The sequence below is a fragment of the Arachis ipaensis genome, chromosome B8 (genome assembly GCF_059453495.1).
Source record: "Arachis ipaensis isolate K30076 ecotype BB chromosome B8, ASM5945349v1, whole genome shotgun sequence".
In the NCBI taxonomy this organism is placed as follows: domain Eukaryota; kingdom Viridiplantae; phylum Streptophyta; class Magnoliopsida; order Fabales; family Fabaceae; genus Arachis; species Arachis ipaensis.
The window spans coordinates 140,030,300-140,134,599 of record NC_142443.1 but is presented as its reverse complement, the minus strand read 5'-3'; the positions used below and the strand labels follow the sequence as shown (position 1 = coordinate 140,134,599).

Sequence of the window (104,300 nt, the reverse complement as noted above, 5' to 3'; positions counted from 1 at the left end):
GATTGGAAAAAGAGAAACATTTAGTGGATAGCCTTGTGGATATCTGGCCGCTATAACACACTGCAGTTAGGGGAGGAGATTGTCGACTTTCATCCTTTCCAAATGTACTACGATTGGTACACACAGCGGTATGGGGATCACCTGCAACTGTCAAATAGAGTTGCAGGTGAAGAGGCTGACGCGAATGAGCCACACCTTAACAGCAAAATCCTCCTCATGAGCAACAGTTCCAGGTGCCAGGCTATGACTAAGGGTTTCATTTATAATCAAGGTTTACTATCATTAATGTTACCATTGTTAATTATTATTATTATTAATAAAGTTGATTAATTAGTACTAATTATTATCTAGGCCTCGGCATATGGGCACCACTTTCAGGCCCCGGTATATGAACACCATTTTCAGATGTCAGGGTATGAGCATCATTTTCAAGACCCGGCACATGCCCAGCAGTTCCAGATGCTGGCCTATGGCAAATAGCAGTTTCTGATATATGAGCAACCACAGCAGTGGCTGGCGTGGGTTCAAGAATAACCGTACATACTGGAACCACCACCACCTCAGGCAACTGAGCCCTACAAACCACATATGGTAATTTCAGTAGATGGTCAGTTTAATCTGTTGGGTGGATCGGACACCCTCATCTTGTCTCAGGTCCTAAGAGATACAGATTATTTGTTTCCAGAGCTGCATGGGCCTACTACTTCTCATCAGTCTGCTGGTCGGCGAGCCACATCAGGTCATGCCAGTGACTTCGACATGGATCGATCGTTAGGTCATGTAGATCATCCTTGTCCTTCCGCACCACCGCGTACCGCGTTGTTCGATTTGAATGAATACCCGCAACAGGAGGAGGGACAGTTGGAATATGACCTTCAGCACTGGTATGATTATGGTGGAGCGAGTGCTCCGGGGATGAGTGGTTCCAGTTTGTACGACACTGGCGGTGCGAGTATGCCAAATGTCGGTGCTTCTGATGTTGGCGGTGGATGGGTGTCGGAGTGTCTCAGGGTCATCCGTATAATCTAAGGACACAGACTGCGCCACTGACAAACCCCAATTTGACGGTTTGTTTTGTATTGATTTTTGGGGATTTTATCACCTTTTACCCACATTTATTCAATGAAATAGCATGGTTTTGTATATTCTCCTTTAATTGTGCTTAAGAGTGAAAACATGCTTTTTAGGTCTTAAAATAGCTAAATTTAATTCTCCTTGATTCCATTAGATGCCTTGACATGTTTGCTAAGTGATTTCAGATTTAGAAGGCAAAGATTGGATCAAGGGAATGAAGAAAGAAGCATGAAAAGGTGGAGAACTCATGAAGAAATGAAAGAACCGGAAAGCTGTCAAGCCGACCTCTTCGCACTTAAACGACCATAACTTGAGCTACAGAGGTCCAAATGATGCGGTTTCAGTTGGGTTAGAAAGCTAACATCTGGGGCTTCGAAACGATATAAGATTTGCTATAGTTTCTACACGTATGATGGCGCGCACGCGCAAAGTACGTGCACGTGCCCTTGCTGCCACCTAGTTCACTTAAAGCAAAACGTGGCCAACGAATTCTAAAGCCTTGTGGGCCCAATCCAACTCATTTCTGATGCTATTTAACCCAAGGAGTGAAGAGGGAAACATATGTTAGTTACCAATTAGTTTAGTTTAGTAGTGAGAGTTAGTTTCTAGAGAGAGAAGCTCTCACTTCTCTCTAGAATTAGGATTAGGTTTAGTTCAAAAATCTTAGATCTAGATTTTAATTCATGCTTTCATCTCCTTCTACCTCTCAATTCTTTGTTGTTACATTCATTCTTCTTCCATTCTTTAGTTGTAATTTCCTTTATGTTGTTCTTATATTTTGTTGTAGATCTACTATTGTTCCTTCCATTTTCTTTCAATTCAATAAGAGGTAATTCATAATAATTGTTCTTCTTTGCTTTTCTATTGTTGATCTCTTGCCTTTGTAGTTGTAGATTACTTTAATTCTTGCAATTAATAATGTTTACTTCTATTGCACTCTATGTGTTTGTTGAAATGCCTCTTCTAGATATAGTGTAGATTTTTGTTCCTCTTGGCCTAGGTAGAGTGATTAGTGACACTTGAGTTATCTAATTCCTTTGTTGATTGATAATTGGAGAGATTGCTAATTGGTTTGGAGTGCACTAAAGCTAGTCTTTCCTTGGGAGTTGGCTAGGACTTGTGGCTCAAGTCAATTCATCCACTTGACTTTCCTTTAATTAGTAAGGGTTAACTAAGTGGTAGCAATGAACAATTCTCATCACAATTGAGAAGGATAACTAGGATAGGACTTCTAGTTCTCACACCTTGCCGAGAGCCTTTTATAGTTGTTAGTTTATTTTCATTGTCATTTACATTTCATGTCTCTTATCCCAAAACCCCCAAAATACAATCCATAACCAATAACAAGACACTTCATTACAATTCCTAGGGAGAACGACCCGAGGTTTGAATACTTCGGTTATTAATTTTAGGGGTTTGTTACTTGTGACAAACAATCTTTTTGAATGAAAGGATTAGTGATTGGTTTAGAAACTATACTTGCAACGAGAATTCATTTGTGAAATTCTAAACCGTCAAAAATCCATTCATCAAAATGGCGCCGTTTTGACGATTGGATTTTCGATGGTTCAGAATTTCACAAATGAATTCTCGTTGCAAGTATAGCTTCTAAACCAACAATAATCCTTTCATACAAAAGATTGTTTGTCACAAGTAACAAACCCCTAAAATTAATAACCGAAGTATTCAAACCTCGGGTCGTTCTCCCTAGGAATTGTAATGAAGTGTCTTGTTATTGGTTATGGATTGTATTTTGGGGGTTTTGGGATAAGAGACATGAAATGTAAATGACAATGAAAATAAACTAACAACTATAAAAGGCTCTCGGCAAGGTGTGAGAACTAGAAGTCCTATCCTAGTTATCCTTCTCAATTGTGATGAGAATTGTTCATTGCTACCACTTAGTTAACCCTTACTAATTAAAGGAAAGTCAAGTGGATGAATTGACTTGAGCCACAAGTCCTAGCCAACTCCCAAGGAAAGACTAGCTTTAGTGCACTCCAAACCAATTAGCAATCTCTCCAATTATCAATCAACAAAGGAATTAGATAACTCAAGTGTCACTAATCACTCTACCTAGGCCAAGAGGAACAAAAATCTACACTATATCTAGAAGAGGCATTTCAACAAACACATAGAGTGCAATAGAAGTAAACATTATTAATTGCAAGAATTAAAGGAATCTACAACTACAAAGGCAAGAGATCAACAATAGAAAAGCAAAGAAGAACAATTATTATGAATTACCTCTTATTGAATTGAAAGAAAATGGAATGAACAATAGTAGATCTACAACAAAACATAAGAACAACATAAAGGGAATTGCAACAAAAGAATGGAAGAGTGGTGAATGTAACAACAAAGAATTGAAAAGTAGAAGTAGAAGAAAGCAAAGATTAAAACCTAGATCTAAGAACTAAACCTAATCCTAATCCTAATTCTAGAGAGAAGAGAGAGCTTCTCTCTCTAGAAACTAACTCTCACTACTAAACTAAGCTAATTGGTAACTAACATATGTTTCCCTCTTCACTCCTTGGGTTAAATAGCATCAGAAATGAGTTGGATTGGGCCCATAAGGCTTTAGAATTCGTTGGCCACGTTTTGCTTTAAGTGAACTAGGTGGCAGCAACGGCGCGTGCGCGTACTTTGCGCGTGCACGCCACCATACGTGTAGCAACTATGGCAAATCTTATATCGTTTCGAAGCCCCGGATGTTAGCTTTCTAACCCAACTGGAACCGTATCATTTAGACCTCTGTAGCTCAAGTTATGGTCATTTAAGTGAAAAGAGGTCGGCTTGACAGCTTTCCGGTTCTTTCATTTCTTCATGAGTTCTCCAACTTTACATGCTTCTTTCTTCATTCCCTTGATCCAATCTTTGCCTCCTAAACCTTAAATCACTTAACAAACATATCAAGGCATCTAATAGAATCAAGGTGAATTAAATTTAGCTATTTTGAGTCCTAAAAAGCATGTTTTCACATTCAAGCACAATTAAAGGAGAATATACAAAACTATGCTATTTCTTGAATAAATATGGGTAAAAGGTGATAAAATCCCCAAAAATCAATACAAGATAAACCCTACAAATGGGGTTTGTCAGCCACCCGATAAATATATCCCATATTTGCATTCGAAGAAGGCGCCGAAGAAGTAGTCTATTGCAATTTGTCATGTACTCCTTGAGTTTAGTTTTGTTGTCATTGTTGTATCTCGTATTCATTGTTGTTTCTCATTTTCGCCATTGTATCTCGTATTGTATATGTAGATGTTTTTTTTGTACTCGTCATCTTATTCTATATTCAACTTTGTTCTTGTATAACTCTGTTTCAGATTAGCTTGTTGCACTTTTAATCTAAATATTTATTTATTATTCAATATTTAATGCATACATAAATAAATTGCACAATGACATAAAAAGCTTACACACTAGTACAAAATAGATAACGAAGTTACATAAAAAGTTTAACCACTATTGACCTCCGGCAGAGCTTGGACCAGCGCGCTGAGGACATCGGCTACGGCTATGTCCCTCTCTTCCACATATAGTACACCAGCGAGGACCACGCATATCCCGTGAATCCATCTCATTCAAGTAGCGGGTTGACTTCGGTCTTCTTTTTGTCACGCGCCTCAATGTTCAATTTGGGATCACCTTCGCTCCTTCATATCTAACCCACGTAGATGGGTCACCCATCGAAACAAACTCGTCTCTGTACACCTTGCAAATTTCAAACATCTTGTACACGTCATGCACATATACTTGCCAATCAAGACGTTGGTTCGCGCAACATGCAAGAACGTGGCGACATGGGAGTCGCTCGACCTGGAAATGGCCACAGTCGCAGTGTCGTTGCGCAAGGTTGACAGTGTAAATAGAACCATCTTGAATTTCTCGAACCTCAAACATCTCGTTGCGCCTGTCGAACCGATTAACGACAATATTTCCTGCACGTCGAAAGCTTTCATCAACTCTTTTGGTAGCAAATTCTGAATATGCAAATCCGTTGCGGATATGCTCATGAGCCTCGGCCTCTTCCGAGTAAACAATTTATTTAGCCGATAGAAATTAGACCTAACAATGGCAGTCATAGGAAGGTTGTGTGCACCCTTGAGGACAGAATTTATGTAATCTACCAAGTTTATGGTCATATGTCCCCAATGATGACCCCCGTCGAATGCCAACACCCATCTCTGAACACCGATCTCATCGCACGATTGAGTATATGCCTCACCCTGCTCTTTAAGTCGTTGGTAGTTTTTGTTGTACTCCTGTTCCGTCCTAGAATAGCCTGTTCACCAAAGCATGAAATCATAAACAGAAGCCACAAAATTACTATGAATAGGACCATAACAGTGCATTCAAATACCTGTGGTAACCATGAGTTTATACAAATACGGAGCCTTGAACCTCCTTAAGAAGTTGGACCCGATGCGCCTGATACAGAACATGTGCTACACTCTTGGTGGTGACCATGCACTGTTACTGTGAGTTATTGCTGCGTCGATGGAGTTATGGCGGTCAGAAATAATGCCCACGCCATCAATGATAACAACATATCTCCGCAAATTGGTTAGGAAAAACTCCCACGCGTCTGCTATTTCACCCTCGACAATCGCAAATGCAATAGGTACAATGTTTTTGTTCACATCTTGTGCAATCGCAACCAGAAGTGCACCTCTATACTTTCCGTACAGGTGTGTGCCATCAACTTGCACTAGTGGCTTGCAGTGCCCGAATGCTACAATACATGGATAGAAGCTCCAAAAATCACGATGGAGAACTCTTACACCTTGAACCTCCTCATTCTCACAGTAAACGTGGAGCCTTTTTATTTGAACACGAGACCTTGACATCTTCGCAGTCATTGTTTTCAACATTATTGGCAGAGTCTGATAAGAAACTTTCCAATCACCGATAATTTTTGCAACAGATTTCTGCTTTGCCAACCAAGCCTTGCGGTAACTTACAGTGTAGTTGAACCTGGACTGAACTTCTGCAATAATAGACTTTATCTTTATCGACGGGTCCGCTTCGACTAACGGACTAATGACATCTGCAATTGTGTCTGATTCCAACTTGGCATCATCTTGTAAAATCGTGCCCATGGTGCACGTGTGTTTGTCATTGTATCTCCTGATCTCCCAACACCCCTTCTTTCGAATGAAGCTAGCTCGAATATGTCAATCGCACCCTGCACCATAACCCTTGCATTTCGTATAGAATGTCTGTAGCTCAGACTCATACACAGTGTAATCAACTCCTCTTGAGATAGTGTAGCTTTTAATTGCAGATATCATCGACTCTCTAGAGCCAAATTCTATTCCGACACTAAACTCACCATCTTTCGCCGCAACGTTGCCTTCACCTACGACATGCACACCACCATCAGTCAAACAAGGTAAATAAAATACACACTAGTGGTAACTTGAATTAATAATTATAACATACTCATATTCGCATACTCAGAAAATTCTGGGGCATGCATGGCTTCGAGATCCAGAGTCCACATAAAAGACGGAACACCAAAGGGGTGCTGGCTTACAATCGTCTTTGCTTCATTTTGTATCGCCGGATTGCCTGCCAAGTCTCTGTCATTTTTTTCGTCATCGACTTCAAAGTTGGCTTCGAACTCCTCTTCGCTGTCGTTGTTATCTTCTTCCCAATCTATATCCCCGAACTCATCAACATTGACCTCCTCGCCAACCGCGTCCAACCCCGAATGCTGTTCGAACTCAACGTACAACTCTATCATCGGCACGTGAAATTGGATTTGTTGATAAATACAGAACATCTGCTGCATACTTGCATCGTCAGTGATGGGCATTATTTGAAACTGTATCAGCCCACCAAATACTTGTACATGATTCCTATATAAAATTTTGCTCACCCTTTTCGAAATGTGACTTTGTATGTTATCACAAAGACCATTTTGCAATTCTACAAAACTCATGATGCATGGAATAGCAAATGACAACGGACATTCACAAACAAAAGTAACTCCTTCGTGTGTGTTTGATATAATATCACCGTTATAATACACTCGCAAGTTGATAATACCTTTCATAACTTCAACCTCACCTAACTCGACTTTTTTGACACAACTAATTGCCAAAAAAATTTACAACTATGACATATATGCAACAAGAAAGAGGTATAGGAGGAGTAGAAGTGGAGTGAACAACTTCAAATGCTACCCGCTTCGTATTTATAGGCAACAATCTTGATTAAAATATTTTTTTCCAATTAAAACGCAACCTACGTTTTATGCTTTCAAAAAAAAATTTTGACACTTCAAAAACACAACCTGCATTTTGTGGGCTGAAAAAGAAAAAACTGTCACAAAAATAAAAATGTAAGCTGCGATTTGATGATTCAAAAAAATTTAAATATTGTGCCCTCAATAAACGCAGACTGCGTTTGGGCCAAAACAAAATAAAAAAAAATTTTAAAAACGGCAAAAGAGTAAAATGCAGGCTGCGTTTGTTTAATTTCATGAATAAAAAAAAATAAAAAAAAGGGAATGGATAAAATGTAGGTTGCATTTTGGTGTGAAAATTTGTTACATATGTATATGTCCATTTCATTGCACTACACCAAAAATTTTTCCATAAAAAAAAAATGAACCTAACAAATAACCATTAAGCATCAACTATGTCTAAAGAAAAAGTATAGAAAAATAATATTTTTTTTAAATTATTTAAATAATAAGTTAAAAAATTAATTTTAATTTTAAAAATTAAATTTTAAATTAATTAAATATAATTTTTATTTTAAATGATTAATAAATCTAAAATACAGTTCGTTATTTTTGTTGTTTGTATTTTTTATTGTTCATTTAGCGAGATTGATGTCTAAAATATGTTTATTATTTTAAATGTACAAAACTAAGAACACTTTTTATTTGAACCAATAATATTATATATAAAAGGGGAAAAAAACTTTAATGTAAAATTATATACACCGACTTCTGATTATTTTTATATTGAGGAAAAAGGACAAGATCAACCTAATTTTTTGGTAGAATTCGGTATTCCGAATTATATAATGTTGTGGTCAAACTCAAAAGGTGGAGCAATATATAACATGTGTTACGCATACAACTAATTAATTAATTTTAGAGTCAAATATAATGTTGTGTGCAACATGTGATTAAGCACATAAATTCCAGGTTCTGGAAAGTGGAAACTCCTACATCATCACTACATGTCCAACCATAATAGAAAACTATAATATTCTTTTAATATCTTGTATGTATTATTAATTTATTATAAATGTTATTATAATAAAAATAGTTTTATATGAAGATGCATAGTATAGATTTCAAAAAAGGATGCATAGAACATATTTATTCACACATAACAATGTCATCCGATCCTTCTAACAAAATTTAACGATATATATTATAATGATTGATAAGTTCTCTTTATTTAAATTGAGTATTTGATATAATTATTTATTAGTTTAAATTTAAATAAAAATAGTATCATAATATATATTATTAGAATTTTTATAATTTAGAAATTTAAAATTTGATTATTGATCTACAAAAAAAAATTATTAGCATAATACCAATAAAAGAAAAAAAATCTATATAAAAAATTTACTTCAATTTAAAATGAATTCTTACTCCATCGATCAATATAAACTTTTGAATAAAATGGATAACAATCAAAATCCTGTGTAGTTTCTAATCAAACCATTCCACACGCAACGAATTACAAAATGTTTACAACGTTATCCTTAATTTAGTTCTTCCATATATACTCATTAAATAATTATTAGTGTTTATACATTATTGACTCATGATCATCACTAGCTAAGTAAATAAAAGGGTTAAGTATGATTTTGGTCTTCAATGTAGAGGCGCTTGTAATAATCCTCTATACAGGTTTACAATGCTCTTATCTATTCATGCTATTCTTGTATTTTTTTAGAATTACTTTGCAAACAATAGACAAATTTTTGATGGGGTCCTAGTTATTTATGTTAAAGTGATAGATCAAAATCGAAATGTGGTTCTACAAAGGTGGTAAGACCTGCAGTTGACCCGCTTTCTATAAATTTAGAGGCCGAAAATCGATTTTGTCTCCAACCTTTTTTTTGCTACAAAATAGTCTCCAAAATTTTAATTTGTTTTAAAATCGTCATTTTTACCAATTTTATTTTTTTATTTTTAAATTATCCTTCATTAAAAAATTATAAAATAAAATTAAAAAAAAAAGAAAGACATCAGAGGGAGAAAGAGAATCGGGGGAGGGGGAGAGCGAGAAAGAGAAGGGGGGAGAAGAAAGAGAATCCGGGAGAGAAGGGAGGGAAGGCTGCACCGCTGCACCGCCGCACTGCCACCTGTGATCGGAAGGGAAAACAAAAAGCAAGAGAGGAGAAAGCTAAGGAAGAAGAGAGAGATCGGAAGGGAGAAAGCTAAGGGCCACCGTCGCTGCTCCTCGCCGTCGCCACCGTCGCTTCTGCTCCTCGCGGCTCGCACTGCTACCTGCGTCCTTGCCGCTGCTCCACGACCCTCACCGCCCGCCGCTTCTTCTTCTTCTTCTTCTTCTTCTTCCGTGAACTGAATTTTTTGTGGAATTTCTGAATTTTTGTGAAATTTGTTGTGGAATATCTAAATTTGTTATGAAATTTGTTATCTCTTCTTCTGTGAACTGAATTTCTTGTGGAACTTTTGAATTTTTTGTCAAATTTGTTGTGGAATATCTGAATTTTTTGTTCGGTGATTTTGAATTTGTTGTGGAATATTTGAATTTGTTATGAATTTGCCGTGGAATATCTTAATGTCATGCTCTGTTAATGAATCTCTGCTTTTGATTTGGCTTGAATTTGGAATATTGTTGCTGCTGAATTTGTTGATTATTGTTCAAAGTGCATGTTGATTGAATTTCTTTAAATATTTTGGTCTATTTTTCACAATTTGAAGAAGATGAAGAAGCAAAGCAAGAGAGGAGATATCGAAATTGTGATAGAGGGTAAGGATATAAATGTTCAAAGGACGATTTTAAAATTATGTTAAACTTTAGGGACCATTTTGTAGCGGAAAAAAGACCAAGAACGAAATTGATTTTTGGCCTCTACGTTGGAACCAAAATCATACTTAACCCTAAATAAAATAAATTACTCCCTCTCTCTTTGAATATATATATAGTTTTGAGAATAGAATTTATCATAAAATAATTTTTTTTTTAAAAGTTTAACTTAATAAAAAAATATATAAACAATTATATCGATTTCTAACAATCTAATCTTTTTCATTATATAAGAACTTCTTTTAGATTTATATAAATTTTTTTATTAATATTATACTAAAATTCTTTTATTAATCGAATTTTAAATCTTTAGCTTTAATTATAAAAATTTCAAACCTATATTATAAAATTATTTTTTATTTAAAAACTTAAATTAAAAAAATATAAAAATAAATATATCTCTAATAAGAATAGTAGTAAATAAGATGAATAAATAGTTGTAGTAGTAGTAGTAACATATATATGTGATGGTTATGATGATGATTTCACCATGCATTATTATTTCGGCTGGGAAAGGACAAGAATTGATTAAAAAGAGTGATGGATTCAATGATGATGAAGCAAAAACACATGTAATAACAATAAAATAATAGAGTGGGAGAGATAAGACCAAACTACAATAATCGTAGAGAGAGATAGGATGAGTGTATATGATGTAGCGTGGAACTGTTGAAACAAGAATTGTCACATTGTTGAAAGCGAAAGAATTAGGAATTAGGAATTAGGTGCCATTAACGTTAACTCCCACTACTTTTTTTTTTCTTAATTATTATCTACCCTTTTTTCCCAAACCTTCACATCCTTATCTTCATCATCACTAATTACATAGCATGGCAAATGTTTATCTATTGAGGTGTTTATAAATTAATTTGCCAAATATATTACTTTCTATTAAAAATAATATTTTTTAATAGAAAGTAATATATTTAATAACCAGTGAAAGTTTTCTATTTTTGATATCATTAATAAATAGTGTTAAAACAGTTGTATTAATAAGAAGTCCCAAAAAATAAATAGAATAATGAATGGAGTAAGTGGAGAATGAAAACAAAGAGGAAAGAGAAGAGGGAAGAGGGGAACTTATGAGAAAAGACAAAAAGGTGGTTGTGGCAGCATACGTACCCAACATCTCTACCTACCAAATCGCTATAAATTGAAAATGAGTTCTTTCAATTTTTTTTAATTAAAAAAATAAAATATGATATTTAATTTTTTAATATTTTTTATATTTTTTATTTTATTTATGAAATTAATAATAAAAAATTATATTTTATTTTTAAAAAAATTGAAAAAAAATCTATTTTCTTATAAACTATCGCATTATTTGGCTAATTTTTTTTATATTGAGTTATTATTGGTGTTTTTTATTAATATTATGATGTGTAATGCAGTGATGTAGGATAAAAAGAAATCGTGAGTAACGATTTTAAATAAGACAAAAAATTAAAAAAAGTTAACAGAAATCGTGAATTACGATTAGGGGTGAGCATGGGTAGCGGGTACCCGATTATCCATCCGAATCCGAACCGAACCAATTAAATTTGTTCTGAAACCAACGGGTAATCGGATTCAACCCGAACCAAACCGATGACTTTTGTTAGTGATTGGTTCAAGTATCGGTTTTGGGGTGCGAAACCCGAACCAACCCGCGAACACGATCATATATTAATTAAATAAAAAAAATAAAAAAATATATATGACTTTTCCATTAAACAATGATTATTCATTATTAATATGTTTGGATTTTAATGCAGTGATGTGGGATAAAAAGAAATCGTGAGTAACGATTTTAAATAAGACAAAAAATTAAAAAAATTAATAGAAATCGTGAATTACGATTAGGGGTGAGTACGGGTAGCGGGTATCCGATTACCCGTCCGAATCCGAACCGAACCAATTAAATTTGTTCTGAAACCAATGGGTAATCGGGTTCAACCCGAACCAAACCGATAACTTTTGTTAGTGATTGGTTCGAGTATCGGTTTTGGGTGCGAAATCCGAACCAACCCGCGAACACGATCATATATTAATTAAATAAAAAAATAAAAATATATATGACTTTTCCATTAAACAATGATTATTCACTATTAATATGTTTGGATTTTAATGAGTTTAATTTCTAATGTATTTGATATTTAACATGTTTAGATTATTTCTATTGATGTTACATGTTTATTGTACTTGTTAAATTTTTAAAATAAAAATTTGGTTTTTTTATGAATTTTAAAGTTATCGGGTACCCAATTACCCGAACCAAACCAATTCGTTCTTAATCGGTTTGGTTTGGTTTGGGTACATATACAAAAAAATACAAATCCAAACCAAACTGAACCAATTATATTTTGATCGGTTCGGTTCTAATTTTACCATAAACCCGAACCAAACAGACCCGTGTTCACCCCTAATTACGATTTCAAATAAGACAAAAAAAAAAAGAAATCGTGAGTCACGATTTTAATTTTTTAATTTAAAAAATGTGATTTATGATCTTTTGTTATGCGAATCGTAAGTAATCATTTGTATTGTACATCACACTTATGAAATACACCCATTTTAACTCATATTAACGTAGTACACCCTTTCATCCATCATATAAAAAATAATTAATTCAGCATTATTTACTATTCTCTTCTTTTTTTGTGGTCCCACTTTCCACCAAATAATTTTCTATCCGCTCAAGGCGTATTTGGTAAACATGTTAGAAGCACAAAAAGGACGTTCAATCTTCTTGAACGCTGTAATTTTTGTTTGGCTGATTTTTTTCCCTCTAAACGCGAACATGAATCTGGGTTTGAGCTCCCATTCACCAGAAGCAACAAAATTATAACTTTTGCGTTTAGCTTTTACATTCAGTTGATAAATTAAAAAACTAATTAACATTCTACTAATTTTGTCATTCAATCTCATTTACAATAAAAGATACCAAAAATAATCATCAAAGTTCTTAAATTTTTTTTATGGCTGTACTTTACAAACAAATATTTTTTTAATATTATTATTAGTACTCGTTGTTAAGTTTTAATTTTTATCAATTATTTATTTATTTATTTTATTAATAGTATGAATAATTTTTTTAGAATTTTTTTATGTGCACTTATATATATTATTATATTTTTAATAGAATTTTCAGTATAATTGTTCATATAAAATTTTTTTAATCATTTTTACTAATAAGTATTTTTTTATGGAGCTTTATTTTTTATTTGATTTTATATTTTTTTTACTGTATGTTCTTAAATTAGTATATATTTTATTTATTATTGTTAATTTTTATAATATAAATTTCATTAGAAAGATATAATTAAATACAAAAAGAGTACTAAAAAAGAGTACTAAATTTTAACATATAAATTTAAATTCTTTTTAAAAGAAATTTTAAAATTATAGTCAAAGAGTGTTAAAATAATATAGTTTTAAATGATATAAATTTATGTCTTTTAATAATTTTTGTCTAAACATAATTTTGAATCATGTAATTTAAATAACATTCATTTTATTATAATCCATTTTGATATAAAATTACCAAACATAAATCACCTTAACACCAACTCACTTGTTATCAAAATCAAGTTTGTAAAATAAATTTTATACAAATTCTCATTTACAAACTCTAATCCAAACACACACTTAGTAGTCTTATTTTGTTAGTAGTTACTGTTTAGTGTGTATTTGAATTTGTAAACGAAATTTTGTATTAAATTAATTGTATAAATTTGATTTTGATAAAAAAAATAAGTTGGTCTTAATTTGATTTATGTTTGTTAATTTTGTATCAAAGTAGATTATAATAAAATAAATATTATTTAAATTTTATTATTCAAACTTATGTTTAGATGAAAATTACTAGAAAAGACATAAAATTATATCATTTAAAATTATATTGTTTTAGAATAATGCTTCGCATCCATGTAATTTCTCTAACCAAGTCAACCAAGTTGTTTTACTTCACGCGCCCGCCACCTTTTAACGTAAAACTTCTTCCTCAATGTAAAGCTTCTCTTTTTCAATGTAAAGCTTCTCTTCGCTCAACGTAGAGCTTCTCTTCTTCAACGTAAAACTTTTCGTAGTTCTTCTCTGTTCTCATTTCTCTGATTTTTTTTCGTTTTCTTCTTTATTTTTAGATTTCGATCTGCATTGCATTTATATTTTTTGTTTTCTTCTTCGTTTTTAGTTTTCAAATTTTAGATTTCTTCTTCGTTTTCAGATTTCAATAGTGTATCAAAACAATGAATGATTCAAGTTTAAATAAGTTGAATAAGAGCGATTTAGATTTTTCTTCTAAATCGAATCAAGTGGATGAGGTTTGGATTATTCAATTTTGAATTGAATTGAATGGAATGCAATTGCTAAATCCAGTTGTTTATGAACACCGTTTTTGGTTCATTTGGTATTATACAACGATTTTGTTTTGATAATATTTTCTGTTTATTCGAGACGCATGTGTTTTTGAATTCGAATTTATATAATGGACAATTTTCGGTTCATTTGGTATTATACAATGATTTTTTTTATAATATTTTCAGTTCATTCGAGACACATGTGTTTCTGAATTCGAATTTATATAATGGATAATTTTCGGTTCATTTAATATTATACAATGGTTTCGTTTTGATAATATTTTGGGTTACGAAATTATTTAATGATGTCACCACAGAGAATCCGAATCAATAAAGATGTTTTGGTGCTGTTGGTGATGACCATAATAAAAAAGAAAGATAACCAAAAAGGAAAAGAAGAAGAAAAAGACACAGCATCGTCGGAGGAGGAGGAGTCAGAGGAGGAGGAGGAGGAGGAGGAGGAGGAGGAGGAGGAGGAGGAAGAATTTGCGGTGCGCCAATCTAAAAGAAGAAGAAAAAGAAGAAGCGACAATAGGAGTGCGAAGAGTAACGTTTTGTTTGTTTGGCGGATTTTGAGCGCATGTACAATGAGAGTGGTTTTATTGGTGTTGAACCTGCTTTGTTGAATTTGAATGACAATAAAACTTAGATGTGTAATAGATTTGATTATTTTAATACTATTTAATTATATATATTTTTTTAAAACAACTTACATTTATATGTGTTGAAATTTAATATTCTCTTAGTCATAATTTTTTAATATTCTTCTTTAACACTCTTTTTGTATTTAATTAATTTTTCTACTGAAATCAATAATTTATATTATAAAAAATAAAAATAGTAAAAAAATATATAATAATTTAAGAATACATAGTAAAAATTATATAAAATTAAATAAAAAATAATAAAATTCTATAAAAAAACATATATCAATAAAAATAATTAAAAAAGTTATATAAACAATAAATACCAAAAATTCTATTAAAAAATACAATAATATATATCAAGAAATATAAAAAAAATCTAAACAAAAATATCTATATTATGAACAAAAAAATTAATAAAAAATCAAAACTTAACAAAAAAAATTAACAATGATATTAAAAAATTATTTATTTGTAAAGCATAATCATAAAAAAAATTTAAGAATTCTGATGATTGTTTATTAATATGTTTTATTACAAATGAGATTAAATGATAAAATTAGTAAAAAAGTAATTTTTTTAATTAATTTTTCAATCTAATAATTGAACGCAAAAGCTACGATTTATTATTTATGGTGAACGGGAGTTAAAACCCAAAATTTTTTTTTGCATTTAGAGAAAAAAAGTTTCCTGAACAAAAAATTCTTGCGTTCAAGAAGATTGAATATGCTTCTTGTGTTTTTAACGCTAAACCAAATACACCCTTATTCGTTACTGCTATCAATCTCTTAACTCAAACGGTTAATATCCTCCGAAATAAAAAAGTTGGCAAAATGATAAAATGAGAAGTTAATTACTCTTAAATTAAGATTGTGTGATATTTTTTTTTTTATCCAAAGATATGAGACTCGAACCCGCAACCTTTTAATTGAGTATGAAAAGACTATGTCATTTGAGCTATTACTCATTGGCAAGATTGTGTGATATATATTTCATAGAAGTTATAAAATTAATAATAATTAATCATTCATTTTACTATTTTATCAACTTTCTCATTTTAAAAAATCTAAATTCTAACCGAAACTGTTGTCTCTCACAAAAAATTAACAACAAATTTAATGAAAAATTTTCATCATCAATTGCATGAAATTTTTTAAAATAATTAACAATAAATCAACAATTAGCAATAATTAGAAAATAGAATCTCTTATTCAAAATCTTCAAATTTTTTATTATTTTTAAATAATCTAAATAAATTTAAAAATAGAATCCAGAGAGAGATAGAGAGAGGGAATGGACTTGATACCATATTACAAAAGTAATAGACCCAACATGAATACCACTCAAACAGAGAAAAAAAATTTAAATTCATTTTTTTTGTCAGAAGGATTGAACAATTTTTAATTTTAAGTACCACAATACACTTATCTACACAACATTAAAAGATTTATATTCAACACTTAGAATATTTGCTAAAGTTTAAACCTAAATACAGCATATTATATTAAGAGACATATAATTTTATAATATTTTATATATAGCTAAACCAAAAGGTATTTAGAACGAGGGAGATTGAGTGGGAAACCTCCAAGCCCAACACTCAATGCTATGCCTCAATACAGCCTTTCAAGCAAAGAGAAGAAATTATAGGATTACTAAATATGTGTTGTAATGTTATTTAATGTGTCATATTAATAAATTTTAATGTCGTTAGCAAATAGAAGTGATGGAATAATTAAAATGATTAACTTAAAATTTTTAAAGAACAAATTTAATTAAAAAAAAATTTAAAGACTAAAATAACAAATAAGATAAAATACAATTATGCCAAATAAGATAACATAACACCTTTTTTTTATTTCTACTAGTATATATCATCCTATTATATATTTGTTTTGATCAACAATATATATTTACACTAACATCAGTAATCAAATTAATTATTAATATAAAATACATATTAAAATATAAAATATACATTAAAAATATATAAAATAAGACATTTATATATTCACAAAAGATTATATATACACACTAAAAAACATGTGTATATTTATTTATATTAATTTACATATTTTTCTAATAATTAACCATTAAAATAAACTTGTCATAATGAAATAATCTAACCTACAATAAACAAATAATCAAATTATTTTATAGTAATAAAAAAATTATGAATCACCAAATATGAATTTCTATACGGTGGTTGATTGATTGCCGATTTTAATATATATGTATAATATATAATATATATAAATAAATATATGATGACTAATTTAGTTGTTAATTTTTGTATATATATATATATATATTCGGGAATGAGATAATAAATAATGATAAATGATGCCTTATATATATAACAATTAAATTATAAATGATATTGATATTATGATTAGTGTTTCATTAAGTTAGTAATCATGACTAATAATGTCGATGGTTACAAACTAAAAATAACAAATTATAACTCATCATATACAATAAATACCAATCGAGTTATAACTTATTATAAATAATAGATCAAGCCGAGTTTAACGGATAAATGATATATCTTTCTCCTAATGATATATATTATTGTACTTCTCTTTTTTTGTTTTAGATGTAGTTATTAATATAGTTATTTTTAAATTAAATTGTAAAAGAGTTTTAAATTATAAAATTAGCATATCGTATACATATCAATAATTAATAATAACTTTAAGGGTAAACCTAATTAAAAAAAGCTTTTAAATTATCAAATTTCTGATAAAAATACAAAAATTTTAAATATATATTATTATAACTGCCAAAAAATGCAGTTGAATTTAAGGTTGGCTAAATAGCGATAGTTCTAAACCGTCGCTAAATCAACCGACACTATTCAAAAGATTTCGATGCGATTTTGCCTGCGGTTCAGTAAAGCCGCCACAAAATCAAATCTTCACGCCCCATATTGCAACATTTCTCGAAGCGCTTGTAACTCATTTTGTGGCGGTTTAAAACCACTACTAATCCCTATAAAAACCGCCGCTAAATCACATTTCTCTTGTAGTGAAAAATTTATTTTGTATCCTTAAATTTGGTGTTATACCAAGTAAATTTTCTTTTTGTCAATGGCAAAAAATGTTTCTAAAAGATGAAGAAAACATAATAATTGGATTTTGATATAATTTTTACATGTACTTTAATTTAAATAATTATCTCAGTATTCTTACAAAAATTCAGATGAAATACACAAATAATTTGCTAAATAAAAAAGTCATTAGTCACTTACTAAAAAATGTGCATTTTTCTATCATGTTTTAAAATATTTTAAGAATATTTTTATTCTTATCAAATTTAAAAAACATTTTTATCAACAATTTTAATAATTCAAAAATATTTTGAATGATTTATTCTAACCTTATAAAGAAAGTTTATTTGTCATGTAGTCCAGTGTTCCCATATTGTCTTGTTCTTCTTGTGACACTGTAAGTGGTTGGTTTGTGCATTCAAAATCTGTATCTGTGTCTCCTACCTAAACTCTCTAACATCAATATATGTTAATATATATTAGATAATTTATTATATTATTTATTATCATAAGGGTTCGCTATATTCAGGACCAGTAACTGCTCTGTGTTAATAATTGAGCATATATATATACATATCTTCTTAAACTTACTGTAATTTACCAAACATAGTTAATGCCTAACAACTCACATTCCTACCCACTAAAGTTTAATTAGTGGGTTATTTTAGATATATAAATAATTAAGTAGTCTTAAGTATCACATAATTCAAATCAAATATATAATTCTAACTTAATTTAAAGATATATGGAAGCAAGAAGTTCAAAATATTCTACTCGAATTGTACACTCCATGTTTTTATTAATAAGAATTCAATTTTACTTTCTAAATAAGAAAGCTATATTTTATTTTAGTTAACAACAAATGATAAACAAAAAGCCTCCGATCAAGTAGTGATATTTGATGAAATGATAATATAAATATTTTCTCAATAAATTAATATCGTGATAAAAATAGATAAATCATAAATTAAAACAATAAAACAACATTAAAAATGATGAAAGATTTTAAACAAAATTAAGTTAAATTCATCAACTACGCTAGGTATATACTAAAATTAATTAATCACGAAAAATAATTATTAATATAAATAATATATTAAAAATAAATTAAATTTAGTGTAAAAAAATAACATTTAATACATTCATATATATAGAAATTAAATTATCAAAAGTTTGCCCATTTTCTTTCAACCACTATATTTCCATGTTGATCAACTAATTAAGAAGTTCAGAACAGTCACAAACATATTACACTTAAAAGTTAAAAGCTCCGAATCAAATAATATTAGCTCTAATAAATAAATAAATAAATAAATAAAACTATATATTCATAGGTCTGTAAAATCTATACAAGCTATTATCTGCGGCGGTTGTAGTAACCGCCGTACCACCAACAATGGCACCTTTGCAGCTACACACTTTGTTATTGTTACTTTGAAACCCTAGACCATAACACAAGCATACACTCTTACTATTATTATTATCACTATTGCCATACCATTGATGATGATAGAAAACACCATGTGCTTCTTCTTGTTCTTGCTTCAACTTCTTGTTGTTGTTGTTGTTTTCTTGGTTCATGGAATTTGAAGAAGCTTGGTTATTTTGTTGAGAGGGAAGACCAATGGAAAGATCCAAGTTGAGTTGGCAATGATGATGATGATTATGAAGAGGGTATGTTTGTTCTTCAATGGTAACACCACTGCTACTATTTGATGAATCTTCACAAACCAAGTCACTCACCAATTGAAACTTGTTATTATTGTTGTCATTAATAATGTTGGTGCTTAAAATAATGCTATTGTTTTTTTCCTTGCTTTTCTTATTGTTTTCGGTTGCGACTGCGACTGTGGCTGTGGCTGTGGCTGTGATTCCGGTCGCATTAACCGGCCGGTGAGTTTGAGGATCAATTCCCCGGCTGTAGAGTTTTCTTTTGATGTGAGTGTTCCAATAATTTTTTATTTCATTATCTGTTCTTCCGGGTAACCTTGCAGCTATTAAAGACCACCTGAATTTCACAAAAAAAAAATTTAATATAAAAAACAATTATATATATTATGAAAAAAATTTTAATATATTAAAAATACTGATATTTTAATAATTTTATCGATTAATTTTAATATTATCTAATTAAAATTATTGAAATTAACGACTAAAATTATTAGAATACTGATCGTGCTGATATACTTAAAACTCTTTCTATTTAATAAATGAATCAAATATTTTTTTGGCTCTATGATGTGACTCTTATATTGAAAATATTTGAGATTATTGTAAAGAAATGAAATGCAATGAAATAGTAGTAGTGTGTGTTTGTTCATACTTGTTTCCAAGTAAGCTATGAAGGTTGATGATGAGTTCATCTTCTTCTTCAGTGAAGTTTCCTCTCTTTAGATCAGGCCTCAGGTAATTTATCCATCTCAGTCTGCAACTCTTTCCACATCTCAATAAACCTGAATACCAATACGAAAGAACGTGTTAGAGATATAATTATTTATATTTAAATAAAAAAATTATGAATTATTAATAATTACCAGCAGCTTTGGGAAGAGATCTCCAACAACCTTCACCATGAATCTTGATGTAGTTGATGAGGCGTTGATCTTCCTCTTTGGTCCAAGCACCTTTGTTTGTGTGTTCTTTCTCACAACAAGGAGATCTACCCATGATGATTGAATGGAAAATGGAAGAAGGTTATGATGATTATAGCATGATGGAAAGTGAAAGAGAGAAATGAAGAAGGGTAATAGAGAGAAAGGGGAATGAATATATAAAATGATGGGAGGAAATTAAAGAAGAGTGTATTATTATTTGACCGAGTTGGTAGAGAAAGACGAGTGGTTACAATTTAAGTTAGTGCTGGATTTGGTAGGTAGCTCTACTTTTCATGTGCTTTCTTCCTTTTTGCATTTTCATCCTATATTCTTTTATTTATCAACTCTACCCCTGCCCCCCTTATTAATTCAGTAATTCTCCTATTCCTTATCTCTGTTAGAGAGCAGGGCGGGGATACCTTTTTTGCTCTCTGTTTCTGCCCTTAGATTTACTTTTCATTCTCATTCCAATTTTTATATAGTAGAATATAGTCTCCTATTTCTATTTTTTGTGGATTCTTTTTTTTTTTTGTGGCGTTTCATTTTGCATCTTCTTATATTAATTATTTATATAAAAATTCTAATAAAAAATTTAAAAAATTAAAAATAAATAAAAAATTATTATTACAACATATAAGAATATAATCACATAGGGGTGAAAAGATAAAAAAAATGCTATAATCAGAGACAATAAGACAATGATGGGTGACAACATGATAAATACTAAGCAGAAGTGATAAAAGATATGGTTGTGACTCTATAGGAGATTGAAATTTGTAAGTTTTAGCATTTTGAGATACAGTGCTAGTGTTATATAGAGAGAAAGAAAGACATTTTTAAAATTATGATTAAGGTTTTCAATATATATGTATAATATCTGAAATGATTAAAAAATTTATATTAAAAATAAATTATTAAATATATTTGCCATCCCTAATTTCTATTCATACCTCCTCCTTTCTAATAAGAGAAATGCTGCAAATAATATTATTTTTTGTTTGTACTTAATCAGTAATAATTTATATTCATATTTATAAAAATTTTGTATATACAAAATATATAATTTATACTTATATTTATTAAAATTTATATATAAATCAATATAATTTATATTAGTATTTTTTAAAATTTATACACATAAATTAATAAAATTTATTTGTTAAAATAATTTAATATTTATATATACTATTAAATAATAAAATATTAAACACTGTTGGTTCTGAAAATTTCTCTTCTAATAATTTAATCTATATGGGCTAATAATCAGATCTGGGAGCAGCGCGGAAGTCCGTTGCTGGTGACGAAGGTGATAATGTTCGTTGGCGTGGAGGGCAGGAAGGAGTGTGAAGCCCCTGATGTACCCGGCAAGCAGAATCAAGCTGGAAAGGAGATTGGCAGAGGTGCGGAGAATTCTTCGAACAGTACAACGAAGGAAAACATTCCACCAAGTGTAGTTAATGAGATCCATGCTAGTTTGGATGGGAGTGGTAAGCAGCATGTTGGCATATGTCTAATGAGGGGTGATGCAGTGCAGGATTCAAATTTAGAAGATGAGAATACAGTGGTGCAGAAAACTGGGTTGGATGATGAAGGGGCTGTAAGGAACTTGGAAGATTCGGGGGACTCAGAGCAGGATGCAGACGGTGAAACTAATCAAGATGAGCACGGAGGAAGTTGGGATAAAGATATGGCCGAAAATAGGGCTGCTTGGGATCTGGCTATTGAATAATGAGCTGTTTTATATGACGAGGATGAGGACATTATGGCTATTCTCCAAGCTCAAAATGAAGTATTGACACAAAAAAAAAAAGGCAAGCAAAACAAAAAGAGAAAGCAAGAAGGAGCCGCCCCAAAAATTGAAATAAGGTGTGTAATGAAATTTTTAAATGATTTTAGTTTGTGGAATATGAGGGGTTTAGGGAGTGTTGAAAGTGAAAAACGGTAAAAAAAATTTAAGCATAAAAATAATGTGAATATATTAGGATTGATAGAGACAAAAAAGGAGGTGATTACTAAGTTTGATGTAGTGCAATTTTGGGATAATGATGCGATGGTTTAGAATTTGTGGGATCGGAAGGTGTGCTTCTGGAGATTTATTAATAATGTGGGATGATAAGATGTTTAGGTTGAGTAATTGTTACAAATGAGAGAAATTATTGTGTATAGAAGGAAAATTGACAAACAATACTTTTTATTTATGCAGTTTGTTTGGTATATGGTATGCATACAAGGGAAGAGAAGCTTGTTGTGTGGGAATAGTTGAGTTTGCTATCGGGAATATGTCAAATTCCTCTTTGCTACATGGGTGTCTTCAATGAGATTGTGCAATTGGAAGAAAGGAAAGGCGCTAGTGTGTCAACATTATGAAACTGGTGGATATAGAAATGAATGACCATAAGTTTATGTGGTTCAGGGTCAATCGTATAGTCGAATTGATAGAATGTTGGTGAGTTTGATTTTATTGTTATCATTTGGAACACTTAGTTGAAAATGAATGGCAAAATCTTCAGGAATCAAGAATCAAGTATTGCAGGGGTAGTTAACAGGTCGATTAAGAGTTACAAAAAGTGAAGTGATATTTAATCTTTTGGGTGTTAATATCTTTTGTTGAAGATGATTAGAAATTAGTTTATTTTATCTGTTTAGTACTTTTTCGTTAATGCTCCACCTTGTTGTGTTGAGCTTTTTATTAAAAAAAAAAAAAAACTATATACTATTACTAGCTATACATGTTTAAAAGGGTTTTGGTATTGGAGGTATTCATTATTATAATAATTGTTGTTGAAACAAAAAGACCAGAGTATTAGCTTCCTTTTTTTTTATATATCAATTTTATACTTTTGGGTTTATAAATAATTATTTTTTTAATATTAATTAATTCTTGTACCGGTTTAGTAACTTCTTAATATGTGTATTTGCTAATAAAACTTCATTAAAAGGGAAGTTGTTTCATGAATGATGAATATAAAGAATAATTAATATCTTTTGAGGATTAAATAATGGTCCAAGTGTTGATCTTTTGAAAACTAACTAAATTAAATTAGTGATTATATCTTAAATATCGAATAATAATTATAAAATTTATTAATTGTATTTTCATATAAATAAAAACGATTAATTCATAGATTTATTATTTCAAAATTTAATTATGTTACTATGTGGTTGTATAAGATATAATGTTTGGGTAAATGCTTTTAATTATTAATAGCACAAAAAAACTTGAACTCTTAATAAATAAATACTTTTAATTTTAATTTATCTAAAATAGTATAGTAATTTTTTAATTATGAAACATTATTGTTCTTCATATTATATTATATGATATAATTTAATTTATTTTTACATGTGCGTCTGTCTTGCTCTACAGATATGATGGAATCAAAAGTGTGTGTCCCACTGACCCATATACAAATTTGTATTATATTGGGTGTTCTTCTCAGTTCTCACTGTAGAAAATGCAGATTTTGTTTTTGATATTGGAGTAGTAACGTGTTTTTTTAAAATGTGGGTTGATGTGGTGTTATTTTTAAATATGGAACCGTTTAATTAGATAAATAAAAATTGAACCGTTCAATTTGTGAAAAGTATAGAAATTGGACCATCCAATTTGTGAAGATACAGAAATCGGACGGAGGAATTTATGAAATCGGACCGAGGAATTTGTGAGAGAACAGAAATCGGACAGAGGGATTTCTGTTAAAAAAATTTTTAAAATTTGAAGTATAGAAATCGGACCCTCCAATTTGTGTATCTTCTACACTTTTGAAAAACATCAAAAATTACAATGTTAAGATATATCACCACTTTTACTTTCATATTAAAAAAAACCTAGAAAATGCTGCTTTTCAATAAATATAAACGTGCAATAATTAAATTGATTTAATTTTTTAAAACCAGTTGTTGTATTTTAAAATTAATTCAAATTTCCAAAAAAAATTAACAATTTTCCATCTGAACATGCTTGAAATATGTTGTATTATTTCTACTCATTAATTACTTGCATTTTATCTCCCTTTAGAAAATTTAAACTCTTCTATTTCCTTAAGATAAAACTGGTTCAAACTTTTAGCTAATTTGGTTTAATTTCCTTGCATTTAGTAAAAGGAAAGTCACACACAGCTGAAAGAAATCATTTTTTGAAACTTATTATGAAAAGCATAAAACAACTCACCAAGAAATAAATTGATTGTTGTAGGTTAAAGTAGATTGTGGCTGATATTTTTTGATAAAATAATTTTGAAAGAAATAAAGGAATGAGATTTTGACTTTTTAAAAATGATAAAATTGGCTTCCTAATTAATTTTTTATTTATTTTGGAAATGGGGTGTTATATAATTCTCCTGTTGAACAAAGTGTGTTATTCACGGTAGTTATTAAATGAAAAAAAAAAAGTTAGAAACAATAATATGTAGAAAATCACTTAGATAAAGACGTTTTTTAATAATTAAATTTTAACATATATAATTGATTAAATTATGTTATTTTAATCAAAATTAGACCAGACAAATTGATTTGATCGAAAAATTGTTAAACCAAATTTTGAACTAATCTAAATTAATATTTTTTTTTATAAAAAATAACTTCAATACTCTTATTATAAAAAATAACTAAAATTTTTCTATTATATATATATATATATAAGTATTTTATTTCTTTTCTAGAATAGGAATATTGTAATATTTTTTATAAAAAAATATTAATTTATATCGTTTAAAGTTTAGTTTATCAATTTTTTAATCAAACTAATTTATGCAGTCTAATTTTAATAAAATAATACAGTTTAATCAATTATATGTGATAAATTTTAATTATTAAAAAATAACTTAAAAAAATATTTTAAGTATTTTTAAGTGAGTAGCACCTTAATATGCATTGTGCTTGAATATTATTGTTAATTAATCCGTTAAAGCATCAATTATCACACAATTATAAGTCGAATATGACCTTAAGGCTTAAAGCCGCACGCAGCTTATTACTTTTGCATAAAAAACCATAGTGTAAGGACCAAATTGTAAATAATAAATTTTAAAAAAAATAAAGCCTGTCTAGACCTACCAGAGCAAAAAGCTTCTTATGCCCACATTCATATGATTCATTGATTAAGAAGTATTAATTAAAATTAGGCAATGCATACCAAACTACTTCACCACTTTCAAAAAAAAAAAAAAAAAACTCACCTTGGACTTTGCTGAATTTTTGTTGTATAGGTTTTAAATATTTATGGCGATTTGATTTGTATTTAATTTTCCTTTTACATTTTTGTTTTCTTTGTAGCAAAAATAAATTTAAAAATAAAAATAGAAACGGAAAATTGTTTCCAAAACAAAACATGTCTGTAACTTTGAAATCTTCTTCTACCTTTTGTGCTGTTCTTCAATTCTAAGTTCTAACTACCTGTTTTATTTATTATATTATATTATATGATACATAATTTTGGTCCCCAAATAAAGGATTCTAGAAGCATTCTCAACTCACTCCATCCACTTGCTCTTGTCAATTCAAGTTGGATATGAGTAACTAACTTCCCCAACCATCCATGGTTGGGATTATATTAGCACTAGTGCTCATAACCAATAGTAGTATCCTTTTCTTCTAATTTTCCCCCACCCACTAGCCAAATTATAAATAAATAAAAATATTACTTAAAGTTAAAAATTTGACTATTTAAGTGGATACCTCATAATATGGATTTTGTGAAAGTTAACTCTGATATAAGGTAGTGTTTGGTGGAGAGATAGAGACAGAGATTAAAAGACATAAATTGAAATAAATTTTAATATTCTGTTTGATGCAAAATGGGAGACATAAATTGAAACAAGAATGAAACTCTAATTTAATTTGCACAAAGAGTAAAATTGAAATTAATTAATTGAAATGAGGGTATTTTAGGTATAAAATGTTATTAAAGTTTCAGTCTCCATCTCTAAAAATTTTAGTCCCCCGTGTCTCTACTTTTTGGAAGTACTGAAATATTGAAATTTTGGAGACAGAAATAAAAATTTTAGTATCAATTTCTAAACCAATAAACATGATACTGAGTCTCAGTCTCTCAGTCTCTGTCTCAATACCTCAAAATAAACGCTACCTAAAGCGTTTTTCATGATTTAAGAAGGACGAGTTATGGTTGTGTTTTGTGTAATTGTGATAGTCATTGGTTGATTAGAAATGTCGAAAAAGTCTTTAATTTATGTATTTTTCGAGAAAAAATATAGGTAAATAATTTTAATCAATCAATTTCAAACAATTATAATTAATAATTATTAATTTTATATTTTTTAAAAAATATAATTTAAATAATTACTAATTAATAATAATTTAAAAAATTAGAATTACCAATTAATGACTAGTTGGCCAATAATTGGCGGTGAGGTGTTGGTTATCTAGTTCGTTTTTTGAATTGTACTCTCTAGTGCGAATCATAATAGTTAAAATCTCGATTTAACTCTTAAAATTTTTTGATATTACAATTTTAAATGAATCTATCAATTTTACAAAATCTGTACTAAGTCTGATGATTTTACGATTTAAATCTTGTTAAAATTTTACGTTTTATGTTTTTAATTTACTTTTTCGATTTTACATAAAATCTCAATTTCCTCTACCTTGGAGCAAATTGTTATTTTTTTCTTTTTCTTTTTTTATTACACCAAAAAAATTTACTATATATTTAATATTTATATATATTTATACATATTAACTTAACATACATAATTTTTTTAACTAAATAATTTATCACAAGAATAAACCAAAATTATTATAATAAAATAATAAAGTCTGCAATAAATGAATAATTAAATTTATTTATATGGGTATAATAAAAAATTAATTTTTTATAAAATATTAAATACATGATTGGTATTATTACTGCAAATAATGAGAAATGAATTTGGTTATTTTTCCTTTTGGAGTGGTCCCATTACCTTACCTTACCTTCCTTCATGGGTGGAGTATAATGTGAGATAATCTCTCATGAAAAACAAAAATCACCATTAGAATAAAATAGATAAGATATAAGATATGGTTATGGTGTAGTATGGTAGTATATGAGGTCACAACAATAATACATGATTCCTTTAAATTTTTAGAAATATTAAATAAAAAATTATATTATATAAAATTAAAAAAATAAATATATTTATATAGGTAATGATGATGGGTATCTTCACCTATATTTGTCATTTTCAGACTTCAACCAACCTCTCTATCTCATCCAACACAGTTATGTCATTTTAAGCTGAGCATGTCAATTTTTATGGACATGGTTGGTAAGCCTCACCTTCCTACCATAGTTTTTTTTTGGGCTTCTAGAAGCACTATATATACATATTAGATAAAAAATTAAAAAAAATAAATATAAAAAAGAAATTAATATAACTTAAAAATAACGTGAAGAATCTGTGAGGTTTGGTGACCCACCTCATTTTTCTCCCTCATCCATGGATATTTTTCCACCTCATGATCTATTTGGAATGAGCTGGTCCATTCGTTTTGTTTGCCCCACTCCACACTCTATAACATACTCTCATGCTTTTCATGTTCTCTACCTAGCTTCATTATTATTTCTATTTTTAAGAAGAAAAAAAAAATTAGGTATGTTGGTGGATATATGAGAATCACCCAATCAATTAGGTTTGGATAAAGTTTTTACACTTAAAATATTTCATGCAATTCACTTAGTATCATCTTTTTCCCTAAATTTGAAATTATGTTAAATAAACGTAATAGAATGGAAAATCGACTTGGATTGGTCAAATAATTAATCTACTTATTTATTGAAATAAATGTTTAAATTTAACTTTCATTTTATATATATATCAATTTATTAATCAGACTTGTAACAAATAAATTTTTGACCTAAAAAAATACGGTGAAAAATAAAAAAAATATAAATAAAATAAAATACTTAAATATAATATATTAATGCAAAGAAAAAGATTAGGAGAATTTTTTATAATATACTTAAACCTTAGAGGTAAAACCAATAATAATTTTTCCAAAATTTTTTGTATCAATTGCCAAAATTAAATCGTTATTCATTGATATATGGGTTTGGTAGTTACCAATTAAACCAACTTTGATAAGTAGTAAAATATATATATATATATATATTTTAAATTTCTAATCAAATTGAGTTCATCGAGTGGTCAGCTCATCATTACTTATTTGTTTAAGTAAGTGTCGGATATTCAAATTTTATTTTGTGTATGTAGTAATTTATTAGTCAACAATAAATTTTTAAATAGACTTTTTAGATCCGCCACCGATTATAGAAATATCGTAGGCAATATATATATAAAAATTCTTTCAATTCATAAACAATTTATAAATATTCGTTGAGTAGTCTAATAACATATTGTAAATAAATAATTGATGTTGAATTCATTTCAACTATTTTAACCCTAAAAACCAACCCTTGTTATCCTAGCTTCACTTGTTATTAAAAATGTTATGGATTTATACCCAAAATTTAAAATAAAATAAAATAAAATGTGTTGTGCAATTGGAAATTTGGAATTATTCTTATCTTGTGCTCATTTTGACTGTAACCATGAGTCTATTAATTTGTCACCACTGAACCAGAGATTTTCTGATGTGGGTCCACGTGATGAAGATTAGATTAGGGAACACCGAAAATAATAAAAAAATAAATCATTATAAAGTGATGGTAGCAATATAAATTCTCAAACAGTTCAAAGGCATGTGGCATATATTCCATAATAATATTATTAATAATAATAATAATTCTAAAATGATTAAGAGGGCATCATAATTTCGTTGAAACTTTCTTCCACGTTGACAACCAATCCATGAATGTGTTGTGTGTTCATGTCTTTTAATTAAAGTGCCTAATTCGGACATGTCATATATATTCATTCTCGTTTCTTCAAAGAATGGATATGTTTTTATATAAATATATATCTTTTGTAAAATCTTTTTAACCACCGAAATAGATATGCAGAATCGGATTCCAACTTGTTAAAATCAGAGTGTTGAAAAATATATAATATACTTTTTGGTGTTCCTGACCTACTGGCCAAAAAAAAAAAAAAGGACAAACAAACAGAAAAAATAAAAATTCGATGGATAAAATTTATTATATTCCATAAATATTTTTTTTATAGTATTTTTTAATCCGATAAATTAAAGATTAATTAATCCATCACAAATTTAAATTTCATTTAACAATTAACAATTTATTGCTAGACAATAATGAATTATTACAAGGTGTGGGATTCGATATTTAAATTATGCGAATATTTGTGTTATATAAAGTCTAAAATTGAATTAATATTTTAGAAGTAGCTAGGTGTATATTATCAATTTATCATTCTCTATTTAATAATTTATTGATTATAGATGAGTTGTTCAATATATAACTATTCATATATTTTTATCTAACAAAATAAATTTTTAAAAAAATAGTTCTCAACATGATATCAAAATTTTCATTACCAAAAAATTTAGAATTTAATCATTATTATTACCATATTCTTTAACTAAAGATATAATATAATTTCAGTATATAAAAAACAAAAATGAATCCCCCCATATATATATGTTTTTATCTAACAATTTATGCTTTTAGTAGAGATAATTCTTGACAAATTATTTGTAAATTCTCCACCTAGTAACATGTAACATGACCTAAGAAATCCATTGCAAAATTCTTCTTACCTTCTCATTTTATATAAGGTTTACATTCACAGACAACATATGTTGTAAGGTAGCATATCCAGTACCATCTATTACATTCTTTGAGGATCAACACAAATTAAGTCACTTCCATCAATTGCCATAAATCATATCCTAAGGCAAGAATAAACTATTAATTAATTATCAATTTGAAAAAATTATTTTTTTTTAACGCTAACTATAAATTATAATCAGTCTCATATAGTTTATTGATTAACACATCTATTTACACAAAAACATACACATAAAAATAGTAAATTATTATATCATTTTCAGGCAATAACCAATTTACCTTTTTGTCTTTTTTCACACAAGTCAGCAAACAAAGCCTTATGTTGATAGAAGTTACACAAACAGTTTCCACTCACTTTTTTATTTTCACACACAGACACTTTTAGTATTTACTAATAATCTTGTATTAACAGAACATTGCTTGAATTGAAGTAGCATTACATCAGTCTTATATTTAAATTTATCAAAAAAATAACTTTGAAAGCTAATGATATTTTCACTTTTTCTTTTCTAATTTTGATCAGTTTTGAAGAAGATGAAGTATACAAATATGAGTTTAGCCAAGCACACCAAACAAAAAAGTGATTGAAACTCAATGCTCATAGTTAGCATTCTTGTTGAATTAGGGGAAATAGAGCCAAAGAAGTATATATTACCCGTTCCACATCACAAAATTCACATCACGTGCAGGAAGAGAATTAGGGTTTTGAAGCTGCCACACAACCAGCAAAGCAACAAAAACTTGTTAATGTTAGCAATTAGGGTTTCGTGCTGCCACACACAGAAAAAGAAGAGATCATAGCTAATAAGCAATGAAGGAGCAAGAATTGAATTAGCAGACAAACCGAAGAAGAAAGAAGGGAAACTGACTCTCGCTGGAGTTTTACTGAGTAAGGCGCCGAAGGCACTGGCCACTGGGTAGGGTTTATGGTTTGCTCGTTGGTGATGAAATGGGGAATTTGGAAAAAAAAAAGGAGGGAATCGTGTTTCTCAGCTTTGGACGCGGAAAGTGGATGCGAGCAAGTATTTTTAGTGATAAAAATTGACGGCATATTTGTCGATTTTAATTTAAAAAAAATCAACTCCCTAGCCGTCTATTTTATACATTAAATCTACACCGTTCATTTAATCTTAGAAAGCGATCTAAACCATTTAAATTTATCGATGGTAATTGTTGTCGATATTTTAACTAATAAAATAGACGCCGTTTTCGTTAATTTTAAAATAAAAGTATTTTAAACCCCAGATTCGTCGACAATATGACGGTAGGCTAATACATCATAAAATTATCGACGACCTTGCTGTCGATTTTAATATTTTATTTTTAATTATTTTTTTAGCAATATCGACAGCAAATCGTCAAAAAATATCGACGGCAGAAATAACCGTCGATATTTAGCATCGAAAAAAACGTTTTTTCTAGTAGTGCTCTAACATGATACAAAATTTTTAAAATAGTAATTCTGTTAAACACTAACGCAAAAAACATGCTTCACCCATCCCTGTTATAAGGTGATGAAGAAAAGAACTACTAAACATTCTTGTTGATTTAAGACATTTCTTTGATAAAGAGTAGAGATTGCAATTAAATTTTTTAAGAAAATATATGTTATATATGTCTTTAGTTTATTTATTTATTTTTCTACTATAAAAAGAACAACTTTAATCTTTTATTAAGAAAATACTCTTTGACATAGCATGGTCAATGTTTTTGGCAAGATTCGGGCTTTCAACATTTACTTAAGCAAATTAGTGAATTAACCACTAGACCAACTCAATTTTTTTATGAATAAGATTTTTTTTTTTTTTTTTTTTTTGGTAAAGGATGAGTAAGATTTTTCTTTTTTTTTTTTGTTTCTCACGGTATCTCCCAACCCGACAGGCCAATGACTAATAAGATTTTCTTTAATACTATAGAAGTGTTCTTGTTTTTTTCTTTTTTTTTGGTCAGGAAGTGTTCTGTTTGGTCAATGGATCCTTTAAAAATAGAACAAAATACACAACAAGCCTTTTTTATGCTGGTAAAGAACAAGGTTAAATTTGGGCTTAAATTGGACTGAAAAGTTAAAGAAGCTCGGCCTATTACCGAAATGACGCATTCGTTAAGGCCCAAAATAATTTAAAGAGGAAGCCCGCAATGGAAGTCCAAATGAAGGATTTAACTTAATGATTTATAAATGATTTATTATAGTCTCAATGAAAAAAGGTTTATTGAATTTTTTCAAAATACGTCTAAGTACACCTAAATAGATTCACATGTAAATATATTTAATCATATATGGTTGGCATGAGCTGTTTATAAATTGTATGTATTGATGATTATTATACAAATAAAAAGAGCTTAAATAGTTCATACAATTACAAAAAAATAAAAACCATTAAACATTATCAATTTTACTTTTATACCAACAACAAAATATCTATATATTATTCTAGCTTGTTTAAAATAATTTTAATGGTTTAAATTTGTGTGACTCGTAAAATCAACCAACATATAACTAAACGAAATAGTGAAATACAGACACGACCACTGAAGAACAAGATTATTCGTTACAAATTAAATCCTAGCTAGAAATAGGGGAAATAAATATAATGAAACCACAGAAATAAAACATACATGGTTGGTACTTATAATTAATTAATTAATTAATTAGCACCATGCATGCATACATTGCATGTACCAATTAATTAATACATTCTTTATTATTTAACGTTACTACGAGCTGACTCAAATAACAAGAAACCTTAGATCTTAGGTTTAAACCGTGTTAGCAATGCCTGGTGCAGAAGCAGCGTCGACGGAAGCCGCGGCACTTTCCGCCGGAGAAACCTTCTAAGTTACAAACCGAAGCACAGTTGCGTTCGTGAACGCACATTCCTTTGAACCGGTGGCTCTTTGACTCGCAGTGTCTTCCCTCGCTTTGGACCACCATCTCTGTTCATGCCACATTAATTCATAATTATATTACATTACTAATAATTAATCAATTAATTAATTTACATATGTATACACAACTAATTAACATGAAAGTTATTAGAGAGGCTTACGAGAAGCAAGGAGAAAGAGAAGGAAGAAGAAAAGCCCAAATCGTGTCCTCTCCATGATTCTTTGGACCTAATTAAACACTGAAAATAAATTTGATAGAAGAGTGTGTATGTTAATCTGAAAAAAATGAACAGGTAGGTTGGGGGGGTCATGGATTCATATATTTATACAATTATATTAAGTAATATAAAATATATATTAAAATTAAATTAAATTAAATTAAATAGTGTATATGATATGGGAAAATTTTCAAATGTACTATTATATCGGTGTTTCAGTGATTTTTAACCGTTGATCTTAATTATAAAAAATATATATAATATATATAATTAAGATCAACAGTTAAAAATTACTGATATACTAGTATGACGGTACACTTGAAAATCTTCCTATGGTATGAGTTACATGTACTTTGATTTACTTGGGTAGAGTGACATATAGAGAATCTCTACTGCTCAGTGTTCACGTGAAGGGAGAGCGTCATTCTATGGGGTTTGGTTTAACTTTTTAGTTTTTATGATGACAATGATTTCTGTTTCAATACATACAAGACAAAGTAACAGGGCTTTTTTTTTGTCAGAAGATAATTAAAATTTATTCTTTTTGTCTATTAATTTTAATTATTAATCTAACAACATATTTTAATATATATTTTTAAATATTTATGATTATTTAATAATAAAAAATAATAAATTTTAATAATTTAAATAAAAAATTTTAGTTATTAATTTATGTAATAACAGAAGGGTTTATGTTTTTGTGTATTATATGGCAATTTTACATACAATTCAATTTTGCATAGTATTATATAATACTATTTTTTTAAAAAAATTAACCTAATGAGAGAAAATAATATAAAAAGTTATATCAATAATATATCTCGTTAAGTAAAAATCTCTTTTAGATTAGTTTGATTTTTTTTATATAAATTTTATTTTATTTTTTTATTTATTTTATGTTATTTATTTTTAATTTATCAAAAATTAAATTCTAAATTTTTTAAATATAAAATTCTGATACTATGTCCTAATAGTAGTCACTAGTCAGAATCTGCAAAATTAGATTGGTCGGCAAAATGCAATATAATATACAAGTAATTTTTTATTTAATAAATTTTATTTAAAAAGAAAAACAAAATAAAATTATTATTTAAGGTAATAATCAAAATTCCTTTTGTTTCGAGGTATCTCATCCTTGTATTTTATTGTTAAGTAACTTAATTATTTTAAACAAATTTAAAAAGATAACATATAAGTAAGGTGCAATATAACCTAATAAACACTTTTTTTTTACTCTGAGTAAGGTGCAATAAATAAAGTTTAAATTCAAATTATATATACACAGACTAAGTTAGTTGAGTGAGTTTAATGCAACAAGAACAACTTTATTAGAATAAAAAAAGAAAGAAGAAGAAAAAAGAGAAAAAAGAAAAAGAGAAAGACATATTTTTAATTATTTTGAAGGGGTTTATTAATTATATTTTTTAAATTCATTAAGAGTTAATAATTAGTCTTTATTTTCCAAAAATTATTTTTACGTAAGATTCGTACTTGACACATTAACTGGTTAAATATTATTATGCAAAATTGAAAACTAATACTAATTTTTCAAATTATTATTATTATTATTATTATTATTATTATTATTATTATCCTCTTGGGTGGTTGAATATTTGAAGTGTATCTTGGTAATTTATGTAAAAGGAAATAATACATCTCTCTACATTATTTAAATTGAAAATTTCATCGAATATAGAGCTTACATAGGGTGAAAAAAGAAAAAATATTTGTTTGGAATTCTCAAAGTAGGATTAGAATTCAGAACCCATCACAATGCAAGAGTGGGTAAAGCTAACGTGGGTCGGTGATGGTAACTTTATTCAATTCCTAACACAAATAATATATGAGTTAGATAGATTATATATATATAGAGAGTAATACACATATTAACATTATTTCCTCACCCACTTCAAAAAGTGTTTTTGGATGGTAGTGTAAGTAGTTTTAGAGTTAAATAAAAGGTGTAAAAAAAATTCAAATAGCAATTTAGTTAATTGGAGAGAAAAAGTAATTGAGAAGGAGCTGAATATTGGTAGTTTTTTTTTTTTTAAATTATGAATGAGATTCGAACTTATAATCTGTAAAGTGTTTTTGGATAGTAGTACAAGTAGTTTTAGAGTTAAATAAAAAGTGTAGAAAAAATTCAAATGGCAATTTGATTAATTAGAGGGAAAAAGTAATTGGGGAAGGGGCTAAATATTGATAGTTTTTTTTTTTTAATTATGAATGAGACTCGAACCTATAATCTGTAAAGTGTTTTTGGATGGTAGTTCAAGTAGTTTCAGAGTTAAATAAAAGGTGTGGAAAAAACTCAAATGGCAATTTGGTTAATTGGAGGAAAAAAGTAATTAGAGAAGGAGCTGAATATTGGTAGTTTTTTTTTTTAATTATGAATGAGACTCGAACCCATAATCTGTAAAGTATTTTTGGATGGTAGTCCAAGTAGTTTCAGAGTTAAATAAAAGGTGTGCAAAAAACTCAAATGGCAATTTGGTTAATTAGAGGGAAAAAGTAATTGGAGAAGGAGCTGAATATTGGTAGTTTTTTTTTTTAATTATGAATGAGACTCGAACCCACAATCTGTAAAGTGTTCTTGGATGGTAGTCCAAGTAGTTTCAGAGTTAAATAAAAGGTGTGGGAAAAACTCAAATGGCAATTTGGTTAATTGGAGGAAAAAAGTAATTGGGGAAGGGGCTAAATATTGGTAGTTTTTTTTTTTAATTATGAATGAGACTCGAACCCACAATCTATAAAGTGTTCTTGGATGGTAGTCCAAGTAGTTTCAGAGTTAAATAAAAGGTGTGGAAAAAACTCAAATGACAATTTGGTTAATTGGAGGGAAAAAATAATTGGAAAATGGGCTGAATATTAGTAGTTTTTTTTTTTTAAATTATAAATGAAACTGGAACCCATAATTGTAAAGTATTCTTGGATGGTAGTCCAAATAGTTTCAGAGTTAAATAAAAGGTGTAGAAAAAACTCAAATGGCAATTTGGTTAATTAGAGGGAAAAAGTAATTGAAAAAATGGTTGAATATTGATAGTTTTTTTTGTTTTTTTAAATTATAAATGAGACTTGAACCCACAATTTATAAATGAGTATAAAAAAATTATATCAATATTAATAGATATTTTAAATAAATAAATTAGTTGAAAAATAATTGAAATTAAATTATAACAACATGAGACAATTTTTTTATTAGAGATATAATATTAGCTTTTTCTATCACTTTAAAATTTTTTAGGTAAACACTTTTATGACATGACATTCTATCACTAAATTGTTCTAAAATTTAATTATTATTATTATTATTATTATTATTATTATTATTATTATTATTATTATTATCTAAAACAAAATTTAAAATGAGACAAATAAAAAGAAAAAAACATATTTTTTATTTTTTATGTATCTCTCTAGTTTAAATATTTTAGATAGATAATTTTATAATGATTTTAATAAAAGATTTTAACATTATATAAATAGATTTATAAGTCCTTTACATTATATAAAATTTATTTAATATATTATTGTAAAATAATGTGAGATTTTTTAATCACAGATTATTAATTACTATCTTCTTATATATATATATATTGATTGAAAGTATGATTTTTGTTTCTATATTAATTTAGTGCATACACGTATTGGCATGTATCTAGGACAGGCAGCATTATATATCTGCACCACGAATATATATATTCATCAAGTTAGTAATTTAATTTATTTATAATACATAAATAATATTTAATATATATTATGAAATATGAAAAGACAAAATATTATATTTAAGTAAAAATATATATTTTTTAAATCGAGTTAGATAGGATCGAATTGAGAGACTTATAGTGTAAGGATTAATTTCTACGTACAAGTGATTTTGCTATACAAGTCTTACAAGTTCTCTAATTGATATTACGCTCAAACACATTTGTTGTCCACATATGTTTTACACGCCTTTAACAGATTTTTAATTTTTGAAAGGATTCCGTTTCCTTTTTCGAATTTCTTGCCTTCTCTTTCTCCTTCTTCATTTACGTGCTTTTCTCTCTCTGTTATCTTTCTTCATTATTCTCGATTTCCATTGTTTTTTGACATCAAGCTCTGAAATCATTTTTGAAGATAATGGATAATTCAACTTCAAATTGTCAGATGAACCAGTGCATAAACCTTGCCTGTGAAATTTGTTGTTAATTCTTCCTTGTTTGAATTGAATCTAATGTACTAGTTCTGATTAGAATTAATATAATATTGTCTATTTTATATCAGATGTTCGGGTGTAGATTAGGAATATTTGGGTGTATTTTTATAAAAGTTTGGGTGTATTTACAGTTTATGACTTTTCATCTGACGGAGGGTAAATTGTCTTATTCTTTTAGTTGAATTGTTTTAGTTTCTGTTTAGTTATGATTCATGAATCTGGTTTTTGTCATTTTTTATGATGGTTTTATAGTTGTATTTACATTCTATAGTTTATGCTTATTTTAATATGGTGTATTTTGGGTGTATTTTACAGCCATTCTGTGGTGTATTTTGGGTGTATTTTGCAGTCCTTGCTGACTTTGGTGGCTGATTTTAGTGTACACGTAACATAACTCATTTCTGTATCTGCAGCAAATTTGGGTGTAAAAACGAAGATATTTGGGTAAACGAAGATATTTGGGTGTAAAACGAAGATATTTGGATGTATTTTTATTCTGATGAGTTCTGCATAATTCAGAACTCTTCCTCTTCCTCTTCCTCTTCCTCATCTTCTGCTGCTTCTTCTTCTTCATCTTCTTATTTCATATTCTCATAATTCTTTTTGGGAGGAAAAAATCAAACAAAGAAAAAAAAATACATAATGTTGCAAAATCAAAAGAAGAATGAGGAGAAACACGACGATGAAGATGAAACACACGAAGAAAAAGGAGGAGAAATACAAAGAAGGAGGAGAAGAAGAAGGAAGAAGAGAAGGAGGAGGAGAAACGCGAAGAAAAATGACAGTTGTGATTTTCATCGAGGAAGAAAAAAAGAGTCGTTCATAATGGTGAGTAGCGCGCTTTGGAAACAGGAAGTGATTGAGTAACGTGCGTGTATTTACTCTTGAATGTGGGAGTGTAATATGCATGTGTTTTATTGGGCTTGTGCCAATTTATAAGACTTATAAACCAAAAAGACTTGTATATGTAACATACCTGATAATGTAAATAGAGCTTAAATCAAAATATTCAAATATACAAGTAAATATAATAAGTTAGGGTAAAATTTAAAATTCTACGATACTTTATTTATTGTCAATTCTATATGTATCTTGTATCAATTATTCTTTTAATCCATTGATTTACAGATTAAACAACTAAATAGAGTATTTTATAACTAAATATTATTTTGAGGGTAGACCTTAATAAATTGATTAAAAACTAAAATTATGCAGATATCTTAAATAGAGTTTGATTATTTGTTTGTAGTAAACAAATTTTGTTAGAATACCACCATCTTAATTGAGTGGATATTTTTAACCTTGTATTATATGCATGTATGTTTATGTGTTTTGATAAATGACAATATGTAATTTTAGTTAGTGAGATAATTATTGTTTTAAAAAGTAATAAATTTAATTTTTTTATTTAATTTTAATCTAATTTGTTGATTAACTATATAGTAAATGAAAATATCATTGCATGACATATGTTATATGATATAATATTAAATTTGATGAATGATTTTGAAAAAAAAAATTTGATAAAGATTCGATGTAACAAATTTTATTGTTTTATAATGGATAAAAATAGGTTTTTACCAAAAAATTCTTACATCAAACTCAAACACAAACTCGTTAAGGAATTAATGATGCATCCAATGAGAATCATATGATAAGGAGAAGTCCAACTAGTAAGATTTAATTGTAAGATTTTAGTTTTACTTGTCAAAGATAAATCAAGTTCATCTTTCAAGTTAAAATTATGTTTTAATTAAGACGTCATAATTTGAAATTCAAATTTGTTAAAATTTAAACCTGGAGGATGGATCCCTAGTTTTTATGGTAATCAAATTTAATAAATTTTCAAAGTGATTTTCATAAACATTTAACAGATAATTTGAGATTATTCATAATACTTCATTTATAATCATATACTTTTTGAGATAACTCATTATTTTTGAAGTTTATTATCACATATTGTAAAAGAAAATTTTATAACTCTTCTTATTATCATTATAATATATGCAATTTTTTGTACATTATATATTAAGGTTTGGTTTGGTAAAGTATTTTGGAGAAGAGCTTGTAATTTTTAAAAACACAAACACCTCGTTTTGTGTTTGATAAATTAAAAACTTATATATTTATACTTGCAGTTTTTAAAAACTAAAAGCACTTAAAGAAGAGCTTTTTAAAGTTAACTTAAACTTATTAAAATTTAAAAGTTTAATATAATTCTATATAATAATAAATATTTAAAATTATCTTTATTAATTATTAGTACTAAAAAAAGTAATTATTCTTTATTGTATATATATCTATTATGACCTCTTTTATTTTTAAGAACTAATTTACCAAACACAATTATGGTTGTGTTTAAAGTCATTTTTAGTTTGATTTTACCAAACGCAGGTATTGTAATTTTTTGGGATGACAAAACGGATCGAACTCGCTAAAAATGCGGGTCGAGTTAGTATTTGAAACCCGTAAAATTAAAAAAAAAAAATCCACTAAACCTACACTGCCAAATTTGCGGGTTTTGGCGGGGCGGGCAGGCCCACGAGGCCAAAAATTTTTATTTTTCTTTTTTTATTAAATAAAAGAGTGATTAATACGAAATTAATAATTATATAATTTTCAAATATCTTTTATTTTTATTCTTATTTTAGTTATTAACTTTATTTTTTTTTTACAATTTCGTATATATACTCAAATTATATAACTTATTTTTTAAAATAAAGATGGTTCTATTGAAAAATATTATTTTGAACAATTTTATTGAAGTTAAAAATTAAAAAAGATAATGAAAAAATTATTTTATAATTTGACTATTTTTTATTTTTATTTAATTTTTTAATTATTATTTTTTGGTTAATTTGAATAAATTTTATTTTAAAAAAAGAGTCAAGCGAGCTAGTCTGACGGCTCACCAATCCGCCATAAAGTAGAGCAGACTAGCATTTTGAACCCACTTTAATTGGCAGGATAGTCTGGCCCACCCCGTTTATGGTGCAGGCCTAGGTGGGGCGGGACGGATTGGGACGGACCGACCCGCTTTGCCACCCCTAATAATTTTTAAATAATTGTCTTTTAAAAGACAATTTTTATAAACTACTATTAAAAAGTAAAAGATTTACCAACTAAATCTTAATATATATATTTATATTTTATAATACAAAAGACAATTTTTGTTTAATTTTATTTTTTATTTTTTGTTAATCACTTCAATAATGTAAAAAATAGAAGGTACATACATAAGAATACACATATACTTAATAATATAATCCAAAAAAAGAAAATTTATTTTTAATTTTCGGAAAAAAAAATTAAAATTACCTCCAACTATGCAATAGTACCATTATATTTTAATATTCATAAAACAAAGGCGGTGAATATTAATTAAATTTGGAAGCCACTAACAAAATTAAAATCATATATAGCTGCCACTGATTAATTATTTGCTGCAATAATTAACTGAAAGACAAGCACATCATAAAGATCAAGCTAGGTAGCTACCCCTCCCTTCAAAAGGTTGAGTAGAATTACAACTAATTAACAAGTTTATTTGCATCCAAATGATTATATTATATTCCATAACCGGTTGAAAGTAATTAATTAACAAAGCTTAGTGCAAAAGCAGCGGCGGCGAAACCCGCGGCAGCGGCCACCGGAAAAGCCCTCGTTCCGGCAAACTAGAGCACAGTTGTGGTCACCCCAGCATCCACCCTTGAACATGTGGCTCTTTGACTGACACACTCTTCCCTCTGTATGCACCACCATTTCTACAACACAATAATTATTATATTTGAGTCACGAGCAATATTATATGACCATTAAATATTATCATTTTCAGTTAGTATTTAGTTAATAATAATTTATATTTATATTTACAAAAATTTTATATGCAAGAAGCATATAATTTACATATATATTTATCAGAATTTACACATATAAATTAATACAATTTGTGTCTATAATTTTTAAAATTTTATATACATAAATTAATAAAATTTATTTATTAAAGACTATTTAATATTTGTGTTAGTTAAATAATGATAAAAAATACTAAAACTTGCTTACTCCCAAAAATTTCTCTAAGACAATGGATTATTTGTACAATGTGTACAATGGTTATTGAGTTACAAAATGAACATCTCCCATACTATCTAGAATAACCATCCGAGTACTAACGATAATAAACATCTTCCCAAGGGTTCACTAAGGCTCGAACTCTTAACCTTTTGAATCTAGTGCTCTAATACCATGCATGATACCACTCATCCCAAAAGCTTCAACTGATGGGAAAAGGCAACACTAATAATTATATTTCTAATACTCTCTAAACTTCTATTGTGCACATTGTATAAATATTCCATTGGCTCCCCATACTTTCCCATTTTTTTCACATATATATAGATGTTGATGTGAAATTCTTTTTCAAGTATTAGCTCTACAAAACTTATTAGTGACTAAGTAATTTTGTGTATTATTTAAAAATATTATTTTAATTTTGAAAAGACTTTTTATCATAGTAAGTACCATAATAATAACAATAATAATGGTGGTAGACTCCATCATATACAAGATAATAATTAAGAACATATTAAATTGTTTGAAGAGAGAAAGTGATAGATCTTACGAGCAGCAAAGATAACAATGAGAAGGAAGAAGAAGAACCCAAGGGATGATGGTTTCCTCTCCATGGTTCTAATGCTAATCCAAATTAATTAAATTAATTAATTAACTTGTTCTCTGTTGTGTAATAATGTGTAATAATATATATGATTACTTGGAGTGAATGAAATGAGAGTGTTGGGTATATATAGTTGAATTGATCGATGCCTTTGTTGAGTGGGGTTGGGGACATGCATGAATGAACATATTTATTTAATATTTAATTGGTTCCGAGGCTTTATTTGAAATTTAAAATTTATTGTGTGGGGTGCCATATATGTTCACGTGAGATATCAATGTCTCTGGCTCTCTGCTGCATTCTATATATATATAGATTAAACTTTTCAAATTTCATTCTTGAATCTTCCATAATAAGGTAATGACATGTGATATAGTGGTATTTATTATCACACATGGACAATTAGGTAAATAGTAATGTTATTTATGTTTTTTAGATTAACTTTTAATATATATATTTTATAAATTGTTAAAAATTTAAGAAAAAAAATATTTTTTAAAAAAATATCCATTAACAAAAATTTTATTTTTTATTATTAAATTTTTTTTACCAAAATATTCTTTAATAAATTATTTTTTTATTGATTAAAATTTGCTTATCACGTTGCAGCTGACGTGTCATATCTCATTTATACTGTAAATAAGATACATGTAATGTCATCTCGTTTACAGTATAAACGAGATATGACTGAAAACGTAAATTGATAAATATTTTTAAAAATATTTATTTCGGTAATTATTATTTTTATTTTATTTATTTAAATAAAAAATCCAATATAAAATGATAATATTTACGAACTCGAATAATATAAAATTAAAGTATGTGAAGTGAAGCTTTTGCATGATCACGTGAATCCTAAAGGATAAAGACACAACTTATGAGTACTTGCACTACTGGTGTCAGCTATATTGTTCTTAAAGGCTCGGAATATTGTTGTAAGTACATTCACGTGTAAGTGTGCCAATTCAATCCGAAGAATAATCCTTAAAAGAATTATAAAAAAAAGAAGGAAAAAAGAAAAACCCTTAAGAGGGTTCTATAGATCTAAGTGCGAAGCAAAATCTCTTTCAGACTGGGATCATAAGATGAAATGATATAGATATCAATTTAAGTGAGGTGATGATTTATGATGCTTATAACTTTTTTTTTATATGATATATATTTTATCGATTTAACCATTAAATTACCATGAGATTATACCGAAATTAAATATCAATAAGTACAATGGCGAATCTTGAAACAAAATTTTGGGGGTTAAATAGAAGATAATTGTCAAGATGTTTTTGATATGAACCCATTGAAGATAAGTTTGTCTAACCTCATTTCTCTGATTTGGGTGATATTGCCAAATTTAAAGCCGTTTTTCAAGGTCTCGTTCTAAAGAATTAAGGTCAAATTCATATGCAACTCTTTAAACTTTTGAAGGTTGTATACTTGTATCTCACTTTCTTCATAATTTATTAAAGTAGAAGAACTATCTACAAGTGTTGATATTGTAAAAGTTATATGTTCTCCTTCTTGATATTAGCCTTCCTCTTAAAAAATTGCATCAATTCTTTAGTTTTTCACGATTATTTTATATAAAAATTTGAATATATATCCTGTAAAATATGTCAAAAAGAAGTTAGAAGAACAAATATTAAAATTTATAATATTTATTGAATTTTTTTATCAATTTATACAAATACAATAATATCAATACTTATTGAATATTCTAATATTTTTTATCATATAAAAAATTAAATTAAATAAACAGTAAAATATAAAATAATATCAAATTACATAAATAAAAATACCTAATTTTTTATATTTGAACTCAAAGGTAGAGAGAGTATTACTTATTGAATAGAGATCAAGATTGAACTTTGGTATTTTAAGTCATAATAAAGTATTTGAGCCAACTAAACTATTTTTTATTTTTTGAAAAAGTACTACTAATTTTTTTAACAAAAGTTTGGGGGGTCATGGCCCCTCCTTGTCTCAACTAAGCTCCGCCACTGAATAAGTATATAATTGACGAAGAACTCTTTGTTTGGATATAAAATAAGTATAAAAAACTAATTTTTAATCGGTTAATATTAAAAATATGTTGTTGGCTAATGAATTGCTGTATTTATAAAGCGAGATTCGAATATTCAACACTTACTTAAGTGAACTAGTAAGATATTCACTGAATTAACTTAAGTTGGTTGGAAGGTAGAAGATATATAATTTGCATATATGCAAGCATAAGTTGCAATTTTTTTTGTGTTTTTTACAGTAATCTCCAACTCAACAAATCAAAAATTAATTAACGGAAGATCTAAATTTTATTTAAAAATTTATTATTGGCTAATAAATTGTTGCATCGCAACAAAAGGAGTTACAACTTTTTTTTGTCAAGGTACATTTCATCATACAGGTTTTTTTACAAACATCTTTTTTTTGGTATTTTGTAATTTAAAATGGTACCAATTTACAACCAACTTTGATAGTACTTCGGGCTTTTATTCATTTCAGTTTGGGCTTTTTGCATTCCGAGCCCAAAACGATGACAACACCCCTCCCACCAAAAGAGAAATATGTAGGAGTTTTGACCCGCTTGTAATTTTGAATTATTGACCAAATAATTAGTGTTTTCATCGGGAGATGTGAGAAAAATTGATTCATATTCCATATTTTCCAAGTTAGAAATAATAGCCTAATTCATTTTAAAGTTTAAAGTATAAAGAGATAAGCTACATTAATAAAAACTCAGAAGAAGAATAAATTGTTTTTTATATTTATTATTATTATTATTATTTTGGATCAAAGAAAGAAAAGCTACATCAATACCAATTTATATTGTTAGCTATGCGTGAGAACTATTTTTTTTATCCATTTGTTTGCATTATTATTCCTATTCATTTTTTTATTCTAATAAAATTATCAATATTCAAATTTTATTACCAAAATTTTAATTAGTCTAGTAAAATTTTGTAAAAAAGATAATAGTATACATCTTGTTCGAAAACATACTTAAAACGAATGATAAAAAATTAGATTTTGTAAAAGAGATCGAAGATGATAGTGAAAATATTTTGTGTGTTTTTATGTCAATTTCAAAATAATAATTAAGAATATTTGTAAATATTATGATATTTAGATTAATAAGAATTTAAGTAGATTTATAAAAAATTAAAATAAAAAATACCTAAATTTAATAAAATATTTATAAAAATAAGTGATGATTTGGTGGTTATTACTCATGAATCCTTCGTTTCTAAGTAGGAGGCCACTCAGATAAACACGCCTAAAACGTCTTTTTTTAAAGATGTCTTTATGTTGTGTTTTAATTGGTTTTAGTATAATTTATTCGGTGTTCCTCATCACATATTATTAAATTCCTCAAAAGATTTTCTTTCCAAAAACAATAAAAAATATTTAATTTGGACTAAAACAAAAAAGGTAATAGATTAACTATTAGATTTTTTTTAAAAGATTATTTACATAAAAAAATATATCACATTCATCAATATATATATATATATATATATATATATATATATATATATATATATAAGTTCTTAAAAAATTTTATAAATAAAAAAATAATTAATTTTTATTCGTATAATATATAAAATAATTACTATATTATTATTATATTATAGATTAAAATTTACTAATTTAAAATTTGTTTTTATTTTTAATATAAGCATTAAAAATAAATAATTTTTTTATAACAAGATATATTGTAATAAAATATATATAATATTAATTAGTTTTTAAAAAATTCTGAAAAGATGGTTTTTTCTAATAAAGTGTTATTAAAAAATTAACATTATAAAAACTAATTTTAACCAATATGATATAATATGATATAATAGGTTATTAAATATATTTAATACAAAATACATTGAATATAAATTTTTATTGAGTTTAAATTTTAAATAATTTTTAATTAAATTTCGAATATTTTTATTTTAAAGAGTTAGAATATTTTAACATCATTTTTTTCATATCTTTTTAATTGAGTCTTTGATTTTTTAAATTATAAACCTTATTTATAATTAAGAGTAATATTTTAACACCACCAATTAGTCACACATATAAAAATACAAGAACAATTCTATTGTCATAATTATAATCTAACTTTATAAGCAATACAATACAATGAAACTATATATAAGTAATATAATTAAATTTTATCTACATCTATAGTCACATTTCATAAATAATATAATTAAATTATATTTATGTTTATAATTAAAATATGAATAAAAATACAAAAAATATCAGGATGGTTAATTTTTTTCATTCATAATTTTTTATTATTTTTGTTGTGAAAAATTTAATTATTTTAATAATTAATTATTTTTTAAAAAAAGATAATTGAATAACACAAAAAAGTCTTATTAAGAGTAATTTATTTATATATGATTAAAAAATAATTGAATAATTATATACGGTAAAAAATTAATATTATTAAAAAATAAAAATAAAAATTATTTTAAAATTAAAAATAAAGTTTATTTAAAAATAAAATTAAAAATCATGGTTTTTTTTCTTTTTTCCAAAATTTATCTACGAGTAATTCTGTAAATATTTTATGATGAATAAAAATATTAAACTCATACTAAAATTTATTCTAATAAATTTTATTTTTATTCTACTAAACGTTAAATAAATTATTGAAAAGAATTTTGTTTCCTCTATTAGAGAAGAATGATAAACTTCCATACTTCTATTATGTTATGGCAATAATTTGGCCTGTTATTTTTTAATGTAGATAATAATAATAATAATAATAATAATAATAATAATAATAATAATAATAATAATAATAATAATAATAATAATAAAACAAGTATATCACAGTAAAAAAGAAAGCACGTCACCAAATAATTTATCATCCGAATTATATATGAATCAAATTGATAATATGAGAGCTAACACTACAAAAATCGACAACAAAGTTAGAGACTTACAAAACCTTTCTTAAGATCATAGAAAAAAAACGTTTATATTTGTGTGATATACAAAGCAATTATCATATTATTATTATTATTATTATTATTATTATTATTATTATTATTATTATTATTATTATTATTATTATTATCATATATATATATATATATATATATAAGCAAAAAAAGTCCAACTGTATGTTTTAAAGTAAAATTTTTTTTAATATTTGATTAAATGTTCTTGTATTTAGTACTTTTTTTTGCACTTCCTCTTAGTTAAAAATATAATCATTATAATTTTTTAGTTATTATTGCTAGGGGTGTTTACAGATGGGGTATGGCTGAAATTTTGATCCAATCCGCACTAAACTCATTAGATCAAATTCGATATTCGCACTTTTTATGTTTGGATCAGATATCAAATATATCCATAAAATAAAAAATATAAAAAAATTTTATTTTTATAAAAAAAAGTCAATAATTTTTTTGTTTACTTTTTTAAACATATTTACTTCTATCTGATTAGAGTGTGGATCCGATTCGATCCAATCCGATAATCTTACAGATCAGATCATATTCTCAAATTACAGATCAGATACGGATAAATACTGTGGATTTATATGGATATGATCTAATCTATGAACACCCCTAACTATTACTATAGGTTCATTGTTGCAAAAGAATGTTTCTTTTATTATAAACTATTATTAGATTTTAATTACCATTAAAACAACTGAATGGTCAACTTAATTACCATTATTATATCCATAGTTGTAAAAACCGAACTGGATCGGTTGGTTCGACCAAAAAACTAGTGAACCGGACTAGAACTGGTAAGAACCGATGCAAACTGGTCTAACCAAACTGGTCTGCTTGAAAAAAATTTTAAAATGTCTCCACAAGGTCTCGAACCAAGAACCTTGGAGCAAAAGTAACCTCTACTTGCCACTTAGTCATTGCACTTCTAAGTACTATATTTGACAAATACTAATTATATAGTATACATAAATATCTAATTTAATTTAATTTTTGTTTTTTCTATTTTTAAAATTAATTATATTTTAATTATATACCATTATTAATATAAATATAAATTTCACTAAAAATTTATTAATTTACTTGATCTATTTTATTGCTAGTATTGTGATTAAGGTTATTTGTTTTGATGTTAATGTTAAAATCTACTGATATTATAGTTAGATGATAGGCTTTGTGAATTAATTATTTTTTTATTGTGTCAAAATAAGATACTATTGTAGTATTAAAATTTTATGGTTTTTTTTATATTAGTTATTTTTAGAAGTTGAGACTTGATTCTTCATAAAATGTTAGTGAAGATATGCATTTCAAATTTTAATTTTAAGTTTTTAACTATTTTATATTTTATATTTACGTGAGACCAGTTTTATCGGTGCAACCAGTGATTTATCAGTTGAACCAATAAACCAGTAAACCAGTAGCTTGATCGGTTCGATCACTGGTTCAGTTCTAACAATTATATTTCAATCTAATTTCAAAAATTTCGATTTACTCAATTTAATAGTTATGACTCACAATTGATTCCTAATCAAGCAACAACAAATTATGTCTCCCAATTGGTTCCTAATCAGTTCTAACAATTATGTCTCCCAACTTAATAGTTATGACTCACATTGGTTCCTAATCTTATTTTTGTCACTGTCTCACAAAATCGTTAACGACATGTTGAAATGGACTAACGACTGCTACATTATACATTCTAGCAACTATTTGATGTGACAATTGAAATTTTTTTACCTTATTTTTTATTTTCAACTAAACACTTAAAACCCTAATATGAGTCACGGATACCTAAGTTAAAAAATCAAACTAAGTAAATTGAAACTTTAAAAATCAGATTAAAGCTCGAATATAACTTCAAAACAGAACTTTAACTTATGTAGTGATTAATTTAAATGAAAATCAAATAAATCAAAATTCAACATAATTTTTATCAATGTTTTTAAATTCGAAATTTCTATACCAAAATTAACTAGAATTTTTCTTTAAATTAAAAATTTAATGAAATAGTGACTTTAATTATCTTAACCAATGTCCTAATTAATTGCTTTTATGTCTTAAAAAAACCGTATATGAGAAAAAAATAATTAATTTGTCTACTTTAATAAATAGTTATTTTACTAAAATGAGAAACTATTTTTTTAAAATTTTTAAGAACTAATTAATATTATATATATTTTGTTACACTACATTTAATTATAAAAATTTTATTTATTTCTAATACTTATATTAAAAATAAAAAAAAAATTAAATTAGTGAATCTTAATCTATAATATAATAATAATATAGTAATTATTTTATATATTGTACGAATATAAATTAATTATTTTTTTATTTATAAAAATTTTTAAACGTTTGAGCTTGTTTTATATATATATATATATTTATGAATGTGATATATTTTTTATGTAAATAATCTTTTAAAAAAATCTAATAGTTAATTTATTACTTTTTTTGTTTTAGTCCAAATTAAATATTTTTTAGTGTTTTTGGAAAGAAAATCTTTTGAGGAATTTAATAATATGTGATGAGGAACACCGAATAAATTATACAGAAACCAATTAAAACACAATATGAAAACATCTTAAAAAAAAAGACATTTTAGGCGTGTTTATCTGAGTGGCCTCCTTCTAAGTAATGAGTGATTTTTTCTTTAGTATATGAAAAATTAGTAAAGTTATGGTAGCTACCCCTTATAAGGATAATATCATAAATAATGGAGGGGATAGCTTTGAAAAGTTAGTGATGATTTTTTCTTTATTGATCATATCTTTTTTTTTTTGGTGAGTGGATTGGACAATTTCCAATTTTAGGTACTCTAATGGATTGAACAACCTCTAATTCTAACTATCCTAATTGGACAACTTTTAATTTTAAGTACACAACACATCTAAACATTTCTCACATATTTATCACATTTTTTTTTTCTCAAATACATCCTCTAGAGTTTAAATTTTAGATCTTAGTAGTGGAGAGGGAGTGAAACGCCACCTGAACTAAAGCTCTTCGACCTGACCATATCTCCTTAAATGCTTCTTATTCAGTTTTGGGCGGGAGAGTCATATTTATATGTATTTATTATTACAATCAAACATGATTGATGCAAACTCTTTTACTGCCGCAACAACCACCGTTAACCACCGTCAAAATGACTCACTCTAAGACGACTACGGCCGCCCAAAACAAACGGGCAATAATAATACAAATTAAATTAAACCAATCCATGCATATTATTATGTACTAGGCTAATAATAATTGAAGTTGCCATTGATTATGATAGTGTGGGTGGCAGAGTAAGGGTTGAAGAAGTATGTGAGAAGAGTCCAAAAGATCATTAAATTCTAGAAGAGCTGAGCTGAGTCAGCAAGAGTTAGTTGCAAGTAGTGGGTTAGCATACTTTTGTTAGTGATTCTATTAGAGTTAGTTAGAGAGTGTGATACGGCATGTTAACATAAAGGGAAGTTCATGTAAATATGTAATGCATGATTCTATGTGGAGTTAGGTAGAGAACATGAAAAGCATGAGAGTATGCTATGTGGAGTGGGTAGATGTGGGAAAATATCCATGGATGAGGGAGAAAAATGAGATGGGTCACCAAACCTCACAGATTCTTCACGTTATTTTTAAGTTATATTAATTTCTTTTTTATATTTATTTTTTTAATTTTTTCTCTAGTAGGAAGGTGAGGCTTACCAACCATGTCCATAAAAATTGACATGCTCAGCTTAAAATGACATAGCTGTGTTGGATGAGACAGAGAGGTTGGTTGAAATTTGAAAATGACAAATATAGGTGAAGATACGCATCATTATTACCTATATAAATATTTTTTTTTTAATTTTATATAATATAATTTTTTATTTAATATTGCTAAAAATTTAAAGGAATCATGTATTATTGGGCTCTTTTTTTTTTGATATGGCAGGAGTGTGAGTTGTGTTTGGTTATGGTGTATATAAGTGTTAGACACAGGTGTGAGACAGACTTTTCTAAACAATGGCAGAAAGAAATCGGACCGTCCGAATTCTTTATTAAAAAATTCATTGACCACAAATCGGACCGTCTGATTAGTTTTATTTGTTTATTTTTTTTTTCTTAAAATCAAAACGACCCTCCGTTTACACTTTTGTTTTTTTTTTTTAAATCTTAAAATGAAAACAGACCCTCCATTTAAACTTTTTGTTTTTTTAATTTTTTCTTAAAATGAAAACGGATCCTCTATTTTTAGAATTTTTTTTAAATCAAAACGGACCCTTCGAGTTTTATTAAAAAGTGTTTTTTTTTTGTAGATACCCTCTAATTGGACCGTTCGAGTTTCTTATTCTAAATTTTTCGGTCTAATTTCAGCCCCCTGACACCACATACAGGAAAAGCACCCCTATTCTTAAAAATAAAAAGCAGTATTATTGTTGTGACCTCATATACGACTTTTTTATATAATTAAACATTAGAAAAGCTTTTATTCCCATAATACGCACGCCCAATTCGTGCATAGCGGTCGCGAAATGGAGTTTGCCTTAAATTCACGTGTGACCCCCACGAAATGGCGCAATCGCAACAGCTTTTTCCATGTCCTTTCTGCCATCAACGAAATGGAGCCAAGTCAATGACGGCGCACACAAGGTGGTGCACCTCAGGGGCAGTGAATGCGAATTGGCCAACCTGCTAGCGGCGCCAACGAAATGGAGAATCTCGTGCGTGGCGCCCACGAAAAAGTGGTCAAAGTACATGTTGCAGAAACCGTACCTCACGTGCATTGGCTATGTTGGGAGGCATGAAACACTTGGGAAGGGAACCAAGACCATTATAAAAGAGTTGTGGGGAGGGGACCTCATGCACGGTTGAATTGAAGGGAACATATGGTTAAAAAAAAATTGTATAAGTGGTAAAAGGAAGGTAGGAGAAGTTGGTAGTGCTGAAAAAAATTTTTTAATATGAGTGGGGGAGGGGTTAACGCAGAGGAGAACTTGAACCGGTTGGACGAACATCATATAGCGGCACATTTATTCCATAAGGTTAGTTTACGTCATTAAGTTGATAATTGTCGTTAACGATTATTAGACATAATTTTTTCCACGTTTAAAATTTTTTTTAGAGTATTTTGATTTATTGTATTTCTTTCTACCTTCTGTTGCAGCCGACACGTGTCCTTACTCCTCATGGCACGCTCGTCGATGTTTTCATGATGGATCCTACGGATCCAAGCATGGAAATTAGGCGGCAGAGGCTTGAGCCTTATCTGAGACGTACGGGATTTTACCACGCCTCTTTGATCAAGCGCTTCGAGTACGACAATCCACTTATTAGTGCCTTCGTTGAACGATGGCGACCGGAGACACACACCTTCCACCTCCCTTGGGGCGAGTGTACGATAACCCTAGAGAATGTAGCAATGCAGTTAGGGTTACCTGTTGATGGTCATCCCGTTAGTGGTACTTTGAGGTCATGGAGCAAGTTTCACCAAAGAGATATTTGGGAATGGTGTCATGAACTTCTAGGTGAGGTTCCTGCCGGCCACGTAGGGACAACAAAGTTCAACATAAAGCTGAAGTGGCTCAGAACTCGTCTTCAGCAGATGCCGCTTGACTTAGAAGATAATGGCCTCATGCAGTACGCACGGTGTTACATACTTTACTTGTTGGGAGGAGTGCTTCTTCCAGACAAGGCGAACAACACGGTGCATGTTCGATATCTGCCGTTATTGGCTGACTATGATGCCATTTGCACCTACAGTTGGGGGAGCACCATCCTCTGTTGGTTATATCGTGCTATGTGCTTAGCAACAGATCCAGTGTTGAGGGTATGGCCAGTTGTCATACGTTGCTCATGCCGTGGATATACTACATATTACCTTTTTTGGCACCGAATGTCACAACAGCGTATAGTTTTCCTTTAGCCACGAGGTATGGTATATGTCTTCCCACTTTGTGACTTTTATCAGATATCCTTTGCTGTTGGAATTTATTTTTTTTTTATTTTTTTCCTTGTCGAATAGGTGGGCAGGCAAAAAAGGACAAAATGACTATGCTGAGCAGCGCTAATTGAGGCACCGTCTAAGGTTGGACAATCTGCAGGTGGATGAGGTTGGTGCTGGTTGTTATTAATGTGTTACCAACAACTGTGTATATGCCTTTAGTGACCCGGTTTCTTTTATGTGTAGTTTGTTTGGCAGCCGTACATGGACCCCCGGATTCTCTCTAGAGTTCCGGCTAAATTCCTCGGCCACCCACATGGAGACTTTTATATGGCCGTTGTGCCTCTCATATTTTTCAGGTGGATTGAGATCCTAAATGTTGACCGAGTGTTGCGTCAATTTGGGGGAAAGCAAGGACCTCCAAACCCTCTGCTTAATATTGATACCTTCCATTGACAGTTGGCCCGCAATGATGACGGATGGTGGCCGATTAGACTATCCGAGTGGTTTGAGGTATGGGCGAACCAGCGAAGTGATGCATATAGGCTGCGTATTGATCGTGCAGATACATCGCGTCCCAGTCAAGATTACTATAGGTGGTACTGTGACAGAACAAGGAGGTTTTTGTCTGCCCCTGATGCATTCCATGATCCGAGGCAGGAAGTTGTCCCCGCAGGCGCACCGGAAGAGTATGGAAGAGGCCCCGTGGTTAATTTGCCGCCGGTTCCACGAGACCATCGTCGTCGCCGTCCTCGCAGATGTAGAGTTGAAGAAGATGCTGACCCTGGGGAGGATAGGCCGGATGTACCGGTGGAAGACCGCCCCGAATTTGAGCCAGACATGGGTTACCCACCACAGCCTCCTCCAGTTCCAGGGGACTACTACCACCCGCAGCCTTTTGTTCAACCGGAGCTAACCCAGCCATCTTCGATTCAGCATTTTATGCCATATCATAGTAGCTACGAGGTTGGTGGTTCATCACAGGGAGGTACACAGGACTTAATTGATTCTATTGACAGAGTTGGGTGGACAAATTTCTCTTCTTTTTTCGACGGTTTGGACCATTTCATTCCTTAGCAAGCATCCCCGCATACACCAACAGATCTTGCACTCGCCTTGCCCCGATCCGACACTGAGACTCAGCCTACGCCTGCGGGGAGGAGAGCTACCTCCATCTGTGACACAGCTGGCTCTGCACTCCGTCCCTACGACGCTATGCAGATGCAGGGCCGACGGCTTTCTTACACTGGGGCTGATGTTAGCGTGGACGAGGACGAGGGACATGATGGTCGTCCCGGCCGGGTCACTTGAGCTCCTCCGTGTGGCACAGGCGGCAGACTGGGGCACGAGCACCATTAGCCTTCTTTCAGATGTTATCTGTTATATGTTTCATCGTTTAGTTATCTTGTTTCCGATCAATGTTATATGTTTTACCGTTTAGTTATCTTGATGTACTCGTACCATTATGTATGGCTCTATTTGTTTGTGTTATGTATTGGTTTGTTTTCTTCAATCATGTATTTTTTTAACGATCGTACCGGATTTTATAATGATATTAGTTTGTTTACATAAACAACACACGCGAACCGAACTTAACATAACAAGAAGAAACAACATAAATTCCTTAATACAATAAAACTCAAATAACTGCAAAAAAAAAAAAAAAATACAATAAACCAAGCTGGTGGCATTCTAGGTTACAGTAGCGTTGGGACAATGTCGCCTTGTATGTCCTGGTTGCCTGCAAAGGCCACACCGCTTACCGAGTCCCAGCTCAACCTCGTCCATTTCATTCCGAAACCTCGTAGACACCGGACATCCTTCAAGTGTGCGTCGTAGGAGGGGGTTGGGACGGACACGTGGGCCTTCATAAGGGGGCCACATCTCCTCATCCGGCATTGGCTGGAATTCCATTTTATAGACCAAAAACACGCTCTCGACGCGATAAACCAAGTCTACATACTGTTGCCACTCTAGTCTCGCGTAGGCGCAAGCGGCTAGAGCATGAGCACATGGGTAGTGTAACGCCTGGAAATAACCACAGTCACATCTACGAAACTGAAGGTTAACCCTAAACCGAGACTGCACCCCTGCAGCAGCTATCTCGTCGATCATGAATACGATTGTGGCTCTATCGTACGACGTCACTAACATCTGAGAAATTCCCTCACGGTTTGCTAAAATGGATTTCTGCAGGAATTGTGAGAACACCTGACCGCTTGCAATCTGCGCTTGTGCTTGCCGACCCTTGACGATGAATAACTCATTTAGGCGATTGTAGGTAGACTTGACAATTGCATAGACGGGTAAATTTCTAGTGCCCTTCAGGACGGAGTTGATACACTCAGAAAGATTGGTCGTCATGTGACCATATCGTCGGCCCTCATCAAGGTGCTGCAGCCATTTAGGTGGCTCTAACCCTCGTATCTAACCCATCATCTGCGGTGATGCTACGAGATCCTCGCTGCTAATTAACTCAAGATAGTACTGCGCCTGCTCTTGCGTCTTCGAATAAGCGGCATTAACCAGGTGTCTTTTGGCTTCCTTACTCTTGAAACTTGTTGCGAAGTTGGAGGCAATATGTCGTACACAGTAAGCATTGTGATCCCAACCACATCCTTCACGCTCCAATGCGGCCTTTATTGCAGCATGCTTGTCGGAGATAAGAAGAACTCCTGGCCTAGTCGCTACATGTCTCCTCAAATTAGTCAGGAAAAAGTACCATGAATCTGTGTTCTCTCTTTCTACGAGGGCGAAAGCGACGGGCAGAATGTTGTTATTTCCATCCTGTGTTATGCCCATGAGAAGGGTGCCAGCGTACTTACCGTACAGGTGTGTTCCGTCTACTGACACCAACGGCTTGCAATGCCTAAACGCTTGAACACACGAAGGGAACGACCAGAAGACCCGGTGAAACATGACACTATCACGGTCAAGCATGTTTCCAACATAGTACGGAACCGTTTGGAGGTCAACAATTGTCCCTGTTGCGAAATTTGTTTACTTGGTCAAAGTTGTTAAGGGGTAAATGGACAACAAAGAGCAAAGACCATACAAAAGTAAAATGCAAGGAATACCTGGGACGAAAGCTTGCAGCGCATTGAAGTATCTGCGCTGCTGGTCATACGACTCGTCCCAATCACCATAGATCCTTGTGATTGCCTTCTGCTTCGCGTGCCAAACCTTCTTGTAAGACACCATGTACCCGTACGCTGACTCTACCGATCCTTGCAACACCTTTACACAAATAGTCGCATCAGCATGCACCATAGGGAATATGTGCTGGCAGATCACATTGCTATCTAGTTGAGCGTGGTCTTGAGACATCGAACTTGCCAAGCAACTATGAGGCCCTTCATATTTTCGAACTTCCCAAAATCTGGAAGTCCTTGTCTTTGCAACCCGTACCATCCAACGACATTGATCACCGAACTGCTTGCATCGACATACATACCTCCTTTGGTCTGACTCTACGACCTTATACTCTGCACTCCTATGGATGTTGTAGTTTTTTACTGCCAGCATCGCTATTTCCCGGTTCAGAAACTTTAACCCAATCTCGAGCTCCATCTCGCCTGAGAGAGGATAGCTACTAGGTCTGTCCTCTGCGTTACTCGAATGCATTGCTCCAAGATTTAGGGATGGGTAGTGTGCAGGTGTGCTGGAGGATACACCTCCACCTACCGGTTCGACAGGTGTTGGAGGAACAGAGTCGCCATGCGGAGGTTTCGTTTCCGGAACGGCTTCTGCCTCATCACCACTGAATTCTTCAATGTCATCCTCGTCAGAACTTTCAGGGATGCCAACATCGGGATGCCTATCGAACCCAAGTAAGGTTGAAGTGGAGGGGCGCGCTTCACGAAGATTTGCATTCTGTTCCCGCACAACAAACGCATTGAAGCTTGGACTACGGGCCCTACTTGTATCCGGACCCTGTACAAAATCAGCCACTCCCAGATTTCTCACACCATCCACATTATTGGAACTGGACGAGCTTCCGCCAATATCCTGAATATTCAGACAAAGCTCCAACGAATATATGGTACCTATGCTGCGATGATAAGAGAATATCATCAACACCTGCTGATTAGATTTTATCTGCATTTTTTGATACGCAAACGAGTTGGCCACTGCAATCGGCATCCTGTAAGTCAACTTCGTGATTTCTTTTTTTCCAACCATTCCGGTATGAACCAGAATTAGATTCTTCAGATCTTGTAACGATGTCTGTGGTGGAATCATTATCATAATGGATCGTCGCAAACGAATGTAATACCTTCTGCTGTATGAGAAATTTCTCCATTGAGATATATAATTAAATACACGATCTCCGAAGCCATACACAAAACAACCCAATCTGAATACCCAAAAAAATTTTTAAGAGAGAAAGAAGCTTGTGAACTTGAGAGAGAATGTTGGAGAGTTGCAAGAGAATGGATACAGAATGGCTTCTTCTGTGGTTGATCCAGCAGCGTTTATATAGGCAAACCACGATCGCATTTCGTGGCCCGTGCACCAGAGTGGCCAAACTCGCGTCCGTTGCAGTTGAGTTGGGGCCAACTCGTGGCCGCCGACCCAAATGTGCCCCATTTCGCAGGTGACAGGCACTAAATGGGACCTGCACCATTTAGTGACCGCCGCTATTGAGTTGGAACCTGCTGCTGTTTTTTCCATTTCACGGGCGCTCCACCAGAAATGAAGAGAAAACCCATTTCGTGAGCGGTGGCCAAGACATGGGCATGCGTATTTCCGTAACGTTTTCCTGCCATGCGTATTTTGGGAATTAAAATTTTTACCATGCTTAATTATATAAAAAAGCCCCTCATATACTACCATACGGCTTTTTTACGTATATGCGCAGGAAAAAAACATTAATTCCCAAAATGCGCATGGCTGAAAATGGTTCTGAAAATGCGCATTGCCATTTTGTGGTCGCTGCCCGTGAAATGGATTTGAATTCCATTTCAATTGAGGTGCCCACGAAATGGGCAATTCATGTCATGGCAAGCACACACGAAATGGGTATCCCATTTCCATGAGTGCAGCAGCGAAATGGAAGGGAGAACTCTGGGCAGACAGCCGCGAATTGGGTAAACGGCTGAGTTCAGAATCCATGTCTCCTGTACCGCACACGAAATTTGTGTGTACTGCAAAGGTTGCAACATTTATTTTGTTTTACTTCTTTGTTTAGAGATGGATGGGTATGCAATTAAAAATGTAGATATATAGTAACTATATATAAATTTGTCATTATTTGATGAGAATTGAGACTGATTCACATGTATAAAGGAAAAAAAAACTGATTACAAGAAATAAAAAATTTTAAAAAATATTATAAGAATGTGATATTTGAAAAATGTGTTGAGATGAGATATAAATAATGTAAAATATTATATGTAGCGTTCTAATTCTTTAAATTTCACAAAAAAAAACCTTAGAAATTAAATTAAAGAACACTACACTTTAGATGCAGTGTTTCATTTATAAGAAAAATATGCCAATTAAATACTAGGCAGGTGTGTGTTAACAAAACTAGTTGTAATTAATTTTTTTTCCATTGTGTTGTTTGTTAATAATAAACAAAAAATATTATATCAAATTTTTATAGTTTTAATTTTAATTAATGTAATAATAAAAAAAATAACAACAGTTGATGTAACAACGATAACAAATACAATAATAACAATAATAATTATATCTACTTCTAAGTTCTAATAATTATTTAATTATTATTTTCTTATAAATGAAACGCTACTTGCATTTTTGACATATGAAAACTGCAGAAGGTGACATTTCTGTTGTTTAGTAAGGCACCCAAAATAATGTCGTGTTTTGTTTAACACAAATTTCAAAATATCACATTTTTAAAATCTATTTTAAAATATCACATTATTAAAACATATGCTTATTTTTACCCAATTTGCGGTACAGGAGACATGGATTCTGAACTCAGCCGTTCACCCAATTTGCGGTTGTCTGCCCAGAATTCTTTCTTCTATTTCGCTGCTGCACTCATGGAAATAGAATACCCATTTCGTGTGTGCTTGCCATGACATAGATTGTCCATTTCATGGGCACCTCAATTGAAATGGAGTTCAAATCCATTTCACGGGCAGCAGCCATAAAATGATAATGCACATTTTCAGAACTATTTTCAGCCATGCGCATTTTAGAAATTAATGTTTTTTTCCTGCGCATATACTTTAAAAAGCGCTACCATACTGCACCATGACCATATCTTATATCTTATATATTTTATTCTAATGGTGATTTTTGTTTTCACGAGAGATTATCTCACATTATACGCCACCCATGAAGGAAGGTAAGGTAAGGTAATGGGACCACTCAAAAAGGAAAAATAACCAAGTTCATTTCTGATCAGTAATAATGCCAATCATCTTATGTGTATTGTACTGTACGGATCCTGCTAGAGAGACAATGGACTATTTGTATAATGTGTACAATGGGCTATTGATCCTGCTAGGGAGACAATGGACTATTTGTACAATGTGTACAATGGGCTATTGACTTATAAAATGAACATCCTCCATACTATCTAGAATAACCATCCAAATACTAGGGATAATAAACATCTTCCCGAAAAATTACTTGACCTTTTAGATCTAGCGCTCTAATACCATATCATGATACCGGTCATCCCAAAAGCTTCAGCTGATGGGAAAAGGTAACACTAATGATTATATCTCTAATACTTTATAAACTTTCATTGTACACATTGTATAAATATTCCATTGGCTCCTGACTTTCCTGTACTGAATTACTGTTGTACGCAAAAATGTATCTATTTAATATTTTATAAAAATTTAATTTTTTATTAAAAAAAAAAAAGAAAAAAAACGAAATCACGGTTTCGCTGTGAAACACCTGTCCTTATATACTCCCCCCTTCTCTCTCTCTCTCTCAAGTCTAACTACACTGTGAGCAGAGTGAGATAGTGGAACCAGCGAGAACAACAGGTTCAAGCTCAGATCAGCAACAATGATGGCTTCCTCTTCCAAGGACCGTGAGAACTTCGTCTATTTAACTAAGGTAGTTGAGCAAGCTGAACGCTATGATGGTTCTCTACTTCTCTCTCTTTCTCTCTCTCTCTGTGGACACTGTTTCAGATTCTTCCATTTGATGCTTCATTGCACTTTCATTCATTTCTTCAGCACTTTCCAAAACTCCCCACTTTCTCTTTTTTAAATTTTCTTCCCACCCATATGCATTAATTACACTCATACTTCACTTTTTACATGCCCACATAGTCATTTATGCAAAAGCCACAAAAAAGAACAAAAATTTGGAATCTTTTTTAAAGTTTGTCTAATGTGTGCAACATGGGGTTGGTGATGCAGAAATGGTGGATCCTGTTCTCTGTTGGGTACAAGAACGTGGTGGGTTCAAGGAGGGCTTCATGGAGGATCCTGTCAAAGATAGAGCAGAAGGAAGAGTCAAGGGGCAATGAGGTAAATGCAAAGCTCATAAGGGAATACATGCACAAGGTGGAGTTTGAGCTCTCCAAAATTTGCAGTGACATTATGATTGTCTTAGATGAGCATCTTATCCCATCCACTAATGTTGCTGAGTCCACTGTTTTTTACTATAAAATGTAATGTAATGCCTTCTTTTTTGTGTGTGTGTAAAATTTTTTTGGCTAGTTTTCGTGTATGTTTGCTTTATTAGTTTGTGATATCAATCCATGCCTCTAGAATTGATTCTGTCAGAAGTGAAAATATTTTATTTTATGTGGGAACCACTTTTTAGAGGAGCTAACAAAGTAAATCACTTTACATCAAAATTGAAATTTGAACTAAATTGGTTCTGCCAAAACTTCTACTTAAGCAGAATTGTTTGTGGTGGAGTGGTTTCTTAAGTTGTTATGTTTCGTTATGTGTTAGATTATGGCAATTTATGTACTGTTTTTGAGTTTTGGATTTGATGCAGGAAAGGATACTACTATCGGTATTTAGCGGAATTTAAAGATGGTGATGAGAAAAAAGAGGTGGCAGATCAGTCACTTAAAGCATATGAGGTATTCTATTCACTTAATTAGGTTTTCGAATTTCCTTTTTTTTAGCACAAGATGTAAAATTGTACATGATGTTTATTAGTTGAAGGCAAAGCTTCATAGTCCTGAATTTATCAGAAAAATTGTGATGTTCTTCATTTTCCTTCTGCTTAAGTTTGATCTGCTTAATTGAGTGCACTGAGCCACCATAGGATTTGCAGTTAACAGTTATAAGTTAATTTAGTATTTGGGTATATTTCTTAAATCTGTATTGGTTGGAAATATTTGCAAGTCCATTCATCAGGCTTACTTCTTGTCATAATTAGTTATAAGTTCATTCTTTAATTTACTTCATGAAGTTGCTAATTGAATCTGTCCATCTTTTTCTACTTCCAAACTACAGAGTAATAAAGAAGGCCACTTGTTCTGTTCTAACACTCATCTATCTATTTAACTATTTTTCTTTTGGGCACAAAAGAAATTAAATTGAAGAAAATCATCTCCTTTTAAGAAAGAAAAGTAAAAATGGCAGGTCCAGAGGTTGATGCAAATGGGAATGGCTCATTGAAGTTGAAGCCAAGTGAGACCAGAGGAAAGAACATCCAATGAAATAATAAAATTAAAACAATATTTACTTGAATGAAACCGAATATCTTTTATTAAAAAAAAAATATTATACACATTCATATAGCTCAATAAATGTACATTGAAAATAATGAAATATAATTGTGTTAGATACATGATATGATGATATACTAGGCTAAGAATAAATGAAACTGTCATTGATTATAATTTATATATGAAGAGATTTAATTTTAATGATGGAGTTTTATCATAAAAACCTCCAAATAACTTCTTAACTTGCAGATTAATTATTCAAATGGATATAATTTTTTAGGAAGAGTTTAAGTGTATCGAGAACACCGGTGTTCCAGTTGTTTTAACCGTTAATCTGAATTATAAAAAATATATATAATATATATTAATTGAAATCAACGGTTAAAATAACTGGAACACCAGTGTTTTTTGATATACTTGAAATTTTTTCAATTCTTTATGATATTTGATATATATTATATTTGGTGCAGGACAAGCTCTTATATAATATCAGTAGTGATGGGTTCTAGAACTTTATCATTAGCATGGTGATAGCATGGTGCTGGGTCCGGGGACCCATTAACAACATTCTAGGTAAGTACAAACAAAACTGTTATATATGGTAGCTAAAATATGGTTTTACATTTACAAGTAGATCTTTTTCAATTTGAAGTTGCATTTTGAGGAAATATAGACGATCTTATGTGTTTTTTTTTTTTTTTTTTGTTATTTTTGTTAATTACAATCACATATTCACAACATAATATTAAAAATGACACATGCAACTTAAAAATGTATATTTAATTCAGTATTTTCTTATGATAGATTTAATTATGTTGTACATGAATTAAAACAATGTCTATCTTGAAGACAATTACAAAGAGATATCAGGTGTTCTAAATTTGATGTTAGTATAAATTTTGCTGTGATTAGATAGTTTATTGGGAGCTACTTAGATAGAAATGTCAAAAATATTTTTTTTAAAGATATTTTTTAAAAATTAAAATTTAACACATATTATCAATTAAATTGTGTTATTTTTATTAAAATTAGACTAGACAAATCAGTTTAGCCAAAAAATTAATAAATTAATATTTTTTTTATAAAAAATAACTACAATATTCCTATTATAAAGACTAATTAAAATATCCCTATATATATATATATAAACTCTAAATTTTAACCCTATGACGACAGAGAAGAAAATGGCTATAATTTAGGATTCTCAAAATTAATATATATAAAAGAGTATTTTAGTCATTTTTTATAATAGGGGTATTGTAATCATTTTTTATAAAAAATAATATTAATTTAGACCGATTCAAAATTTGATTTACTATTTTTCGGTTAAGTTAATTTATTTAGCCTAATTTTAACAAAAAATAATACGATTTAATTGATTATATATGTTAAATTTTAATTATTAAAAAATATCTTAAAAAAAAGACGTGTTAGACGTCTTTATTGGAGTGGCTCCCTAGTTTATTTAATAATTAACAAGTCTAGTAATGTTTTGTTGTTGTAGGTGTATTTAACAAACTTCTATTTCCTTTAAAGAGATTGTTATAAAATTATTGGAAAAAATTGATAGATTCTTACGTAAAATAGAGTAATATTATTTACATATATAAAGTAAGTATTATGATTTCATATTTCATTATAAAATATTTAAAAAATAGAAAACTATAAATTTTTTTAAAAAATAAAAAACTTACTTATGATAGTAAGTATAATATATTGAAAATTAAATATTTCGATATGCTATATTTATTTTGAAGGAAAAAAAATTTTTATTTTTTCAGAATAATACAATATACAATTTTTTATGAATCTGCAATAGGATATACAATTGTGGCCGCCATTAGTACGATGTGAGTTCAGTTAACCCTTACATTTATATTTGAAATTGATTTCATTTGATCAATGTATATGTGTATGTATATATACATATATACAGTAATAGATTTTGAATGATAATTATATAAAAAAAAAAGTTCATTTTAATGACTTAATGTTGATATACTATAGTAATGAGTGTAAGGTATGAGTGGTAAGTTGAAGTAATTTGATTTTTTTTTTCTTAATAGATTTTTAATTTTTTATGGATAAAAATGGAAAAGTTGATGAGTTAAAAAAAAACTAATTTCTTATAATAGACTAATTCGCTAAACTAAAATCAATTAGGGATGGCAATACCAAATACCACCTGAACCCGTGGGTATCCATCCTGCTCTTATCTGTTCGGGGCGGGTAATTATTCGTCCCGCACTAGAGCGGGTTTAGGTAATACCCGCCCCGCTATATATATAATATATATAATTTTAATATATAATATATATAAAATAATTAGTAAATGATTAATAATATTGTATAAGAGTAAAGTATTATTTTTGTCCCCAACATTTGGAATAAATCCTATTTGTGTCCCTAACGTTTAAATCGTCCTATTTGTATCCCTAACGTTTGTAAAAGTGATTCAATGTTATCCTGCCGTCAATTACACATAATGAACGCTTTAGTTTGAGTTTTAAAAATCTCTTCTTAAAGTTAGAATACAAATGTCTGAGATAGAATCGATGATCCACTCCGAAAAATAACTCATCAAAAGTTGAAACTAATTCCTACAACATTTACATAATTCACTTTTCTAGAGACATAATTGAATCTAAACACAAATAGTAGGTATAATATTAAAATCGAACACATCCAAGTGAGACCTAATTGAGAATGAATGCATCCAAGTGAGAATAATCGAAAAATATAATCTGATTTGTTAGTATAATTGATAGTAGAATAACATTGAATCACTTTTATAAACGTTAGGGATACAAATAGGACAATTTAAACGTTAGTGACACAAATAGGACTTATCGCAAACGTTGGGGACAAAAACAATACTTTACTCTATTGTATAATATTTAAATTTTTTATTTTAATTTATGTTATGTATGTGATGATAATTATATAAATTTTGAAATTTAATTTTATTTATTGGATTTTAATAATTATAGGGGCGGGTAGGGGCGGGTTAGGGTTCAACGTTTTACTACCCACAGGTGGAAGCGGGACGGGTTCTATGCGGGTTGTTGTACGGCAGGACGGGTCGGGCAGAGCAAAAACCCGCCCCTACCCGCCTCGTTGCCACCCCTAAAATCAACTCTTCATATTTCATTAGATTTTAGACAATTAATTTACCAATTTTAGTAACTAACAAAAATTTAGCCAACAACAAATTAACAAGAATTTTTAAACTACACTCCATACTAATTAATTGTCATTAATGAGTGATTATTTAAATTTTATTTTTTTAAAAATATAAAATTAATGATTATTAATTATAATGATTTAAGTTGGCTAATTAGAAATTGTCTACATATATATTTTTTAACTTAATTTGTATTTGTTGTTAGTAAATAATGTAGTATTTTTATTTATACTAATAATACGTAAAAATTAAATTCTTAAATAGTACTAGTGAAATAAATAAATATAATCTATAATCTAATTAAAAAAAATTCATGTATTGTTTTTTTATTAAAATTGTTTGAATCTTAACATAATTTTTCAAAAATTATAAAAAAGATAATTATATTTAAGATTGATTAAAATTTATTAACTTTAGTTGGCAGGTCAATCACAAAAATAAATTGTATACATTTCTCTCATGAAAAAAAAATCCATGTCATATTTCTTCTGGCAACAGTTGCATAAAATATGGTTTGGAACAATTTAATTTGTATTTTCTCAAATTTCTAATTTTTATAAAATGGGATGGCTCTCAATACTTATTTTTAGTCATGTCTTTAACCTATTCCTTAATTGATCTAACTCTTGAAATTACTCAAATTTCAGTTATGTTTAATTTGTTTTCCTATTTGAATTTGCTTTATATAACTAACACACTCTCTATGCATATAATGATTTATGTGTTCAATAGAAAGTATCAGGTGTATCAAACAAATTTAAGTAGAAAAATAAATTAAACATAATCTAAAATTTGAGCAATTCCAAGAGCTAGACCAATTAAGAAATAAGTGAAAGACATGACTGAAGCAAGTATTGAGAGTCATTATATTTTATGAAAATTATAAATTTAAAAAAAATATAAGTTGGATTGTCCGAAATCATATTATGTAACGGTTGCCAAAATATGGTATAGATTTTTCCATGAGAGGAGTGTATACAATTTGTTTTTGTGATTGCCCTGCCAATTAAAATCCATAAATTTTAATCAATTTCAAATATAATTGTGTTTTTTTATAATTTCTAAAAAGTTATACTAAGATTCAATCAATTTTAATAACAAGACAATACATTAATTTTCTTTTAACTATATTATATTTATTTATTTCACTAATATTATCTAAGAGTTTAATTTTTATTTACATTAGTATAAATGAGAATACTGCATTAGATATAATGACTAATTAATGACAATTAAAAAAAGTATACGTAAACAATTTGTGATTAGCCATCTTTAAATAATTGTAATTAATAATCATTAATTTTGTATTTTTTTAAAAAATGAAATTAAAATAATCACTAATTAATGACAATTAACTAGTATGAAATACAATTTAAAAATTTTTATTAGCTTGTTGTTGGCTAAATCTTTGTTAATTACTAGGATTGTTAAGTTAATTATCTAAAATCTAATAAAACAAGATTAGTTGACTTCAGCTTAACAGAGTTGATCTATTATAAGAAATTAGTTTTTCTTTTTATGAAAAAAAAAAAAACTCAACCTTCCAACTTTTATTCATAAAAATTTAAAATCCATTAAGAGAAAGAAGTGTTAAGTTATTTCAACTTACCACTCATTGCTCTAGGTATTAATATTAAATCATTGAAATGGATTTTTTTTTTATAATTATCATTCAAAGTCTATTACTATCTATATACATACACATATACACACCTAAGGGTTAACTGAACTCACATGATGTTAGCTGCAGTTGTATACCCTATTGCAGATCCATAAAAATTTGTATACTGTATTATCCCACAGAAAATGAAATTTTTTCTTCTTTCAAAATAATTATAACATATCGAAATATTTAATTTTTAATATATTATACTTGCTATCGTAAGTTAATTTTCTATTTTTCAAAACATTTTATAATAAAATATGACCACTTGAATCATTTACTTTATAAGGAAGTAATATTACTCTATTTTACGTGAGAATCTATCATTTTTTTCAATAATTTTGTAATAATATCGAGTTCTCAACTTTAAAGGAGAGAAAAGTTTGATAAATACAACTACAATAACAAAATATCATTGTATTTATTAATCATTAAATAAACTATCTAGTCACATCAAATTTAAAATACCCGTTATTTGTTTGTAATTGTTCTCAAAATAATTATTGTTTCAATTAATGTACAATCAAAATAAATACTTTAAATTACGCATATACAATTAAATCTATCGTAAAAAAATATCGAATTAAATATATATTTTTAAATTACATGTGTTATTTTTAATATTATGTGAACAAAATGAATACAAAACACATAAGATCATCTACATCTCTTCAAAATGTATCGTTAAAATGTATCATTAGATTGAAAAAGATCTGATTGTAAATGTGAAAAATTATATTTTAGCTACCATATATAACTTAAGTTTATTTGTACTTATCTAAAATGTTGTTAATAGAGTTCCATCACAATAATAATTAACAAGAAAATGTAAAGTATATAAAGTGAAGAGACCGAAAATATAACAATAGGGCCACCAATCCAACTTATTTGTACTATTGAGCATGCTAATTATAAAGTTTCAGATCCAATTACTGCTCTTATTATATAAGAGCTTGTCCTGCACCAAATATAATATATCATAAAATATTATATTTATTTAAATAATTAATCTGCAAATTAAGAACATTATTTACAGTTTCTTATGATAAAACTCTATTAAAATTAAAATTAAATCTCTTCATATATAATCAATGACAGCTTCAATTAATTTTAGCCTAGTATATCTATATCATATATCTATCTAACACAATTGTATTTCCTTATTTTCAATGTATATTTATTGAGCTATATCAAATGTTGTGTATAATATTGATTATTTTAATTTTAATAAAAGATATTCGGTTTCATTTAAGTAAATATTGTTTTAATTTTGTTATTTCTATAAAAATCTGGAAAATTTGAGATACTAGCAAAGAGATAGACGCTCCGGTGTCTCTTCTAAGCTCAAATTCATTTTTTGTTTAACAAAAGTTCTATTGCACAAATAAAAACCGTTATTTGTCAATTAATTCAATTATAAGAATAATATCTAAAAAAAATTTTGTAAATAGGATAAAATCATTTGTTTAAAATATGTATCAAGAATTAACTAAGATAGTGGATAACGATTATAGAAAATTAAATATCTTATTATTTTTAAATTACATTTGAAGAATCTAATTACATCACCTTATTAGTATTTATTTTAGAACTTATTTTATATTTATTTTGTTTTATTTTATTTTTATTGTTTTAGGCCTAATTATGATTTGACTATTTTATTTTGGTAAACTTACAAGTTAGAGTTTTAAAACTAAGAGGTATAAAAACCTCTAAACTTGATAACTTTTTTTTTTTTTTAATTTTGATGAATGAAATTTTTTTAAATTTTTTGATAAACTTAGATATAAATAGGATAATTAGAATAATTCTTTTAACTGTTGTATTAAAAAATTAAATTGAGATAGATGAATCATTTTTTTATTTTCTTTTTATTTTAATTTCTGTTTGGTATTAAAAACTCAACACAATAAAATAGAACTTATTTTATAAGAAAATCATAAAAAAACTCAAATTCATTTTTTTCACCTTCGTTTATAAAACTAAAAAGAGAAAGAAGAAAATGAAGAGATTGTAACAATAACACTGCCAAGACGTACTGGTAGAGGAATGATGATTCAAGAACATAGTACAATAGGTCAAGTGCACAGCCACTGCAAGAAGTTCAAGCCAACTTAAGCAACGTTTTGGCTACACCAGCAACCATACAAGACCAAAACTGGTATCCTGATTCGGGTGCTACACATCATATGACATCAGACCAGCAAAACCTGAGCGAGAAAAGCAACTATGAAGGCACAGATCAAGTCATAGTTGGGAATGGATCAGGTTTGCACATTAACCTTGTTGGAAACTCTTATTTCAAAACTGATTTAAGTAACAAAAACTTTCTGCTGCACAAACTACTTCATGTCCCTGATATTACCAAGAATTTAGTAAGTGTATACAAATTCTGCTGTGACAATGGTGTTTATTTTGAATTTTACTCTAATGGATGCTGTGTAAAATCTCAGGCAACTAAACAGGTTGTTATACATGGGGAGGTTGAACAGGGAATGTACAAGTTTCTCAACTTCACTCCATCAAGAAATTCAACTGCGTTTATCTCAACTGTCTCCACATCTAATAACCAATTTCTGCTTTGGCATAATAGACTAGGTCACCCTTCCAATAATGTTGTTACTGCTGTCTTAAAGTCTTGTAACTTTGTTGCCTCTTCTAATAAAAGTCCTTGTGAGTCATGTTGTATTGGGAAGTCTCACTGCCTCCCTTATCCTTTTTCTAATACTGTCTATACTGCTCCTTTACAGTTAGTTTACACAGATGTCTGGGGCCTGTTCCTATTTCTGATTTGAATGGCAACTACTATTTTGTGAATTTCATTGATGTCTATAGTAAATATACCTGGCTCTATCTCATTAAAACTCGGTCTCAAGTTAAATCAGTTTTTAAATGTTTCCAACAAATGGTTGAATTGCAATTGAACACTAAGATTAAGATGCTTCAGTCTGACAATGCTGCTGAATATGCAAGCTTAGCTAAAGATTTGTAGGCATAAGGAGTAATTCACAGGTTCTCTTGCCCCCATGAACACCAACAGAACGGCAGCACTGAAAGGAAGCACCGACACGTGGTGGAGAAGGGCCTTGCAATGCTTGCAGGTGCTGGGATGCCAACAAAATACTGGGGAGAAGCCTTTTCAGCTGCAGTGTACTTGATAAACAGGCTGTCAAGTCAAGTGCTGCAAGGTCAATCACCCTCTAACAAGTTGTTTGCAAAACAGTTTGACTACACAAGCCTCAAAGTATTCGGCTGTCTGTGTTTTCCTCATTTGAGACCTTACAATAGGCACAAATTAGATTTCAGATCAGCACCCTGTATATTCCTGAGCTATAGCACACTTCATAAAGGATTCAAATGCCTTACTAAACAAGGAAAAGTAGTGATCACAAGCAATGTGGTGTTTGATGAACACCAGTTTCCCTTAAAAAATGGACAGTTCAAACCCTCTCTGCCACAAGAAGAAGGCTCTATACCCCAAACTCAATCAGCTCCAATCATTCCTCTTCTAAGAACACTTGCAGCCCCAACATTAGCTCCAACAGATAACCTACAAGAAAACCCCAATGATACCTCACATACACCAACTCCTATTCAGCCCAACCTCACCAACTCTCCTTCTCCACAACGACCAACCTCAACTCACCACATTCAAAACTCTAATCCTAACCCATCATTCACAACAAACACCCAATCTCACCTCTTTCCCTATACCATCAGCACCATCAGCCACACCAATCCCAATCCCTATCTCAGACCTTGAAATTGTTCTCCCTCTAGCAGAGGAACCCCTGCCTGCACCACAAAATATTCATCCCATGGTCACAAGAAGTAAGAATGGAGTGTTTAAGCCTAGGGTCTTCAGTGCTCAACTTGAACCGAGATCAGTAAGAGATGCCTTAATAAATCCAGCCTGGAAGGCTGCCATGGATGCAGAATACAATGCTCTACTCCAAAACCATACTTGGAAGCTAGTTCCCTTACCAAAAGGAAGAGAAGCAGTAGGCAGCAGGTGGGTATTTCGTGTTAAGTATAACTCCGATTGCAGCCTCCAAAAATACAAAGCCAAGTTGGTGGCACAGGACTTTTCACAAAGGCCAGGCTTCGATTTCACTGAGACATACAGCCCTGTTGTCAAACCCACCTCGATTCGAATTGTGCTTACCTTGGCCTTAAGTAGAAGTTGGACAATCATACAGCTGGACTTGAACAATGCATTCCTCCATGGTGATTTAACTGAAGATGTATACATGAGGCAACCAAGAGGCTATGAACAAGGAGATGGTCAGTTAGTATGCAAACTCATGAAGGCACTCTATGGCCTGAAGCAGGCACCAAGGGCCTGGTACCACAAGTTCTCTACTACCCTGCAACACCTTGGATTTAGAGCTATAAAATTTGATGTATCTGTTTTTGTCAGTTTCAAACAAAACTCTATAATGTTTGTGCTTGTATATGTGGACGACATAATAATTACAGGGGATTCAAAAGAGGCAATTGACCAAGTGATTCAGCAACTAAATCACAAATTTGCTCTCAAATATTTGGGAGATTTACACTACTTCCTTGGAATTTAAGTAACTAAGACCAATGTTGGTGGTCTAATCCTGTCTCAAGAAAAGTATGTTAAAGACTTACTCAAAAAAGCAGATATGGAAAACTGCAAACCCTGCCACACACCTCTTCCATCCTCAGTCAAATTCTCTGCCTTTGGTGGTTCAGTCTTTCACAATCCAAAGCTTTACAGGTCAGTTGTAGGGAGCCTACAGTACCTCACAGTCACTCGGCCAGAGCTATCTTACTGTGTTGGGAGACTTTCACAATTTATGCACACACCTCTGGATGAGCATTGGAAGTTGGTAAGGAGGGTGCTAAGATACATCAGTGACACAGCAAGCTTCGGGTTACATTTACACAGAACAAGCACTCACAACATTGCAGCATACAGTGACTCGGACTGGGGAGGTGATCCAGATGATAGAAAATCAACCGGAGGGTTTTGTGTCTTTCTTGGAAAAAATTTGGTGTCGTGGAGCTCAAAGAAACAAGGAGCTGTTGCAAGGTCCAGCACTGAAGCAGAATATAGAGCTATGGCTGATTTAGTTGCTGAGTTGATCTGGATAAAAAATCTCATGATTGAACTAAGAAATCCACTTCAAGCATCTCCCTCAATATACTGTGACAACCTTAGTGCAGTATTGCTAGCGGCAAACCCAATTTTACACTCAAAGTCAAAGCATTTCGAGACTGATTTACACTTTGTTAGGGACTATGTTACCAAACAAGCTGTTCAAGTCACTCATGTGCCTGGAACTGTGCAATTGGCTGATGTGCTAACAAAATCACTGCCAAGTGCTGCTTTTCTGGAGTCAAGAACAAAGCCAATGGTAGAAGACCTAGAACAATACAAATCCAAATCCCCCTCTATTAGATTCAAAGAAGAATATTCGAGACAAGTGAACTCAGAACAGTATGAGAAAGTAGAAACCAAAAACAGCAGCAGTAACAGCAGGAGTCATAACAGCAAGATAACTAATGAGTCAAATGAATCTGTGAGCACCAGAAAGGAGGTTGAACAGCAAGGGTCATGATAGAGTAAGCCAAGAGAAAGGTAGTTAGCTAGCCTTAGCCTTCAGTAAAGCTCAGCTCACACATACATACACAGTTAGTTGTTAGCTTAGTTAGTTGGTTAGCTTAGCAAGTTGATTCTGTTAGCTCAGTTTGTTAAGTTTGTTAAACACGTGTGGTTTACAATAATGGGTAACAGCTATGTGCTATAAGTTACACTACTGAACCCATGTGATTTCACTTTTTCACTTTACTCTTTCAATCTTCAAAACTGAAAGTGCAGACTTCATTCTTCTTTCACTCTGCAACTCCTTCTTCCCTAATCTTCTTTGAATCTGATACCATTTCAAAGAGAAAAAAAAACAACCAATAAAAACTATCAATCTCTTTCAATATTGCCATCAAGAATTGGCAGCCCAAGGTTGTTTTGTTAAAAACAATAAAGTATGAAAGTAAAACATACAACCATATCATGAAACATCAAATTAACAAAAGATCAGATTCTTAATCAAGACCTCCATACCTTCCTAATATATCATTTTTTTTACCAATTCTCACGCTATTAGAATCGTTGCTGTCAATAATAAACAACATGTCGTAGACAAATCAGAGTAAATAATAAGTGATTTATGTGATGTTAACGTAGCTGGTGCATGCAGAATCTTGATTAAAAATCTTTTGCTAATTAGATATTTCATGATATAGTTGTATGTTTTGTTTTTATAAAACTAACCTTGGAGTTGCCAATTCTTAATGGCAACGCTGAAAGAGATTGGTAGCATTCATTGGTTGTTTCTTTTCCTCTCTTTTGGATTGAATTGTATTTAATCACAAAAAAAAATAATTGTTATCAATTGTGAAATTATCTTTATCTTTTTCATTATAAAAATTTCTATGTCATCTCATAAAACTGCGTGTTCCAAAGAGCTAATAAACCGATACGTAGAAGATTATATTTGTAACAGAATGATTTGGTTACCCCAAGTGGTAGATTTGGAATTAAGGGACTTCTATCATTTTCATATGGCTCTATCTTTGGTCTAAATTTATTATAACAATGCTAGAGAACCAAGAGGGTACCAACAAAAAATTAGCCAAATGTTTTTTGGTGAATTCAAAACTTTTATATAGATGGTGCTTATGCTAGATATTAGGATGTTCTTTTATATATTTTATAAAATTTTTTATATATTTTATAAATTTTTTTATATATTAAGAATCGGGATTGTTGGAAGTTCCGTGATTCCCGCCTCTATTTCTCCAACATATCATTCAGAATTTTAATTTGTAGTGAAAAGTAATTAATATCAAATATTATAAATTAAAAACAAATAAAATTAATTAAATATAATTATAAATTAGTTAAATTGTTTACTTTTTGACTGATTACCTCTTAGTTCCATATACTTTTCCAATTTATTATGAAAGCAAAAAGCAGCCAGTAAGATTGTAGATTCTCCAAGTGATTGATCTCAAAATAAACTCTTTTTCACTTTCCGTATTTTCAAACAACATACTTTAATTTCTAGCCTCTACATATATTTGTGTTATTTGTGGGCAGCATTATTGATCCTACTCATCAACACATGATAAGTTTGAGCCAAATTTCTAATATAGAGTAATGGTGTTACGAAATTATTATTTAATCACTTTCTAAAATCTTAAATATTGAATAAAATAGGTTTGCAATAAAAATATATGAAGTTTAATTAATTATATCTCGGTGCTTGCCATCTCTCACTAATTAATTTGGTTGCATTATTGATTAGATTAATCAGATTAATTTTATTCTTTTTATTTTTATTTATAAAGATTTTTAAGTGAGTTGAAAAGAAAAGATTGAATTAAAGAACCGTTTTTAAATTTGAATAAATAAATTATACAAAAATCTGGTTTAGGAAATAATTTCTGATTTTATCTCGTAAATGCATAACAAAATTGAAACAGTAAAAGAAGAGAGTAGAAGAATAGTAACGTTTCGACATATTTTAGTTCGGCCATGATGATCTACTTCTAATTTTCATCATAACAAATTAACGATAAAATTTTTACTATAATCAAATTGAATTACAACCACTAATACTAAGAGTCTCACACTCTTGCAAATCACTTAAACTATTTCAAGTTTAGTAAATCCTCTAGGTATTAACTCAATCTAGTTAACGGTAACTAAGTATATTCTAACCGGCACACTTTCGAATACAAACACTCAAATGATTGAATTTTGGTTTTTGAATGAACTCCTTTTTTTGTCTTTTTTTTTATCTTTTAAATTGATCTTAATTCTAGACACAAGAGAATAAGAACACATTCAATATGATAACGGAATAGGCTTGTATATCAAATCAGATTTTACTTCAATTGTTGCCTTCTTTCTTGTCTTTGTTCTTCTTATATAGAGATTAATATACTCTTCTTTAAGGTTGATATAATTTCTTTTTTCACAAAACTAGTCGTAGCACCAATTATGCTTATGGCTATTGGCATTAAGGAGAAAATCTTTCCATCTTTATTCCTCAAGTTCGAATACAGTAGTTCCTTATGAATATGATCTAATTTTAGAGTGTATTATTTATTGTCTTGATTGTGCATATTTTTTTTAACTTGACTTAGATATCATCTTTGATTAATTCTTATAATACTCATCATAATAATTAGTTATAATAGGAAATAATTAATTATGTTTATCATCATAAAATACAAAATTAATTATTAACTCAACAATTTAAAAGATATTAAAATTTAGGTAAATTCAACGCCAATTATTTTAGTTGAATTAAATCGTTACTTTTAGATTCTTTGAACGTTTATACAAAAAATACTTAAATATCTTTCACTAAAATTGTTTATATAGACAATCAATCTAAAATTAACTGTATCAATTATTTAAAATAAGCAGTATTTATTGTTAAAAAAATTATAAAATTTTATCTCAGTTAATTTAGATATGTGAACTAAAAATTAGTAGAACATCTAATTAAGACCATAAATCAGATAAAAAGTAAATATGTGGTGAAAAATAAAAAAATCCAAAAATATTATATATAAAATAATAAAAAAAAATCTGTCTTTAACAATATTATATATTGCATGTGACACTATTTCAATGCCCATATAAACAATTTCGATCATCACTTTGCATTACATTTAATTTCCCCTCTTCAATTCCTTCCTTCTCTCCCTTCATCTCACACTCTTTTCAATTCGTACTTTCTCTCTTTCTTTAATAGTTTAGCTACCACCACTACTTTCTAGTAAGATAAAAGGGCATCAGTACTAATTCAGTAATTCCTTTACCATGCTGCATTAACCATTATACAAGCATGCAAATATCTTAGCATGGATAAAAAGATTCTTACACTTTTGAGTAAACATATCAGACAATGAACTTGAGAATAGACTGCTTTCACGAGAGGCAGCATTGGCAACAATCTTGTTCCCAATGAAACCATACGAGCTAGATGTCGGCTGCATACGCACATCAGTCCATGATCTTGGATGATAGTTAAGTAACTCCTTGGAATCCTTCAGCACATCTGCAATGCCTTCTTTACCACCGAAACGTGTGCTTCCTGTGCCTTCGGAAGATAACCCAGTCTGCGACATCGGCAAGCCTGTTTTTGCATTCATTCCACGGGGTGATGAAGCATTCAAAATGCTGCCAGGTGATGCTGTGATCTCACTCTTTCCTGAAAATTTCATCAACTTTAGTTTATATTGAAACAACCTATATTTATTTGTTTGGAAGATGAGCTGGTTGTTTACACAACACATAAATCAACACTCAACAAACAAATGCATGTAGAGATGGATATTACATTATTTACCTTAAAAATTAGCATAAAAAATAACAGTGAAATCTTAAGAGTAAACATACCAAAAACGCATACATGAGCTTCAATATAACAAATTGAAACATATATATAAAGATATCATAATTAATAATCATAGTTTTGCAACAATTAAAGCGTTTAAAGGATGGCATCATAAATTATACATGCATTACGAAGCATTAATAAAGGTTGCAGCAATTAGGTTTTCGGAACAAACTGAAACAATAGTATCAATTGTAAGCTAGAGTCAAATACTCAATAAACATACTTGCAACATTGGAAAGTTATCATTGTCTTATCCAGTAATTCATAGCAAACGAAAGACAGATATAGGTTAGACAAGCATACTAGCATTCAACAACAAGTGAAAGATATACTAGTTTTAGAGTATAGAGCAATTACTTGTGTTAAGGATATTTCACAACTACATTTATAATCATGCATTCCAAATGCAACAAAACAATTATAAGAATTTGAAACAGAAAGTGAGAGAAATGTTACTTTTTAAGTCCCAAAAGGGAGTTTCAATCAAAACCCCAATGGCATCATCTAAAGCATAAGATTCTAAACCCAAATACAAAACTGTTCATGCAACCTCTACGTACAAAAAATTAGTTAGTAGATACTCAGGGCAACAACGATAGAATTTAACTACACGAAACAGAACAATAACTTGTGTAGGACTATTAACAAATGATGAGTTGATAGGACCTAACCTTGCGGGTATCGCTCGTGAATAGATTTTTGCTTCCGTAATCCAGGATTCTTCTGCTCATACAAAATTCCACACACTTTTAGAAAAACCAACAATAGTTCAAAAGGGCAATATCATCAAGATCAGACATAATTTTATCAACCTTTTGGAAACTAGTGCCAAAGTTCTTAAATTTATATGATAAAATTTAAGAACACCAAAGTGAGAGAGTGAGGATAATCCTCACCTCTGGAGGAAAGGAGATGTCGTCGTAAAAGTGAGACAAGGTCGAAACGCCCCTCTGGTTCATTACTTCAAAAGGCATCCTTCAGCTGAGAATCCAGAAAATCCACAATCTCACTTACTAGCCCCTATCATCTGCTAGAAAATTTAAGGTCATTTGCTATACACAAAGGAAATGACATATAACAATGAATATACAAAACCAATCCACATAGAAAAATCTAACCCCATTTCAAACCCACTAAAAAAATACCAGCCATCATAACTCTAAGAACAAAACCAACCCCAAAACTGAAGAATCAAAGAAAGGTAACAAAAAGGGGACTACTTTAAACTCTTAGAGGTGCTACATGAATTACAGCTTAAAAAGGGAAAATCAAAGATATCAAACCAGAAACAGTAGCATCTACCACTGAACAGTACCAGATGGAACAACAGCAAAGGATGAATAATATATTAGAAGAAAAAAACTATCAGAAACATCGTTGCTCACCTACCAACAACCTAACACAGCCTAGAAATTCGGCTGCAAAAAAGATAAAATTTATGAAAAATGGACAAAATCATCCACCAGAATTGAAAAAAAAAAAGCGCTAGAAGGAGTGAAAAGAATTTACATGAAAAATAAAATAAAAAAGACCCGAAACAAACGCAGATCAAGACCGAAGGGTAAGAAATTCAATTTTTTTCAACAACAGTCTAATCTAACAGATCAAAAAGAAGAACACAAAGGAGGTTCTAATCTGAGCAAGAAATCATATCCACTGGCACCAAAGACAAAGATAATTCAAAAAAATTCAAAATCTATTCGGACTTAAACAAACAGATACCAGTTTCAACGAAAATTCTCACCTTTGATAAAAAAAAATTTCAACACAAAAACCAAACCCCAAGAAAACAACTTTTTTTTTATCTCTTCCTTCAAGCTCAGGAAAATGGAATTGAATCTTTGGAGAGGGTCCTAGAAGCTTATATAGAGCAAGAGATCTCTGTAGAAACCCTCTTCGCTTTTGTTGTTTACTGCATTGCCTCGGTGTACACCCCTTCACCGCCCGAAAAAGCGGGGTCAAGATGAAGGAAGTAACGTAAACATTAACACCAAAAATTGTTGGTTTCTGCCGAACGAATTCTGAAATATTTTCTTTCCTATGTAATAATAACAACACCAAGCGAAAACAAGGAAAATGGAAAAAAGTGATGTAATCCAAAATTCGAAGCTCGAATCGGAAAAAATGGAGATTCCGGCAACCGCGGAGCGGAATTCCGGCGAGATTTTGCACTCGCCGGTTGCCCTCTCTGGTTTTTTGGGGAAAAAATAATAAAAATTTGTTCTCAAACAACGCAACAATACAGAGTTTGAGTCTTTCTGACAGAGAAAGAGAGAGAAGAAAAGGGTGTTAGTTGGCTTTAAAAATATTGAATTAAAATTAAATTAAACAAAGACAAAAATCTTTGAAACTATATATTAGGAAGAGAAAAACTAGCAACAGGATATATAGGATGGTGTTTTAGATTTTCTGTAATAGTAATTATAATTATCGTTATTTTAATTTTATTGAATTGATGTTATAAAAAACTTATCTTGCAGAAATAATTATGTAAAAGAAAGAATAAGTATAATTAGATTATTATATAAAAGAATTTATATATTAATGTATTAAAATTAATTTTTTAATTATTAGTCAATTATTATAATTGTTAAGAATTTAATATGATTTATGATGCTATAAAAAATTTATATAAACAAACAATCAACTTTATCTAGATATTTTTTGGTCTATGATTAAATTATTTGTGTAGAATATAATAACTAATTTTGTATCAGTTTGTAAGCACTTTTTTTTTTACTAAATATAGAATTAAGACTCGAATTTACGACTTTTAAATAAATATAAAAAGACTATATTATTTGAGTTGTAATTCGTTAGCAATTTGTAAATACTTTAACCAACAGGTCATTATATTTTTTGATATACATTTAAATTATTTATGTTAGAATACAATAATTAATTTTGTATATAACAAGATGAGAATCAATCTTATATTTTATCAATTTTACTAGGTAATTTAGAAGGATTCTGCTAACTCCTACTATTTTTTATTGGATGGGATTTCAGAGCTTATTTAATAAAAAATATGTTCAATTATTTATGGTAAATCTAATTTATCTTCAATTACCATTAGTAAACATAATTAATCCCCAATCTCATCCTCTAACTCCGATGACTACCCTTTTTCAACCACCATCCTCCATCTTTGGACGTGTTTCCATCGCCGGCGTCAACAATGGTCAATGACGCCCGTGATTTCATCGGCGAGCAACCACTGATCTTCAGAAATGTATCTAAGTGTCGCCATTGCTGTACAAGACACCTCCTGTACAAGACACATGTATAAGAAGTAGGGGTGCACAGACCCGGCCCGGCCCGGTCCCGAACATTTTAGGGGCTAATTTGGTGTGATTTCATCGGGTTTAGGGCCGGGTAAGGGTCTCAAAAATAGACCCGGTCATTATTTCGGGTCGGGTCCGGGCCATAGCTCGGGTCACCCGAAGTCGGTCCGGTGGCCCGGTCATCATACACAATTAATATTTTGTGTTATTAGTGATGGATCATGACTATTCTTATGTGGAATTTAAGTATTGTAAACCTTAATATTTTGTGTTATTAGTCATTATAAGACTATAAGTTAATGTTTTATGTTTAGAATGCATAAGACTTTAGACTAATGCATAATATTGTGTTATTTGTATTGATTTAAATATTTGGTATTATTAGACAATATTAGTATTGATTGTGGTTTTGCTTTAATATTGATTGTGGTTATGCTTTAATTTTAAAGAAGGGTTGGTTCTTATTATATTTTTCTAAGTGAATTTTACCATGTTAAATAATGGTTGGAGTCTTGAAAATTTGGATATTTTTACATGTTAGCTTACAAGAAGGTATTAACGTAATGTAATATTAACGGCCCGGTTTCACCCGGTTTTTACCCGGTATAATTGTGACCCGAAAGTGTATTGGTTTCATCGGGTCTAGGGTCGGGTTCGGGTCTAATAAATAGACCCGGTATATATTTCGGGTCGGGTCTGGGTCCTATCAAACCCGGCTTCACCCGGCCTATGTGCACCCCTAATAAGAAGACACATTTGCAAAAGACACCTTTGTTTAAAAGACACATTCACAAAAGATACCTCCATTAGAAGACACATGTATAAAAAGACACTTCCTAAAATCATATGCATAAAATGACACATCCATTAGAAGAACATTCATAACCCACATCAATGGATGATGCATTAGTTCCTTCTTCTCCAAACTTACGTTCCATCAACGAAGTCGTCTGAAAATGCGGGATTTTTGTTCGCGACTTCGGGACGACGTTGAGAGATACACGTTCGATGGCAATCAGGTAATGGAACACACGAGTTTTTGCGATAACAAGTTTCACCGTCACGAAACGGCGACGCAGCAGTTATTGCGGCTGTAACGGCAGTGCACCGCAGCGGCCCCAAATCGGCACCTAGTGAGGAAGATGATCGCAACCCACACAATAAAAGCTTCTGTCGGAGCAAAACAGCCGCGCACCAAAGAGCCGATGACATGGTGGTTGTGCAGCTGTGACGGAAGCACGCTGCAGCGGCAGCGAAGCGGTGCTGTTGGTGAGAAAGGAGATGTTGCGATGATAAGAGGAAAACAGACGCTGATCACAGTGACATTGTGGGCGGTTACTCAACACAATCCTTATTATTCAAATTTCTCATTAATGTCATTATTTGAAATTTAAATTTATTAAAATAATTTAAAAGTATTAATTATTAATTTAGTTGTCAAAAATTGACAGATTAACTCTTGATACCCAATACTGTTTCATATTTTATTAGCAGTTTTGTTATATATTTAAGTATTTTTATAATCAATTCTAATTAAGTTAGTTCAAAGTTAGCAAAAATCGTTTCATTAATGAGAATGTGTCGACATACTCTAATTTCCAGGAATGATATCGCGCATTTTTTCTTTCGCGTTCTTTCTTTTTCTTTGTGTTCCTCCTCCTTTTTGTTATTTGCATATTTTTTGCTCTACACGTAGTTGATGTATTTTTTCTCTTTCTCTTTTTAGTAATTTTGCAATATCATGTATTTATTCCTTTTCTTTATTTGATTTTTTTTCTTCTTATGATGATGATGAGAGGAAAGAGGGAGAGAAGGATAATGATACTACATAGAGACACCAAACTCAAGTCTACGACAAGAATCACACTGAAACTAAATTAAAATAACACTGAAATTTTAAAATAGTGACATCAGAAAAAATTGAACTCAAAACAAGCACAAAAACATAAATCACACTGAATCTAACTCATGATAACTCCGAAATTTAAAAATGATGACACTAGAAAACTCATCAACATGGTTTAAATTTCATAAGAAATCCTACAACTAAATAGAGACTCTAAATCCAAGCCTATGATAAGAATCACACTAAATTTAAATCAAAATAACATCAAAATTTTAAAATGGTGACACCAGAAAAAACTAAACTCAAACCAAGCATAGAAACATGAATTACAATGAATTTAACTCATAATAACACAGAGACCTAAAAACGATGACACCAAAAAACTCATCAACATAACTTAAATTATATAAAAAATACTACAATTATATAGAGATTTCAAATCCAAATTTATGACAAGAATTTACAATAACGATGATGATGATGATGATGATGATGGGGAGAAAGAAAAAAAAAGAGAAAAAAATTAAATGAAAAGAAAGAAATAAGAAGAGGAGAAGATGACCATGGTGGTAGTGGTGATGGTAATAACAACAACGACAATAATAATAACGAATAAAAAATATGAATAAAAAAATAGAAGAAGGAGAAGAAGAAAAAACAGCATTGACGACAGTGTAAAAAAAAAAAGAAAAAATAATGCGCATAAATATAAAAAACGGTTATATAATTTAATTGAAGTTAATTGAATAAATTACTTAATTATAAAACTTTCTTCTCTTGTTAGAATGATACTAAGATCTAAGTAAACATATTTGATAAAACAAGTCTCTAACCAAACAAAGTAAAATAAAAAGTAAAGTGGGAAGTATTAGGTAAATAATAATTATCTTGAATAACATGAATAACTATCAATTAAATAAAAATAAATTACACTATAATTTAATGTTACTAATTAAATTTAAAATTAATTTACTTTTTTAACTTTATTTATTCACATTATTCACATATTATTCAAAAATATTGTTAGTTACCCATACTTTTCCAAAATAAAAATACTCCAACACACATTTCCCTTTTTTTTCTCTCTTTTTCTTCTAGTCTTCGTGTTGCTATTTATAAGAATTTATGTGCTTTGTTTTATAATTTTGTTGCTTTCTAAAAAAAATGCGCATCCCTTATAAAAAAAAAAATTTCCAAAAGAAAATTCTACTACTTAAAAACAAAAAGATCATTTTTGAAAACTTGATTCCAACTTGGTTATAAAAATACTGATTCACCCGATTACTATTTTTTAACATATTTTTCAAATTTAATATTTTTTTACTACTTTTTAACATATTCCTCGAATTTAATATGACCAATATAATTAAATATTTGTATTATAAATTTAGATAAAAGTATCCTAAACACATTCCTCTTTCTCTTTCTCTTTTCTTTTCTTTTCTTTTTTCTTCATGTTATGTGCTACTTATAAAAAAATACATTTTGTTTTAAAAATTTTGGAATTTTTCAAAAGAATTATGTTTTTTCATAAAAAAACTTTTATGATTTTTTAAAGAAATTCGTTTGTTATTTAAAAAAAAAAAAACTTTTTTAAAAACACTGTTTCACCCAGTCTCTTGTTTTTTAAAATATTTGTATAATTTTTTAAAAAAAAGAATAAAAATTATATTCAATTTTTTAAGTTATATTTTTGAAAACTGTAATTATAAATATTTTTAATTTATATTTATACACTGATAATAAGTCATTAAATTAACTCTTATTTATTAGTGTATGTTATATATATATATATATATATATATATATTAATTCACATAATTTTTTAACTAAATAATCAACTACTAAGATAATTAAATATAATTAAATTTATCATATATAATAGAATAACAAAATTTGTTTACAGTACTACAATAATTTAAAAAAACATAACGAATGGGTAACTAATGCTTATGTAGATGTACCATAATATCCATATTTTGCCTAGTATTGATTTTAAGATAATAACAAACAAATTTTGTTCGATTCCTTTATTATGGAAATAAAATTAAGTCCATTTAATTTCATTGACTATATTGAATATTTATTTGGCGAAATTGTAATTTTTGTTAGATTTTCTCTTAAATATCTAAAACTAATTATATACTCAAAAGAAATTTGTCTAAAAAAATTTTCAACACGAACATTAAATGCTCTCTTGTTCTCATTTTTGTTTCAAGCAAAAAAAATATTGCTGAATCTTGGAGAAAATCCTAAAAGGGATATATAAAACAATAGATCTCCTCAAATATCATCTTCCTTCACAAATATTATTATTTATTCACAAATTTATTAATTATTATTTATTTACAAATCTTAATAGGATAAATCTTGCCCAAAGACTATATACCAATGAAACAAGTATTAAAAAGTGATTCATTTATAAAACTTTAACACATTACACATTCATTATGTTCTATAGATTGCTTCTAACCAATAGATAAACAGGGTTTAATCATGACAAATTAAAATTTAGTTGGTAAAAGATTGGATAAGATTTTTTTTTACCAAAATATAATGATATATAATACTTCAATTACAAAGAGAAGATAAATATTAAAAAAAATCTCTCGTAAGTGCATATAATGTATTCTTTAAAAATTTTATTAATGACAATATTAAAAATAATTTTAGAGAATCTTGTGTTATTCTATTACATCTTGTGATTTTTCATTAAAATTTAAAGATGAATATTCTTATTTTTATCAATTATTTAGACCGGTTATTTAGGCGATCTTTTATAAAAAAATGTAGAATTATTTTTTTGTGCTTTGTAAATTTTACAAAAATTGTGGGTAAAATCTTATGTATGATTGAAATGGTTATATATTTTAGTCCTATTTGTATGATCTTGGTATTATGTTGGTTTTGTTATGCACTATAAAATTTATTATTCTAGTGATTGAATTTTAGAATTTTATTGTATAGAATAATGTAATAATATTATCCAAAAATATATACTAAATTTCATAATTTGGTAATGAATTATATCATTGTAAATTGTAAATACAACTACAAGAGATGATGGGACTTGTTATTTATGCAGTTGAAAGAAATATTTCTTCAGATGCAAAAATAGTAGAAAAAAATTGTATTTGGATAAAAAGATGAAAACTTTATTTTTATATAAAATTAATAATTGAAAATTATTAAATAATTTTATATATTTAAATAAATTATTATTTAACGATTATCAATTATTAACTCTTATCTATATTTATATAAATACTTTTTATTTGAATATATGAAGTGAAAAAAATTTAGATAAAAAATAAAATAAAAAAGACTGAAAATATACGCAGATCAAAAGAAGGATAACAAATACAATTTTTTTTTTCTCAAGAAGAGTCTAATCTAACATATACAAAAGAAAAACACAAAGGAATTTTTACTCTGAGTAACAAATTTTTTTATCTCTTTCTTCAAGGTTAGAAAAAATAAAGTTGAATATTTGAAAAGGGTCCTACAAAATTTATATAAAGCAAAAGATCTTTGCAAAAACTCTCTTCGTTTTTTTTTTTTTTAATTATGGAATCTAAAATTTGAAGTTTGAAGTTGTTTTTATTTTTTGTTGCATTATCTTTTTATACACATCTTATCGTCCGAAAAAGGTATCAAGATGAAATAAGTAATATAAATATTAATACTAAAAATTATTGGTTTCTACCAAACAAATTTTGAAATACTTTCCTCTTTTTTATGTAATAAACACTAAGCGAAAATAATGGAAAAAGGAAAAAAGTTATGAAATCCAAAATTCAAAGTTCTAATTATAACTTTTCAAACTGCTTGTAATTTGTTTTTATTTTTTATTATATTGTCTCGTTGTACACATCTCATCGTTCGAAAAAGAGAACAAGATAAAGTAAATAATGTAAACATTAACACAAAACAACGTTTATTTCTACCAAACAAATGCTGAAATATTTTTTTATGTAATAAACAACACCAAACATAAATAAGAAAAAATGGAAAAAAGTTAAGCAAAAAAAAAAAAGAAAATAGAGAAAAAGTCAAGCAAAAAGAAAAAGTTATAGACTCTAAAATTCTAAGTTCGAATTGTAACTTTTTGAACTGCTTACAATTTACTTTTGTTTTTTGTTACATTGTCTCGTTATACATACATACCTCACCGATTGAAAATACATACTTCACTGATTGAGAAAGAGGATAAAAATAGAGCAAATAATATAAACATTAAGACTAAAAATTTGTTCATTTCTACCAAACAAATTCTAAAATATTTTCTTTTTTTTATGTAATAAACAACACCAAGCGAAAATAAAAAAAAAGAAAAAAAATTTATATAATAAACAACACCAAAGAAAAATAAGAAAAAAAAAGTTATGAATCCGAAATTCAAAGCTTAAATTGTAACTCTTAGGACAGTTTGCAATTGACTTTTGTTTTTCATTCATGATCTCGTTGTATGCACATCACCGCCCGAAAAAAAGGATAAAAATAAAGTAAGTAACGTAAACTTTAACACTAAAAATTGTTCGTTTCTACTAAACAAATTTTAAAATATTTCTTTTTTTTTATGTAATAAACACCAAGCGAAAATAAAAAAAATATAAAATCCAAAATTTGAAGTTCGAACTGCACCTCACCGCCCAAAAAAAAGGAAATCGCACCGCTTCTAATTTGCTTTTTTTTATTGCATTGTTTCGTTATATACATTTATCACCCGAAAGAGAAAATAAAAAAGTTAGGACGATTCAAACCTACATCCTCCGAAATATATAAAAGTGAGATTTTCACTAGATGAATATGTTCTCTAATAATTTTATATATACCCTCAAATCAGAAATTATAATATTTATTTAATTTTAGTTTTCTTTTTATACTAATTCTTCTTTAAATTAATTATATTTTTAATTATACATGATTATTAAAAAACAAAAATACTTTTATTAATTATAAAATATCTTTTTTATTTATTGTTATTTAAAATTTTGTAGTCTAACAACTCATATTTATTATATTCATATTTAAACTAAAATAAAATAAGAAAAATAGAATTTAAAAATAAACTAAATAATATATGAATACAGAATAATTTATCATAATAGAATTTAGAAATAAACTAAATAATCAACTACTAAGATAATTAAATTTATCATAATAGAATAACAAAATTTGTTTACAGTATTATAATAATATTTAAAAAAAATAACGAATGGATAACTAATGCTTATGTAGATGTAACATAATATCCATATTTTGCTCAGTATTGATTTTAAGATGATAACAAACAAATTTTGTTGGATTCCTTTATTATGGAAATAGAATTAAGTTAATTTAATTTCATTGACTATATTGAATATTTATTTGGCGAAATTGTAATTTTAGATAGATTTTCTCTTAAATATATAAAACTCATTTCATACTCAAGAAATTTGTCTACAATTTTCAACATAAACATTAAATGCTCTCTTGTTCTCTTTTTTTCCTTTCTAGCAAAGAAAATGTTGCTGAATCTTGGAGAAAGTCCTAAAGCTAAAAGGCATATATAAAACAATAGATCTCCTCAAAGATCATCTTCCTTCACAAATATTATTATTTATTCACAAATTTATTAATTATTATTTATTTACAAATCTTGAGAGGATAAATATTTGTGTTACTGAGTGCATGTCCTTGCCCAATGAAACAAGTATTAAAAAGTGATTCATTTATAAAAATTTAACACATTCATTATGTTCGATAGATTGCTTCTAACCAATAGATAAACAGGGTTTAATCATGACAAATTAAAATTTAGTTGGTAAAAGTTTGGATAAGATTTTTTTTACCAAGATATAATGATATATAATACTTTAATTACAAAGAGAAGATAAATATTAAAAAAATCTCTCGTAAGTGCATATAATGTAGTCTTTAAAAATTTTATTAATGACAATATTAAAAATAATTTTAGAGAATCTTGTGTTATTCTATTACATCTTGTGATTTTTCATTAAAATTTAAAGATGAATATTCTTATTTTTATCAATTATTTAGACCGGTTATTTAGGCGATCTTTTATAAAAAAATGTAGAATTATTTTTTTGTGCTTTGTAAATTTTACAAAAATTGTGGGTAAAATATTATGTATGATTGAAATGGTTATATATTTTAGTCTTATTTGTATGATCTTGGTATTATGTTGGTTTTGTTATGCACTATATTATTATTCTAGTGATTGAATTTTAGAATTTTATTGTATAGAATAATGTAATAATATTATCCAAAAAAATATACTAAATTTCATAATTTGGTAATGAATTATATCATCGTAAATTGTAATACTTTGTTCATATATATATATGACTTAAAAATATAAATACAATTACAAGAGATGATGATGGGACTTGTTTATTTATGCAGTTGAAAGAAATATTTCTTCAGATGCAAAAATAGTAGAAAAAAATATTTGAATAAAAAGATGAAAACTTTATTTTTATATAAAATTAATAGTTGAAAATTATTAAATAATTTTATATATTTAAATAAATTATTATTTAACAGTTATTAATTATTAACTCTTATTTATATTTATATAAATACTTTTCATTTGAATATATGAAGTGAAAAAAAATTACATAAAAAATAAAATAAAAAAAGACTGAGAATATACGCAGATCAAACGACGGAAAACAAATTCAATTTTTTTCTCAGGAAGAGTCTAATCTAACGTATACAAAAGAAAAACACAAAGGAATTTTTAATCCGAGTAACATATTTTTTTTTATCTCTTTCTTCAAGGTTTGAAAATATAAAATTGAATCTTTGAAGAGGGTCCTACAAAATTTATATAAAGCAAAAGATCTTTGCAAAAACTCTCTTCGCTTTTTTTTTTTTTAATTATGGAATCTAAAATTTGAAGTTTGAAGTTGTTTTTATTTTTTATTGCATTATCTTTTTATACACATCTCATCGTCCGAAAATGGTATCAAGATGAAATAAGTAATATAACTATTAATACTAAAAATTATTGGTTTCTACCAAACAAATTTTGAAATACTTTCCTCTTTTTTTATGTAATAAACATTAAGCGGAAATAATGAAAAAAGGAAAAAAATTATAAAATCCAAAATTTAAAGTTCTAATTATAATTTTTCAAACTGCTTGTAATTTGTTTTTATCTTTTATTGTATTGTCTCGTTGTACACATCTCATCGTCCGAAAAAGAGAAAAAGATAAAATAAATAATGTAAATATTAACACAAAACAACGTTTATTTCTACCAAATAAATGCTGAAATATTTTTTTATGTAATAAACAACACCAAACATAAATAAGAAAAAGTGGAAAAAAGTTAAGCTAAAAAAAAAATAAAATAGAGAAAAAGTCAAGCAAAAAGAAAAAGTTATAGACTCTAAAATTCTAAGTTCAAATTGTAACTTTTTGAACTGCTTACAATTTATTTTTGTTTTTTGTTACATTGTCTCGTTATACATACATACCTCACGGATTAAGAATACACACCTCATTGATTGAGAAAGAGGATAAAAATAGAGCAAATAATATAAACACTAAGACAAAAAATTTGTTCATTTCTACCAAACAAATTCTAAAATATTTTTTTATGTAATAAACAATACCAAGAGCGAAAATTAAAAAAAAAGAAAAAAAAATTTATATAATAAACAACACCAAAGAAAAATAAAAAAAAAAGGTTATGAATCCGAAATTCAAAGCTTAAATTGTAACTCTTAGGACAGTTTGCAATTGACTTTTGTTTTTCATTCATGATCTCGTTGTATGCACATCACCGCCCGAAAAAAAGGATAAAAATAAAGTAAGTAACGTAAACTTTAACACTAAAAATTGTTCGTTTCTACTAAACAAATTTTAAAATATTTCTTTTTTTTATGTAATAAACACCAAGCGAAAATAAAAAAATATAAAATCCAAAATTTGAAGTTCGAATTGCACTTCACCGCCCGAAAAAAAGGAAATCGCACCGCTTCTAATTTGCTTTTTTTTATTGCATTGTTTCGTTATACACATTTATCACCCGAAAGAGAAAATAAAAAAGTTAGGACGATTCAAACCTACACCTTCCGAAATATATAAAAGTGAGATTTTCACTAGATGAATATGTTCTCTAATACTTTTATATATACCCTCAAATCAGAAATTATAATATTTATTTAATTTTAGTTTTCTTTTTATACTAATTCTTCTTTAAATTAATTATATTTTTAATTATACATGATTATTAAAAAACAAAAATACTTTTATTAATTATAAAATATCTTTTTTATTTATTGTTATTTAAAATTTTGTAGTCTAACAACTCATATTTATTATATTCGTATTTAAACTAAAATAAAATAAGAAAAATAGAATTTAAAAATAAACTAAATAATATATACATTATGAATACAGAATAATTTATCATAATAGAATTTAGAAATAAACTAAATAATCAACTACTAAGATAATTAAATTTATCATAATAGAATAACAAAATTTGTTTACAGTATTATAATAATATTTAAAAAAAATAACGAATGGATAACTAATGCTTATGTAGATGTAACATAATATCCATATTTTGCTCAGTATTGATTTTAAGATGATAACAAACAAATTTTGTTGGATTCCTTTATTATGGAAATAGAATTAAGTTAATTTAATTTCATTGACTATATTGAATATTTATTTGGCGAAATTGTAATTTTAGTTGGATTTTCTCTTAAATATATAAAACTAATTTTATACTCAAAAGAAATTTGTCTAAAATTTTCAACACAAACATTAAATGCTCTCTTCTTCTCATTTTTTTTTCAAGCAAAGAAAATGTTGCTGAATCTTGGAGAAAGTCCTAAGAGGCATATATAAAACAATAGATCTCCTCAAAGATCATCTTCCTTCACAAATATTTTTTTTTTCACAATTTTTTTTATTATTATTTATTTACAAATCTTGATAGGATAAATATTTGTGTTACTGAGTGCATGTCCTTGCCCAATGACTATATACCAATGAAACAAGTATTAAAAAGTGATTCATTTATACATATTTAACACATTCATTATGTTCTATAGATTGCTTCAAACCAATAGATAAACAGGGTTTAATCATGACAAATTAATATTTTGTTGGTAAAAATTTGGATAAAATTTTTAGGATGGTTACACATCCAAATATTTTTTTATTCAAGTTTATCTAAATAGGTCCAACACCAATAAAAACCATTATTATTAAAAGAGTGTCATTACACGCACTTTTTTTTTTCTCCCGCGCTTCTTCTTATTCTTTTAGATACACACATATGTCTTCTTCTTCTTGTTTCAAATTCACACATACTTCCTCCTCCTTCTTTTTCTTCGCGCACGCAAATTTTTCTTCTGCTTCTCTTCCTCCTCCTCGTCTTATTCTTTTTCTTCTTCTTCTCTTTCGTTATTGTCATCACCAACAACACCAACATTTTGTTAATAAATTATTTTTTCAATCGAATTGAATGGAATGTAATTGCTAAATTGAATTTAATTGAATGGACGTAGGTGTTCTGAATTGAATTGAATTGATAATCTCTAAATTGTAGACACAAGTGTTTTGAATTTGATTTTATATAATAGATAATGTTCCGTTCATTTTGTACTATACAATTGTTTCACCTTAATAACGTATTCGGTTCATTATGCAGAAAGCTGTTTTGAATTTAATTTTATATAATGGATAATGTTCCGTTCATTTAGTACTATACAATTGTTTCACCTTAATAACGTGTTCGGTTCATTGTGAATTGAATTGAATTGAATTAAATTAAATTGAACGGACACATGTGTTCTGAATTGAATTGATAATCTCTAAATTGTAGACACATGTGTTTTGAATTTGTTTTGATTTTATATAATGGATAATGTTCCGTTCATTTAGTACTATACAATTGTTTCACCTTAATAATGTGTTCGGTTTATTATACAAAAACCTATTTTGAATTTGATTTTATATAATGGATAATGTTCCCTTTATTTAGTACTATACAATTGTTTCACCTTAATAACATGTTCGATTCATTATGCAGAAACCTGTTTTGAATTTGATTTTATATAATGGATAGTGATCCATTTATTTAGTGCTACATAATTGTTTCACCTTAATAACATGTTCGGTTCATTATGAATTGAATTGAATTGTTTTAAATTGAATGGACGCAGGTGTTCTGAATTGAATTGAATTGATAATCTCCAAGAGAATGAGAAGTAAGATGAGGAGAAGAAGAAGGAAAGAAGAAGAAAGAAAGAAGAAAAACCTGGTATGTAAATTTGGAAGAAGAAGGAGGAGAAGAAGGAGAAGAAGAAGAACATGCGCGAATTAAGAAGAAGAAGAAATACGAGGAGGAGGAGAAGGAGAAAAAAACGAAAAAGGAGAAAGAGAATGAGCGCGTAATTTGAAAAGTTGTTATAACAACTTGGATAGAGTTAGATAAGAATTTTACTTGGATGTAGAGCTTTTCTCTAAGTTTTTTTTTTTTTTTTACCAAAATATGATGATATATAATACTTTAATTACAAAGAGAAGATAAATATTAAAAAAATATCTCATAAGTATATATAATGTAGTCTTTAAAAAATTTATTGATGACAAAGATAGTTTTAGAAAATCTTGTGTTATTTTATTACATCTTGTGATTCTCGATTAAAATTTAAAGATGAATATTCTTATTTTTATCAATTATTTAGACCGATTATTTAGACGATATTTTATTAAAAAAGATGTAGAATTATTTTTTTGTACCTTGTAAAACTTACAAAAATTGTAGATAAGACCTTAGGTAATAATGTCACTAAGAATGTATGAATGAAGTGGTTATGTGTTTTAGTCTTATTTGTATGATCTTGGTATTATGTTAATTAGTTTTGTTATGCATTATAAAATTTGTTATTCTAGTGATTGAATTTTAGTATTTCATTGTATAGATTAATGTAATAATATTGTCCCAAAAAAATATACTAAATTTCATAATTTGGTAATGAATTATATCATTGTAACTTGTAATACTTTGTTCATATATATATATATATATATATATATATATAGTGTAACTTAAAAATACAAATACAACTACAAGAGATGAGCGACTTGTTTATTTATACAGTTGAAAGAAATATTTTTTTTCAGATGCAAAAATAGTAGAAAAAAATTCTATTTAGATAAAAAGATGAAAACTTTATTTTTATATAAAGTTAATAATCGATAACTATTAAATAATTTCACATATTTAATTAAATTATTATTTAACAGTTATTAACTATTAACTTCTACCTATATTTATATAAATACTTTTTATTTGAATATATGACGTGAAAAAATTTATATAAAAAATAAAATATAAAAAACCCAGAACATACACGGATCAAACTAAAAGGATAACAAATTCTTTTTTTTTTTCATCAAGAAGAGTCTACTCTAACGTATAAAAAAGAAAAACACAAAGGAGATTTTAATCTGAGTAACAAATTTTTTTATCTCTTTCTTCAAGGTCAGAAAAAATGGAATTAAATCTTTGAAGAGGGTCTTAAAAATTTTATATAAAGTAAGAGATATCTGCAAAAATTCTGTTCGCTTTTTTTTTTTAAATTATGAAATCCAAAATTCAAAACTTGAATTATAACTCTTTGAACTGCTTGTAAGTCGTTTTTGTTTTTTATTGTATTATTTATACACTTTATTGTCTGAAAAAGAGGATCAAAATGAAATAAATAATATAAACAGTAATACTAAAAATTGTTAGTTTCTATCAAATAAATTCTAAAAATATTTTTTTTATGTAATAAATATAAAGCGAAAATAATGGAAAAAGGAAAAAAAGTTATGAAATCCAAAATCAGAATATCTAATCGCAACTTTCAAACCGCTTGCAATTCGCTTTTATTTTTATTATATTATCTCGTTGTACACACTTTATCGTCTGAAAGAGATACTAAAATAAAGTAAATAATGTAAATATTAACAAAAAATAATATTAATTTCTACCAAACAAATGCTGAAATATTTTTTTATATAATAAACAACACCAAGCAAAAATAAGAAAAAATAGTAAAAAAGTTAAGAGAAAAAAAAAAAACTGAAAAAGTTATGGACAAAATTATAAACTTGAATTGTAACTCTTCTAACTCACTTTTGCTTCTTATTGCATTATCTCGTTATACATATCTCACTAACCGAAAAAAGGATAAAAATAAAATAAATATTATAAACATTAAGACAAAAAATTTGTTTATTTCTACCAAACAAATTTTAAAATATATTCTCCTTTTTTATGTAATAAACAATATCAAGCGAAAATTTAAAAAAATAAAAAAAATTATGTAATAAACAACCCCAAACAAAAATAAAGATAAAATTAAAAAAATTATGAATCCAAAATTCGAAGCTTGAATTCTAACTCTTTAGACTGTAATTGGTTTTTATTTTTTATTGTATGGTCTGGTTGGATACACATCACCTTCTGAAAAAGAGGAGAAAAATAAAGTAAGTAATATAAACATTAATATTAAAATTGTTCATTTCTATAAATAAATTCTGAAATATTTTCTTCTTTTTTATGTAATAAACGCCAAGCAAAAATAAAAAAATAAAAAAATTATAAAATCTAAAATTCGAAACTCGAACTACACCTCACTGTCCGAAAAAAAGAAGACCGCACCGCTTTTAATTTGTTTTTGTTTTTTATTCTATTATCTCATTATACACACTTTATTACTCGAAAGAGAAAATCAAAAAATTAGTACGATTCAGACTTACACCCTCCAGAATATATAAAAGTCGCATTCCCATTTGGTCAATATGTTCTAATGATTCTATATATATCCTCAAATAAGAAATTATAATATTTATTTAATTTTAGTTTTCCTTTTATACTAATTTTTTTAAATTAATTATATCTTTAATTATACATGATTATTAAAAAACAAAAGTACTTTTATTAATTATAAAATATCTTTTCCATTTATCGTTATTTAAAATTTTGTAATCTAACAACCCATATTTATTATATTATATTCATATTTAAACTAAAATAAAATAAAAAAATAGAATTAAAAAATAAACTAAATAATATATATTATTGAATACATAATAGAATTTAAAAATAAACTAAATAATCGACTACTAAAATAATTAAATTTATCATAATAGATTAACAAATCTTGTTTACAGTATTATAATAATTTTTTTTTGAAAAAATAACGAATGGATAACTAATGCTTATGCAAATGTAACATAATATCCATATTTTGCTAAGTATTGATTTTAAGATAATAACAAACAAATTTTGTTCGATTCCTTTATTATGGAAATAAAATTAAGTTAATTTAATTTCATTTTATAAAACTGATTTTATACTCAAAAGAAAATTGTCTAAAATTTTCAACACAAACATTAAATGCTCTCTTGTTTTTATTAACACTTTGTTTGGATGTTTATTTATGCAGTTGAAAGAATATTTTTTCAGATGCAAAAATAGTAGAAAAAATTCTATTTAGATAAAAAGATGAAAACTTTATTTTTATATAAAGTTAATAATTAAGAATTATTAAATAATTTTATATATTTAATTAAATTATTATTTAATAATTATCGACTATTAACTTCTATCTATATTTATATAAATACTTTTTATTTGAATACATGAAGTGAAAAAAATTTATATAAAAAATAAAATATAAAAAAAATCAGAACATACACAGATCAAACTAAAAGAATAACAAATTCATTTTTTTTTTCATCAAGAAGAGTCTAATCTAACGTATAAAAAAGAAAAACACAAAGGAGATTTTAATCTGAGTAACAAATTTTTTTATCTCTTTCTTCAAGGTCAGAAAATATGGAATTAAATCTTTGAAGAGGATCTTAAAAAATTTATATAAGGCAAGAGATATCTGCAAAAATTCTGTTCGTTTTTTTTTAAATTATGAAATCCAAAATTCAAAACTTAAATTATAACTTTTTGAACTGCTTGTAAGTCGTTTTTATTTTTTATTGCATTATTTCGTTGTACACATTTTATTGTCCGAAAAAGAGGATTAAGATGAAATAAATAATATAAACATTAACACTAAAATTTGTTAGTTTCTATCAAATAAATTTTAAAATATTTTTTTCTTTTTTATGTAATAAACACCAAACGAAGATAATGGAAAAAGGAAAAAAAGTTATGAAATCTAAAATTCGAAGCTCTAATCGCAACCTTCGAACCTTGCAATTCGCTTTTATTTTTATTATATTATCTCGTTGTACACATTTCATTATCTGAAAGAGAGACCAAAATAAAGTAAATAATGTAAACATTAACAAAAAATAATATTTATTTCTACCAAACAGATGCTGAAATGTTTTTTATGTAATAAACAACACCAAACAAAAATAAGAAAAAATAGTAAAAAAATTAAGCAAAAATAAAGAAAAAATAGAGAAAGTTATAGAGTCCAAAATTCTAAACTCGAATTGTAACTCTTCGAACTTCTTACAATTCACTTTTGTTTCTTATTGCATTGTCTCGATATACATACCTCACCGATTGAAAAAAAGGATAAAAATAAAGCAAATAATATCAACATTATTAAGACAAAAAATTTATTTATTTAAAAAAAATAAAAATATTTTCTCCTTTTTTATGTAATAAACAATATCAAGTAAAAATTAAAAAAAATGGAAAAAAAAGTTTTCTTTTTATGTAATAAACAACCCCAAACTAAAATAAAGAAAAATGAAAAAAATTATAAATCCAAAATTCGAAGCTTGAATTCTAACTCTTTAAGACTGTAATTGGCTTTTATTTTTTATTGTATGGTCTGGTTGGGCACACATCACCTTCTGAAAAAGAGGAGAAAAATAAAGTAAGTAATATAAGCATTAACACTAAAAATTGTTCATTTTTACTAAATAAATTCTGAAATATATATTTTTTTATGTAATAAACACCAAACAAAAAAAAAATTATAAAATCTAAAATTTGAAATTCAAACTGCACCTCACCACCCGAAAAAAAGAGACCGCACCGCTTTTAATTTGTTTTTATTTTTTATTCTATTGTCTTATTATACACACTTTATTACTCAAAAGAGAAAATAAAAAAATTAGTACGATTTAGACCTACACCCTTCCAAATATACAAAAATCGCATTCCCACTAAGTTAATATGTTCTAATAATTCTATATATATCCTCAAATAAGAAATTATAATATTTATTTAATTTTAGTTTTTCTTTTATACTAATTTGTTTAAATTAATTATATCTTTAATTATACATAATTATTAAAAAACAAAAGTACTTTTATTAATTATAAAATATCTTTTCTATTTATAATTATTTAAAATTTTGTAATCTAATAACAACCCATATTTATTATATTCATATCTAAATTAAAATAAAATAAAAAAATAGAATTTAAAAATAAACTAAATAATATATATTATGAATACAAATTAATTTATCATAATAGAATTTAAAAATAAACTAAATAATCGACTACTAAACTAATTAAATTTATCATAATAGAATAACAAATTTTGTTTACAGTATTATAATAATTTTTTTTTGAAAAAATAACGAATGGATAACTAATGCTTATGTAAATGTAACATGATATCCATATTTTGCTAAGTATTGATTTTAAGATAATAACAAACAAATTTTGTTCGATTCCTTTATTATGGAAATAAAATTGTTAATTTAATTTCATTGACTATATTGAATATTTATTTGGCAATAAAATTGTAATTTTCGTTAGATTTTCTCTTAAATATATAAAACTGATTTTATACTCAAAAGAAATTTGTCTAAAATTTTTAACACAAACATTAAATGCTCTCTTTTCTCATTAACACTTTGTTTGGATGTTAAAAAAATAAAAAAAATAAAAGAAGAAAAATAAGAAAAAAAATAAAAAAGTATTTTTTTTGTATTGTTTGGATAAAATAAAAATAAATAGAAAAAAATCTTTTGTTTGATTAAAAAATGAAAAAAAAATTATAAGAGCATAAAATTACATTATTATTGTGATAAGGTTAAATTAAATGCCCATTAATGTGGGCAGTTGATTTTTGTTTTCAATGCTAAATGAAGAACTTTATATGCCTATATATAGAGAAGTAATCCTATGAATGTTACGTACAGCAATAATAAAAACTAAAAAATTTTCTCTCTCTCTTTCTTACTATTAAGCACTTATTTACTTTTTCCTTACTACTAATATAATATTAATATATTATCTTTATAGTAGTATAATAGTATTGGTAAATACAAATAATAGTATTTTTTATTTATACTTTATTTTATTACCTCTTCCTTATTTATCTTATTTATTTATTTATTTCACAACACGTTATCAGCACGAGACTCTGATCAAATTTTTAGGAAGACTCAGGTAACAAATTTTCATTATGTCGAAACTCTCTCATCTTGAATTTAATGCTATTGATATATATAGAAATAATTATTTATCATGGATATTAGATGCTGAAATCCATCTTGATTCAATGGATCTTGGAGATACCATTAAGGCTGAAAATAATGCATCCCAGAAGGATAAAGCCAAAGCCATAATTTTTCTTCGTCGTCATCTTGACGAAGGATTGAAAAATGAATATCTCACATTAAAAGATCCTGCAGATCTTTGGAAAGACCTTGAAGAAAGGTATAATCATCAGAAAACGGTGATACTTCCTCAAGTTCGATATGAATGGACGCACTTGCGTCTACAAGATTTTAAATATATAAATGAATATAATTCTGCAATGTTCCGAATCACCTCACAAATGAAATTATGTGGAGAAAAGATAACTGATAATGATATCTTAGAGAAAACTTTCTCAACCTTTCATGCCTCGAATGTGCTCCTGCAGCAGCAGTATCGAGAAAAAGGGTTTAAAAAATATTATGAGTTAATTTCTTACCTTCTTGTTGCTGAACGCAATAATGAATTGCTATTGAAAAATCATGAAGCGCGCCCAGCTGTCGCCGTCCCATTTCCTGAAGTAAATGCGGCAAATTACCCCAGAAGAGGTAAATGGCAAGGTTTTAATAACAAGAAAAATTATGGAAGAAAAAAGAATTATATTCAAAAGAGAGGATCTCACCATAAATGGGATAAAGAAAGAAATATCGGGCAGAATAAATCAACAGAAGATAAGTGTTTCCGTTGTGGTGAAAAGGGCCATTGGTCACGTACCTGTCGTACCCCAAGGCACCTAGTCGATCTTTACCAGGCATCCTTGAAATATGACGACAAGGAAAAAGAATCGAATTTCGTTTCAAATGATGCTGAAAATTCCACCACTCATTATGATGTATCTGATTTCTTTGAGGGTCCTGAAGAAAATATTGGTCATTTGATCAATGATGGAATAGTTTAATGTGTGAAATTGTTAAGCATTCATGTAAATAAATAATGTAAAGAACTTATTGTAAATTTTTATTTTCTATGTATTTAAGTTTCAAATATGATGTATATAAACAATGAAATATTAATGTTTATAAATTTTGAAATCATTAAATGTGTCATGTTTAAAATAAAATTTTAGTATATGATATTATTGTTATGTACAGTGTTTCTTAGAAAAATAATTCCGATCAAGTATTCAATTTAACTGTACATGCTACTCATTTTATTATTATTTGTCTTTGAAGAGAATGGCAAGAATATATAATGAAGATGTATGCCTTGCGGATAGTGCAAGTTCGCACACTATTCTCAAAAGTGATATATATTTTACCCATTTTGTGCCAAAAGAAGAATGTGTTAATACTATAATTGGCTCAAGCAATGTGATTGAAGGCTCCAGAAGAGCTATAATTTTGTTTCCCGGAGGAACAAAATTCATAATAAATAATGCACTGTTGTCTACCAAGTCTCGAATAAACTTGTTGAGCTTTAAAGATATTCGCCAAAATGGATATCATATTGAGACTATGAATGAGGGAAGTCATGAGTACTTATGTATCACAACTCATGATTCAAATAAAAAGGTTATATTAGAAAAGTTGCCCTCACTTTCATCCGGGTTATATTATACCAAAATTAGTGCAATTGAATCACATGCCACTATAAACCAGAAGTTTACTAGTCCAAATGAATTCATAACTTGGCACGACCGATTGGGTCATCCGGAAACAATCATGATGAGGAGAATTATTGAAAACTCTCATGGACATTCACTAAAGAACCAGAAGATTCTTAAAACTAGTGAATTTTATTGTGCTGCATGTTCTCAGGGAAAGTTAATTTTAAGGCCATTACCAGTAAAGGTTGGATTTAAGTCCCCTGAATTCTTAGAAAGGATTCAAGGTGATATATGTGGACCTATTCATCTACCATGTGGATTTTTTAGATATTTTATGATCCTAATAGACGCATCTTCGAGATGGTCACATGTGTGTTTATTATCTTCTCACAACCTGACGTTTGCGAGATTACTAGCTCAAATTATTCGATTAAAAGTACAATTTCCAGAAAATCCAATCAAAAAAATTTGTCTTGATAATGCTGGTGAATTTACTTTCCAAGCTTTTGATTCTTATTGTATGGCTAATGGAATAAGCGTTGAACATCCAGTAGCTTATGTTCACACACAAAATGGGTTAGCAGAATCGCTTATTAAACGCCTCTAATTAATTGCTAGACCCTTACTTATGAGAACAAATCTCCCAACTTCGGCTTGGGGGCATGCTATTTTACATGCCGCAGCACTTATTCGTTTGAGGCCAACGAGTTACCATCAGTTCTCTCCTATGCAATTAGCCTTTGGCCAGCAGCCAAATGTTTCCCATTCAAGAATATTTGGGTGTGCGATATATGTTCCCATTGCACCACCTAATCGCACTAAAATGGGACCCAAAGAAAATTGGGGATATATGTTGGATATGATTCTCCCTCTATAGTGAGGTATCTTGAGATACAAACTGGAGATATATTTAAAGCCCGATTTGCAGATTATCATTTTGATGAATCAAAATTTCCAACATTAGGGGGAGACAATAAGCTTCCTGAAAAGGAACTTAATTGGAATGCATCCTTGATGCATTTAGATAATCGATTAGGGCAATGTGAACTCGAAGTTCAAAAGATTATACATTTGCAAAGAATAGTAAATGAATTGCCTGATGCATTTTTTGATACAAAGAGGATAACCAAATCTTATATACCAGCAGAAAATGCCCCAATACGAATTGATGTCCCAGTTGGACAAATTGCCACCGAAGCAAATACACGCCAGAAGCGTGGCAAGCCTATCAATTCCAAAGACAAAAATCCTCGAAAGAGAAAAGATGTAAATATTATTCCTGTTGAAAAAGACATAGTAGAGACATCTGCAGTTGTCCAAAATTCTGATATAGTTTTAACGCCAGAAGACGTTCAGGTACCTGAAAATAGTGAAAATGACGAGATCTCGATAAATTATGTCTTTGCAGAAGAGAAATAGGACCGAAATAAGACAATTGTCAATGAAATATTTGCATATAATGTGGCATTAAATATCATGCATGAAAGTAAGGATCTTGAGCCAGGATCAGTCGAAGAATGTCGACAAAGAAATGATTGGCCAAAATAGGAAGCAGCCATGAATGCTGAATTAGACTCACTTGCAAAACGTGAAGTTTTTGGACCTGTAGTCCGTATACCTGAAGATGTAAAACCTGTTGGATACCGATGGGTATTTGTGAGAAAACGAAATGAGAAAAATGAAGTTGTGCGCTATAAAGCCCGACTTGTGGCACAAGGTTTTTCACAAAGGCCCGGTATAGATTATGAAGAAACGTATTTTCCTGTAGTGGATGCGATAACATTGCGTTATTTGGTCAGTTTATCTGCATATCATAAACTGCATATGCATTTAATGGATGTGGTAACAGCCTACTTATACGGATCATTAGATCAGAATATCTATATAAAAGTCCCTGAAGGACTAAAGATATCTAAACCATCCAATGAATATTCGCAAGGGTTATACTCAGTCAAATTGAAAAGATCTTTATATGGTCTGATGCAATCTGAACGAATGTGGTATGATCGTCTTATTGAGTATCTGGCCAAAAATGGATTCAAGAATGATGATATCTGTCCATGTGTTTTCATAAAGAAAACTACATCTGGATTCATTATTATTGTTGTGTACGTTGATGATTTAAATATCATTGGGACTCTTGAAGAGATTCCAACAATAATAAAAACTCTAAAAGAAGAGTTTGAGATGAAAGATCTTGGAAGGACTAAATTTTGTCTCGACTTGCAGATCGAGCATATAAAAAATGGGATCTTTATTCATCAAACAACATACACAGAAAGGATCTTGAAGAGATTTTATATGGATAAGTCACATCCCTTGAGTACCCCAATGATCGTAAGATCTTTGGATGTGGAGAAGGATCAATTCCGTCATAAAGAAGAAAATGAAGATATCCTTGGTCCTGAAGTACCATATCTTGCCATTGGAGCGCTAATGTATCTTGCTAATAATACAAGACCCGATATATTATTTGCTGTGAATTTACTAGCAAGGTATAGTTCCTCTCCAACCAGAAGACATTGGAGTGGAATCAAGCAAATCTTTCGATATCCTCATGGAACGGTTGATATGGGATTGTTTTATTCATATGGATCCAAGTCACAAATAGTTGGCTATGTAGATGCCGGATACTTGTCTGATCCACATACAGGGAGATCTCAAACAGGATACCTGTTCATATATGGTGGTACAGCTATATCTTGGAGGTCCACAAAACAAACGATTGCTGCAACATCCTCTAATCATGTTGAAATACTGGCAATTCATAAAGCTAATCGCGAGTGTTTTTGGCTGAGGAGTTTGATTCAATATATTCTGTCATCATGTGGACTGATTGTTCATAAGATAACTCCAACTGTCCTGTTTGAAGATAATACAGCATGCATTGCTCAACTTAAGGGTGGATACATCAAAGGTGATAGAACAAAGCATATTTCTCCCAAATTCTTCTTCACTAATGATCTTCAAAATCAATGGACAATTGATGTCCAACAGATCCGCTCAAGTGACAATCTGGCAGATTTATTTACAAAGTCACTCCCAAAATCCTCCTTTGAAAGATTGGTACATGAGATTGGGATGCGCCAATTTCGAGACATTAAATGATGTCGGTAAGAGGGGGGACTGTACTCTTTTTTCCTTGGTCAAGTTTTTTTTTCCCATTGGATTTTTCTTGACGAGGTTTTTAATGAGACAGTCCCCATCACAAAGGATATTGTACTCTTTTTCCTTCACTAAGGTTTTTCCCACAGGGTTTTCCTTTAGTAAGGTTTTAACGAGGCAATATTCCTAAATGGGCATTCAAGGGGGAGTGTTGTGATAAGATTAAATTGAATGCCCATTAATGTGGGCGGTTGGTTTTTGTTTTCAATGCTGAATGAAGAACTTCATATGCATATATATAGAGAAGTAATCCTATGAATATTACGTACAGCAATAATAAAAACTAAAATATTCTCTATCTCTTTCTTACTATTAAGCAATTATTTACTTTTCTCTTACTACTAATATAATATTAATATATTATCTTTATAGTAGTATAATAGTATTAGTAAATACAGATAATAGTATTTTTCTATTTATACTTTATTTTATTACTTCTTCTTTATTTATCTTATTTATTTATGTATTTCACAACAATTATATCCTTATTTATATTATGTGTAAATTATAATTTATTAATGACAAAAAATAAATGTGTAAATTTATTAATATTTGTCACCTGTTTTTTCATTTGTATCTCATCTTTAAAGTAAAATTATTTTAGTGGGTCCACACTATTTTTTTTTTCTTTTCACTATTTTCTCTTCTCGTTTAAATAACAAAAAATTTACTTTTTTTTATCTATTTTCTTTTTTTTTTAATTTTTCTTTCCATTAAATTTTCCCATCCAAACAATATGTAAATGATCTTCTGAAAGATCATCTTCCTTCAAAATTTTTCTTTGCATTGTCTTGTTGTACAAACTTTACATTTTTTCTTTGTATTGTCTTGTATACATTCAACCCAAAAAAAAAAATCTTCTAACATCAACCATGTAGCTTATATGAATTCCAAAAGTGATGTTTATTTTTTAAAATTTGAGTAGCCAACGTAAGGTTAGGATGTAACAAAACAATTTTAAAAATTGGCCTTGTTGTAATAATTATGATTGTACAAATTGCAAATGATAATTTTTAGAGTAAAGTATTGTTTTTGTCCCCAACGTTTGGGGTAAGTCTTATATTTGTCCCTAACGTTTCATTCGTCCTATTTACGTCCCCAACGTTTGAAAACTGATTCAATGTTACCCTCCCGTTAAATTGACTGACGGAACGCTAACGGAGATGCTTACGTGGCTAACTTTGTCCACTGTGGCAAATGTTTTCTTAATGACCGTTACTGAGAAAGAAAAAAAATAATTATTTAAAAGAGGGAACCCTAATTTGAGAATGCACCTCTTGTCCCCTTCTTCTTCTCACCATCGGCGACTCTGCACTGGTCGTTGGTGAGTCCATGGCTTCGCAGGCCTCCAAGGCGGCGCCTAGTTGCAGTGCTTCGTATCGAAACAGCAGCCAAGGGAGGCGACGGAGAACAACTTGTTACTGTGGGGAGAGGCCAGTGCTTGTGACTTCATCAACGGCAGAGAATCCCGGAAGGAGGTTTTGGGGCTGTGTTAACTATGGGGTAAGTAGAAAACGTAATTGTTGTGGTTTAGATGTTACCTGGTTATCGTATTTGAATATTTTTTTGGTTTTGGCCTAGATTGGAGAAGAGTGTGGGTACTTTGTATGGGCAGAGTCTGAGAAGGAGCAAGAAGTTGCACGATTGAAAAGGAAAATCATAGGCTTGAAGGGTAAAGTTACAACGCTTGAGAGGATGTTGACAGTAGCAGTAGCAGTAGCTCTGGTTGGATGGACA

The 104,300-nt window shown here is 29.0% G+C and overlaps 8 protein-coding genes and 1 long non-coding RNA gene across 10 annotated transcripts; 2 read left to right on the top strand and 7 right to left on the bottom strand.

The window, feature by feature from the left end:
- Positions 1-4,713: 4,713 nt before the first annotated feature.
- On the bottom strand, positions 4,714-6,182 carry LOC107611766 (uncharacterized). The gene is made up of 3 exons (XM_016313660.1): positions 5,561-6,182; positions 5,211-5,365; positions 4,714-5,106 (listed from the first exon to the last, which is right to left on the bottom strand). The coding sequence occupies exons 1-3, from the start codon at positions 6,180-6,182 to the stop codon at positions 4,714-4,716; spliced, it is 1,170 nt and encodes a 389-aa protein (XP_016169146.1).
- A 13,267-nt stretch (positions 6,183-19,449) lies between these two features.
- LOC107611765 (transcription repressor MYB6) lies at positions 19,450-20,964 on the bottom strand. Its single transcript, XM_088497384.1, has 3 exons — positions 20,677-20,964; positions 20,466-20,595; positions 19,450-20,150 (listed from the first exon to the last, which is right to left on the bottom strand). The coding sequence occupies exons 1-3, from the start codon at positions 20,807-20,809 to the stop codon at positions 19,463-19,465; spliced, it is 951 nt and encodes a 316-aa protein (XP_088353510.1). The 5' UTR covers positions 20,810-20,964; the 3' UTR covers positions 19,450-19,462.
- Positions 20,965-33,057: 12,093 nt separating this feature from the next.
- LOC107612167 (defensin Ec-AMP-D2) lies at positions 33,058-33,622 on the bottom strand. Its single transcript, XM_016313984.3, has 2 exons — positions 33,490-33,622; positions 33,058-33,376 (listed from the first exon to the last, which is right to left on the bottom strand). Exons 1-2 carry the CDS (start codon positions 33,542-33,544, stop codon positions 33,210-33,212), a joined length of 222 nt encoding a protein of 73 aa, XP_016169470.1. The 5' UTR covers positions 33,545-33,622; the 3' UTR covers positions 33,058-33,209.
- Positions 33,623-41,145: 7,523 nt separating this feature from the next.
- On the bottom strand, positions 41,146-42,529 carry LOC107612003 (defensin-like protein 1). Its single transcript, XM_016313851.3, has 2 exons — positions 42,369-42,529; positions 41,146-41,511 (listed from the first exon to the last, which is right to left on the bottom strand). Exons 1-2 carry the CDS (start codon positions 42,430-42,432, stop codon positions 41,345-41,347), a joined length of 231 nt encoding a protein of 76 aa, XP_016169337.1. The 5' UTR covers positions 42,433-42,529; the 3' UTR covers positions 41,146-41,344.
- Positions 42,530-54,995: 12,466 nt separating this feature from the next.
- LOC148550084 (uncharacterized) lies at positions 54,996-55,667 on the bottom strand. Its single transcript, XM_088495928.1, has one exon. It carries the CDS (start codon positions 55,665-55,667, stop codon positions 54,996-54,998), a length of 672 nt encoding a protein of 223 aa, XP_088352054.1.
- A 63-nt stretch (positions 55,668-55,730) lies between these two features.
- Positions 55,731-57,545, bottom strand: LOC107611764 (uncharacterized). The gene is made up of 2 exons (XM_016313658.1): positions 56,381-57,545; positions 55,731-56,287 (listed from the first exon to the last, which is right to left on the bottom strand). Exons 1-2 carry the CDS (start codon positions 57,543-57,545, stop codon positions 55,731-55,733), a joined length of 1,722 nt encoding a protein of 573 aa, XP_016169144.1.
- Positions 57,546-60,237: 2,692 nt separating this feature from the next.
- On the top strand, positions 60,238-63,102 carry LOC107613271 (14-3-3-like protein B). Of its 2 annotated transcripts, none has more exons than XM_021110150.2 (4): positions 60,238-60,353; positions 60,662-60,915; positions 61,251-61,338; positions 62,403-63,102. In XM_021110150.2, the coding sequence occupies exons 1-4, from the start codon at positions 60,303-60,305 to the stop codon at positions 62,439-62,441; spliced, it is 432 nt and encodes a 143-aa protein (XP_020965809.1). In that variant the 5' UTR covers positions 60,238-60,302; the 3' UTR covers positions 62,442-63,102. The 2 variants fall into 2 exon arrangements, with proteins under 2 accessions (XP_020965809.1, XP_020965810.1); XM_021110151.2 differs by lacking the exon at positions 62,403-63,102 and adding an exon at positions 61,847-62,361.
- Positions 63,103-68,522: 5,420 nt separating this feature from the next.
- LOC148550083 (uncharacterized) lies at positions 68,523-69,643 on the top strand. The gene is made up of 2 exons (XR_015896833.1): positions 68,523-69,047; positions 69,233-69,643. It is a non-coding gene; the product is annotated as an uncharacterized LOC148550083 (long non-coding RNA).
- Positions 69,644-75,360: 5,717 nt separating this feature from the next.
- Positions 75,361-78,566, bottom strand: LOC110266142 (protein MEI2-like 1). The gene is made up of 4 exons (XM_088495245.1): positions 77,970-78,566; positions 77,122-77,252; positions 76,897-76,948; positions 75,361-76,036 (listed from the first exon to the last, which is right to left on the bottom strand). The coding sequence occupies exons 2-4, from the start codon at positions 77,197-77,199 to the stop codon at positions 75,654-75,656; spliced, it is 513 nt and encodes a 170-aa protein (XP_088351371.1). The 5' UTR covers positions 77,200-77,252; positions 77,970-78,566; the 3' UTR covers positions 75,361-75,653.
- Between the last annotated feature and the right edge of the window lie 25,734 nt (positions 78,567-104,300).

Coding starts and splice junctions, on each gene's coding strand:
- LOC107611766 (XM_016313660.1), bottom strand. CDS start 6,182: ATGGGCACGATTTTACAAGATGATGCCAAGTTGGAATCAGACACAATT. Junction 5,366..5,560: donor CGACGCAGCAATAACTCACA/GTAACAGTGCAT, acceptor TTTGGTGAACAG/GCTATTCTAGGACGGAACAG. Junction 5,107..5,210: donor GACATATGACCATAAACTTG/GTAGATTACATA, acceptor TACTCGGAAGAG/GCCGAGGCTCATGAGCATAT.
- LOC107611765 (XM_088497384.1), bottom strand. CDS start 20,809: ATGGGTAGATCTCCTTGTTGTGAGAAAGAACACACAAACAAAGGTGCT. Junction 20,596..20,676: donor ATCTCTTCCCAAAGCTGCTG/GTAATTATTAAT, acceptor ATTGGTATTCAG/GTTTATTGAGATGTGGAAAG. Junction 20,151..20,465: donor CATAGCTTACTTGGAAACAA/GTATGAACAAAC, acceptor TGTGAAATTCAG/GTGGTCTTTAATAGCTGCAA.
- LOC107612167 (XM_016313984.3), bottom strand. CDS start 33,544: ATGGAGAGGACACGATTTGGGCTTTTCTTCTTCCTTCTCTTTCTCCTT. Junction 33,377..33,489: donor TCTCTTTCTCCTTGCTTCTC/GTAAGCCTCTCT, acceptor TGGCATGAACAG/AGATGGTGGTCCAAAGCGAG.
- LOC107612003 (XM_016313851.3), bottom strand. CDS start 42,432: ATGGAGAGGAAACCATCATCCCTTGGGTTCTTCTTCTTCCTTCTCATT. Junction 41,512..42,368: donor CATTGTTATCTTTGCTGCTC/GTAAGATCTATC, acceptor ATTGTGTTGTAG/AAATGGTGGTGCATACAGAG.
- LOC148550084 (XM_088495928.1), bottom strand. CDS start 55,667: ATGACGACCAATCTTTCTGAGTGTATCAACTCCGTCCTGAAGGGCACT.
- LOC107611764 (XM_016313658.1), bottom strand. CDS start 57,545: ATGATTCCACCACAGACATCGTTACAAGATCTGAAGAATCTAATTCTG. Junction 56,288..56,380: donor GCTGCAAGCTTTCGTCCCAG/GTATTCCTTGCA, acceptor ATTTCGCAACAG/GGACAATTGTTGACCTCCAA.
- LOC107613271 (XM_021110150.2), top strand. CDS start 60,303: ATGATGGCTTCCTCTTCCAAGGACCGTGAGAACTTCGTCTATTTAACT. Junction 60,916..61,250: donor ACTGTTTTTTACTATAAAAT/GTAATGTAATGC, acceptor GATTTGATGCAG/GAAAGGATACTACTATCGGT. Junction 61,339..62,402: donor AGTCACTTAAAGCATATGAG/GTATTCTATTCA, acceptor TATTTGGTGCAG/GACAAGCTCTTATATAATAT.
- LOC110266142 (XM_088495245.1), bottom strand. CDS start 77,199: ATGCCTTTTGAAGTAATGAACCAGAGGGGCGTTTCGACCTTGTCTCAC. Junction 76,949..77,121: donor ACATCTCCTTTCCTCCAGAG/GTGAGGATTATC, acceptor TTGTATGAGCAG/AAGAATCCTGGATTACGGAA. Junction 76,037..76,896: donor TCACGAGCGATACCCGCAAG/GTTAGGTCCTAT, acceptor TGAAATTTTCAG/GAAAGAGTGAGATCACAGCA.